General features: G+C 42.0%; 2 protein-coding genes across 3 annotated transcripts; one reads left to right on the top strand and one right to left on the bottom strand.

The window, feature by feature from the left end:
- Window positions 1–24,874: 24,874 nt before the first annotated feature.
- On the top strand, window positions 24,875–58,362 carry SDCBP (syndecan binding protein). 2 transcript variants are annotated; one of them, XM_047841708.1, is made up of 9 exons: window positions 24,875–25,027; window positions 39,550–39,615; window positions 45,271–45,349; window positions 46,560–46,669; window positions 52,405–52,566; window positions 54,923–55,098; window positions 55,825–55,996; window positions 56,712–56,803; window positions 57,674–58,362. In XM_047841708.1, the coding sequence occupies exons 2-9, from the start codon at window positions 39,565–39,567 to the stop codon at window positions 57,726–57,728; spliced, it is 897 nt and encodes a 298-aa protein (XP_047697664.1). In that variant the 5' UTR covers window positions 24,875–25,027; window positions 39,550–39,564; the 3' UTR covers window positions 57,729–58,362. The 2 variants fall into 2 exon arrangements, with proteins under 2 accessions (XP_047697664.1, XP_047697665.1); XM_047841709.1 differs by having other exon boundaries at window positions 24,876–25,027; window positions 52,408–52,566.
- Window positions 58,363–59,174: 812 nt separating this feature from the next.
- Window positions 59,175–121,266, bottom strand: NSMAF (neutral sphingomyelinase activation associated factor). Its single transcript, XM_047841707.1, has 31 exons — window positions 121,089–121,266; window positions 103,562–103,651; window positions 99,461–99,539; window positions 99,296–99,363; window positions 99,179–99,215; window positions 95,322–95,372; window positions 92,538–92,609; window positions 92,170–92,217; window positions 92,021–92,073; window positions 83,493–83,622; window positions 81,050–81,121; window positions 80,581–80,689; window positions 77,507–77,683; window positions 75,820–75,899; window positions 75,177–75,267; window positions 75,018–75,081; window positions 73,802–73,853; window positions 73,564–73,684; window positions 73,028–73,159; window positions 72,218–72,260; window positions 71,509–71,672; window positions 69,911–70,019; window positions 68,522–68,580; window positions 65,954–66,021; window positions 65,074–65,141; window positions 64,533–64,656; window positions 62,971–63,054; window positions 61,658–61,808; window positions 61,141–61,243; window positions 60,883–60,992; window positions 59,175–59,890 (listed from the first exon to the last, which is right to left on the bottom strand). The coding sequence occupies exons 1-31, from the start codon at window positions 121,145–121,147 to the stop codon at window positions 59,796–59,798; spliced, it is 2,763 nt and encodes a 920-aa protein (XP_047697663.1). The 5' UTR covers window positions 121,148–121,266; the 3' UTR covers window positions 59,175–59,795.
- Window positions 121,267–121,896: the final 630 nt, after the last annotated feature.

A 121,896-nucleotide genomic window follows, 5' to 3' on the forward strand; every position in this document is an offset into this window, starting at 1 on the left:
CTAATTGGAGGTTTCTGGGAAAGAGCTGAATCTGGAAGAATACGTGACGGAGGTAGAAAGGGCCTCTGAAACCAGGCCTCCGCATAGGCAGCCAGGCTTTGGCAAAAATAGCTAAGTGCGTGAATATAAACATTTTAAAAGCCACAGAATAAAATATCAAGTCTAAGACACACCCTGCAGTCTGCACAGGGATTCAGACAAGTAACAACATCACACACAGCAGGGATACCTCTGGCTGTACGGAACAAAGTTTGCTCGTTTGTTTTTTAACTAATGGGTTTCAATTTTTAAGACAAGTTTAGGGTTACCAAAGAAATGAGCAGAAAGTAAAGAGTTCACATATACCCCCTCCCAGTTTCCCCTATTATTATCTTGCATCGATGTATATTTGTTGTAACTGATGAACCAATGTTGATACATTATTATTAACTAAAGTCCTTGGTTTACATTGGGATTCACCCCATGTGTTTCATAGTTCTATGAGGTTTGATGAATGCCTAGTGTCGTATATCTGCCATTAGGACATCATATTCTTAGTTTCATGGCTCCACCTGTTCATGACTTCTTTCCTGACAAACCCCTGGCAACCACGGATCTTTTTAGTGCCTCTACGGTTTTGCCCTTTCCAGAATGTCATAGAGTTGGAAGTATATAGCGTGTAGCCTTTTAAAATTGGCTTCTTTCACTTACAACACATGTTTAAGATTCCTCTGTGTCTTTGCATGGCCTGATAGCTCATTTCTCCTTACTATTGGAAGATATTCCATTGTATGGATGTTGTGATGGTTAATGTTTACATGTCAGTTTGACGGGGCCATGGAGGGGGGCTGGAGGAGGCAGGCAGATATTAGGTTAAATATTATTCTGGGTATGTCTGTGAGGGTGTTCCTGGATGAGACTAACATTTGAATCAACAGACTGTATAAGGCAGATGGCCTTCCCCAATGTGGGCAGGCTCCATCCCACCCACTGAATGCCAGAATAGAACAAAAAGCTGAGCAAGAGAGAATTCGCTCTCTTTGCCTGAAGGTCTTCAGGCTGGGACATCAGTCTTCTCTTGCCTTAGGACCCAGACTGGAACTTACATCATCAACTCTCCTCATTCTTAGGCCTTTGGACTGCAGATCTGTGGACTTTTTGTCCCAAATATATATTTAAGAGAGGAACAAAACAGCCGAGAGAGAGAGCCAGACTAACTTACACTCCTCCATATGGAACACCTAGAAACTAAATGTTTACAAGGCCAGGCGAAAGCAGGGCAAATGACAAGAAGCGCCCCCCCATCATTTGGGACTTGTAAAACTCTACACCAGGGACATGTTCTACTTTTATTTCCAGATACATAATCAAGGTTTCTTCCAATGGTCTGCCTTAGTGCCTAGAATACAGAATTGGTAGACCCGGAGGAATTTGAGATGTATGTAGAGATGGGGTGGGTGGTATTGCAGAATGAAACAGGGTGGAACGTGAACCCTGTTTTACTCTTGTTATCATTTGCCTACTGAATTCCCAGGCAAGTGTAGCCTGCAGAAACACAGATTATACGTAGAAATGTCAAGAACCATGAAGAAACATTTCAGACCCGTTATCTCACCACCCAAACCTGACCATTCTTACCTCGAAATTTACCTGCCATCATTAATTTACTCAATTTGTCGGACATGTTATTTATCAGAAAGTACTGAACATTGCTAAGGTATTTTCTCCTCCCGTGTGTGTGTGTTTTTAATAAATGGTAAAGGGAGTTTTCAATCCCAGTTTAAAATTCTCGTGCAACTTTAAGCTAAAAAGCCAAAAGTCTAGGGTGAATCTATATTTATAAAGTCATAAGTGGCTAAGAATTGGAGTTATATAAAACATTTATACTTCTTTTCTTTCCCAGTGATAAGGAGTAGAAGTGGAGGGCCAGAAGGCAAAAGACACACAGGCAAAAGCAGTCAGCTGACTAAACCTTTAGGTTTTAGTTAGATTCTTTTTTTTAAAGTTTATTTATTTATTTACTTTGGGGGGGGGTGGGGGGGGCAGAAAGAGAGAATCCCAAAGAGAGAGAGAGAATTTGTCAGCACAGAGACCAATGCAGGGCTCGAACCCATGAACTGTCAGATCACAACCTGAGCCGAACCCAAGAGTCGGATGTTCAACCAAGTGAGCCACCCATGTGCCTCTTAGTTACATGCTTAAAGGAGAAGACTTTAAGTAGATTAGATAAAATATCCTTCCAAGTATTTGCCAGTGCTTTATAACATGTTACCTTCTACCCCAGCTTGACCCATTCATTGCTGGTGGGAATGCAAAACGGGGTGGACACTTTGGAAGCCCATTTGGCAATTTATTACAAAACATCATCCGCCATCCCATAATGGTGCTCTCAGGTGTTTTCTTTTTTTTTATTTTTTTATTTATTTTTCAACGTTTATTTATTTTTGGGACAGAGAGAGACAGAGCATGAACGGGGGAGGGGCAGAGAGAGAGGGAGACACAGAATCGGAAGCAGGCTCCAGGCTCTGAGCCATCAGCCCAGAGCCCGACGCCGGGCTCGAACCCACGGACCACGAGATCGTGACCTGGCTGAAGTCGGACGCTTAACCGACTGTGCCACCCAGGCGCCCCTCCAGGTGTTTTCCTAAATGAGCTGAAAACTTATGCCCACACAGAAACTTGTATGCAAATGTCTATAGCAGCTTTGTTCATAATTGCCCCAAATTGGAAACAACCAAGATGTCCTTCAATAAGTGAATGAATAAATAAACTGCGGTACAGAGAAACAGAACTAATAGAAAGTTACATATACGTAACTTTTATTTTAATGTAGTCAACTTGCCAGCCTTTCAAAAAATATTTTTGGGCTATTTGCCTGTTGGTCAAATGAATCTATCCTATCCCAACATCATAAAGGTGTATCTACAGATATAGATAATATATCCTTTATATTTTCTTTTAAAAGTTTGAATATTTGGGGCAATAATTTTTGTCTGCTTTAGTTACTGCTATATTCAAACGCCTGGAACAGTGTTGGCACAAAAAAAAAGGCGGGCACTATTTGTTAAAAGAGCGTAACGAGAGGGGTACCTGGGCGGCTCAGTCGGTCGAGCCACCGACTTTAGCTCAGGTCATGATCTCACGGTTTGGGAGTTCGAGCCCCGCATCGGGCTCTCTGCTGACAGTCTAGAATCCACTTCAGATCCTCTGTCCCCCTCTCTCTCTGCCCCTTCCTGGCTCATGCTGACTCTCCAAAAATGAATTAACATTTCTATGTGTATAACAAAAAGAGTGGAAGGAGAGGAAATGTTCAGGGGAAAACAAAGTAAAAATGGAAAATCAGAATCGTGAGGGGGAACGGTGACGTCTCTGATTTGTGAGACACAGAGCAGGGCCACGAGGCATACTTTTCAGCACTTCTGATTGATTGGGAATCAATGGGTGCCCATGTCGGGCACGATAAATCCTTGTGTTTGGCCATTATCCAACACAAAGCGAAAGAAGATAGCTACTGTCTGACTCAGCCACGACGTCGAATCAGGAAATAATGACACACAAAGGCGGCACTGTCACGCACGGTGGCTTCACCCAGCTGCTTAGAGATCACCATTGACGAGTTCCAAACTGGTTACTAAGTTGACAATGTGTCTACCCTGTTGGGAGGTTTGTTTAACGAACAATTTTATGGCATCTTTCTATTGTGTTTGCTTTTCATGTAGCATGAGACAAGTTTTACTTTGGTTTTAAAATGGTGAAGATAATCTAAGTTTTAAGCTGGTGGGCCCGGTGATGTTATTTCTGGCTCTCATAAATTTTCATCCAAACATAAATTCTCCTCTTCAGGTATTCTATTTTCCTTCAGCTCCTGAGGAGACACTTTCCATAGCCCTGACAGCTATGGCCTTCAAAGCAGCATTGGCAATGACATTAATTACTTTCGTTAGATCAACATTCATTGTTCTTTGAATCAATCAATGTAAGAACTGCCTAGTATTTTCTAAAAAAAATTTTTTTAACGTTTATTTATTTTTGAGACAGAGAGAGACAGAGCATGAACGGGGGAGGGGCAGAGGGAGGGAGACACAAAATCTGAAACAGGCTCCAGGCTCTGAGCCATCAGCCCAGAGCCCGACGCGGGGCTCGAATTCACGGACCGCGAGATCGTGACCTGAGCCGAAGTCGGACGCTTAACCGACTGAGCCACCCAGGCGCCCCAGAACTGCCTAGTATTTTCCTGCTACTAGTGGTACGTTGTGGTCCCATCATCCTTAGGCTAAGAACCAAGGCAGATATCTTTCAGAAGCCGCAGTGACAGAAACCTGGGTTCCCAAACTGAGCCAGTAAAGTCTCCTGTAGGATTAGCACCATAGAGAGGGAGGATGTGAATCACTGGATAAGTTAGACGTTGACATCTGGTCAGAAGAAACATAGAGAACTTCTGTGGATGTGAAACTTCTGGGCAAAACTTACATCTTGATATACCACGGGACTCTGATATCATGCCCAAGAAGTGAGGCATAGTTTTCATCTCTTATTATCTCACTTTTATCAATTCTGCTTCCTCTGTGACATACACATTTAGCATACCATGACTCATTATAAAACATGACTTCCCAATTTATCTGAACACGTTGCCTCATGTTACTGGTTGTCTGTATCTGGTCCACAATGTCTTTTGGTTGGGCACAAGTGTCACGGCAGATAAGCCGTATTAGCTAAATAGTGACGGTTCCAACACATGCAGCGTGAGTTGTCCAAGCTGCAAACCTGACCCCAGGTTCCCCCAGTCCCTACCCCACCCCACTGCCCCACCCCCATCCCTTCCCTCCTTTCTACCTGGATCCCAGGCCCCGTCCTGCCCCGCATCTAGTCCTACAGCCAGATCAGAGTTTATGGTTTCCTATGCTTTTTTTTTTTTAATTTTTTTTTCGACGTTTATTTATTTTTGGGACAGAGAGAGACAGAGCATGAACGGGGGAGGGGCAGAGAGAGAGGGAGACACAGAATCGGAAACAGGCTCCAGGCTCCGAGCCATCAGCCCAGAGCCCGACGCGGGGCTCGAACTCATGGACCGCGAGATCGTGACCTGGCTGAAGTCGGACGCTTAACCGACTGCGCCACCCAGGCGCCCCATGGTTTCCTATGCTTTCTAAGTCCAGGTTGCATGCTTCTCTTGGTCACGGAGCTTTTAATGACCGGAGGCGGTGAAATCTTTCCGCGTGGTATTCCTATCACACCACACAAATATGAAGTTAAAAAAGAATTTCTTTACAAATTCTATCACTGGGAGTAGTATCAGTGAGTGCTTAGTGAATATTTTGCCTTGTGGATGGAAATATTTAACCTATACTCAAACATTGTTGGCTGTATTCTCGTATACTTTCTCACTGTCCACAGGGCAGTCATCTAGATATTGTTTTATTTTTTTTTTTAATGAAAAAAAATTTTTTTTAAGAGAGAGACAGCATGAGCAGGGGATAAGGGAAGAGAAAGAGAATCTTTTTTTTTTTTTTGACGTTCATTTATTTTGACAGAGAGAGAGACAGAGAGACAGAGCATGAGTGGGAGAGGGGCAGAGAGAGAGGGAGACACAGAATCCGAAGCAGGCTCCAGGCTCTGAGCTGTCAGCACAGAGCCTGACACGGGGCTCAAACTCCAGACCACAAGATCATGACCTGAGCCAAAGTCAGACACTCAACCGACTGAGCCACCCAGGAGCCCCGCGCGCGCGAGAGAGAATCTTAAGCAGGCTCCACACTCAGTGCAGAGCCCAACACGGGGGCTCGATCCCACAGCCCTGGGATCATGACCTGAGCTGAAATCAAGAGTCAGAGGCTCAACTGACTGAGCCACCCAGGCGCCCCTAGACATCGTTTTAAAGTCAAACGTGTAGACACCGATTATCATTATTATTTATTTCAATACCTTGATTACGCTCATCGGTTCCTTCAAAAGAGAGCTTGATCACTTCTCCATAGTTTGGTTTGCTCCTATATAGCTCAGCCTCTTCCCACACATCCCTCCCAGACATATTATGGGGCATTTTTCATCATTGAGGTCCTTGGCTAGGTCTCTGAATGGGGCCCACTCTGCAAGGGGTCGCCGGTGCACATTCGGTCTTCCCTACGTGTAAGGGTTTGTCACATGTTGTGACTCGTGCCACTTATCGGTACAGGGAAACGGCTCTTTTTCCGGATACTATAGGTGCACAGAACTCCAGCTCTGAAGAGTAGCTGTGTCAAGAGCGGCAGGATTGGGGAAAATGTACTGGAAAAGGAGAATGAAATTAAAGGGTCAACTTAAGGGGCGCCTGGGTGGTTCAGTCGGTTCAGCATCCGACTTCAGCTCAGGTCATGATCTCCGGGTTCATGAGTTCAAGCCCTGCGTCGGGCTCTATGCTGACGGCTCAGAGCCTGGAGCCTGTTTCCGATTCTGTGTCTCCCTCTCTCTCTGCCCCTCCCCCGCTCATGCTCTGTCTCTCTGTCTCAAAAATAAATAAAATATTAAAAAAAATTTTTTTGAAATAAAGAAAATAAATAAAGGGTCAACTTAAAAACTTGGTGGATCTTAAGTTATGTTGTATTTACCACATATCCTTCTGTCAGTCCTACTCAACTCACTAAGCTTGGTGGCTTAGTTCTTAGTTCATTTGGACACAGTTAATTTTCCCTTTTTACCTAAATCTTTTGTAGCATTAATAAAGCTGTGGGGGCACCTGGGTGACCCAGTCGGTTAAGTGTCCGACTTTGGTTCAGGCCACGGTCTCACCGTTTGTGGGTTCAGGACCCACACCGGGCTCTGTGCTGTCAGCCTGGAGCCTGTTCACGAGTCTTTCTGTCTCTGTCTCTCTCTCTCTCTCTCTCTCTCAAAATAAATAAATAAACTTTAAAATATACTTAAAAATAAATAAATAAATAAATAAGGTTGCAAATTCTTCTTCTGGTTTGTTCAGTAAATCGCTATCACATTGTTTCCCCAGTTTATTTATAAAGACTAAGCAAACAAGTAAACTTTGATTCTATTTTAAAAAAATTTTTAATGTTTATTTTTTTTTTTTTGAGACAGAGAGAGCGAGCGAGCACGAGTGGGGGAGGGGCAGAGAGAGAGGGAGACCCAGAATCCGAGGCAGGCTCCGGGCTCTGGGCTGTCAGCACAGAGCCCCACGCGGGGCTTGAACTCACGAACCGCGAGGTCCATGACCTGACCCGAAGTCACATGCTTAACCGACTGAGTCATCCAGGCGCCCCCAGTAAAGTTTGATTCTAATCTGAATAATAAATGATTAAAATAAAGTCTATTAATTCTGTTAAAAATGGTTAGTAACCATCAATATTTGGTATGTGTTTTGTTTGTTAAATTTAATTGATATAGGAAAAAATAATACCCTCAGATAATTAATTTAGAACTCTTGTTTCTATTTTTTCTTTGCTCCTGAGTAATTTAAAAGACTGATTATAAATTTCCAAATGGAAAGAATGCATTTTGTTTTGATTTTTTTATTATTTTGTGAATTTCCACATTTTCTGCATTATGGTCCAAGAATGTGATCTTATGTGAATTCTGATCTGGGGACTCTAAATTCTTCAGTGTGGCCTAATGTATCATAGTTTTGGTAAGTATTCCATGTGGATTTCAGTATAGGGCTCTCTATAGTGAATTGGCAAACAAAACTAAGGGTCTGAACAAACAAAACAAAACCGACTGAGCCACTCATGTAAAATGGGTTAATTACATGAAAATTTTTAAATTTTTACTGTTCTCAGTTTGATATTTTTATTTCTCCGTTATAATTAACTTTCCTACTCTGGTTGGGGATTTCTCATTTTCTCCTTGTCATTCTGTCAAGTTTTGTTTGCTATACATTTGAAGGTATATTGATAGGTACATTAGTGGTTCATCAACAAGGGATGCCTTCTCACTAATAAAGATTTTTGCCATATAGTCCAGTTATTTTTATTTTTATAGTTATATTAGTGTTTGCCTTGTATATCTTTCCCATTCTTTTTGTTCGCTTTTTTTTTTTTTTTAATTTCAGAGGGAGAGAGAGCAGGACTGGGTAGAGGGACAGAGGGGCCGAGGGAGAGAGAGAATCTCAAGCAGGCTGCATGCTCAGTATGGAGCCCAATGTGCGGCTTGATCCCACGACCCTGGGATCATGACCTGAGCCAAATTCAAGGGTCGGACACTCAACCGACTGAGCCATCTAGGCACCCCTTTTTGGTCCCTTTTTATTTTTAATGTATGATTTTTGAATATCGAAGAGTTAGAATTTGTTTTTACCCCACTATGAGAGCTTCTGCCTTTTCTTTCTTTTTAAAGTCGGATCTACGCCCAACGTAGGGCTCAAGCTTACAACCTGAGGTCAAGGGTCACATGCTCTACCCACTGAGCCAGCCAGGCATCTCTGAGAGCTTCTGCCTTTTAATTGGATGAAATTATTGTATGTCTACTTTGTTTCTCATATCTTCCCATCCTAGTTTTTGTTTGCCAATTATCACTCTTTCCTATTCCTCATCCCCTTCCTACCTTTGTTGGACTGAGGATGTTTTTCTCTGCATATTTAATTTTCATTCTCTTTTATGGCATATATGTAGACAGATATCTGTATCTATACAGATGGATAGATATAGATATCTACCTAGCACCTAACATATACATGATGTATTAATAGAATAGTGCTTATACTCACATGTTTAATGCACTTAGTTAATTTGTAGCCTTCTAGTAACATCTAGAGATATTCAGTGTCTTTTTATGTTCTCAAACGTGATTTGAGCATGGTTTGACTTCCCTCCTTCCGTTCCAGAATCTTCTACGTGCAGATAACGTGCAAGGAAAGTTCCAGTTTGTTGTGTTAAAGTTTTGGGTCGTTTCACATTTTACACCAACAATTAGACTTTATATATTTTGCTAGTATTACCACTAGTTTTCACATCCCACGTACATATCCCTCACTTTTCAAGTCGCTGTTTAATTTCCTAGAATATATCCCCAAACAATTCTTCTAGGAAGAATGAGTGGCTATGCCCCTTAGCCTGCTTATCCATGAGGGCTCCTCAGTTTTTCCAGGAACCACTTAGCTGAAGCAATGTCTGGCTTCCCTGCTCCAGTTTCCACACTGAGGATTCTATCCGTGAGGAGGCCGCAATCGCCCTTTGTCCACCTGGGAAGAAGGAGAAGAAGAAGTGTGCCTGCTCTGTACCCAGATGCCCATGGATAATTCTAAATATTCCAAGAACTCTCTCTTGCTTCTCGTACTTACTTATTTGGCCTTGGAGTTGCTGTAAAATGCCCACACCCTCAAACTGAAGCTTTTCTGCATATCTTCCGGGCTACAGTTTTCTTGGGTAAAGGAACATGGCGCTTTAGCACTTCTGTCCATCACTTGGCTGCTTCTGAGTGTCCCAGGGGAGGAGTCTGTTTCTGTTTAACTAGGCCCTCCCTCGCTGTGCTCGCAACAGCAGAGCGGTCTGACGGTTGAGTCAGATGCGGCTCTGGTGAGCTGTGTCCAAAGCCCAGAAGCTAAACGGTGTCACGTTTTCATAGTGGCCATACGTACAGGGTGGTACAGTAGACTCAGTGATGACTTTCCAAGGATGTCCATGGAGTAAAGCCCAGAATTGGCCAAAGTGTTAACGTACATGGTAAAAGGGACTTTGCGGTTGTGACGAAGGATCACGTTAAGTTGGAAAGAACGTCCTGTACAGTATTAACAAGGTGGGCCCAATGTAATCATGAGACTGGGGAAGGGGTTGCAGTCAGAAAGGCAGATGTGGCCACAGAAGCTAAGTTCAGAGAGATGAACTTTGAAGATGGAGGAAGGGACTCGAGCCAAAGAATGCAGGCAGCTTCTAGAAAAGCAGGGAAATGAATTCTCCACTACAGCCTCCAGAAGGAACACAACTCTGCCAACACCTTGAGTTTAGCCCCGAAAACCCCATGTCCACCTTCTGACCTCCAGAACTGTAAGGTAATATATTGGTGCTGTCTTAAGGCACTAAGTTTGTTATGCTTTGTTATAGCAGCAATAGGAAACTAATGCAGTGGCATCTTTCTCCAGCAAGAATGACTCTTTGGGTGTGGCTTCTCTATTCCCCATGCTCCCTTCAAGGTAGGGTGGTCCAAGCCAAAGCTCTTCAGAGAAACCTGTTTCCTCTTCCTTGCCCCAGAGTCAGGAGAACGGACGGGTGCCAGTTACCTTACAAATGGGAATCCGTGGAGGTTTGCGCTTCAGTGGAACAATGCTATCGGGTTGTGTTGGCTACTATAAAGGCAAAACAACCCAGGAAAGTCATTGGGACCGGTGAAAGATGAAATCAGGGATGTGGGAGGAAGAAGCAAGTAAAAGAAAGGGCCTCTGCCCTGATGAACCACGCCGGAGAGCTGGGTAGAAGGCATAGTCTCACTGGCTAGATTCTCTACCCCGGCTGTGAGACCACAGGATAAAGAAATCTCCAGATTATTTCCTGAAAGTTCTTCACCCCCCAGCTATTACATCTAGAAGCAACCTGCTCTTGCAGATATGTGTCAATGCTTCATAAGCACAAGTTGACCTCTGGATACTGGCTCAAGGCCAGTCCCCGGACCCGACCTCCCAGACCCAGACATGCCATCCCTTCACTTCTCTCTCTAAGAGAGAGAGAGAGGGACAGCGAGACGGAGACTCATCGGCAGAGCTGGCTCACCCTCTACCTTTATAGTAACTCTATTTCAGGGGCTTCATTCCCCATATCTAGCCCGGTTGATCTGGGAGATCCCCATAACTTCAAATCTTACAGAACAAGAATTAGAACACAGCTTCCTTTCCTCGAAAAAGTCTCTGAACTCTTTAACTGCTTCTTGCCCCTCCCCACACAAGAGAAATGTGCTTCCAGGTGATTTTCCTGTCCCTGGGGTCGACTGTGAAGCAAGTAGCAATTATAAAGAGAGCAAGTTAACCAAACGTAATTTTTGACTGTGTACCCTTCCATGGTTGGGCATGAATCCTTACTCTGACTTTCCATGAATTCCTCTGACGGACTTTGCCCCTCATGCTGTCGTGTATCTTTAATGGTAGAAATCAAGTGACACAGTTCCTGGCATATTAAAAAATGCCCAGTACACATGAATTACTTTGAAGTTATACTGTAGCAGAGAATACTGATTGCTTCACAATATCCATTCTCCCTTCTTTAATAATGAAACCCTAGGAAGTGTGTTTGGCTATAAGAGGGTAGCTCTTAGACCCTTAGCAATTAGATATGGCCAGTGAGATGTAACTAAGTATTCTCTGAGGCTCAGCTCCATAAAAGGAGGGGACCTGTGCCTTTTGGCAGGTCTACTCTTCCTTTTTCCTGTGTTTGGAGTATGAACACGGTGACTGGAGCAGAGCACGACTCTTGCGTCATTTACTTCTAGATTATTTTTATGTGAGAAAAATTAACGGCTCTATTGTTTAAGCCAATTTAGTTTGGATTTCTGTGTGCAGCTAAATATAATCCTGACCAAATCAAGCATATTTTTGCTTGCCTGTAGAGAACAGAAGAAAAGAAACATGGAGAGAGGATGGAGGAAATGGCAGGGGGTGGGGGCGGAGGGCGGAAAGCAAAACAAAACAGTGTTAAGATTCTAGGGGTGGTGTATTCCCTGAAGTCTTTCAAAGAACAAAAGGTACATATGTGTGCTGCTGTCACACGTGTGTTGGCGACACGAACTAGCTCATACGCAACTGGTAAGCAGGGAAATGGTATCAGTGAAACAATGGTGAGGTCACTTTGGTTCATAAACCATTTTTCCTGCATGTGATTTCCAAGAAATCAGGAGCAAACTTTCTCCACAATGAAAGCAAGCCTTAGCAATACATGAACGCCCTAAGAAAGAAATCCCACAAGGTATCTTCCTTTCGTGAAAGCAAGGGCTGGGGTGGTGATTCCAAGAACTGCTACACATTTTCCAACATTAAACTTTTTGATGAAGTTGTGAAGACAGATAAGGAAGTTACAACAATATTTCCTTCTATATTAAAAAAAAAAAAAAAAGATGAAGCCTCCTGAATCAGATGTTTCATTTTGATAATCTGGTCTCTTGCAAGCAAATGACCTTATGTTTCCAGGAAGAAAGTGCAAGCCACCAAGTTCAAACGCTACCCAGGGCAAGCTGCTAGTGGAGACTAACTGAGCCTTAAAAAAAAAAAAAAAAAAAAAAAAAAAAAAAAGATGTTTGTTGTTTTGTTCGCGCTCCTGTTATAAAGTTGCATGGCATGGTCTGCCCCTAACCCTATTTATCCCATATGCCTGTTATTTTTAGCACATGTTTTTGCAGAATGCAAAGCTTTAAATGAATGCATACATGATTTTATACATATAAAAAAATAAGATGTTAAGAAAACAATAAGAATAGCTCTAGAGCAAACTATAACTGATAAAGTATTCCTCTTCCACATCTTAGCACCAATCCTTTAGCCCAGCTTGGCTTTCCAACCTGCTTCCTTCTATAATTTCATTTCTCTTATCATCTAGAATAAAATCTTGAAAAACGCTGAGCCTTCAACATTTTACCCTCCATGCTCCTTTTTCTCAGGAGGCTACTAGAGGAAATACTCTTGCAGATTGCGAGCATGAATGGAGGCATGCAAGAGTGAGGGGCTCAGGGCAGGAAAGCAGTGGGGTAAGGTCTAAGGCGATGGTGACGGAAGGTTCCGGAAAACCTCTGGGGCTAACACGAGGCAAATGGCTCAGACGGGCTTCCTGGGAAATGCAAAGGAGGGGATCCGCTTGTGCCTATGGAAAAGTAACATCTAAAGGTATTTTGCAGCTCTACTGGGGGCACCAGGAAGAATCAGCGGTAAGACCATGGACAGCCAGTCCTGACTTGACTCAAGAAACAAGAGACAGGACAGCACTTGCACCTCCCACTATACAGTGTGGGTCACGCATCCTACGCTGGCCATTAGGACGGAAGAATAACAACATGGTAATATCCTGTTACATTTCAAGAGTTCCAGGGGCGCCTGGGTGGCGCAGTCGGTTAAGCGTCCGACTTCAGCCAGGTCACGATCTCGCGGTCCGTGAGTTCGAGCCCCGCGTCGGGCTCTGGGCTGATGGCTCGGAGCCTGGAGCCTGTTTCCGATTCTGTGTCTCCCTCTCTCTCTGCCCCTCCCCCGTTCATGCTCTGTCTCTCTCTGTCCCAAAATAAATAAAAAACGTTGAAAAAAAAATTAAAAAAAAAAAAAAAAAAAGAGTTCCAGTAACAGCCCTGTGCTTTTAATAGGAGATTTACTTGCCCCGAGCCCATGGGATATTTTGTGCTTTTGTGCCTGTGGCCTAGCTCAGAGGGTTTCCCTCCGTCCTAAAACCGTGGTCAGGAAGCATCATCTCTGCACATTTTCCAGAAGTATAAAATTCTGATCGTCTGGTTGCTCTTTTTGAGTGTGCTTATCTAGACCTTTGGCTTCAAATGACAACAGTACACCTGTTTCTCTCAATTTCCTAAGCCCAGCTCCGATCTTGCTCCTGAAAGATTCCTTGCGAATCTTATACGCCTCTTTGACGGATACTAGGTTTATTGTGATATAGGCCTCCCTTGCAAAAGGTGGGCCTTCATAAGGTCAATCACTGAAGAAGAGGCTGATCCTTGGAGAGGAAACAACCTCTTAAAATATATACAGGTGAATGCCTATTCTTTTCAAACTATTCCAAAAAAAAATAGAAGAGGAAGGAAAACTTCCAAATGTATTCTCTGAGGCTAGTAGTACCCTGATACCCAAAACAGATAAAGACACCACAGAAAAGGAGAAATACAGGCCAGTATCTCTCGTGAATATAGATGCAAAAATTCTCAACAAAACAGCAACCTGAATCCGACAAGACATTAAAAAAAAAAAAAAAATCATACACCATGATCCGGTGGGATTTATACCCCGGATGCAAGGGTGGTTCCATATTTGCAAAGCAATCAACGTGATCTATCACATCAAGAAAAAGGAAAAACACCATGTGATCATTTCAATAGATGCAGAAAAAGCATCTGCCAAAGTACAACATCCATTCATGATAAAAGCCCTCTGCAAAGTAGGTCTAGAGGGAATATACGTCAATATAATAAAGGCCTTATATTAGAAACCCACAGCCAACATCGTGCTCAATGGTGAAAAACTGAGAGCTTTTCCCCTAAGGTCAGGAACAAGACAAGGATGCCCACTCTCACCACTTTTTGTCAACCTAGTACTGGAAGTCCTAGCCACAGCAATTAGACAACATTAAGAAACAACAGGCATCCAAACTGGTAAGGAAGAAGTAAAATTCTGTTTACAGATGACGTGATAGTATATATATAAAACCCTGAAGACTCCACCACAAAATGACTAGAACACATAAATGAATTCAGTAAAGTGGCAGGATACAAAATTATCGTACAGAAATATGTTGCATTCCTACATGCTAATAATAAAGCAGCAGAAGGTGAAAGCAAGAAAATAATCCCATTTACAATTACACCGAAAACAATAAAATATCTGGTAGTAAACTTAACCAAAGACGTGAAAGACACCTGTACTCTAAAAACTACAAAATACTGGGGCGCCTGGGGGGCGCGGTCGGTTAAGCGTCCGACTTCAGCCAGGTCACGATCTCGCGGTCCGGGAGTTCGAGCCCCGCGTCGGGCTCTGGGCTGATGGCTCGGAGCCTGGGGCCTGTTTCCGATTCTGTGTCTCCCTCTCTCTCTGCCCCTCCCCCGTTCATGCTCTGTCTCTCTCTGTCCCAAAAATAAATAAACGTTAAAAAAAATTTTTTTTAAAAACAAAAACTACAAAATACTGATGAAAGAAATTTAAGATGACACAAAGAATAGAAAGACATTCTATGCTCATGGATTAGAAAAACAAACACTGCTAAAATGGCCATACTACCCAAAGCAATCTACAGATTTAATGCAATCCCTATCAAAATACCAACAGCATTTTCCACAGAGCTGGAACAAACAATCCTAAAATTTGTCTGGAGCCACAAAAGACCTTGAATAGCCAAAGCAGTCTTGAAAATAAAAAACCAAACTGGAGATATCACAGTTCCAGACTTTAAGTTACATTACAAAAATTAGTAATAATTAAAATAGTATGATACCAAGCATAAAAATAGACACAGAGATCAACAGACTGGAAGAGAAAGCCCAGAAATAAGCCCACAATTATATGCTCACTTAATCTTTGACAAAGGAGGAATGAATATACAAAGGGGAAAAGTCTCTTCGACAAATGGTGTTGGGAAAACTGGACAGCTACACACAAAAGAATGAAAGGGGACCACTTTTTTTCACCTTACACAAAAATAAATTGAAAATGGATGAAAGATCTAAATGTGAGGCCTGAAACCATAAAAATCCTAGAAGAAAGCACAGGAAGTAATGGCTCTGACATTGGCCACAGAACATTTTTCTTTTCTTTTTTTTAAAAAAAATTTTTTAAATGTTTATTTATTTACTTTTTAAAAATTTTTAAATGTTTTTATTTATTTTTGAGACAGAGACACAGCATGAGCAGGGGAGGGGCAGAGAGAGAGGGAGACACAGAATTGGAAGCAGGCTCCGGGCTCTGAGCTGGCAGCACAGAGCCCGACACAGGACTGGGAACTCACAGACCATGAGATCATGACCTGAGCCAAAGTCGGATGCTTAACCAACTGAGCCACCAAGGTGGCCCTATGGGACATTTTTCGTAGGCAAGGGAAATGAAAGCAAAAATAAACTATTGGGACTACCTCAAAATAAAAAGTTTCTGATAGCAAAAAAAACAAAAACAAAAACAAAAACAAAAAAACAAAGAACAAAAAACCAAAAGGCAACCTATTGAATGGGAGACGATATTTGTACATGGCTTCTCCAATAAAGGGTTAATATCCAAAATACATGAAGAACTTATACAGCTCAAACCCAAAAAACAGATAATCCAATTAAAAAATGGGCAGAAGACATGAACAGACATTTCTCCAGGAGACATCCAGATGCCCCACAGACATGTGAAAAGATGCTCAACGTCACTCATCATCAGGGAAATGCGAATCAAAGCTAGAATGAGATACAACCTCACACCTGTCAGGCTAAAATCAAAATCATAAGAAATCACAAGTGTTGGTGAAGATATGGAGAAAAAGGAACCCTCTTGCGCTGTTGGTGGGAATGCAAACTAGTGCAGCCACTGCAGAAAACACTGTGGAGGTTCCTCAAAAAGTTAAAAATTGAACTCCCGTATGATCCAGTAGCTACACTACTGGGTATTTACCCCCCAAAAATACAAAAACACTAATTCGAAGGGATCCATGCACCTCTACGTTTATAGCAGCATTATTGACAATAGCCCAAATCGGGAAGCAGCTCAAGTACCCATTGACTGAGGAATTGATAAAGATGTGGTGTATATACCTATACTATAAATATTAAAAAATGAAATCTTGCCATTTGCAACACCATGGATAGAGCTAGAGAGTGTAATGCTAAGTTAAATAAGTCAGACTGAGAAAGACAAATAGCCTGTAATTTCACTCATATTTGGGATTTAAGAAACAAGACAGAAGAACTGAGGTAAATGAGAGAGAGAGAGAGAGAGGGAGAGACCAAGAAGCAGACTCTTTACTAGAGAGAACAAACCGATGGTCACCAGAGGGGAGACGGGTGAGGAGATGGATGAAGTAATTGATGAGGATTAAAGAATACTCTTATGATGATGAAAAAACAATTAAAAATACACATGCAAGTGAGATCATGAATTCCTCCTTCTGGCCTTTTGTTTTGTTTCCTTTCATTGCACAATCTGCCGCTTAACTTGCGGTATTGAGTTACTTCCCTGTGCAATCTTTTGGAATGCATTTTCCGTGACAACAAGGAATCCAAACTTATGTTAAAAATCTAACGGTTGGAGTGGTTAAGAATGCAAATAATACAGCCAGGTGACAAAGTGTTCAAGGGATGTCTTCTGAGCCTGGCGACATGAGCAGGCAAAACATGTTTTAAAAACCTGTCTCAACTTACATTTTGGTCCGGCAGCTGAAACATCCTATTGACAGTGATGATGACAGAACTCTTAAATTCTGACTTGTTAAAATGGGAACAGTGGGAACAACGTGGATCCGAGGAACCAAAAAATACGGTAACTCTAGACGTGCAGAAAAATTGCTGTTCCCCGGGCGCAGCGCCAGGCCTCAAAGACCATTTCCAGCATAGACCCAGCCCTCAGGAAGTTTCTATAAGATGAAGTAATGATGACATAGAAGAAACGATAGGGAAGGAAAGCAAAGACAAGGCCATTTCTGATGACGCGCAAAATTACATAGGAAGGGCTATCGAAAGAGCTGAAGGATGAGGGAGCCATCCAAAGGTCAAGTTACTACAACTGCCTCATTATCCACACCGCGAGAGACTGAATGATTGAAACTGTAGTAATTTTCCATATGAGTACAGTTCAGAAATGATGCATTTTCCTGGCTGTGTAAATGCAATTGCTACGGCTCATTCTGAACATCTGGAACGCTTTTGGCCATGCGAAACTTGGAACAGAGCATTTGGCATCCTTGTGAAGGGTGTGTGCTTTCACCGTTTAGGGAGGAATCCCAGAGAGAATGCCACAGTTAAAAGCAAATACAATTTGTAATATACCGAAAGAGTACTGGCCTGTGAGATAGAGGAATACCCAGCTGATAAATGATGGAGCCCAGGGTAACCTAAATGTCAATGTGGCACATCTCCTGCGAGATGCGGATGCATTCAGAGACTTTAATGAGTTTACTTGCTTAATAGAACCCAGATGCTCCTAACTATTCCAGGTATTATTAAGCATTAAATTGAACTTGAGTGGACACAGCATATTATGGTGTTCTTTCAATAATCGTTTCGGACACTGGTGTAGGAAGAGCTGTGTCCTTTTATCAACATGGCTATTTCGCATGCGCTACAGTAAATTCTTGTATATTGCTGACCATCTCTTCATATTTTCTGTTAGAAGAATTCTGTATCCAGTGCACTACAGTGTATTTATATTTCTTGCCTGAAGTGTTATTCATCAGGGTCAGTGAAAGAATATAGAAAATAGAACCTTGAAACAAAGCAAATGACCCAATTGACAGTCGAAACTCTTTTTTTTAAGACCCACTTCACGTTAGCTTTGCTTTAAAATTTTTCAGTAGCCCCCTAGAATATTTCTGTTTTGTGGAGAGGGCTTTCTTTTTTTTTAAATTTTTTTTTTCAACGTTTATTTATTTTTGGGACAGAGAGAGACAGAGCATGAACGGAGGGAGGGGCAGAGAGAGAGGGAGACAGAATCGGAAACAGGCTCCAGGCTCTGAGCCATCAGCCCTGAGCCTGACGCGGGGCTCGAACTCATGGACCGCAAGATCGTGACCTGGCTGAAGTCGGACACTTAACCGACTGCGCCACCCAGGCGCCCCGAGAGGGCTTTCTAAATGAGATGAAATGTATTTTAATTTCTTAGGGAAGCGGAATTCAACACACACCTTTGAAATGAGAGTCACGTGCCATGATGTAAGTTAATTCAACTATATTTACGAGTTATGTTTAAGTTATTGGTATGTCATCCAACCATACTTTTATTACCTGTGAAAGGTGTGGCTCATGACTGTGATGGAATATTTATTTGTTTATTTATTGGCGGGGGGGGGGGGGGCCGGGGAGAGACTCTTAAGCAGGTTCCACGCCCGGTGCAGAGCCCCAAGCAGGACTAGATCTCACAACTGTGAGATCCTGATCTGAGCTGAAATCAAGAGTTGGTGGCTTAATCAACTGAGCCACCTAGGCACCCCTGTGATGGAATTTTTAGTGCAGACGACCAGTTCAACATGACGAAATCACCTATGATGAAGGAATTTTAAACACAGCTTTGTAAAAGAAGGCAAGAACACCAATCCAAAGGAATACATGTGCCCCTATGTTTATAGCAGCATTATTTACCATTGCTAAGATATGGAAGCAAACCCAGTGTCCGTCAATTGATGGATGGATAAAGCAGATGTGGCATATATTCACAATGGAATATTATTCAGCCATAAAAAGAATGAAATCTTGCCATTTGCAATGACACGGATGGAGCTAGAGGGTGTGATGCTTAGTGACATAAGTCGGTCAGAGAAAGACAAATACTATATGATTTCACTCATACGTGGAGTTTAAGAAACAAAACAAGACGAATAAGCAAAGGGGGGGGAACATCACTGTATGTTAACTAACTGGAATTACAATGAAAACTTAAAAGTAGTTGGGGCGCCTGGGTGGCTCAGTCGGTTGGGCGGCCGACTTCGGCTCAGGTCATGATCTTGCAGTCCGTGAGTTCTAGCCCCGCGTCGGGCTCTGTGCTGACAGCTCAGAGCCTGGAGCCTGCTTCATATTCTGTGTCTCCCTCTCTCTGACCCTCCCCTGTTCATGCTCTGTCTCTCCCTGTCTCAAAAATAAATAAACGTTAAAAAAAAAAAATTAAAAAAAACCACTTAAAAGTAGCTTTGTAAAAATTGTAAATAGCTGGGAAAAATGGTAATTTAACAGAGACGATTATGATTTACACATCAGTGTTCTATTGTAAAATAACCAGTCACACTACATCCAAACTTAAGAAGTAATATTTACTAAGGAATAATTATTCACTCTTCACAAGTGTCTTTACACTTATTTCAATGTTCTTTTGAAATAGGGAGCACCCCTTGCATATTTAAGAAGTGACTGAATCGACAAAATATTATTCACATATTTGTTTTCCAGGAAGATATTCTCTTTTAAGTGAGATTCTCTAGAATGTACGTAAATTTGTTCCAGAAAAGTCAGCTGAGGAGTGTTTTAAGTGGTGGTTTCACTGTTCAATAAAACATTGTTCATAACCTTGTTGATGCAAAACCCTGAGGAAGGAAATGTGTTCCGGAATGAAGGTCAACATTATAAAGAGTTTAGGGCAGTCTGGTTAGTCACGTGGCTGAGATTTTAAAAAGGAAGAGAAAGTTACATAATTTAATAGAGCAAGTGACCTATAAGTGATTGACTGTTTTTTGTCTTTATGGTAAAATGAAATCTTTAGAAATAGCGATAACGCTAATTAGGATAGTACTATTCATTATTAGTATTTCAAGGACCTGAAAAAGACAAAGTTCTCAGTTCTGGAGATTGAATAAAAATGTATCATAGTCATTCCTATCTTTACTGCTACCCATAAGCAACATTATAAACCAGGAAGAGATCCAAGATGTAATTTTTAAATAATAGTACTATACTTTAGGCATTGCGTGGAATATAAAGAGATTTTAATATATAGTAATATCTTTAAAAAAATTTTTTTAATGTTTATTTTTGAGAGAGACAGAGACAGAATGCAAGTGGGTTAGGGGCAGAGAAGGAGACACAGAAACAGAGGCAGGCTCCAGGCTCTGAGCTGTCAGCACAGAGCTGGACGCGGGGCTCGAACTCACGTGCCGTGAGATCACGATCTGAGCCCGAGTCAGACACTCAACCGACTGAGCCACCCAGGCGCCCCAATATATAGTAATATCTTTGGTTAGGCATACCCTACCATGGTCATTGTTAGAGCATATTCGTATTTGTGGATCTGTTTTTGTATCAGACCAAAGAAAGTAACATGTTCTGGAAAATCACATTAGCGTCTGTGGCTACCCCATGATCATGGTTTGGGCCTAAACTAATAAATAATATGTTGATCTTACTATGCCTACATAAATATTATTCAAAGATGAGTCATGTAAAGCGATATGATTACATTTCTTTTCTTGGTCAGTTTGCCTCATTTTTTCCCACTGGTTTGTACTCGAATTTCTTATTAATTCATCGCCCCTCTCCCAGAAGCAGGAACCTCTTGCTATGTTCACATACATTACTTTTCTTGGAGACATGCCGCCTAGAGCCCTCTATCATCCAGTTTCAAATGGGATCGCTCCTTTCTGGGCCTCTTACATACCTGTCATCCCAGGGTCTCCTTTCAGCAACATCCTTCACCAATGTTTGCCTCTTACTGATGCTGAAGCCTCCGTGTTGTGGGAAACTTCTCACCTCCTTTGACTTGCGGTCTTATTTTTGTGCGGCAAGTGCACATTTAATTTGTCACTTACTTCCTGTCAAAGAGAGCATGAGAGAGAAACTTTATGATTGATTCTTTGTAGTATGTAGAAAAAGTCTTTCGTTCTGTCACACTTGAATGATCTTGTTCGGTTCAGTATACAGTTGTCGCTTAGAAATCACTTTCCCTTAGAATTTTGAAGGCATGGCTCCACTGTTCCGTAGCTTCAAGACTTTCTGGTGGGAAGTCCAATCCATTCAGATTCTCAGTCGGGAGCTTAGGACATGTTTCTTCTACCTGGGAACCTATGCACGAACTCAGTCTCCAATGTTGTCTCCTCCTTAAACTCTGGGAACCAAGGCTGAAAGTACCAACTCTCTAATCACAAGCTTGGTCTTTCTGGCAACCAGCCTCCATCACGAAGCTATCTAGGGCTCCTTTCACATCCGGCCATTAGCTACCTCATTAGCATAACAAAGACGCACGTTATCACTCGTGAAACTTGAAGGGTTTCTGAAGCTCTGGTCCAGGAACTGGAGACAAAGACTAAACATATAAACACCACATACGGTCCTATGGCCTTTGACCAATGCATAATGTCATTGTCTACCATTATGGTATCATGCAAAAGAGCTTCACCACCTATGTTTCACCCACCCATCCTTCCTGTTATTCCTCAGACTTCGGGCAGCTATTTTTTACTGCCTCTATGATTTTACTTTTCCCATAATGCCGTATGGTTAGAATCATACAGTATGTAGCCCTTTGAGACTGGCTGCTTTCACACAGCAATATGCAGTTAAGGTTCCCCCCATGTGTTTGCATGACTTAATAGCTCACTTCTTTTTATCGCTGAATAATCTCCCATTGTATGGGTGTATCACAGTTCATTTATCCATTTAACTTATTGACTGATACCACGTTTGCGTCTGGTTTGGGGCAATTATGAATAAAGCAGCTCCAACTATTCACGTGCAGGGTTTTGCATGGGCATAAATTTTCCACTCATTTGAGCAAACATCCATAAGTGTGGTAACTGGTTCGTGCGGCAAGACTCTGTTGATCTGTGTAAGAATATCCAAATGATCTTCCAAAGTAGATCAACCATTTGGCTATCCTCTCGCAATGAATAGGCATTCTTTTTGCTCCCCGTCCTCACTGGCATTTGGTGTTGTAATTTGGATTTTAGCCTTTCTAATAGGCGTATAGTGCTATCTCATTGTTGCTTTAATTTGCATTTCCCTAAGGTCATATGCTGTTGAGTCTCATCAAAGACTTCCTTGCCATTTACATATCTTATCTGATGAAGTGTCTGTTTCAGATCTTTTGCCCAGTTTAAAAAAAAAAATTTTTTTTAACGTTTATTATTGAGAGAGAGACACAGAGTGTGAGCAGGGGAGGGGCAGAGAGAGGGGGAGACACAGAATCTGAAGCAGGCTCCAGGCTCCGAGCTGTCAGCACAGAGCCCAACTTGGGGCTTGAACCCATGAACCCGTGAGATCATGACCTGAGCCAAAGCCAGTTGCCCAACCAACTGAGCCACCCAGGCACCCCAGATCTTTTGCCCAGTTTTAAATCGGGTTGTTTTCCTATTGTTGAGGTCCAGGTGTTCTTTGACTATTTTCGATACAATCCCTTCATCAGATATGTATTTTGCAAATATTTTCTTGTAGTTTGTAGCTTGTCTTTTCATTTTGTAAACAGTGTCTTTCACAGAAGTTTTAAATTTTAATGAAGCCTAACTTGTCAATTTTCTATTTCATGGATTGTGTTTTGGTGTTGTGTCTAAAAACTTATGACCAAACCTAAGGTCACCTAGTTTTTCTCCTATGTTATTTTTCAGAAGTTTAAAGTTGCATGTTTTAAATTTAGGTCTATGATCCATTTCAAATTAAGTTCTGCAAAAGGTGTAAGGTCTATGTCTAGAGTTTCTTTTTGGGGGGGGGCAGGTGGAAATTCAGTTGTTCCAGCACCATTAAAAACAATTTTTTTTTAATGTTTATTTACTTTTGAGAGAGAGAAGACAGAAACAGAGCACAGGTGTGGGAGGGGCAGAAAGAGAGGGAGACATAGAATTTGAAGCAGGCTCCAGGCTCTGAGCTGTTGTCCCAGAGCCCTACACAGGGCTTGAACCCACTAACTGCAAGATCATGACGTGAGCAGAAGTAGGTTGCTTAACTGACTGAGGCACCCAGGCGCCCCTTCCAGCCCCGTTGCTGAAAAGACTATCCAGTTAGCACCTTTGGCAAAGATCCATTGAATGTATTTGTGTGAGTCTATTTCCGGGCTCTGTATTCTGTTCCACTGTTCTATTTTTCTAGTCTTTTGATAATGCCACACTGTCTTGATTACTGTAGCTTTACAGTACGTTTTGATATCAGGCACTGTCAGGCCTGTGACTTTGTTCCTCTTCTTTGATATTACTGGTCCTCCTGGGATTTTTGCCTTTCCATAAAAACTTTAGGATTAGCTTGTTATTGTCCATAAAATAACTTGCTGGGATTTTGAGACCATACCAAATTTATCGAGTTAGGAAACACTGAAATCTTGACAATATTCAATCTTCCCATTCATAAACATGGAATATTTTTCCATCTATTTGGATCTTCTTTGATTTCTTTCATCAGAATTTCATAGTTCTCCTCATATAGATTTTGTACACATTATGTTAGATTATACCTAAGTATTTCATTTTTTGGTGCTAATATAAGTGATACTGTGTCTAATTTCAAATTTCAGTTGTTCCTTGCTGGAAAATATAACAACAATAGGCTTTTGTATATATTAACCTTTTATCCTGCAATTTTGTTATAATTGCTTAAATTTTAGGGGGTTTTCTTGGTTAATTTTTAAAAAACTTTCTACATAATCATGTCACGTTTATGATTAAAAAGCAGGTATATTTTTTTCCTTACCAATCTATTGTCTCATTATTTTTAAACGTCTGTTTCATTCACTAGACCATAAACTCTCCGAGGGCAAGTTTCATCCCATTTACTCGCGTCATCCCTTTTATGCTCAGATTTTTTAATAGTTTTACCACAGATTATTGTGGCACTAAATAACTTAGCTAGAGATAAAATGCTTCTAAGTTGATGCTATGTGGCCAAGTACTCGATGTTACTCTACGGTAATACGGTAAACTTAGGTGATTTAGTGCCTCAGTTTCTTTGTATGCTAACAGGGATGTTGTACTTTATAGACTGATGTAAGGACCAAACACTATATACATCAAGTTCTTAGGACAGTGCCTGGAACATAGCCTTCAAGAAATATGGTTTTTGTTGTTGTTGTTGTTTTAGTTTTTGCATCCAGATACTGGTTATTACTTTTACGCAATACCACACACAACCTTGAACGGCCAACGCACTTTCGCTCGGATGGCCGAAGAGTTTATTACAGCCGAAGAAAGCAGCTGTCACAAAGAGGGCAGGCGCTGGGAAGGGTTCGTGGAAGCAATGTTTCTAAGCCTGTGAGCGGCGAGGTAAAGCGAGAGGGAAGAGATTAGTAGGAGTAAAGCGGTAGAAGTCCAAGGCTGGCGAGGAAATCTCCAGACGATGGGCTCTTCAGGACTCCCTCTGTATTGGAGGCAATGGGAACCAAGTGACCCTAAGCACGGACGAACGCAGCGGAGGGCAGGTGGCACCCGGCCCTGCCGCACTACCCGTCGGGGCGGGGGAGGGGTGGGTGGGGAAGGTGGGAAGCGTAACCCGGGCAGCGGGTGGGCACTAAGAGCTCCCCAACCCTGGCTGGAGCGGGAGCCGGAGCAGCCCCCGTCGCGCCCCCGACACCCCGCCCCCGCCGCAGCCCCGTTACCATAGGGACTGGATCACCTGACCCGGAGCCGCGCGCTTGCGCGGGCGGAAGGCGGGGGCGGCACCGTGACGCGCCTCGCGGGCGGTCCTCGGGCGCGCGCCGCTCTTCTCTCTTCGGGTCTCGGAAGTCGGTGCCAGTTACCGAGGCGGCAGCGGCGGCGGCGGCGGCGGCGGCGGCGGCGAGCGAGTCCTTGTGGCCTAGGTGAGCAGCCTCGGTGGGGAGGGAGGGGAGCTCGAGCCGCGTCCCGGGCGCGGAGACCGGGGGCGGAGGCGAGGGAGCCCCGGGTCACCTAGCGGGGAGCGTCTGGGTCACAGCGGTTTTCGGGAGTCGGCGGCGACGCCCTCTCTCTCCTCAGTGGTCGCCGCGCCCCTCCTTCCGCCCCGCGGGGCCCGGGGCGAAAGTTTGCGCGGGCGGCGCGCTCTGCCTGCCCGCGAGCCTGTCGGTTTCGTGGTTCCGCCTGGGACCGGGGCGAGGGGATCGGGGTCGGTGGGGGGCTGGCGGCGGCGGGCGTAGGGACAAGCCCCGAGGCCCGGCCCGCGGCGACGCCGTCAGCCGCCGTCTCAGCTCGGACTCCTGGTTCTGGTCCCTGTCGATCGTTTTTGTTCGTCTTGGCCGAGATCCCTCGGGACCGGAGTGGGAAGAGCCTGTGCGCCGCTTTCCTTGGACTGCACTTAGCCACCTTCCTGGGTGGCTTCATCGGAACGCCCTGGATTTAGAAGGAGGAAGGAGGTGTTCGCTGAGTGGGCCAAGCCTTGACTTTCTGGAAGGGGGTGGGGAGAGGTTATTCGCTGCGCGTATTTCTGGAGAAGTTGGAGGAAAGGGAGAAACGTTCCAGCAGGGTGTGTTCAGAGGGAAATATCCCCCCGAGATGTAAGTGACTCATAGTTTTCATTTCAGGATTTCCTTGTAATGATGGGAAAGTGAAGGCATGCATGGAGGTGGAAACTTTTCCTTTGCGCTGCAGTGGAGTTAATCGTGGGGTCTTCCGGTGTGCCAGTTTTCGAAAGGAATTTCTAGGTTATCTAGGCTGTGTGTACCATCTGCACACGCATTTACTGTGATTTTTTGTTTTTTTTTCTTTCTTTAAGTACACTACGTTGGTTTGCCAAAGTCTCAGCATCTACTTGTTTGCGGGGCAGCTGGGTGGGTTAATCGGTTAATCCTGGGACTCTTGATTTGCGCTCAGGTCTTGAGCTTAGTTGGTGGGATCGAGCCCCTCATCCGGCTCTGTGCTGACCGCTCGGAACCTGCTTGGGATTCTTTCTCTCCCTCTCTCTGCCCCTCCCCCGCTTGTGCACTCCTTGCTCTGTCTCTTTCTAAATTAATTAATTAAGCGTAAAACATTTCTGTTTTAAAACTCTGCTTGTTTGAGAGAGAAAACAATTGATTAAAAAGGAAAATTACATTGAAAACAGCTGCAGGCTGTTCGCTGTATCTCCAGTGTATGTAAGGGATTAGTTTAAATTCAGATTTTCCAGTCTTTAGCTTTACTATTGAGGGCAAAAGGTAAAGAAATTTTTTTTTTTCATGTGTTCTGGTCCCAGTTTAGTTGTATACGTTTTTGTCCGTTAATTAGTGTGTAAATATTATGGATCAAGTGGGTTGTGCCACAGGATGAAACTAAGGATGTGGAACATGTTTTAAAATGTTCAGGAAATAGTCCATTAAAATCCAAATTTAACTTTGACAGCATTAGTTTTTAGTTATTCTGAGCATTAAAAGGATATAAAAGTCATGACCAGAAGAGGATGAATTTACGAATAGTTGGCAGTTGAACGCACTCTTTAAATAAGCCATTCCTTTAATTAAACGTGACTCAACAAGTTTTTTTTTCCTCTTTTTGCCAGATTTAGATACTTGTTTTAGGCAGTAAATACCAAGATTTTCTTTAAAAAAAAAAAAAAAAAAGATTCCCCTGAACCACTTTATTTATTTATTTTTCAAGTTTACTTATTTTGAGAGAGAGCCATGGCGAGTGGCAGGGGAGAATCCCACGCAGACCCCACACTGCCAGCGCAGAGCCCACCTCGGGGCTTGAAACCACAAAGCCATGAAGTCATTGGGACGCCTGGGTGGCTCAGTCCGCTAAGCGTCCGACTTCGGCTCAGGTCATGATCTCGCGGTCCGTGAGTTCGAGCCCCGCGTCGGGCTCTGTGCTGATGGCTCGGAGCCTGGAGCCTGTTTCAGATTCTGTGTCTCCCTCTCTCTCTGCCTGTCCTCCGTTCATGCTCTGTCTCAAAAATAAATAAACGTTAAAACAAAACAAAACAAAAAAAAAACCATGACCTGAGCTGAAACCAAGAGTCATGAACCTTAACCAGCTGGGCCAGGCAGGTGCCCCTTTTCTTGAGTTTTTGATTATAGCCATTCTGGTAGGTGCTAGGTGATATTGTAGTTTTGATTGCATTTCCCTGTTGAGAGTGATGTCGAGTATCCTTTCATGTGTCTGTTGGCCATCTGGAAGTCTTGGTTGGAGAAATGTCTATTCATGTCTTCTGTCCATTTTTTAAAATCTGATTATTCTTTGGGCTTTGAGTTGTATAAGTGCTTTATGTATTTTGGATACCAGTTTTTTATCAGATCGGTCATTTGCAAATATCTTTTTTCATTCAGTAGGTTGCCTTTTAGTTGTGTTGATTGTTTCTTATGCTTTGCAAAAAAACTCTTTATTTTGATGCCGTCCCAATAGTTTATTTTTGCTTTCAGTTCCTTTGCCTCAGGAGACATATCTAGAAAAATGTTGCTACAGCCCACGTGAGAAACCATTGCTGCTTGGGCTCTCTTCTAGGATTTTTATGGTTTCAGGTCTCACATTCAGGTCTTTAATCCATTTTGAGTTTATTTTTGTGAGTATGGTGTAAGAAAATGATCCAGTTTCATTCTTTTGTGTCTGATCAGTTTTTCTTCAGTACTTGTTTTTTGTGGTTTTTTTGTTTTTGTTTTTATAGTAGCCATCCTAATGGGTGTGAGGTGATATCTCATAGTTTAGATTTGCATTTTTGTAATGATTAATGATGTTGAGCATCTTTTTATGTGTCTGTGGCCATTCTTCTATCTTATTTAGAGAAATGTCTATTCAAGTCCTTTACCAGTTTTGTTGGTTTTGTTTTCTTGTGGAGTTTTAGTAGTTCTCTAAATATTCTCAGTATTAATCCCTTACTGGACATATGATTTACAAATATTTTCTCCCATTTTACGTGTTGCCTTTTTGCTCTGTTGATGGCATCTTGAAGTACAAAATTTTAAAAGTTAATGAAGTCTAATGTGTATATTTTCTTTTGTTACCTGTGCCTTGGTATGATGTCCAAAAACTCACTGCCAAATCCAAATTCATGAATCTTTAGTCCTGTGTTTTCTTCCAAGAGTTTTTTGTTGTTGTAGATCTTGAATTTAGGTCCTTTATCCATTTTGTTAATTTTTGAAATGGGTTTGTTAGGTAAGGATTCACATTTGTGCTGTAGCACATGGGTACCTAATTTTCTGAGCACCATTTGTTGAAAAGACTTTTATTCATTGAATGATCTTGGCACTCTTGTCAAAAATCATTTGACCATATATACGCGTGAGGGTTTATTTCTAGGCTTTCTGTTCTTTTTCAATGATTTCTGTGCTATTATGCTGATACCCTACTGTTTTGATTAGTGTAGCCTTATAATAAGTTTTGAAATCAGCAAGTGTGAGTCTTCCACTTTTGTTCTTTTTCAAGATAGTTTTGGATATTTGAGTCCTTTGAAATTCCATATGAATTTTAGGATGAGTTTTTCTATTGTTGAAAAATATTCATTGTGATTTTGATAGGGATTGCATTGAATCTTGAGGTCACTTTGGATGATATTGACATTTTAACCATATTAAGTCTACCAATCCATGAACATATGGTACCTAAGTATTTTATTCTTCTTGATGTTATTGTAAGACAGTAGCAATTTCAAGATTGTTCATTTTTCGTGTATAGAGATGTAGCTGATTTTTGTGCATTGACTGTATCTTGCTACATTGCTGAATTTATTAGTGCTAACAGCTTTTTTTGTGTGGAGTCTTTAGAGGTTTTTAAACCCTAAACATATACATCATATAATATGCACAGATCATTTTACTTCTTTTTCAATTTGGATGCCTTTTATTTCTTATTTTTGCCTAATTGCTCTCACTAGAACTTCCAGTACTATGTTGAATAGAAATGGAAAAAGCAGGTTTCCTTGCCTTGTTCCTGATCTTAGAGGAAAAATATTTAGTCTTTCACCACTTGAGTATGATGTTCAGTGTGGGATTTTCATGTATGGCTTTTAATACTGGATGTAGTTTTTTTCTATTTGGTGAGTGTTTTTATCATGAAAGCATGCCGGATTTTATCAAATGTTTTTTCTGCATCAGTTGAGATGATCATGTGGTTTTTGTCTCCTTTATTTTATTGGTGTGACCTATTACATTAATTAGTTTTTGTATGTTGAACCGTCCTTGTAGTCCAGGAATAAATCCTAATTGTTAAAAGGTGTATAATCCTTTAATGTTCTGTTGAATTCCATTTGCTTGTATTTTGAGGATTTTTGCATCAGTGTTCATAAAGGATGTTGGTCTGTAATTTTCTTTTTTGGAGTGACTGTCTGGCTTTGGTGTCAGGTTAATGGTGTCCTCAGAGAATGAGTTAGGAAATATTTCCTTCTCTTCAGCTTTTTCACCAATTTTGAGAAGGACTGGTATTCTTTTTCAAATGTTCAGAACTCACCAATGAAGTTTCACGGTTAGGGCTTTTATTTGTTGGGAGATTTTAGATTACTGATTTAGTCTTCTCACCTGGTATAGGTATATTCAAATTTTGAATTTATTTGTGATTTAATTTTGGTAGGCTTTATGTTTCTTGGAATTTGTCCATTTTATTTAGGTTATCTGATACTTTGATGTACAGTCATTCAGACTACTCTCTTATAATTTATTTCTGCAGAATAATTGTTAATATTCCCATTTTCTGATTTTAGTATTTTGAGTTTTCTCTATTTTTTAGTCCATCTAGCAAAAGGTTTGTCAGTTTTGTTGATTTTCTTCAAAGAACCAACTTTTGGTTTCATTGATTTTTTTTTTTTTTTTCTCTCTCATTTTTCCAGTTCTCTGGTTCACTTATTTCTAACCTTTATGATTTCTTTTTTTTGCTAGTTTTGGGTTTAGTTTATGCTTCTTTTTTTAGTTAAGTTCCCTCTCCTTGTAACACATATGTTAGCATATTTTGTACAGTGCTCTAAAGCGTGATTTGTTTTCCCAGTTAATGATATTTTAGACCTCTTTCAATGTTCGTATATATAGAACTTCCTCCTTTGAAGTCTTTTGCTGTTGCAGTTGGTGCTTCGATGAATAAGCTTTTACATATGTCACTCTTTACATGCGAATATTTTTGTAGGCTGAAGATCTAAAGTGGTATTGCACTATGTTTATAATTCTGGTAGATACTGCAAACCTCTGTATGGAAATTGTACTAGTTTACACTTCCACTAATAATGTGTGAGTATTTCTCACAACCTTACTATCAGAGTGTTGCCAAACTTTGGATTTTTGCCGATCCAGCAAGTCAGAAATGTAACCTTATGGGTAAGAAGACAGTATCCTACATAACAGTAGACTTTATATGGCCACGTTTCACAGTGGTTTATGAGAATCTCCTTGGATAATTATTAAAGAGTTCCTAAGTCCTTCCATGGTCTGTGTCAGCCTGGGAAGCTCTTTTTAACTAGTGCCCAGGTAATTCTGATCTGATGATTAACCAAGTTTGAGAACCATCACCCTAGACCTGTTTAGGACTTTATCAAATTGAGTGCATTGACGCCATTTATGAGCCATATAGAATGCTTATTAATCCTTAGTGTACTGTAATACGTGGTTATCACCATTTACCACTAAGCCCAATGGACACTTCTTTTATTTTTTATATTTTAATTCACTTTATGAAAAATTTGTAGAAGTAAAAAGTAAAGGGACAGCGAAGCACAGTTTTACTGAAAACACAATTTTAATAATGACTGGACACAAGAAACCCACATTTTATTCTAAATTTTCCTGGATTTGGGGTGCCTGGGTGGCTCAGTCAGTTAAGCGTCCGACTTCAACTCAGGTCATGATCTCGTGGTTCATGAGTTCAAGCCCCATGTCAGGCTCTGTGCAGACAGCACAGAGCCTGGAGCCTGCTTGGGATTGTGTGTCTTCCTCTCTCTCTGCCCCTCCCCCACTGACACTGTCTCTCCCTCTCCCAAAAATAAACAAACATTAAAAAAAAAAAACGAACCTGAGAATATGTGTAGCAGACAATAAATAACACAGAGAGCAGGAAAAAAAAATTAAAAAAAAGAAATAAGTAACATTTCCTGGATTGGAAAGCGTATATGGCTGAAATGGGCAACATCTTTTTGTGTACAACTAATTGCTCATCAATTGTAATAAAGGAAATTAGCATGTGTCTATCTTATAAATATTGTTTCCATTTGAATATGTCTCTAATATGTTCTAGCTTGTCATTACTTCATGATATTTGTTGTCAAAACAATACTGAGTCTAGATCTCAAATATATCTCTAATAGATCCTGTCTTTACCATCTGGTAATTTTTGTATTTGCATTGTCAAAATGCAGTACTTTTGCAAATATTAATGTCTTTTTGAGGGGAACACTATCTTTGCTCTACATTTGCAGAGAATTTTCACTTATACTTTATATTATAAACTCCAATTAGGGTAATTAATGTGCTGAGTTTTAAAAAATTTCTCTACATTAGTTTCCTTCCAATCATCTTTGTTTAAACACCAGCCTTCATTTGGCCATTTAAAAGCCATATCAAGTAAATTTTGATTCACAGATATAAGAGTAAAAAGATAATATTTTAGTAAAACTAACTGAATGAAAAGTTATATTTCTTTATTAGAGATATATATTTACCTACTGATTCTTAAGTTTGAAAAATTTCTGTTAGGGTATTGTCATCTGAAAACCCAGTCTGTGATTTGCTTATATAATCAATTTCCTCATTATCATAAGAGCCTAGAGTACAGCTACCTGTCACTTTGCATTATCTTCTGATTTGTCTAATAAATAACTTCCTCCTTCAGTTTCCTTCTTTCTTCCATCATGGGTGAAAAATGAAAAAATTCCAAGTGTTCAAGGAATGCTTGTTTAGAAAATAAGCTACAAATGTGGTGTCTAAAGAGTATATGTATTCTTGAAAGAGGATGCAATACTCTGGCCAGTACAAACTGAAGGATGAAAGAATGTGATTAATTTACTATTGCATCATTTTAGGTGATCTTATTTTTTGTTAATTTGGTTTTTTAGCATAGTTGGGGATAACTGATGAATTCTGATGAAATAATTCCTAGATTGATGAAATACGTGTTTCAAAGACAGAGGAAAATAAGTTCACTAAGATCTCATAATAGATCTTAGTTTTATAAAAAAAAAAAAATCCAGTTGAGCCCTTATTAAATTTATAAGATAGAGTGATTTTACTACATTTAAACATTTTTCTTCCTCTTTGTTCTTTGGATGATCTGTATGAAAGAATAAAAGTCGCTAAACAGAACTCCTAAAAAAAAAGGAACTCATTGGACCCTAATGGGTACACAGTGTTGAGGGCAGATTTCTGAACCTGACTCCAGACTTGACTGTTTCATTTTCTGGGCTAGGACTCTAGATTACGGTACTATAGTAGTCTCCCTTTATCTGCATGGTCAGATGTGGTCTGGAAGCAGATGATTCTTCTCTGATGTATTATCAGAAGGTCAGTAGTAGCCTAACGTTAGGTCACAATGCCTATGTCATTCACCTCACCTCATCCGTTTTATCACCTAACATCATAAGAAGGGTGACTATAGTACAAAAGGATATTTAGAGAGCGAGAACACATTCATATAACTTTTGCAGTATGTTTTTATAATTGTTTTATTGTTATTGTTAATTTCTTAGTATGCTTAAAACTTTGTCGTAGATACATATGTGTAGGAAAAAGCATAGTGTATTTAGGTTCAGTGTTATAACTAGTCCATATATCCAGTAGGGGTCTTGGAATGTATCCCTTGCAGATAAGGGGGTTATGAGTGTACTTTAGGTTCCTTTACTGATGTGCATTTGTTGTGTCTTATGCTAATTAAAAATGCTTTGTACCATATTTTATTTTACAGTAATTGTAAGCTAATTAGGCTACTTCTGTGTTTAAATAAGAGAATAGTTTGATATGCTGACTTCCTGTGAAAATAACTTATGGGACTAGAACATTCAAGCCCTTTGCTGTTGAAGAGTTCCAGGAATATAGCTTGTGGTGGCAGATATTTAAGAAACAAATGGGTTCTAAAAATGTTTGCCTTACAAGAAAGATACTTTGTTGATGTCATACGTTAAATTGAGACCCTGGAAAGCAAATTAAGTTGGTGGCAGAGCTGAGACTAAGACTTGGCTCCCCCGCCCCCCACTATGTTTTTTTAATTTTTAAAAACTTTTATTAAAGTTCAGAGGAGACCTATATCATTGTTAGTTTCAGGTGTGCAACAGAATGATTTTATATTTGTATATAACGTGAAATGTTCACAGTAAGTCTGGTTAACATCATCACCACACATAGTTTTTTTCCCTTGTGGTGAGAACTTTTAAGATGCATTCTCTTAGCACTTTCAGATATACAGTACAGCATTATTAACTGTAGTCATCATCCTGTACATTGTATCATCAGGATTTATTTTATAAGTGAAAGTTTGTGCCTTTTGACTCTCTTCATTCACTTTGCTCATCCCTTACCTTCCCCCACCACTGGCAACTACCAGTCTGTTCTCTGTATCAACAAGTTTGTTTTTGTTTTTGTTGTTGTTTAGATTCCACATATAATAAAGACCGGATGGTTATTGTCTTTGACTTTTTTCACGTAGCATAATGCCCGTAAGGTGTGTCCATGTTGTTGCAAATAGCAAGATATCCTGTTTTTTTATGGCTGCGACATATTCCATTGTGTGTGTTTGTGTGTCTTATATTTTCTTTGTCCATTCCTTTATTCATGAATAACAAGATTTCCTTCTTTGTTATGGCTGAAAATATTCCATTGTGTATATATACCACATTTTCTTTACCCATTCATCCATTTATGGACTCGTATATAGCTTCTGTGTCTTGATTATTTTAAATAGTGTTGCTTTGAACGTGGAGGTGCAGATATCTTTTTACGTTGGTGTTTGTGTTCAGATATATACTCAAAGGTGGAATTGCTTGGTAATTCAGTTTTTAATTTTTTGAGAAACCTCCGTGCTGTTTCCCACAGTGGTTGCACCAATTTATGTTTGCACCATTGATGCACAAGGGTTCCTTCTCCGGATCTTCACCAACACTTATTTCTTGTCATTTTGATTACAGTCGTTCTGACAGGTAGAGGTGATATCTCATTGTAGTTTCGATTTGCAGTTCCCTGATGGTTAATGATGTTGAGCACCTTTTCATATACTTGTTGGCCATTTGTATGTCATCTTTGGGAAAATGTTTGTTCAGATCCTCTGCCCATTTTTTAATTTTTATTTTTATTTATTTATTTATTTATTTATTTATTTTTTTCAACGTTTATTTATTTTTGGGACAGAGAGAGACAGAGCATGAACGGGGGAGGGGCAGAGAGAGAGGGAGACACAGAATCGGAAACAGGCTCCAGGCTCTGAGCCATCAGCCCAGAGCCTGACGCGGGGCTCGAACTCACAGACCGTGAGATCGTGACCAGGCTGAAGTCGGACGCTTAACCGACTGCGCCACCCAGGCGCCCCTGCCCGTTTTTTTAAATGAGATTTGTGTGTGTGTTTGTGCATTCGGACGCTTAAGTTGTATGAATTCTTTGTTTTGGACATTAACTCCTTTTCAAGTATATGACATGAAAGTGTTTTCTCCCATTTTGTGGGTTGCCTTTTCGATTGTTGATTGTTACCTTTGCAGAAGTTTTTAGTTTTAGTCCCACTTATTTAGTTTTCTATTGTTGCCTTTGCTTTTGGTGTTACATTCAAAAAATCATCATCAAGATGAATGTCAAGGAGCTTAACATCTATATTTTTTTTCTAGAGGTTTTCTAGATGTTCTGAAATATCACATATGGCATTTGAGTTATGGAGGCCTTAGGCCACCCAGATAGAAAGACTCCAGGGAAGTTACCCTGACACTGCCCTGAGGAAATGGAGAGTCAAATGGGAAACTGGATACTGAGGCAGAGTAGTTGGGTAATTTTTATTTTTAGATATTCTAAAGAAACCCTGGCACTATTTCAAGCTCTGAGAAACCTCTTAGTAGAAACGAATTTGGGGGTTATTTTCTAAGGCCTGGGATGCAGAGGCCTTTCATTATGCATGGAGAAAGTTGAGAGTCCATGAGGTTGCATAGAGTGGGCCAAACCTGGTGTAGGGGTAAATGGAGAACACCAGTTCTTTCCAGGCATTAGACCAGTGAAAGAAAGCTGTTACAGTCAGGAATGTTGTACTGAACTGGTGGAGTAGAGTGGATGGCAGGATGTTTTGCCTACTAATCTCAGGGTGAGTAGGATATACACCAGTTAATTCCCAGCTGTAGGGGAGGCCTGGAAACAAAATTGTATAGTCAGTCCGATGATAGTCTGTGAGGGGCGTTTTAAGAGAAAGTGAAAAGAGAATTCACATACTGATGTAATAGAATTATTTTCACAATCCCCTTAAATCTCATCATTAGTCATTCTGAAATTCCAGCCATACTTGAAAGGATTTTTCAAAGATAGCTTTGTAGTTCTTCAGAAAGAACTACTTATTGTTGACACTTAAGATTAGACCAAAGATTAACTCATACAAGTTGATAGAGCCTTTCAGAAAAATAATACAAGAATTTATTATTATCCTGGAAGAGCTTTAAACAGGGTTGTGTTCAAATATGTAGACTTGGAGGCGAAGAAAATTGAACTTTTCAATAAATGTTCGAAAGATATTTACTGCTATTGACAATATCAGTAAAAATGTAATAAACATTTGACTTGGTTTAGGACAAGACATCATGCTAGATAAATAAGAAATTAAAGGCCTTGACCTCAAGAACAGAGATAAACGTAAACTAGCTATATAACGTAAGGCAGAATGACGCTGGTGACTTGAGAGAAACGGTGTCAGACTGAGGTCATCAGTGGTGTCCTCACAAAAGTGGCTCTTGACTGGGATTTTGATGGAGAAGTCCTGGAAGGACATTCTGGGAAGAGGAAGCAGCGTTTGCAAAGATACGGAGACACAGAAGCCCTAGACCTGGCTGGGAAATAGCAAGTAGTTTGTGGCTAGAATGTTGTAATGCTTAAAGGAAATGATGTGAAATGAGGCCACAACAATAGTTTGTGAAGGAAAATCATTAAGGAATCCTTTGTATTTTAGAAGAGTGGTGAGAGTTAATTAAGGTCAATATACTTAGAGCAAACCTGAAACTAAATTTTTAAAAAAGCATAGGTTGGGGTGGTATTTGATACTTAAAAAATGTCTGAAAAGCCATTTATTTTTTCGGGGATTGAATTTGAGTCTTTGTATGAGTGTGAAGTCACTTCTGGGGAGTGAGCAGCCTTAGAGTTGTTCAGGCAACTTCAGTTAATATTTATTTGAGGGAAAGCTTCTGTGAGGAAAATCTCTTAGAAAATTCACTGAGTTTTGAAACTTACCACTCATCCAATTCATTTTTCCTGAGGAAGAGGGGATCTTGTGGTGGCCAGTGGCAAAACTAGAAGTAGAAACCAAAAATAGAAATAGTACTAGATTCAAAGTCAACATTTGTTCCGGTGAATTTCAGATGATTTTATGAGGTTGATAAAATGGTTGGAAAGGTAAATAAAATGTGTTTAAGGGGGAAGCTGTTAGAGAAATGATTTTTTGAGACACAGAAAAGGTACTCCCATTTCCCCTGCCCCCCGGATTAATAGAATTAAGTCATTTTTTTAAATTGTGCTTTCACATAAATTTGTATTTTATTCATAAACCTAAGCCCTATTTTCCCCTTAAAAACTATCAGGCCATTTTTATTTGGCATTTTATTGGAGGCCCTATCCCAGGAGAATTAGGCAAAAAAAAAAAAAAAAAAAAAAGAGAGAGAGGAAAGAAAGTAATAAAGTCGTCAAAGGATTTGAATTGGCATTTTCCCTAAGATATACAAATGGCCAATAACCAAATGAAAAGATGCGGAACATCATTAGTCATAGGGAAATACAAGTCAAAACTGCATGGGGTGCAGCTTCATGTATGCTAGGGTGTCTGTAGTCAAAAAGACAATAGTAAGTATTGGCGAAGATATGGAGAAATTGGGACCCTCTGTTATTTGTTGCTGGTGGGAATGTCAAGTGATGCACTTTGGTAAAAAGCAAAAGATTTATGCGATCTGAAAAGCCAGAGTATGATGATGCAGTCACTTTGGAAACCAGTTCGACAGTTCTTCAAAAAGTTAAACATCAAGTTACCACGTGACTCAGCAGTTCTACTCTTACCTGTGTGACAAGAGAATTAAACATACATGTTTACGCAAAAATTTGGATGTGAATGTTCATTAGCATCATTGGCAGCATTATTCACAATAGTCAAAAAGTGTAAAAACCCAAAATGTGATCGAGTGATGAATGGATACCCCAAATGCAGTGTCTCTCTACAGTGGAATATTATGTAGTCATAAAAAGGAGTGAAGTGTTGGTCCATGCTACAGCATGAGAAACTTGGAAAGCATCATACTAAGTGCAAAAGAAAGAAATACAAGAGTCAACATGTTTTGTGATTCTAAATTAAATATCCAGAATAGGCAAATCAAGAAGCAAAAAGTAGATTCTTAATTGTCTAGAGCTGGAGGGAGGGGAGAATAGATAGGCGTGTCATTTCTTTTTGAGGTGCTGGAAATATTCTAATATTAGATGGTAGGGAGGGTTGCACAACTGTAGACATATTAAAGCTGTAGAATTGCATCTTTTAAAAGTGAATTTTATGGTATGTGAGGGATATGAATTTTTTAAAAAGTACGGTGGTTCAGCATCCAGTCAAGAAATGGAAGCGATACAGCAATTTAAACGGTGAAAGTTGAATGGACGGAATTATTAACTATAACATGATTAAAGGGACAAGAATTGGTTAGCCAGAAGTAAAGACAACTTTAATGAATGCAGGAAGAGCAGATTTAGTAAGTACCTACTACCCCCAGGGCTGAGCTGGAGCGCCCCCAGAGGCTGCCCTCTTCCTGCGTCTGAGACCCGGGCCTTGGGGAGTGCGGGCCTTGCTCAGTGGAGGGTGAAGTCGGCGTCTCAAAAGCAACCCTCCCGGCCATTCTCCCTCTGGGGTGCTGGTGGAGGCCAGGATGGTGCTGTCTCTGGGGACTTGCTGCACACGAGGCGGTGTTAGGGACAGCTACTCGTGGGGAGGTGCCTCGCGGGTGGCAGCAAGCGGGAAGCTGCTCGGCGCGGTGCCGGGTCCGAGGCGCTTCTGTGCGCTGTGGGCCTCGGGTGCTAAAGAAGCCGCTCCCTGGCGGGAGCAAGGTGCTAGAGAAGCAGGCACGGCGAGGGCCTGGCCAGAGTGGTGTCCTGGACCCTGGAGGCGAAAACCCTCTCTCCTCCAGCGGGTCTCCAGCTCCCTGCACTGACGGAGCTTAACCTGGTGCTGCTGGTCACAGAGCAGTGTTCAGGGGGCCCGTCTCCATATCGCAGAGCCTAGAGGAATGCCTGGATTTGGAGAGGGGAGGTAGGTAATAAATTGATAGCTAGTTCCAGAATCTCTGTCATGCCTACCCTATGCCAGTTTGGGATATGTTCTGTTTGGTTGGCTTTAAAGAGGGTACCAGATATCTATTTCAAAATAGCCAAACAAAATTTTAAAGTACATATCCTTGTAATACTTCTAAAGAACTTTGTTTTAAATTACTAGAAAAAACAACTCATGGTCACTAAAAAACATTGAACAGTATAGAAATGTCTAAAATGTAAAAATTTCTTTGGGCTCCTTAGTGGCTCAGTCGGTTAAGCATCCGAGTTGGGCTCAGGTCATGATCTCATGATTCATGAGTTCGAGCCCCGTATCGGGCTCTGTGCTGACAGCTCAGAGCCTGGAGCCTGCTTCGGATTCTGTGTCTCTCTCTCTCTCTCTCTGACCCTCCCCTGGTCATGTTCTGTCTTGCAAATACATAAACATTAAAAAAAATTTTTTTAATGTAAAAATTTCTCTTATTCCTTAGTCCCTTAATATCTGCGTCATTCGTGTGTCCTGAAGATAAAACTATTGTTAATAATTGCTGTCTATTGTTTCTTCTAACTACGTGTGTGTGTGTGTGTGTGTGTGTGTGTGTGTTTCCTAGTGATAGAGATTCTGTAGATACTGCATAGGAACTCTTTTAGGGTTTTGTTAGGATATGATCATTGCACATCTGCCCAGTGCGTGTGCACACTAGGTAAGTCACATAACTGTACTCTTTGGTTTTCTAAACTTTTGAAGTGGACTTTTCCTTGAAGGGAAATTTAAAATCTGCAGTGGATACAGTTCGGTAGTAGTAGTAAGGGAAGGAGAAATAGTTTGCTAACCAGTAGTCAGTTTTTAGTGTAGGCTAGATGTTCATATTTTTCCACGTATCTTACAGTTCAGATGTTTCTTACCGTGTTAAAAATTTACACATGTTCACATGTATTGCTGGTTTATATGTTGCTGACTATGCATATTATTTAAATTTCAATGAAATCTGAATTACAGAAATTTATTTTTGTTTTTTCTTTAGAAAAATCCTGCGAAAATGTCTCTGTACCCATCTCTTGAAGACCTGAAGGTAGACAAAGTTATTCAGGTATGTTTAAGTTGTTTGTGTACTTAAAAAAAAATATATATGTAATGTCATAATGTTCTAGTTATAGGTGAAGTGAAGGGAGAAACTTAAATAGCAGATGCATTCATTTTTACAGTTCAACTTTTTTCAGTTTATTAATTGCAGACTAAAAAGTTACAGAAAAGCTACCAATTCTTTCTTGTTTCACTGTGAGTTAATGGGCATGGGGTATTATTTCTTTAAAACTGGACTTAAAGCTCTTTAAAGATAGGTTGATTTTAAGACCAAAATTTAAATACTATATATTTAAGTTGGTAAAATACACTTCACCTCCTTAGGCGGTTCAGAGTTTTGTTTAAAATTAGTACATTGTTCTGATTTTTAAAATGAGTCTTTGCCTTTTCTTCGAAGTTAAAAATTACAGAAATGGCGAATGCTTTTAGAAGTAGCGTAAAAACACAATGAAAGTGAAGGGTTTTATTTCCTTTTAGGTATAAGTGGCAGACATTTCACGTGTTTGTCCTCTAAATGTATTTCATTAAGTCAAATGTTTTTTGTAGTACTTCATGTTAGTATTAGTTTTGAAGACAGATGCTTCTGGGGCAGGCACCTGGGTGGCCCAGTCAGTTAAGCAAGCATCCAACTCTGGATTTTGGCTCAGGTCATGATCTCACATGGACATGTGGTCTCTGGACATGAGGTCCAGCCCTACTCCGGGCTGACAGTGCAGAGCCTGCTTGGGATTTTCTCTCCCTCTCTTTCTTTTTCCCCCTCCCTGTGTATGCTCTTCCTCTCTCTCTAGATACATAAATAAAATTAAAAGAAAATTTAGTTTTTGAATGAAGACTGAGTCTTCTGCTTAAGAAAGTTGGAAATAGGGGTCAATTCTTGCTGTTTTTGTGAGTTTTTATTCTTTTTAACTGGGATAATTTGTCGTATTTAATGAACGTATCCTTTTTTCCAGTTTACATTAAACTTGATCTTATAAATAAGCTCATTTTTTTTTAGCTCTTGTTTATTCTTTGAATTTGATAAGGTAAATGAAATTCCGTGATTTCCTTCATTAGTCCTAAAACCTTTTTAAAATGATAAATGTGATGAGATTCTTTGAGTTGTTAATTACTTCAAAGCTTCTTATCCTGAAGATCCTTGTTTACTCCAAGTAAGATTTACTTCTTAGTAATTATTTAACAGACATAAAAACTTTATTATAGGGGCACCTGGGTCTCAGTCCATTGAGTGTCCGACTTCCTCAGGTTGTGATCTTGCAGTTCGTGCGTTCAAGCCCCACATTGGGCTATGTGCTCTCAGCTCAGAGCCTGGAGCCTGCTTTGGATTCTGTGTCTCCCTTTCTCTCTCTCTCTCTCTCTCTCTCTCTGCCCCACCCCTGCTCATGCTCTGTCTCTCTCTCAAAAATTGGGGCGCCTGGGTGGCTCAGTCGGTTGAGCGTCCGACTTCAGCCAGGTCACGATCTCGCGGTCCGTGGGTTCGAGCCCTGCGTCGGGCTCTGGGCTGATGGCTCAGAGCCTGGAGCCTGCTTCCGTTTCTGTGTCTCCCTCTCTCTCTGCCCCTCCGCCATTCGTGCTCTGTCTCTCTCAGTCTCAAAAATAAATAAACATTAAAAAAAATTAAAAAGCTTATTCTAAGCCTGCAAGAAGTCTTAAGCAACCTCAAGTGTATACGTTTTTTTGGGCAAAGTGTTGGCCTTTCTAGGGTGAAAACCCCCCAGCAATAACAGTAGCAGTTGTATGGCTGAAATTATTACCTTATAGCAATGATTGGGTAAATACGGGTGGACATCATGAGTATTTATTTTCCATTATAAATCCACTGAGGATGTTAAAATACGGTTGGTAAAAGTGTCTGAAATCTGTTCAGCTGCTAAAGGCTTTTTGATGCTTCAATTTTAAGAGGTTTGTTCAGTCATGTAATGCTCTATCCCTTCTCTCTTCAGTATTTTGTCAGCATTTTTCTTATATAGTTTTATTTCTGCAAAATTCATCTGAACAAGCATATGTTGTTTTTGAAAAGCTTGTGTCTGAAATATTTAGCCTTCACGAATAACAAGCCATTAATAAGACATCAATAAGGATTTGCAGATGGATCTGAAGGAATGACTAATCTGTTTTCATCGTTTTCTGTTAGTTTTTATAGGATTGAGCTCTAACCAGAGTTGCCTTTGAACAGAAGTTTTTGATTTTTGAAAAACAGAAACAGGAAAGTTGATATTTATAAATGTTTGATTGGAAAATAAAGAGGGCTACGAACGCATCACACTCACCTCTTTAAGGAGAAGCAAATTATATGGGTATTTCCATTAGAAGACCTTTTAATGTTCTGAGCAGGAAGCTAGCTGCTTAGAAATACAACCATGAGTTAAGGAGGGGGAAACTTGGCTTTTTATTCTTTCTGTATTTAAAAATAGTCCTGCCTTAGTCACTGTAGTCCTGGGCTGGTCTTTCTTGTTTCATTTTCTAAGATAGAGATAGGTTTATTTTTGTGCTTGAGATGCCCCTGCAGAAGCAGCGTTTATTTTCTAATCTTCTGACCTTGTACACCACGGCAAAACTAAATTGCAGCAGCGAACTGGCAGTTCATATTGTGTAAACTATTTTACAAAAGCCATTCGGCTGTTGCTCTTAGCATCATACAATCCCTGAATCTCTGTCCATTATGAGGTTGACGCGAGTGTCTCCACGTGCATGCCCTGGAAGGGACTCCTTGGGGATCCCATTCCTTTCTTTTTTTTCTTTTTTTTTTAGTAGTTTGAGATTTCCAGTAAGTGTGAAATAGTTTGCTACATTTTAATGGTGTATAGTCTTTAAGCCCTTGATGTACCTTCTTCTTGTGTTTTATCTTTACTACAGATTATATGATAATTAAATATGTACCTATTAGCAGAGAGCTTTCTCTGTATAGTCTCACTTCAGTATTTCTTGGATGAGAACAGAAGCAATGAGTACAAGAATAGAAAAATATACCCAACGTAAAAAGGAACAATTTTTTAAACATTAAAAAAACAATTTTTAAAAGTTTATTTGAGAGTCGGGGAGGGGCAGAGAGAGGGAGGGAGGATTCCAGGCAAGCTCCACACTCAGCACGGAGCCTGAAACAGGCTCATGAGATCATGAGAAAGAATAATTTTTAAAAAATAGGGGTGCCTGGGTGGCTCGGTCAGTTATGTGTCTGACTTTGGGATCAGGTCATGATCTCCTGGCTAGTGAGTTCGAGCCCCATGTCAGGCTCTGTGCTGACAGCTCAAGAGCCCGGAGCCGGCTTCGGATTCTGTGTCTCCCTCTCTCTCTCTGCCCTTCCCCCATGCATGCTCTGTCTCTCTCTCTCTCCTTCAAAAATAAATAAACATTAATTTTTTTTTTAATTATTACGTTCTATTTTTAGAACAGTTTTAGGTTCACAGCAAAATAGAATGGAAGGTTACAGAGGGTTAACCTGTAATTAACCACCCCTCCCTTCAACACATACATAGAGCACATCCTCCCCCACTATCAGTATCCTCCTTTGATTGGTATGTTTGTCGTAAGTGATTAGCGTACACGGACACATTACCACTCAAAGTCCATAGTTTGTTTACATTAGGGTTCACTCTCGGTGTTACGTACTTGGTGTTGTTTTGACAAATGTGTAATGACAATAGCCACCATGGTAGTGTACAGAATCTAGTGTTATACAGAATTCTGTATTGCAAAATATGGCCCTAAAAATTCTTACCTATTCCTCTCTTCCTCCCCACTTACCCTGGCAGCTGCTGATCTTTTTACTGCCTCCACAGTTTGCCTTCTCCAAAATGTCATATAGTTGAAATCATACTGTTTTCAGACTTCTCAGGTTGGTTTCTTTCACTTAGTAGTATGCATTTAAGTTTCCTCTATGCCTTTTCATGGCTTGATAGTTCATTTCCTTCGAGTGCCGAACAGCATTTTTTTTCCTTAGAGGTTATCCAAGAAGTAATCCACTGGCTCCTAGCTCATTTTAGCTGATAGCTGCTGAAAGAACTTTGAAAATTCAACATACACTGAGTTTGTGGACTATTGTATAAAATTATAGAGATTTTCATTGCGTTTTATTTCAGTTTAGAATGTGACAAATTGTAAAACAATCAATACTAAAGTATGCAATGACAAGCATATCAGAATATTTACAGCCCAAATGAATGAAGTTCCCTCCAATGCTTTTGTAGGCTGTGCTTATTTAAATTAAGCTTCCATCACTCCAAGCCTCTTTGGGACTACTCTTGGCAGTAATTTCAGGAATAGGTGTAACACTTCATTATTTTTTTTAACGTTTATTTTAGACAGCATGAGCGGGAGAGGATCAGAGAGAGCGAGACACAGAATCGGAAGCAGGCTCCAGGCTCTGAGCTGTCAGCACAGACATTTACACTTTTCGTTACTCCTTTACTCACTACTCTACAAATACTTGTAGAAGAAAAAAAGCTCAACCAGATTCATATAAAAAGTCACGTATCAGAAAAACACCTAAAAATTTAAATACTTTTAAGTTGCTGATATTTTGCCGTTTTAGCATATCCCACTGAAATCATCTTCGTTTTATCAGCTGTAAGCAGAGGGATACACTGTACTAAATACAAAATTATTACAGAGTAAGCAAAGTGCAACTTTATCATGGGTATAAAAGAATAATGATTAAAATAACGTATAACTTTTAAACAAATTTGTCAGAGTCATTTCGCAATGCATGTATTTGTCAACGTGCCACTCTTACCGAAATACGCCAGGAACTCCTCTCAGGCTCCCTCATGGCGCATGTCACATTAAGTATTCCAAGATGAAATCCTTTTTCTGATACGGATCTGATTTTCTGAAATCACCATGTATCATTTAGAGACAGTATTGTAAGGTTGTATGGGCCACCTCTCTTTTTTTTTAATTTACGTATTTATTTTAACGTACATCCAAGTTAGTTAACATATAGTGCAACAATGCTTTCAGAAGTAGAATCCAGTGATTCGTCTCTACGTGTAACACCCAGGGCTCATCCCAACAAGTGCCCTCCTCGATGCCCCTTGCTCATTTAGCCCATCCCCCCACCCAAAACCCCTCCCAGCAACCTTGTTTGTTCTCTGTATTTTAAGAGTCTCTTATGTTTTGTCACCCTCCCTGTTTTTATATTATTTTTGCTTCCCTTCCCTCATGTTCATCTGTTTTGTATCCTAAATTCCAAGTATGAGTGAAGTCATATTTGTCTTTCTCTAATTTCACTTAGCATAATACACTTTAACTCTGGTTCCATCCACATTGTTGCAAATGGCAAGATTTCATTCTTTTTGGCTGGATTAAATAAATATGTGGATTAAATTGCAAATATGTGTATTAAATATGTGGATTAAATAATGCAGTTTAGGGGCACCTGGGTTAAGCGTCCAGCTTCAGCTCAAGTTATAATCTCATGGCTCGAGCGTTCGAGCCCCACATATGGTATATGGTAAATGCTAAAATATTCAGAATATAAAGTGTATTTTAGATTTGCAGATTTTCTTTGAAAAATACATTGCTGAAGGATTTGAAATTAAACTTTATTGAATAAGACTTAAAATGTTTTAGTTTTTTTGGAAGTACTAAATTTAACTTGTAAATTAGGGAAGAATTTTAAGTAAGTGTATATGTAGCATTGTAAGAATCTTCTTTTCTTTTTCAGGCTCAAGCTGCCTTTTCTGCCAACCCTGCCAACCCAGCAATTTTGTCTGAGGCTTCAGCTCCCATTTCTCAAGATGGAAGTAGGTTTATATTTTGGGTTCATTCTTCTTGAACAGAAATATGTTTAAGCTTTCTTTTACTGAAATAGGGAATCCAAAAAATTTTTTTTAACCTGTAGCATAATATGTGGTTCAAGTTCCAGTAATAGTAGGAAAAAAATGTTTACTTCAAAATAGAATCCTTTAATCAAAAGAATGAACTAGGACTATGAAGATAGGTCTTATAATTTAATCAAACTTAAGTGGATTAAGTTAAATCTCAGCCCCATAAACCCCTAATTTATGACTGCTTCATTATGAAAAAACAGTGTACGTGCACTGTGTGTCCCATGCCACTGCTCTTGAACTTTGTGAACTGTCTTCCACCTTTGTGAGGTGAGGATGGGGTTTGAAATTTCCAACCACCTCCGTTTGGGAGAGCGTCCCAAATTCTGGAACCTCTACTAGGTCTCCGTATATACTTCTCTTTGATTCCTTGTCCTTGTTTGTTTAGAGAGGCTTAGACCAGAGCCCCTAATTAGTATGACTTAAAATAAAAAAGGAGTGTTAAATAGATTTTTGTAGCCAGTCATCTTATAACTACTTATAACATTGTTTCTTCTAGAAAATTCATTTTAAGTCACAAGTCATGTAAAAAGGAACTTAAGGAAATAGCACCTAACTTTGCTACTAAGTTAAATACTGCTGATATTTAAATATGTTGTTTCTAAGATTTCGTTGGAATGTGGTTAATGTTTTTTAAATGCTCTGACACTAAATACGTTTTTAAGCTTTGATTTATTTTTTTTATTTTAGTTCAGAAGAATCATTTCAAAGCTGTGTTTATTAAATGAGTTGTAAAGTAGCTGGCTTGACAATAAACATTTTAGTCAGTTCTCAGGTGGAGAGCAGTGCTATGCTTACGAAATTGAGAAATAGGTTTATTTCAAGAAAAAAAGGTGAGATAATTTATTTGGAAAAATTATTTGTACTCTTCACTATTTAGAAATCTGAGGTTATTTCAGTTCAAATGTCTTTATACTTTATGACTTTCACCTTAAACTTTTTCTGTATCTCCCATTTCTAATTGTCATTACAGAGACAAGGAGACGATTTTCCAAATTGCTAATTTAAATTCATTCTAGATTTTCTAAATTAAATGTAGTTTTTAAACACAACTAGAAGCCCATAACAACAGTTTTCGTTTTAAACATTCCTGTGCTTTTTTTGTTTATGCATTCATTTATGTTAGATCTCTATCCTAAACTGTATCCGGAGCTCTCTCAGTACATGGGGCTGAGTTTAAATGAAGAAGAAGTCCGTGCAAATATGGCCTTGGTCCCTGGAGCATCAGTTCAGGGGGTACGTATAGTGTAATTAATTTTGAATTGTAGAAAATCATATTTTAGACGTAGATAAAATGTCTTACGGCCAACTCACAGATTTGTAACTTCTCTAATTTTAGATTGCCTTCTGGATCTCACTTCGTAAATGATCTACTTTCATCCCTTTACCACTTTTCTAGCTTCTTAGGAGTGAAAGATTCAGACGCCGCTGACTAGTCCGTTCTCCTTAGTCTTCTGCATTTAGTCAGTTACGAAGACCTGGTGATTTTGTCTTCACTGTGATTTTGGTATTCCCTTTAGTCATTCCAGTGCTGCTATAACCCTACTCAGGCTACTTCTAACCTCTTCAATTTCCTCGAGTGACTTCTTATATCAAACAGTACTCAGCTGCTGCTGGATTCGTCTTTCTGAAGTACAGGTCTGTCATATCTCTTTGGTCACGATCTTCTAGCACTCCGAACTCTAAAGCTCCCTGTAATAAGACCCCAGATTCTAGGCTTAAATCTGATGCATCTCACGGCCTCTTATTAAGGTCTTTGCTGTAAGGCCATAGCCCTTTATAGCACTTACTATAATTAAATCACAAAGACAGGGTCCACGTCTATCTTGTTGCCATAAGTCCAGTACTTAATACGGTACCTGGCATTTATCTGTTTACCAAATATTTATTGAAAACTTGCTTGGATCAGTCAGAGCCCATTTGGTAGACAGCAGAAGAAATTAGAAAAGTTGAAGACTTGAAAACGCGGACGTGGAACAGAGATGTAATTGCAGGAAGTAGCTGCTGCTCCTAGACTGGGGTGGCACAGGGAAGGGTTCGGAGTTTGCAGAGCCTGCAAGCTTGGGGGGAAGGGCCCCTTGGAGCTGGGCCTCAGACCTTGCAGGAGAGGACACTGCTGTTAGCGCCGGGACCTCGGAGAGGGTGTGGCGAGGACGGTTCTGGGAGTGGCAGTAAAAGCTGGAGAACGGAATCAACTCCTGCCGCCAAGATGAAGGCTGAGGCCCAGGCCGTGCTGACAGGAACAGGAAACAAAGAGGAGGGAACAAGGCACTTGTCCTCCTCTAGCCTTCCAGCCTCCTGTGGTGGATGCTGACGAGAAGCCCCTGACCCAGGAATACGCACGTAATCTGCACGTGTAAGCCCCAGTGTCGCCAAATAGAGTCTAGAAGGGTGGCTTAAGAGCTGGCACTGCCTCCTCCTCTGACTACTCAGTATGTGCACACACTTCTCCAAGGATTTTAACTTCCTAGGACAGCAGTTACTTCACAGGTGGCTTTTAAAAGATGTAATTCTTGGTAAAACTGAGGTTCAGTTCACTTTCTGTTAAGGGAGGCCCTCATGGTAAGCGTTTTAGGCTTTGCTGGGCACATAGGGTTCCTGTCGCCTGTTCTTGTGGTTTTCTTTGTTTGCTTACAACCTTTAGAAACAGAAAAGTCATTCTTAATCCAGGGGTGTATAAGCCAAGTCAGTTACCACTGATGTCACGGCGTTCCTCTTGCCCTTTCCCCAGAATGGGACAATGCCGGTTATCATAGCCATGTCTGGGCAGCGGCCTGTGGTACCAGTGACTGTGCAATATCAATTACTCCTTACTACTCATGTTCCCAGCTGAATATTTGTAACCTAAAGACAAAGGTATCAAGTTCACTGCTATAAAAAATTCAGGTATTTTGGGTAAAGGAAGTAGGGGGAAACAAAAAGATTAATTGCTGTATTTACAGAAGGTGTACGTACAGGTACAATCACAGAAGGTAGTCATGGCTACTGTGATTATTTTGGTGACTGATCATGATGCTGTAGTTGGTATTATGACTCCCTTTGACTGCTACACGTTCTTTACCCCCTCTGCCTTGAGCTGGTCTTTTCTTAATACCTACTGGGGTGACCTAAACCATTTTTGAAGTGTCTGATTCTCTGGGGTTCCTTTTTTTTTTTTTTTTAAGTGTTTATTTTGAGACAGTGCAAGCAGGAGAGGGGAAGAGAGAGAGAGAGAGAGAGAGGGAGAGCGAGAATCCCAAGCAGGGTCCGTGCTGTCAGCACAGACTGGACGCTGGACTCGATCCCACGAACTGTGAGATCATGACCTGAGCCGAAACCAAGGGTCAGATGCTTAACCAACTGAGCCACCCAAGTGCCCTGAATCCCTGGGATTCTTAAGCATCTTGCTTTCTCTTTTGTTTTATTTTGTTGCTGGAGATTTCTACTAACCTTTTCCATGTAGTGAATTTTTCATTTCACATACTGTATTTTTCTTCTCTAGATGGTCCAGCTGGCTTTGAGTCCTTGAGTGTACTGAGCATAGTCATAGTAGCTATTTTAAAATGCCAGTGTGCTAATTTTATGATTTATTATTTCTGAGTTTCTATTAACTGCCCTTTCCCCTAATCGTGGGTTACATTTTCCTCCTTGTTCACATGCCACCTGTTTTTTTAAAATCAGAACTGAATATTGCGAAATTTACGTTTTTAGAAAAGTGCTGAATCATGTTGTGCTTCGAAAAAGAGTGTCGGCACTTATTCTGGCAAGCAGTTAAGTTAGTTACATGTGCATCAGCTTGGTCATTCAGACGCTTGATTTTACACATTGTTAGGGTAGGTCTGAGGCAGCCTTTATTTATTTCTTTTTAATTTTTATTTTTTAATGTTTATTTTTGAGAGAGACAGAGAATGCGAGTGGGTTGGAGCAGAGAGAGAGGGAGGCACAGAGTACAAAGCAGGCTCCAGGCTCCGAGCTGTCAGCACAGAGCCCGACGTGGGGCTCATGAGCTGTGAGATCACGACCTGAGCCGAAGCCGGACGCTCAACCAACTGAGCCACCCGGGCTCCCCAGGGGCAGCCTTTATTTTATCGTAGGGTTGTTGTAGCCCCATTACTCAACATGTGTGTCCCCTCAGGTTCTCTGCTGAAGGTCCTGGGTATTTAATGAGCACACCACACTTGCTGGTAGGACCCTGGATGTCTCCCAGTCGTGTGGGATCTGCAGGAAGCCTCAGCTTACAGCTCCCTGCATGTTCTTTGCCTGGCCTTTGGAGGCTTATTTCATAGATACTGGGATTAGCATTCAGCAGAGGGTTCAAGGAGACCCCTGTACAGCTTTCTGGAGCTTTTTCTCTGTGTAGCTCCCTCCTTTTTGGAACTCAGCCCTATAAATTCTAGCAGTCTTTCTAGCTGCTTCTGCCTTCCTGATTTTTGTCTTTTCAGCTAACAAGAGCACAGTGCTCTGCTTGGGACTTGTACTTCTGTGTTCCAGTCCAGATAGTGGTCTGGGCAGAAAGCCAGGCGATGACAGGGCTCACGTCATATGTTTCCCGTCTTCCAGGGAATACTGTCCTACACTACCTAGTGTCCACTGTCCAAAAATTGTTGCCTCCTATCTTTCCAGTTTTCTGGTTATTTATCGCAGGAGGGTAATTCTGGCTCCATTGTGACTACAAGCTGAAGTGTATTTTTCTATTAATTTTACTGTTGGACATGGAAGACCTAAGAGGCATCTCAAAGAAGAACTTTCTGGATTCCAAACATAGTCTAGAACCCATTATCAAGCAGCAACCCAATTTCACTTGGTAACCAGAATTAATCACACTAGCCAATTTAGTAACCTCCTCTTGCCTTTGTTCAGTGGCATATGAAGTCCAAAACAATGGTTAGGTGATGTTCTTCTGATTCAGAGGAGACAGTGTTGTGTTCCCAGGTGGAGGCATGCCTCCTTCGTAAATAAGACCTTCACACTGTAGAGCTCGGTATGGGGGTACAGGGGGGCGGGATGCAAAACTTTTGTGTGTGTTTAGATATAACAGTGAGAGGAACTATTCCCACAGCCACACCTTGGTTTCCAGATCTTTTATTCTGGCCTTGGAAAAAACTGCATCATGTATTTGGTTGCACATTCCAAGCATATATTCTAGAAGCTAGAACCCTTTTCAGGGTGCTGTCTTCCACTGGCACCTTAAATGAGGGGAGATGAGAGCCAGTAGCTTAAGAACCCACATTTTCCATGCACTGTGCTAGGTGTGATAGATCTAATAGTGAACCACAGCAGTGTCCCGCCCGCCACGCACGCCAGTGAAACTCGCATTGTAGGCAAATAAGCCAGCGCTTATGACATGAACCAAATGAATAAAGTGCCAGGGCTGTATGTCAATATCGTGAGCATATGTGTTCTCTCTGAGGGGTTGACATACGATGAGTAAAGAACTGAAGGAAATGAGGGAGTAAGGCATGTGAATATCTGGTAAGAGAACACCGAGAACTTGAAGGCTTTCGGGCAGAAATGAACTTGGTGGACTTGACAAGACTTGTGTGATGGCCAGAGGAAGCAAGGGTAGGACATGGTGGTAGCAGATGGCATTGGAGGGGTAGTGAGGGCCGGGTGGTCTGTGGCCTTGTAGACCGTGGTAAGGGATGGGGATCTGAGTTGTGGGAGTGGTGTAATCTGATTTCCTTGTTTCCTTTTTTTTTTTTTAATTTATGTTTTTGCTCCGTGGACAGTCAGGAAGATGGTCTAGAAGGTTATTGTAGTAGCCCTCTCCGGAAATGGTTGCTTGCTTAGAATGGGGGTAGGGCGCAGAGATGATGTGGTGTTGGTCATAGTAAGTAAGAACACCTAGTAGGTCAAGTACTTAAAAATACTTGCTGGGAAAAATAAAGATATTTCAAAAGTAAAACCCCCTCCAAAGCCCCCTTGCCCCTTTGTTCTGTATTCCAGCCAAACTAAATAATTCATTGGCTTCAATTTTTCCGTTTCTATCCCATTACCTGATTTTCCTGTGTCTCTTATAGCTGTAATCATCTCTTGTTTTGAACCTGTATAATCTCATAAGTAATATTTTCTGGCATTGTGTTCTGATTTCTAGCATAATTTTATGTGTGCATTACTCCCGTTAAGACTTTCAGCTTTAGGAATATGCGGTCATAATTACCACACATTCTGAACCAAAAATTTGCAATCTGTGATTACATAGCTGAGGTTCCTTTTTCCCTGTTATTGTTGCTCTCAGCTCATAGTTCTTAGGTAGGTCAGAGGTTCTTTTGACAGATTCCAATTAAGAAGGCTTGGTAAGCTCTTCCCACATTATCTTTTTGGTTGAAGAAAGGGTCCGCTTAAACTAGAAAACCAGTTTTGGTCAAGAAAACTTGAGAAAACTGAGAAACTGGAAACATGGTACCTGCCATGAATGCCAAGTATAGCTCTTCTCGGTCAGTCTGCTTTGTGCGTACAGTTGGTTAGTCCATAAATGTTCACTGTGGAGGAGGAGAATGATCCTGTCTCGTGTGCCAGCACTTCTGGAACATGCAGTTTTAATCCTTACAATGGCACTGTGAGGTAAGAAGGTTCTCCCTTTTATAGAAACTCTGAAAGGGTCGGTAGATGGCTACACATCAGACCGTATACAGAAGAACCCTCTGGAAAATGTGTGTTTTCAAGAGTATGATGTGGCCTTTAAGCTCAAGGATAATATGTTTGAGTGAAGACAAGCCAGAGTATACATGAAGCAGATTATCAGTGAATTCAGAAGGCGACAGAGAAAGCCATTGAATCTTTTGGAGGTGATACATGTGGTAATAAATTTCCTTTAGGATTAGTAAATAAAAGCTGGGGACATTTTTGTGTGAATCCATTTATTTGAAGGAAACAGTATGCAAATTACTTTGAGGGAAACCACAACTGAGTATATTCAAGTTACTTGTCATTTTAGGTATTTTCATGAAGCATGTTTCTAAGTATTGACACGTCGTATATGTTTTTGTCAGCAGCTGGTAGCACGACCTTCCAGTATGAACTATATGGTGGCTCCTGTAACTGGTAATGACGTTGGAATTCGTAGAGCAGAAATTAAGCAAGGGATTCGTGAAGTCATTTTGTGTAAGGATCAAGATGGAAAGATTGGGCTCAGGCTTAAATCAATAGATAATGTAAGTATTTTTAATTATATTTCAGTTTGTCAAAATAGCTTATGGGATATTAAGTGATCACTATTAGCATAATTTACAGTGCAAATGTTTAAAAAAAATTTTTTTTAATGTTTATTTTTGTGAGAGAGCGAGCATGAGCAGGGGAGGAGCAGAGAGAGAGGGAGACACAGAATCTGAAACAGGCTCCAGGCTCCGAGCCGTCAGCACAGAGCCCGACGCGGGGCTCGAACTGATGAATTGCGAGATCATGACCTGAGCCAAAGTCGGACACTTAACTGGCTGAGCCACCCAGGCGCCCCTACAGTGCAGATGTTTTAATTAATTGTATTGCATCTATAATCAAGATTATTTTAAGTCCACTAACTTAAATTTTTCCACTTGGAGATGCTCTATTCTGCAGAGGCAGAGCTGATACTTCATTACCTTAAGTGAATTATTTTTTGAGTCTCCTTTCTGGAATAAAGTTCATCGGTCTATGTAGAACATAGTTTATACAGATAAAATTATGACCTTCAAATAGGGCATCATATGTACATGTTAAGAAAGACTGACCAGTGAGAGTTGGTGGTCTTGTGTGCATTTTCCAATAATGATCATTTAACTTGTGAAGTGAGTTTGCAGGCTTGTTATTTCCATCCTTCAGTGTGAATTGAATAGGTCATTTTTTGAGCAAAAGTGATTTTCTAATTAGGGCAGTCATTATTTTACTTTGTAATTAGTTCTTACCGCACCATACTGAAGAAATTAAGTGGGGTGGTTACTCTCTGAGGAGGCGTTTAGGATTGTTAAAGACATGCTGAGTCTCTACCCCGGTTTGTGGTTTCAGGCATTACCTCGGATTCCTTATCAGTCTGAAGTCTTATTAGCTTAGTGTGTCCCACCTTTTCACATAGAAAATGCTAAAGGTAATGAGTGTTGCACACTGTGGTAAATGGCTGAGGCTGATCCTGGCAGGAAGCCCCAACCCTGCCTGCCTAGCCGGAGGGCTCAGGGCATCAGCGGCTCGTACACCTGTAATTTACGCAGGACACGTTACCACGCTTCCTCGGAAGCCCTGACTTCGCTGCCTTTCCTTCCTTTTCAGTAGTGTATGCAGCCCCTTCTGCCGGGATTTGCTCTCTGCTCCTTCCTCTGCCCTAAAAGACAAGATACTCTTCATAGGCCCCTATCTCCATTGCACTTATCCCTGCAGTGGATTTTGCCGTTTGGCCAAAACTCCTTGCTCTGACCATTTCATAGGGGGCCACCCAGTTTTCGGTACTGTCCTAAAGTAAGCTGTAAGATACGGGACAGGAATTCTGTCCGACCCAGCCTAAGAGTATAGAGAGGGTCTAGCTTTGTAGATGCTTTCATATTTTGCCAAGTTTACTCTTCTTCATTTCTGAGACAGAGCGAGAGCGTGAGTGAGGGAGGGGCAGAGAGAGAGGGAGACACAGAATCTGAAGCAGGCTCCAGGCTCTGAACTTACCAGCACAGAGCCCGACGTGGCGCTTGAACTTGTAAACCACAAGATCATGACCTGAGCCAAAGTTGGATGCTTAACTGGCTGAGCCACCCAGACGCCCCAAACTTGTATTTTTTTTTTTTTATATTCAACATCTGAGATGGAGAGTTTATAAGAGTATAAGTATCCATGTGGGTTTAATTCTCTGTTGACTAAACTTGAGTTTTCTGTATTTCATAGTGGATTCTTTATAAAAATTGGAGTGGTATTGAATGTACCTTTTAGGCTATTACATAAACCTTAATCTTATTTAATTAACCTTATTTACTTCTCTGTAATTTAGCAAATGGGTTGAGGAGTCCTTCAACTCTAAAGAAGAGTTATGACCTTACACTGTCATTTAAAACAAATTTTTTTTTTAATGTTTATTTTTGAGAAGGGCAGAGAGAGAGGGAGACACAGAATCTGAAGCAGACTCCAGGCTCTGAGCTGTCAGCACAGAGCCCGGTGTGGGCTTGAACCCATGAACCGCGAGATCATGAGCTGAACTGAAGTCATGCTCAACTGACTGAGCCACCCACCCAGGCGCTTGTAGAAACCCTACTTTGTTTTCCTTAGACTTTTTATTCCAAGATGAAGGGGATGATTGAGGTTGGTCAGGTGGGTCATGATTTGAGGTAGAAATTACTAGTGTGATTTCACGTTTTTGCCCTAATTCCTGGGGTCATTGCCTCCATAAAATTTTCAGTTTCTTTTTTGGGAGTAATGACGCATACATATTGATGAAGTTTTTCTTTCTCTTTTTTAACTAGGGTAGATTCATAACCTGAACAGTTGGTTCTTAATTTTCCAGTGTTTTTAAACCATATCGTAACAGTGGCAAATGACTAAAGTTATTTCCTTATTCTCTAGGGTATATTTGTTCAGCTGGTCCAGGCAAATTCTCCAGCCTCTTTGGTTGGTCTGAGATTTGGGGACCAGGTACTCCAGATCAACGGGGAAAACTGTGCAGGTTGGAGCTCCGATAAGGCACATAAGGTGCTGAAACAGGCTTTTGGAGAGAAGATTACTATGACTGTTCGTGACCGGTAAGTTGACTAGACCGTTGAAATGGAAATTCAAGACTAGTTTTCCATGCTCTTGGGCTTTGAGATTCTGTGAACATGATTGACTGTGTTGCAGAAGAATATTAGATGTTATCGATTACCCTTACAGCCTTGCAGTTGTTTGGTGCCGATTTTTCTTAAAAATTTTTAGAGCATTCTGGTTTCGTATGCATCCTCTAGAAGTTACCTTCCTGTCTCTTTCTCTAGATCGTAGTAAATGAACATTGGCAGGGCAAGCAGTATGCATCTCTGGCCTCACTTTCCAGTTTACTGTTTAGACATCCAGCACAGGAGGGACACAGTGCCAGGGTCCCTGCAGAACTCCCAGGTTGGGGTGGGAGTTCTGAAAACCAAATCTGGCCTTCAGGGGCGTTATGAAGCTCTAGTTGCCAAGGTAGAAAGGTGGCATTTTTATATTTAGCAGTTTATAAACCAAACATTTGGCACGGAAATAAGGCCTCTATTTTCCTGCCCCTTAGCAAGTGTTAAGGGTCGACCTATGTCACATTGGTACAGTTAGCTTTTGGGTTTTTATTCTTCTCAGTTAAACTTCGGTTTTATCTAATTTTGTTCCTAATTTCTCACACGGTAGGTGTTTAGTAAACATTCTGCAGATGGAACATCTTCTCTACTTTAAGGAGAATTTTGAAGAGTAACTTGGGCCAATAGAAAGAATTAAATTTTTCACTTAACCCATTATGTCTGCAGGCCCTTTGAACGGACGATTACCATGCATAAGGATAGTACCGGACATGTTGGGTTTATCTTTAAAAATGGAAAGATAACATCCATAGTGAAAGACAGTTCTGCAGCCAGAAATGGCCTTCTCACAGAGCACAACATCTGTGAAGTCAACGGGCAGAATGTCATTGGGCTGAAGGTGAGAACAGAACTTGGGTCTCGTGCTACCTTTCCCATTTGTTTCAGTGGCGTTTGCATGTAGACTTGCAAAATAAATAGGAACTTGGGGAGATGTGGGACCTAGGACTCTGGCTGTGCTCTCAGGCCAAAGGAATTACCTGGACTATTCTCTGGAATTGTCGTTCCTATAGCACAGGGCTTGACTACTATGATCTCTGCAGTCCCTTGAACTAGAATGCTGTGGAGATGTGGGCATTGAGGATTTTGAGGACATTCTGAATGAGTGATTGCTCAGCTTTTGCCAACCCAGGAATGGTAGGAAGTAATGGTTTCTGTTTAGTACCACATTTTCCTCCTCCACAGATTCCTAAATAAGGCTATGTTAGGGTCGAAAGGTTTTCATTAAGACCTGCTCGTTTCATGAACTTGGTTAAGAACGCACTGTTAACTGAGAGGACACGGGACGTCTTGTACATGAAGAAAATTATTTCATCTTAATGAAAAAGATGATTCTTTGGCTACGATACTTAGTTTACTTAGCAGTTTTGTTACCACCTATAAAATTGCCATTCTATAGAATTAAACTTGGTGAAACTAGAAAAAATACCAAATATCAAGGGTCAGATTTTAGAATTATTAGCAAAACGTATGTGTACATACATATTTACCAAGAATAACATAATTTCATACTTCTTAAAGCCTTAGAATTAATTTTCATTGTGTGTTTTTAACAGGACTCTCAAATTGCAGACATACTGTCAACATCTGAGTCTGTAGTTACTATTACGATCATGCCTGCTTTTATCTTTGAACATATTATCAAACGGTAAGTAGACCGTACTTCCACTTGGTGCTTACGGTCCTGTGAGGTAAAAGAAAGTCCTTGTGCCTATGAAATTTTGACCTTTTCTGGTAGAAAAGAGGGACGTGAGCAGAAGTGGGCAGGCTTTCACTTCAGCTTCAGTAAAATGGACTAGAGTTGCACTCTGCCCGCAGTTCCTCTGCTCAGTAGAAATCTACTCGTGGGGGTTCACGATGGGAGAATTCCTGCCTGTGGGATGTTAGGAGTAAGAGTGCCTATTCTGAAAACATCTCAGGAGGCAGGTCAGGCGTGTGGTGCCACCATGGTCCTCAGGAAGGGAGGCTGGAAAACTGACTTGGGGGAAGAGAAGAGGGACAGCCAGTGTTACCTTCCCTAGAACCTTTGAAATCCTGGCTTCTGTCAGCTGTTTTTACCAAGCCAACTTGGATCCTTTTTTCAGATTCTGTCTTGCCTGTAGAGATAGTATTTAAAAGAGTAAAAACATAATACCTTAGTCAAGTTTGTGTTTATGGATAGAAGGAAAAGGAAGCTGGAGTCGAGACTAGTCAGAGTTCTCTTAAACCAGCGATAGGGTCTCCCTTCCCCTTTCCCTCCCAGTTCATAGCAGTGTTGTCATTTTCCTTGTTTTAGTCACCGGTATTAATATTCAAGCACTTACTTGTATCTGATCTAACTTTTCCCAGCCTTTCACAATGGGTATTTTGTGAACTAGATTACCTGAGACTCTTAGAACTCATGAAAAAGACCTTCCCTCTCCCCACAATTCCACTTGATTCCAAGTGCTAAGCTTGAGTGCGAGTTTTCTTGGATCGGCATAATAGCTTTTTTGAACCAAGAAACCCAAACCTCAGTATTTAACAAACTCTCTCGTAGGATGGCCCCAAGCATTATGAAAAGCCTGATGGATCACACCATTCCTGAAGTTTAAACGTCATGGCACAATGGAAACTTCACTGAACTTCTCCAGTTTACTTCTTGGGCAACTTAACTTTATATTATGCACATGAAGCTTTCTAGGAGCCAGAGAGCATATGCTGCATGAAGACCTTTCTATCTTACATTATGGCTGGGAATCTTAACTGTTTTGATCGGATATCTCCTCCCACTTCAAGATCGTTGTAGCCTTATCCTGGTTTTACAGATGTGAAACTTTGGACAGATTTACTGATTTTCATAGAGTAGTTTCTCTACTGGAAACTCGATGCTTTTACAAGCCATTATGATTAGAATGACTGATACAGGCTTAGCTCTGTGTTAGAACGAATCACCTTTATCCTGTATATCAAGTAGTGCTGCTCACGTTACTTTAGTTCTGTGGTATAATTGCCTTTTTAATGTGTTACCATAGTATGTGTAGAATGATCGCTTTTGATGGTTTTTTAGTTCTGCGTGCGTGAGTCAAACACCAATTAAGAACACTGGTTTCATTCCGTGTAAGCATTATACAGTGTAGGTTGCAAGAGACTGTGTTGATCATCATTAAATTGTAACTACCTTTACTCTATATGCTTGAACTGTCGCCTTAACTGTGTTAAGCATCTAGAATAAAAGCCAAAATAGAACTATTGCTGCCTTTCTAAAACCCAGAATGCAGTTCTGTATTAAACTGAAATGTACACTAGCCCAGAACGGTTAATGGTACATACTGAGCTACCGCATAGCTGCTTAGTTGCATTGGAGATTTTCTAGTCGTCGTGTAATGGAAATTTCTTTCTTCAAAAGTTACTGACCTTCTTTCCTAGAAATGAATCAGTATGTATTAACTGTAAAAATTCTTATACCAAATAGGATAAACTTTGACTCTCTTTTTTCATTTGTAGATTAAGTGGGATAGTATCTAATTTTGTCATTTACTCTAACATTATGTAACCTAGCTACTTCGGGATGGCCTTAGGATGTCTTCCAGGTAATTTGTTCCATTTCCTGACCCCTCCCTACAAACCAAGTGGCATATGACACATTACCCTCATTTTTTTGTTTTTTGTTTTGGTTTATGCCTATTCCATTTTAATTAAATATGTATAAATAAAGTTTAACTTTTAGCCTATTTATTGCATCATTTGGAAACTGTCCGTGGATTTCACCAAACTTGCGCATGACTTAGAAAACAGGCCCGTGGGGTTGTCTCCCGGAGCAGCAGGCAAATCAGTACTGTTTAACATCTTACCTCGAGATTTAGAAAAGCAAACCAAACAACATTTCCCCGTTTACTTTACCTTGTTTTGTTCTCTGGATTTGGACTATCTGAAGACAGTTCCAAAAATATAAGAAAGACATTCTCATCACTAAGTATGGTTTTCTACAAGGACCAATACTTGAAGTTCGTAAAGGGCACTAGCCTTGGTAATAAATCACTTAAGAAAATGAAAACAGCTTTCATTACAGAAAAATATTTTTAATGTAGAAAAGATGAGCATTTAATAGCTATAATGAAATAAACCGTCCTGTACACAGTAAACTTACTGTTATAAGAATTGCTGATCCTTCCCCAGGTTCTTAGAATCTGAGAACAGTAGGTTATACAAAGTAAACCACTCCATGAAAACACATACCCAAGGACCCAATGGGCAGCAATTTCGTAGGTAAGGAAGACAAAACAGCGTGACTCAGAAGTAGCAGAGAATACTGCACGTTTTCTTGGAAAATTCTGAGCTGCTCAGCGTTTTTTGGAAGTTTTCCCAACTCCGTTTTGTATCTCTTAGCTACTTTTCTTTGCCACTCAAACCTGCTGTCTGACCATCAGCACCCTGGGACGAACACCTGCCTTACAGATGTAATGTTTTCTCCCTACCACCACCACGTTTTGTCTGCCTTAGAGGATGGCGACCAATGGCTTTCAACGAAGTCACCATGATTTTGGAAGTCTAAAACCACAAATACCTCGTGTGGTAAAACTTTGAATACCATCATTGCACATTCACCAGTTGATTTCAAAGTTTGGTTTAAAAATACATTAAATAGAGTTCGACTTAACATTCAAGAGAGGAAAAGGCACTTAATACTGCAATTTCCAGAACATAATTTGTCTGTCTTCCCCTCCTGTGATGATACTGCTACACTGTTCATTCATCCATATACATGTCACAGCACCTAAGGGAAAGAGACCGTGTGGTTAGGTGGCAAGTTGACCAGGGGGCCCCGAGATCCGCTGTTAAGTACTCTCATCCTATAATCGGCATGTCAATGAAAAATAAGTGCTTGGCGCAAGGAACGTGTGAGGAATGAGAAGCCGCTCACGTGTAAAGCTGAAATAACGGAGGATTAGGGGTAACACCAGAATGCAAGTATATACACCTGCGATAACAGGAGGCAGACGAGAGGAAGAGGAAGGAATTGGTGTAAGGCTGCGAAGTCCATTTACTGGACAGAGTCAAAGGTTATTTAAAGCCAGTAAACTGAGAATGACCTACACAGGTCACTTTAGAACGTGAAGAAATAACAATGTCACCAAAGGAAAGAGGGAAGAGGATGTCGGGGGGAAGTTCCTGGTCACAGTGGAAAAGTAGATACTTATAACCTTAGAAACTAGAAGAATTGAAGACCACAAATCTTCGAGATGAGGAGGCAACTGTGCAAATAGAAGCATATACAGTGAGTCTCCAGGGGATACTGGGTGGGACTAAAAGGGCAGAATACTTCATACACGTACAACACATCCATCGTCTCAACAGTGAGTGCACCCACACCCAGGACGCAAACTGGAAGAAAGTCCTCAAAGGAGAACAGGGAGGAAGGGGGTCAGTGGTGGGAGGAAGATCGTTTTTACTGAAATTAATTACTTTTGTGCTGTTTTGGGGTTTTTAGAAAGCTTTGTGTGTGTACTTAAAAAAGTTGCAGCTTTTACGATGGTTTTTAATTCTCCAAGTGGGAGTTAATGCAAAAACTTCCTTTTTGGAGTCAGTCAACATAAATCTCAGTCCCGAAGGGTCACTTGGCCAACGAAGATGCTCGTGGGGAACGTTTACGACGTGGAGGGCAGTGGGGTGTTTTCTGCCTGGGAAAGGTAGGTTTCCTGATGGGAAAATCAGGTTGGAGTTCAGCCTTTTAGGAAGAAAGGTCAAGTCAACTGCATAACCCCTTACCTGCGTGGCCCTGTATTCTCTCACTGAGCTTTCCTCCGAGGAGGTCCCAAACAAGCAGTTCACCAGACTGACTTCCAGACAAAACAGAATTTCCATCCCAGATGAAGCACCTGCAACAATGATTTAGAAATAGTCATTTGGTCATTTATCATGAAGGAAGGGCCCTATCCATGCCGGCCAAAGCAAGCCCAAATGTCACGATCACGAGCTTGTCCGTAAACGTCTTCGCCCACTAGTAACATGAGCAAGAGAACGTACCTCTGGGGCTCGTCTGAAGTCATAGAGGAGATGAGCATTCCCGTCTGCACATCTATGACGTTTAGACAGCCATCTGCACCTGTGCTGAGGACGTGGCGACTGTCTGTAACGCAAGAGACAATTACAGCTTCAGAAGTGTGTTCTAGATCGTTCTGACATTTCATCTCTGGCATAGTGTTCGCTTGCATTTTCCCTAAGCTACTTGTACTTAACCAAGGACTCTCCTCTCCTGGAAATGTTTGTTTCTAAGACAGTGGGCCGATGACCCGTTGGGGTGAGTCCACCTGCGCACTATAAATCAGTTCCTCTGGTGAGCTGGCTAATTAAGAGCAGCGTCCGCCGTAGCTCTCCTGGAGGTACAAATGGCCCAAGTAGCCCGTATTCTGCCACGAAGCAGCCTTGGATACAGGCGAAACTACTTCTATCGGCAGCCTGTTTTTCTTTTTACATTCTTATGATTTCAAGATAATAATTCTGATTCCCCCAGTATCCTCTGTATTAGAAAGGATAAAACTACCTGGGCTAAAAGCAGCATCACGTATGGTCCCCGAATGGCACGGGATCTGGTGCAGTATGGTGGCCGTGGTGAGGTCCCAGATACTCACTGTGCCTTCTCTGGTGCCTGAGACCAACATCGTACCTGCGGCATTTAGGCTAATTGTATCTACCTGAGGAAGGAAACACATAACGTAATCCATTTAGAATTACGGTCACCGTGGTTTCCCTAGGCTGACTCGACTATGTGCACATGATGAAGGTTAAGCTCTAACGGACAGTGTACTGATGTGGCTAATGCAGACGTGTTTCAACATCGCCTACGCAGTTACTGAAAAATGAAATTCTTCATATGCTAGTGAACAAAATGAAATATTGCCAACGTAAATGGAATGCAGTTTTAAAAGAGCCTAAAATTGGGGTGCCCGGGTGGCTCAGTCGGTCCAGTGGCCGACTTTGGCTCAGGTCATGATCTCGTGGTTCGAGAGTTCGAGCCCCTTGTCGGGCTCTGTGCTGACAGCTCAGGGCCTGGAGCCTGCTTCGGAATCTGTGACTCCCTCTCTCTGTCCCTTTCCCACTCACACTCTCTGTCTCAAAAAGTGTTAAAAGAAATTCTTTTTAATAGCCTAAAATCGACAGTTTCTGAATAACTCTGTGAATTACAAATTGTAACGAGGTACCAAACTGAGGCACAGGTGATCCATGTTATTTGAGGGATTTCGGAGAAATGGGGATCTCTTGGGTTATATTTGCGTGCGTGCCTGGAATCACATACTCTAAATATTTCCGAACCTTAGCTCGTCTGTCGACCACGCAAATCAGGTTTCAGGTCACCACCTCAGAGAAGAGACGGTACCGTGAGCTCCAGTGGGAGGAGCAGCTGTGTGGCCCACTGGGTGTGGAACGAGCGAGGGGAATCAAGTGCGAGCTCTGGTTCTGCCCCAGGTCATGTGCGCCCGGGCCACCCAACACCAGGTTTACGTTCTTGGCTGTTGGAGGATGTCCCGCTAGACAGTCCCTTCTACTAATGTGCTGGAAAACATGAGAGACGATGGGGAATACTTTCTTGCCCCAAATAGTTCGAGGGGATCTAAACAGTCCTTATCATGCTCAGAAATTGGATTGGACAGTAGCTGATTCTCAGAGAAACAGCAAATTGGAGAAAAAAAGGCAAAGCAGACTTGGAAACCCAGAGTCGAGTCAAAGAAAAGAACGGAGAGCCCGTGCTCTCCTCCCACAAGCGAGATAAAATGAAGCAAAAAAATGAAAACACAGGTTAAGACCAAGAACAGCCCACCCTCCCTCGGGCTCAGGCGTGTCGTTGCTGGTACTCACACTGACGTCGTGTTCCAGCTCGGCCAGCATGTCAAACTGGTGTCTTTTGGGGCATGTCGTTTCTGCAGGAACCCCGGACCACACCTAGGGTAGAACGTATCACGGGAGGGATTTGCAAACATTCAGAGCGAAAGCATTTCTAACACATCCAAGAAGAGTGCCCTTGACCAACCAACTCCCATTTAACCTATTTGCCAACAAAACACAGCTGTGACTAAGTGCTTCTGGCTCCCTCCCTGCACTGCCCACGCTTCTGTTCCTGCCACAGGCGCTTGCCCGGTGTCGACTGCACCTGTGTCTGTTCCTGTCCTTTGCACCTGCTGTCATCGTCGTGGTCTTCATGTGAACTACGGAAACCTGACTGCAGAAGCGCTGTGGCATCCGGTGATGTTTCGAGAAGACCCCAAAAGGCAAGTCACCGGAAAAAATTGCCAAAAATGCGGCGCGGGCAAGAAAATTTGTAAGAATGGGGGGAAATCCTGAAAAACTCCAGAAGGAATTCTAATAGTTTTAGGTTCCTGCTTGCTTTTTACATAAATGCAAATTGGAAACTGAGGATGGTGAACGCTGGTGTGGTCTCTGCAAGACAGTTGGGCAGGATTCCAAAGCGAAGGCCAAGGATGCCCCACGTTGACAGAATGGTGAAGGCGTGTGCATTTGTATGTTCTAACTTTAAGTCGAATGCATTCTCTTTTCATGATTCCCCACTTCAGCTTGATGTTTTTTGATTAACTGCTAGTTCAAACTGTGAGATGAGAGGACTCCTACTGCATACAGTTGGCCCTTGAACAATGCAGGGGTTAGGGCTCTGACCACCCCTCCCCAACCCCCCCCCAACGCCATGCACTTGAAAATCTACTTATAACTTTGACTCTCCCCAAACTTAACTACTGTACTGATTGCCTACTGTTGACCGGAAGTCTTACTGACAACATAAACAGCTGACTAACCTAGTCTGCATCTTATATGTATTATAGACTGTAATCTTACAATAAGCTACAGAACATAAAATGGTAAGAAAATCATAAAATAGATTTACAGTAGTGTATGGATTTACCAACAAAAATCCACGTATAAGTGGACCTGAGCAGTTCAAACCTGTGTGATTCAGGGGTCCAACTGTTCCACCTCATTTAACCCCCTGGTTGAGCGCATAGTACAAAAGTCATGAAGACTTCCTATTAAGAGGTGCACACATTAAACAAACACAGGCAGGGGCGCCTGGGTGGCTCAGTCCATCCAGCTTCCGACTTTGGCGCAGGTCATGATCTCACAGTTTGTGAGTTCGAGCCCCGCGTTGGGCTCTCTGCTAGCAGTGCAGAGCCCTCTTTGGATCCTCAGTCTCCCCTCTCTCTGCCCGTCCCCTGCTCATGCTTGCTCTCTCTCTCCCTCAAACATAAATATTAAAAAAAAAAAAAACAGGCATTAACATTCAGGATCTTTATGTATCACTTATACACTTTGTGAAAAATAGTGAAGTGACTGAACACATGAACAGACAGCAGAATGGTTTATAATACTTGTATTATCCTAACATTTTAAGCTAGAAATTCTATGCAGACCTTCACTGTGGAGTCCCACGATGCGGAATACAGCCGGTTGTCATGCCAACAGATCTTACTAACGGCATCGTCGTGTCCCATTAACGTGTCCTGGCGTCTTCCAAATGCTATAGAATAAAAATAGCTAACAGACAAGATAATGAGAACTATTAAAAAGCATTCCAGCTTAATTTTAAGACCCTTAAACACATTTCAAGGAATATATCGTTTTAGTTCTCTACTTAGACCCACTAGAATTACAAATTTACTTGTTCTCCTGTTATCAGGCCAAAATACTCAAAATCTGAATTTAAAGCTAGAAATCTCCAGGTCTGGCTCATCTGTGTTTTCACCTCCATTTAACACACAGAGGAAAACAGAGTCCAGTTGGAGAACTTATTAGATTCAAATGCGGAGTCAAAGCCATCAGCACTACCCTTCTGTAGTATGTGACAATAGCGCAGTGTCTCCCCAGCGGGAGACCTGGCCCTTCCTGCCTCTCGTCCGCAAAGACAGCGGGGCCACTCGAGGGATTACACGAGCAGCCCACGCAGATACATACACATTGTTGTCCCACGAAGAACTGATGACCGTGGCGTCTCCTGGCAAAAGCAAACAAGATGATAAAGCCTGAAATACAAATGGTTTGACATTAATGGTTTACGATAATCAGCAGATCCCGAACATGGTGAAACTATCTTGGGAGCCCTCCCCTGCCAAATCAATGCTCACGTTCTGCTTATTTTGGCCTTCCTCATATTCAGGGAGTCTTTTTTTTTTTCCAACCGGCCAATTCCAGAGGCTTAGTTTCCTCCCAAACGTAAGAAAGGAGGTCAAAGTGTGTGCAGTGCGCACGGGTCTAGCCTGAGGATTTTCAGGGGCTCTGGATGGCTCTCGTGGCCCTGGGCTAGAGAAACTCCTAACACAGGTGAATCGTGGGGTGGGCAGAGGTGGGGGCTTTATTTATCCTCAAGAATCCTCTCTGGATCATACACTTCCCATGCGTAGGGAGGACTTCAAAAATTCTTTAGGGAATTTCAAAACCTTTCGGATGGTTTACATGAATAATAAAGTGTGTCTTTTTCGGAAGAACTGGTTTTCTAGTATTAGGTGTCCTATCAACTCAGAAACACAAGTTATTTATTAACTACAGTAACAGACAGTTCCAGAAAAGCACAGATTTATTAAGTAGAGAATTCTACTGAGTAGTACTTCAAGTTTTCTAGGCCACAAATGAAAACACGGTATTATGAGAAAGAGGTACCCTGAAAAAAGTTGAAATTGAACTTAGAACTAATCTAACTCAGGCATTCTGTGCACACCTACACAGGAATAAACCCAGTTGTCTGGGGGAGAAATGAAATGCCATTATATGTGTGTTGAAAACAAATTGCTACGTGAATTTCCATGGTGACGCTGACTTAAAAGTAAAATGAACTCACCATATTTGAAAATGATATACTTCTTTGTAGCATTTTGGATTCCTTAGAAAACATCTTCAGGGTGGAATCTAATAACGAGAAGGCAGACACGTGAGAAAGATTTCCTGACCCTTACAGAGGACAAAGAACAGCCAGAGGCCAGCAGGCAGTGGCACACTCTTACGGAGAGCTGGGTGGCAGGTGGGGGGCTGATCTGCGGCCCATCTGGGCAACAGCACTGGCGACCTGTAACCCCTGGACGAGGAAATTAACATACCAGTAGGGGCCTCGCACGCTGCTGACATTTCAGCATGACTGAACACAGAGCTGGCCCAGTCACTGACAGGAGTTAAAAGTTAAAGAGAAGTAAAACAGCAATTTTGAATTAATGAAAACAAAAATCTTGCCAATATCTGTTTTTTTTTTCTTTTTAAACAGCCCAGTTAGAGTGTGATACCCTTGAATTAGCGTTTATGGAAGAACCACTCGACTTTCTAAAGGATAATAAAGTAGGGATTATAATGTCCTTGCCTAACAAAGGTGTAGCGAAACAATTTCTTTAAAAGCCAAGATTCACAAAACTTACAATGAGCTCAAACGCCCCATATTTGAAACATGTAACAGCTCATTTCCTAATCTGTAAACATATAACGCGATAAATAAAAGGCCCGAATGAGTTTTAGGCAATTTCTTCTGTACAGTAAAAGGTAACCTCTCAACCTAATTTTTGCAACATCAACACACACGAGCCCTGAGACTTCGTAAAACTGAAGATTCTCCAGGATTAGCTTGGAAACAAAGCCAGAAGAGTGAGCACATTACCTGAACTTCACCCTGTGGGGCGTAATTACTTCTGAGACTTTCCAACAGTGCTTCTGATTCTAAAGAATGCCCCTCCTATTGGGCATTTTTGAGTATTCACCCCAGGGTCTACAAACGCTCACTAATTTGGGGCATCCTATAGAAAGCCATAAGCCAGCCTGGGGGATAAGGATGCTGTTCTCAAAACCAAAGGTTCCCTGCGTGTGCTGGGGGTGATCCTGTCAAAGGCGGCTGTAAGAGCCAGGCTCACAGGTGATGGGTCCCCGCCGAATGCTCACGTCACTAAACGCATCTACCACGTATGGGAGGAAGAAAGGTCACTTTGGGGTGGTGATCTCGATATGTATAAATCAGTAATACAAGTTTTATCAACAGAAGAAACCAGAAAAAAACCAATGCTTCTGACTTAAACCTCTTTCTCCTTTATTTGTCAAATTCGCAAAGAAGCGACACAATGCTTAATAAAAGCCTCAGAGTGGCAAAGCCTTGACACTCCTAAGACTCAGGGTTTTACAAGGTCATACAAGTACAATGGACTAAAGGATTTAACAAACCATGTCAGGCAAATCCAGCTAAGAACACAGGCTCTGATTGAAGCATTTTGTCTTGTGTTATAATGCTGGCACATTCAGCGGGCAGGATCCTGGCAAAACACGGATGGCTTCCTTCTACCGGAGCAACACCTCCGTGACCCCAACAGGGCCTGGGTGCGTGTCCTGCATGTTCACTCCCTTTGGTCTACAGTACGATCACTTTATGTTTTTAAATTTATTTTTATTCTATTTTAGAGTGAGCGTGTGAGTGGGGGAGAGGGACAGAGGGGGAGAGAGAGAGAGAGAGAGAGAGAGAGAGAGAGAGAGAGAGAGAGAGAGACTATTAAGTAGGCTCCATGCTCAGTGTGGAGGCCAACTTGGGGCTCCAGCCCACGACCCCGGGGTCATGACCTGAGCCAAAATCAAGAGGCGGACACTCAATCGACTGGGCCACCCGGGCGCCCCTACAGTAGAATCGTTTTCTATACTTTGTGGAAAATTGTTTCATGAAACCTGAGGCTGTACTGGGAAGGGAAAGGAACGACGTGCTACAGACAGTAAACCACAACTGCAGAACCAGAGCGTAGCAACTCTCGTTTATCTGAAGGTGTCTGGTTAGCACCATTGCTGACCTCCAGCGACAAAAAATAGGATTTCCTCTGAAAAACGCTAAAGAAGAAGTACCCTCAAAAAACAGCCAGCTACTAACTCTGCCAGAGCAATTTGTAAAACACAAGCAGGACAGTGAAGACATAATTTGATAACGCATAAGAATATTAACAGTGTATGAACTGGGTTTCCAGCTGAAATCGACATCAAACACCCTGAAATATATACCAGGGGACAAGGACGAAAACCTTAGCGGCAAATGCGCCCCTTCACGCTCCGCGCCCTGGGACGCCCTCTGCTGGACACTGCGGCACCCCATCCAGCCCCCGGGCTCAGGACCTCAGCCACCCCCGAGGCAGAAAGGGCCCCACCGAGCAAGCAGATGGGAAACTAACGCTTTCTGTCCCTTAAGTTTCGGGAAACCTTGTCAGCAACACAAAGGCACTTGCGTGATTGTTTCTGGCAAACTACGAGGAAGCTGCGTGCTAAACGCCACAGCTGCTCAAAATTCACGTTTTGGGGAGGCAGCACACTCAAGTACAAGCCCCTGACCGAGAGTTAACAGACTTCGCAGCTTGGACGTTTCGTGCTTCCGGGCGAACCACCTTTCGGGCAGGAGACCTACCTTGCGACGTGGTGAAGACGGACGAGCCGTTGCCAGACACTGCGATTCCAGTAACCGCCCTGTGTAAAAACAGACTTTGATAAATCACCATCGACCGTGTGCCAGACGCGAGTCTCTTCCGAGTCTCCGATTTCATCTCGCCAAGCTCCTGGGATTCCCCTCATCACATCTGTCTGCTGGATCCGTCCCACCCTTGACACCCGCCACAGCCAGATCATTGCCCGGGAGCCTCTCATTTCCTCTGGGCGATGCCCGTGGCTAGAAATCATCCCCACTCCCGGCTTCCCTGGCTGCCACATTCCAAGTCACACACCGTCCTGACAGCTGGAAAAGTGGGATGCTTCTCCTTCCGTTCCACTCTCCTGGACCATCTCCCAACATTACCGAACCCCTGTCTTCTTCACGCTCGCTCGCTCGCTTCATGGCGGAGTCGAATTTACCTAGCATCTGTTCACCGATGACACCCTTGTCTGGTTCTGCCATTTCCTCCTAAAGGACCCTTTGCGTATTCACTGCCTTGGATGATAAGGCCCCTTTCTGTGCATCACGTGGAGAAGTTGAGACAAGGGAAAGCCTCTGTTGTAATGAGGAAGGCAGGACGCTTTCTTTTCAGGAGGCTGTGCTCTGATAGGAAGCCACTGGTCTCAAGTAGGTGGCACATTCAGTTCCACCCATGACCAGTGGTGTATGTGGCATCAGCACGTGGGAGGGGACGTCTGTGTCCATGGGACAGGACAACGGGCCTCACCCCCGAGCTGGCGTTTTCTTATCTGTGACAGGATGGTTGAGGGGACGTCAGTGCTTCTGAAGCCTTTCCAGCACAGTGCGTGAATGACCTGACGGCAGAAGTCTGAACGCCCGAAACCCCTCTGGGTCTGACAGCAGGCCCATATTTTTTGAAAGGATAGGTGTTATTTTGAAAACTCCTGTCGAACTTAGCCCTTTAATCTCTTTCTCTCTCTCAATACACACATTTGTTGTAATTTTTTTACAAAGACACATTCTCCCCTACGATATCAGTAAAATTCAACACCTGGGGAGGATACACTGTGCTTCTGCCATGGCTCCGCACCATCAAAGCCGAGTGGGCCGTGCGCCCCAGCGTGCGAGGCACAAATCTACCTGCTGACTGCAGACCCCATCCTGTGCTCTAGAAAGACCAGGGGTAGAAAGGACAGCATGGGATGCTGACATAAATTCATTTTGTGCCAAACTCTGTTTCCCTTACCACACTGACCTCAGATGGCTGATCACTACAGACATTTCGGGGGATAAAAACCGATCAAGACAGCACTGAAAGAGAATTTCCACCCCCTTGACTCCACGTAAAACCTGGGGCCCCAAGCCAAGACCCCGACCTCTGCCATGATGGCACAGAGACACTCTTACTCTTTGTGGATTTTATATCGCTCGTGTAACTGCAGTTTGGTGATGTTATTCCAGGCCAGTGTTTTGCTTTCTTCGGTCAGGTCCTCAAAAGACTCTTCACCTGGAGAGACTACATTGAATTGTTGCTAAGTGAGTCAACTCAATTACTAACGTGCAACCCAGGCAACAAATACCAGAATCACCATATTTTCTATTAAAATCAAACGACCAAGGAAACAAAATGCCCCACTGAAATAGAACTGCTTTGAAATGTACCTGCTAGGCAGCTCCATGTTGGTCAAGGGAAAATGATAAAATGTATAATCTAAGTAAGATAAAAATCCTGTGGGGAAAGACTAAAAAGTACCTATGTGGTAACTGAAGTCATTTTAGACTCTTATCAGCGTCTGCAAAGTTTTCACTCGCCCCTAGCTTAGGAACCTCAGGAAATACAGACTGAGTAACTACTTCCTTGTCAGTAATCTTGCAAAAACCAGTTTCCGAAAAATGCTGCGGTGTCCTTTTGGTTTTGAGGGGGAGAAAGAGCAGTGATACGATCAGAGCTACAAGTGCCCCCGGACGGGACCAGCGAGGCCATCCCTCCTGTTTTATGAGCGGCTGGCACAATTACCCTTTCAAATCATCACAAGACAGTGGTATGAGCCTGCTGACTAAACAGGGCACAGGTTTAAGAGGCATCACAAGACAGTCCTATGGTCTCTATGACTTAACCCCGTGGGACGTGACCTCTCAGAGAACTCCCAGCCAGCCCTGGCTCAAGGGCCCCTGTGAGCCACGCCTCCACGCCGGAGGGAGCACTCAGCTGTGTGTGCACAAGCCCGAAGCTGTGTGTGTGCCCGGAACAGACGCACAAGCGCAGAGGAGGAGAAATCATGTGACTGTGCTCCCCATGTTCCACGTCCTGTCAGACTCCTTCTGGGAGCCGGTGGGTTTGAGGCTGTCCTATGTGCCATGTACAACATGGATAACGGGATAAAGGGGAGTATTCTTTCCTCCTTTTCCAAACACTAGATGTGAGAACAGGCAGGGTCGAGTTCAGTTTGAGCACGTAGCACATGCCTGGCACACAAGAGAGACTCCGGAAATGTCTGTCAAATGACTGAATAAGGAAAAAGAATTCAGTAAAGAAAATAAAGCACCTGGAACTCAAGACCTGTGTGTGGGGAAGGAGGAGGAGAACTCGGGATGGAGGAAGTCATTTCTGGGACAGAGCCGGGAGGAGCCGGGTGAAGCGGCAGGGCCAGGACGCGTCCACGCGGACGTGGGAGCGGCTAAGGACCGAACGGCAGCGTGGAAAACCACAGAGAAGAAAGAGAAGCAGAATGCTAACAGAGTACTGCCAGGTCTCATGTGATGTAACACTACCAGAAAATAAAAGTAACCTGGTTTTCTCTGAAGTCAGTAGTCAAACACAACACAGCGACAAAACCAGGCTTGTCGGAGTCGTTTCTCAGCTGAACTGCAGTAAGATGGCCAAACACCCACCTCCAGGGAACGCAACGGCTCCCGCTTCAGCTACGCTTCAGAATCTTCTGGAACATCTTCTTCAGAAAAGAGCAACACAAGGTGCTCACGTTTATTCCCTTTACAAAACGTACCTGGAGAATCCACTAGGGGAGCATTATGACCGCAGGTCTGGGAGAAACTTTTACACTTTGGGGTGATCCGTCGAGGATGGGGCGTCACAAAGAGCTGTTTTGGCGTCTGCCCAAATTCCAAGATTTGGGTTAGCATGGCCACTTTCTCATCAGGGTCCTCGATGCTTTAGGACAGAACACAAATAACGCAGTGAACCTCGAGGTTCCAGTTAGTTTCTTGAAAGCACAAACGTCAAAAGATGCGGGTCAACGCGAGAGGTTAACCCTCACATAGCTGCTGTTGAGCAACAGCTATGTGCCGGGACGGCTGAAGCCTCATTACAGGTTGTTCGATCATTTTCTGAGGCTCCGGAATGTACCTAGTGGTGAATGCAAGATACTATTCATTGTGAAATTTCCGTACCTTAGTATTATTCACAGAGCTGCAGCCATCATTTAAAGAAGTACTTGTTTTTTTATTTTAGAGACAGACAGAGTGCAAGTGGGGGAGAAGGGGAAGGGGGGGTAAGAGAGAAAGAGAGAGAGATTGAGAACCTTAAGCAGGCTCCATGCTGAGCACAGAGCCCAACACGGGGCTTCCTTCCACGATCCTGGGATCATGACCTGAGCCGAAATCAAGTCAGGCGCTCAATCGACTGAGCCACCCGGGTGCCCCGATAAAGAGGTATTTTGTAACTTAAGTAGAAACTCCTTACAGACATACAAATACCTGTTCAAGTCTACACCTCCTTCGTAGGTCAGCGGATGAAATACTGAAAAAGGAGATGAAAAACACTATTGAAAGAGGTCCTGTTTAGATAATATACACGCTGTACAGAGTTCTGTTTTTTTTTTTTTTTAAACTCAACAGCTTTAAATTTTTATTCAAAGAAATTGACGGTCACTTTGCAAAAATGACTAATAATATCCAACAGCAATAAACATCAACTTGGGCTATTATCTCTCACAGAGCGGAAATCTCATCGGCAGCTCAGACAGTCTGTTATCTCCGGGTGTTTCCCCACCAGCACTTCAGGCCCCCACCCCCACCGCCCGCCCCGGGCAGCACAAATCACCCCGCACTGCCCCAAACTTTCAGCTCAGCCACCCTCATGAGTGACACCGGAAACCTGGAGGCGGTAAGAACCAGGCTGAGGAGGAGGTGGAATTCTGCCCGCGTCTGTCTTTCTGCTCAATTAATAAGACACTCTGGGGCCCTTCATGGGAACGGAGGGTGCTCTCCTAGTCTATCCTGACTGAGTTTTACTTGAGATTATTGGGTGGGATGGAGAGTACATGCTAAAACTGGAAGGCTGTAGAAAACACTTCTTGGGATCATGGTAAAGTTGATGTTCTTAAGGCAAAAGTCCTTCCCCCTCTGTGGCTCAGTCTCTGATCCCAGAGGCGGGTGTCAGATGCTTCTGCCGCATCAATGCCTCAGTTTTTCTTTCTTCCTCTTCTTTTTTTATTTTATTTTTTATTTTGGGTTTGCTTTCGCTTTTATCAAAGGCTATAGGAACTTTCCGAGACTATCACGTACCATTATGGGCCCCGACAGCATCGGTGCCTTTTTGCTTGTAGCCAAATATTAGATCGATCCACTCATGAAGGTGTTCTGACACGTAACCGCTTTCCAACGCCTCTTTGCTCTTCTGGAGAAAGTCCTCGGGACCTATTAGATTAGACTTGATCAAAACATCAGTCTTCATTTGTTTTCTCCCATTTCTTGTCTGCCCGTATGCAGATAAAGCTTCTAGGAGAGGCAAGAGGTACATATTTCTTAATGAGGTTCCCCCCCCCCCCCCGCCCCCATCACATAAAATATAAATTCTGGTGGGAAGCGGGGGGTGGCAAAAGTCACTTTCACAACATTTAGGTCTTTCAAATACATATCAATGTTTTTGCATCTTAGACTCACAGACCATTTCTGATTTGGAATAGGACTGCTATTGCCTCATTTACATAGAAAATTACACCGTCATTTAAAACCACCCAGGCAACTATACATAATAATACTAAAATGGCACTGCCGGGTGAGGAACTGTTGTAATTCAGTACTTGCATGGCGGTACTCACTCCGTGCCCAGGGCGGAAGTTCAACGTCATCCACCATCTGCCCTCCTTGTCTCTTGCCCAGATCCAACTTCAGACTATTAACTAAAAAGCTGACATCATCGCCATAGAATTCTGGAATCAACTGAAAGTGTCAGGGGAAGAAAAAGAAAGAAAAAAAGGAAAGGAAGAGCAACGAATATTTTTTCAAGCAGTTGGAAACCACAAGCCCAGTGAATCATTAGCTTCAATAACCGCTTACCTCTTTGAAGTCTGTGGCACCATCCAAACAGTTTTTCCAAGTTTCTGCAATACTAAATACAAAAAAAAAAAAAAAAAAGAAATCAACTGATCTGAACGCTCAGGTGAGTGAAACAGCAACCGCATCGGGGTCTATGCAGCTAGGTGTTGGTCTACACTTGACCTGCAGGGACTCACTTCTCTAACTCACAATTCTCAACATTTGTATGAGGATCCCCTTTTACAGAAGAGACACCTCCCTGAGCTCATGCAGAGAGGGACACGGGGGAAGGACACAGACCCAGACGGGGTGTCTCCAAGTCCTTGCCGGGAGCCTCCGCCCACACAGCGGCCGGTGCTTAGACACGGAAAACCTAGCACAGCCGTTGTAACAGCTCGTTTCAAAAAGGAATTATAAATAAACAAGCGTACAGTTTAAAAAATGACCGGAGAGGCACAGATGAAAAGATTAACAATGAATATTATCTCAGCATGGTGGGAGGCCAAGTGAACTTAATTTTCTTCTTCATATTTTCTGATTTTTTTGCAAGGAAATATTACCTTTACAATAAAAAAGTTAAATGCTCAAAGGGAATTATATTCAATAGTATTATTTAGAATAACAAAATGTCAGAAATTGTCTAGATGTCCAACAATAGAAAAACTGCTAAAATACTTAAATTGTGGCACACATCAGGATATGATATGGGAATTTTAAAAAATCACTGTTTTGAAGAACATGTAATAATATGGAAATATGGAAAACTTCAACATCTAATACGAGGCTGCAACAGGCAGGACAAAAGCTGTATTTAAAAGAAGTTCTTGGGGCGCCTGGGTGGCTCAGTCGGTTAAGCGGCCGACTTCGGCTTAGGTCACGATCTCGCGGTCCGTGAGTTCGAGCCCCGCGTCGGGCTCAGTGCTGACAGCTCAGAGCCTGGAGACTGTCTCAGATTCTGTGTCTCCCTCTCTCTGACCCTCCCCCATTCATGCTCTCTGTCTCAAAAATAAATAAACGTTGAAAAAAAAAATTAAAAAAAAAATAAGTAAATAAAAGAAGTTCTTACAGTTACACACACACACACACCCACCCACGACTAGAAAAAGCCTGAATGGAAAAGATATACCAATCAGTGATTCTTTACATCTCTTGACATTTTGGTATCCAGTTTTTGGAAGCAAACACATTGCATGTTTGTAACTAGAGGGTTTAAAACACGGGAAGCATTAGGCCAAACCTGTTGAACATTCTGTCTGCATTATCAAACCTTCCGTTCTGCAGGCACAGCATGTACTCCGGTGCTAGAGGGGAGATCAGAGTAAAGTGAGACCACCGAGTCACCGAAGACGCCACGTGAAATAGCACCGCATTTGGGAGCGAGGGTAAAGAACCTTACCGATCCTAACAAGGTAAAACAGCACGTAGCCCGGAGAAGAGTAGTGACTGCCGTACATGAACTTTGGCTCTGGCATTTCCTGGTAGCGGCTCTACAACACACGGAAGAAGATCCTGCTAAGTGCTGGCCATGAAAGTAACAACTGACCCAAGTAGTAAAAGCCTCAGCTCGTGGCATGGATACATTATATCCCCTAATTTCTCTCTTAAATAGGAATAGAAGGAAGGAAAAAAAAAAGGAATGGGAAATAAAACTGCACACACACACAGTATTCCTGTGATAAGTACTTTGCTTTTCTTGGCTCAGTGGGAACAATGCTGGGCTGGATTGAATAGAATGGATTTTATGCATCTCTTGAGCAATTTACCAGAGCACCTTCATGAAAATAAATCAGTCAACTAGTGATCAGTAAACTCCTACTTCCTGAATTGTAGGCCAAAGATGCAAATGGCGGGTGAGCAGCGAAACCCATGGGGGAAGGCAGCGGGCAGAGAGGATAGTAAGAAGAAATATGATGTAGATCCTCTGGTCACTCGGCAGAGTCCTCATCTAAGTCTTGGAGAAATGAGTTTCCGTTACTATAGACACAGAGGCCATGGCTCGTGGAGTTGTTTAGAAGCCGGGTATCCCCAAACCCACATACCAGAAGTCTTTCCAGCCGTTCCTTGTTTAGAGCCCCTACTGGCCTGCTGAGATCCCGGAACGTTCCCGGATTGGACAAATCTGTAAAAATAAATACATTTTTAAAAATGAATTATTTTGGGGCGCCTGGGTGGCTCAGTCGGTTAAGCGTCCGACTTGGGTTCAGGTCATGATCTCACAGTCTGTGAGTTCGAGCCCCACATCAAGCTCTGTGCTGACAGCTCAGAGCCTGGAGCGTGTTTCGGCTTCTGTGTCTCCCTCTCTCTGTGACCCTCCCCCATTCATGCTCTGTCTCTCTCTGTCTCAAAAATAAATAAATATTAAAAAAATTAAAAAAAATGAATTATTTAAAATAAAGCAAACAAGCTTATACTTAAGAACCTCACTTCCCACACAACAGATACACATGCACACATTTATTTCCACAAATAGTTTTTGAAAAACTTGAGACAGACCCATTAGAATTCTAGTGTTTCTGATAGTTACTTATGCAACTGTAACGGTTGCAGCCTGAGCTTTAAGTTAGCAACAGTCACTCAAGAGTAGCATCTCTAGAGGCGCCTGGGTGGCTCAGTCGGTTAAGTGTCCGACTTCAGCTCAGGTCATTCTCTCCCGGTTCATGAGTTTGAGTCCCATATTGGACTCTGTGCTGACAGCTGGAGCCTGGAGCCTGCTTAGGATTCCCCTGCCTCTCCCCCTCCCCCTCCCCCATGTGCGCCAATGAATGTGACTCTCTTTCTCAATAAACATTAAAAAAAAAAAAAGTAGCATCTCTAATTGAAAATGCCCTGAATATTGATTTTTTTAAAAAAAAAGAACTACAAACAAAAAAAAACCCAAAAACCTATATTCCAAGGAAAACAACAAAAATAAACACATTTTAAAAGCTAGTATTCTACAAGATTTATGGTTTAAGTTTGAATTATAGTCAACCTTATTTTTCTTATTTTTCTATTATAGCACAATTTGAGAATTGGGGACTGAATATTAGCAGAGAAATAAATTCTCATTCTTAGAAAATCTGTTATTCCCTTCAAGTGTGAGGGTTCAATCAGTCAACTGTCAGAAAGAATTTACTGCCCACAGTACGTTATTTAGAAATACTAGAAAATAAAATTATAATAGAATCACATTTTTGTTAGAAGTAATTTGAGAGATAAATACACAAAGTTAAAATGGTTGCCACTCATTTATGTAATTATCGATGGTTTTTATTTCCTTCTTTAAATATCTCAGTATTTTTTACATGTTCTGGAATGAATAATTATTACTTTTGGCAATCTCATTTTTGAGCGTGAATTTTAAAAGTCTATGACAACCTGGAACAAACTTTCAAAGTGAAAAACGTAAGTATTTCTAACGTGGTAATTAGAGGTAATGCTGGTAACTGGCTTCAAATCGTCCGCCTACTTTCTGGGCAGGTCTTCCCGGAAGTATGGCGGGGGAGGGCGGGGCTTTTGTGAGGACTAAAAAAAATTGAGATAGTGGAGAAAACACCTATGAAACCCATATATAATTTATGGAACACTTATCCAGTGTCTCAGAATGGACATTAGCAACCTTCACTAAAAAAAACAAAAAACAAAAAACAAAAAATCAAGATGAGTTCTAACGTGCTTACATATCACAACACGATTCTCAGTGAGAATTCATTCTTCCCTCTACAAACTCGGCGCGGCGGCAATTACCCAGTTCTGCGCTGCAGTAATCGTTTATTATCCACGGAAACACCGGGTACTGAGAGAGGTCGTTGCAGCTGCGGTCGGCCAGGTTGTTGAGGTGCAGGAGGTACTGGTAGTTGGAGAGGTGCCCGCGCTGCCACTGCAGGGTGTAGCTTTCGGCCGTGCGCTCCGCGACGTGGTGCTCTGAGGAGGACGGGGCCCGCGGTCACCACCGAGCTGGGCGAGCGCTGGCTACGTGCTACTGGGCGCGTAAAAGCCAGGTGCTTTCAACGGAGGCCCTTCAACGCGTTTTTGAAAAACACATTTTAAGAAAACGAGGGGCGCCCGGGGGGCTCCGTCGGTTGGGCGTCCGACCTCGGCTCAGGTCATGATCTCACGGTTTGCGGGTTCGAGCCCCGCGTCGGGCTCTGTGCTGACGGCTCGGAGCCTGGGGCCTGCTTCGGATTCTGTGCCTCCCTCTCTCTAAGCCCCTCCCCCGCTCACGCGCCCTGTCTCTCAAAAATAAATGAACATAGGGGCGCCTGGGTGGCTCAGTCGGTTAAGCGGCCGACTTCGGCTCAGGTCATGATCTTGCAGTCTGTGAGTTCCAGCCCCGCGTCGGGCTCTGTGCGGACAGCTCAGAGCCTGGAGCCTGTTTCGGATTCTGTGTCTCCCTCTCTCTGACCCTCCCCGTTCATGCTCTGTCTCTCTCTGTCTCAAAAATAAATAAACGTTAAAAAAAAAAAAATAAAAAAAAAATAAATGAACATTTAAAAAAAAAATTTAAAAAAAAAGAAAGAAAACGAAAAGGAGGCTATGGCTGGTTTTCACCAAACAGCCGTTGTGTTGTGTGACTATCTCCAAGATCCAGGAGGGAATATTATCACATATATGGTATAAAACATACTTATGTATTAGATATATGAAAGAAAACAAATATGAAGGTATGGAGCAAATATGTAAATTACATGGTAATGCATAATACTTACTATATTATACATAGTCTGCCACATATACAAAGTGCTTGAGTTTTAACGCCCTAAAGAAGCCATGGCCATTCGTAAAAGCTTATTTCCTCCATTTTTTTATGCAATCAAAACAAAAATAATCTTTCAGTCTTCTTTTAGATTAGGAAGAGGTGTACGGCAGCTGGTTTGCTAATGCCTGTGCATTATGTATGCGGGTGAGGAGCAAGGCTGAAGGAGAAAAAGGTCTCTGGCAGGAAAACCTAATTTCTCAAATGACAAGAGCCAGAAGGGCCACCCCCTCTGCCGCCCAGAACACCTCAGGAAACGTGGAATCACTATGTGGCACCAAGGATAGCTTTCCTCTCAGAGAGCATAAAGTGACTGACTGCTCTCTTTTGTTGAGAAAATTCTGCCGTTGACCTGTTGCTGGCCGCACCAAGCCACTTATCTAACTCATCTGCTGGTTCAATATTTATGATTTACTTTTACCACGTTGCTTCTCCGACCAGCTACGAGGAAAGGGGTTAAAAAAATCAAAATGCTTCTTCTTCTCATTTCCCACACTCAGAACACCTCAGGGAAAGTCTGACCAACCTGAGGAATAATACCAGAGAGAATAAGGAAGATTTGCAGAAGACAGGTTTTTAGGTCATGGCAAGTTCCTTGACTTGAGATTTGAGGACTCAGCATGAAAGTTGAGTTTTTTGTTGTAATCTTGTTATATGGTTAGAGAAATAAAATGAAAAAAAAAAAATTAATCAGGAGGCAAGAAATAACAGTCAACTCACATCAGAGCTATACTTAGGCATTCAATTAAACGTTAAGAGCTTAATGTGAGAAGAAAAAAATGAACTCTAAACCTACTAGAAAATAAAATATATTTCTTATTGAAAATAAACGATTCTGGGGCGCCTGGGTGGCATAGTCGGTTGAGCGTCCGACTTCAGCCAGGTCACGATCTTGCGGTCCGTGAGTTCGAGCCCCGCGTCAGGCTCTGGGTTGATGGCTCGGAGCCTGGAGCCTGTTTCCGATTCTGTGTCTCCCTCTCTCTCTGCCCCTCCCCCGTTCATACTCTGTCTCTCTGTCCCAAAAATAAATAAAAAATGTTGAAAAAAAATTAAAAAAAAAAAAAAAAAAAGAAAATAAATGATTCTTCTTTGAGGGAAAATTCCATTTCCAAGGGAGTAAAAGCAGCACACAAAATGAAGATGGCATTCATAAAAGCCCAACATCTATTTTTGAAAATCAACCCATTGTAGTTTTTACGGTTTACAGACAACTCTGTAAACAAGAATAACTCAATTGAACCATATACAACTTCATATCGTTTATGCCTAAAAAGAAAAATATAGGTGTTCTTTCTAACAAAGGTGGGAAAATTCACATTTTTATGGAAGACTGAGGAAATATTAATTAAAAGCAAATCAAGTTGGCTAAGCATCTGACTTCGGCTCAGGTCATGATTTCATGGTTTGTGGGTTTGAGTCCTACATCAGGCTCTGTGGGGACAGCTCGGAGCCTGGAGCCTGCTTCAGATTGTGTGTCTCCTTCTCTCTCTACCCCTTCCCGCTCACGCTCTGTGTCTGTCTCTCAATAATAAATAAACGTTAAAAAAAATTTTTTTTTTAAATAAAATTAAAAAAGCAAATCAAGTCCCATAGTACTGTACTGAGTACAAAAGGCTCATGTGCACCTTTGGTGCTGTTCTTCAGCTCTGCGATTAAGACCACAGCTAATGCTCACAGACACATGACTGGGTAACTCACGGCCTCATATTAAGAAACCGAGTCTTGGTTTTCATAAACGAATATAAGACATGAATGAACATAGAAACAATTAGATGGATTCTTTATAATTCATTCAACGTGGGAGTTGTTAAAATGTAAAAAACATTTAAGTGTATTTATCAAGAGTTTTTAAAATACGCAATTGGCATGAGCTATTACCAAGTTTCACTTGGTTTTCAGAGGGCCATTTTGCCAGCCACAGTCCCTGATGAGGAGAACCAAGTAGACCCGGAAAGGGGATTCTACATATAGCAAGCTTCTTACTTCCTACCCCAGGCACTTCGGAGTTCAACTAGAAGATGAACAGAATAGAAGGAATAGATACAATGAAGGGTGAGCACCAAACCTAGATACGTGGCAATATAAAAATAGAGGTCATCTCTGTCTTGAGGTTCATAGAACTTCAGGTAGATGTCAGAACAGAGGTCATCCTCGGTGCAAAACACTTCCAAGCCCTATAAATTCAGAAAGAAAACAGTAAAGTAAATAGCGTTGTATTTATCCTGAAATCTCAAAACAAGCTATGTAAGTACAAAAGCCTTTCAATTAAACATTTCTATTTTTTATCTGTAGGTCTTATTTATTTATAATCTCCACATATAAATTTGATTTAGTGATGTGTGTGTGTGTGTGTGTGTGTGTGTGTGTGTGCACGCACACAGCTCATCTGAAAGAAAGACTCAGAGTCAATGTGCTTATGACAACATACCTGCACTTTTCAATCATGCCCTGCGTGTGTACAAGTGGAGAAACCACTGGCTAAACTGAAGACATGACAGTCCTCCACCCAGAAGGGACACTCCACACGAACTCACCAAAGGCATGAGGCCATGTCTCCTCTTGTAAATGCGGCGGACATCCTGGAGTGTTATCTGCACCACGGGTTTCTTTAAAAGTAGAAAGGCAGCTTCAGACATCAACACTCTGGCACAATTAGAAGCTGTCCTTTAGTATCAGAAAGGTGAAAAAAAGGGCCAAATCTTGCTTTTCCAAAGCGTTACATGTGAACAACTGGAAAGGGAGATTTCATGGGGCGCCTGGGGGGCTCAGTCAGTTGAGCATCTTGGTTTCAGCTCAGGTCACTGTCTCACAGTTCGTGGGATCGAGCCCTACTTCGGGCTCTATTGCTGACAGTGTGGAGCCGGCTTGGGGTTCTCTCTCACCTTCTCTTTCTGCCCATCTCCCACACAGGCACACAGACGCACTCTCTCCACTTCTGGTTTTACATGCTGCTCTGCCCTTTTTCTTTTCCTTTTTTTTTTGTTTTTATTTGTTTTTAAAATGTTGATTTAACTTTGAAGGAGAGACAGAGCACAAGCAGGGCAGAGACAGAGAGAGTGGGAGGCACAGAATCCGAAGCAGGCTCCAGGCTCCGAGCTGTCAGCACAGAGCTGGATGTGGGGCTCGAACTCATGAGCTGTGAGATTGTGACCTGAGCCGAAGTCGGATGTCCAACCAACTGAGCCACCCAGGTGCCCCTGGTCTGCCCTTTTTCACGAACTTTGTGACCTTGGACAAGTTCTGTTACCTTCACTCAGTACCCAAAATATGATAAATGTGCTAATCAATCTATCGATCAGGATACTGCCAGGCTGCTGCTGAGTGACAAGGAATATTAACATGCTGGTACAGGTAACTTCTCAGGAATTTTGCTTTTTATAGATCAATGGTTTGCTTACAACTGACACAGTACATCTTTTTTTATTTCTGTAATCATCTTTATTTCTGTAAAAACTACACTGTGTTAAGGCTCATAAACAACTACACTATTAAGCAGGTCCTCTAAAAGTTTTGTTCTTTATGAGGAAGAATATTTTCTTGCTTCTCTAAAGGCTTAAAACACTAGTAAGGGGAGAGCAAGGTTAGAAAAGCCACTGAGGGGGTCCCTGGGTGGCTCAGTCAGTTAAGCCTCCAACCCTGGGTTCCGTTCTGGGTTTCAGCTCAGGTCATGGTCTCACAGGTCATGGGACTGAGCCCCACATCCGGCTCCATGCTGACAGGGCAGAGCCTGCTTGGGATTCTCTCTCTCCTTGTCTCTGTGCCCCTCCCCCACTCTCTCTCCCTCTCCCTCCCCCTCCCTCTTAAAATCAATAAACTTAAAAAAAAAAAAAAAAGCCACGGAGATTGGCTAAAAGGTGACACATCCGTGCTTTTCCCAAATGAGAGGGAAGAGGAGCCCGCAGAGGCCAGGATGCGCAACTGTGGAAACTGCCTGAAGACTGGTCAAGGATCCTAGCCCAGAGATTTGGGAGGGGATGTATGCTCATACTGTGGATTCTCAAGCTATGGCACATACTCAGGTATTTTCCTACAAGTTTTGGACCCAAGCCACAGTAACAGTAGCGGCCAAGCCAAGTATTACACCAGGAGAGAAGGCCCATCAGCAATGCGTAGGGTCTACTGCAGGGCTCGGTGAGGGTGCCCCGCCACCTGGTGGACAAAATTGTCATAGCACCACTTTTCACACAAAAGTATTAGATGTTTTAGTGACATAGTGACCGAGTGACCAGCCAGGATGCAGCATCCTACGACAGAAAACACGTTCTTTAAGCTGAAAGTCGCACCAAATGGTCCGACTGCCTTATCATGGTGTATTAGGATTTCTGTTCTTCTAATGAACCAGGCCAAAAAGGGGTGAGATCCAGAGAAAGCTATAAATCTTTACAAACTTTTAGTGTGAAAATCTGAGTTCAAGTTCACTTTCTGGCCCAGTAAGCCTAAAGCCATTGTGAAAGAGGAGCCTGTTTCCAGAGCAGAAGCACTATAGCTGCCCCATTCCAGCATCCGCACACACACCCCGCGCTAGCTGGCAGAGAGGGCCACTTCATTCGCTCCTTTGCATATGGAGACCTACTGAGTTTGTTCCTAATTAAAGAAAAACAAAATATACCACATATACAAACGCATAAACAGATGTACAGAAAACATCCATTTCTCGAAGTGCTTCCGAGTAGAAAGCTGTAACAAACCTCCACTGGCTCTTCACTAAAAGTGGGAGGGGCAGGGTTTCTTTTCACTGCACTGAGAACAAGTGATCCCCAAATTACGGAAAAGACATCAGAAGAGCTCAGATCTGGATGAGCAGGCCTCGAGATGACACAGGGAGGCCTGTTAAACACGCAGCTGCTGGAGGGGAGGGGGCGGATTCTGATCCTCGCCAGGACAGGGGAACACTGTAACTGCGAGGTCAGGCTCACAGGGAGGATGAGTAGTCTGGTGCTAACCCAGCTGTCCCGCTGACCCTGTGTCCTTCCTCACCGGGTGGCCGTTGAGAGGCTGGAAATACAGGTTTGTGTCTGTGATGCACACGTGTCCAGGGTTCGTCACCAGCGGGGTCACCATTTCTGCCTGGCATTCCATGTGCAGCTTTTCAGAAACGCTCTGGAATCTGACAATACAGTTTGCAGCAAAAGCAAGAAAAATCAGAAATCAATCGAATTTCTAGGTTTAACTTTCTCTAAGGGAGCTATATAGCCTGACTATGCACGAGGTGTCTAAACACGACATTTAATACAAGAACAACGGTAATCTAAATTGGTTGCTTAAATAAAACTGGCATTCTTTACACAAAACCCTGACATTCTTTTAAATGGCATAATGAAAACTTAAAAAAAACAACAACAGATGAACTTATGTATCACAGAAAACAGACAAGTAAATTACACTAAATAATCCCTTATACCTCAACTCTTCTTCCTCCCGACATAAACTGGCCTTGAAACCATTATTTTTAAGTTTATTTATTTTGTGAGAGAGAGCACGCACGGCAGAGGGACAGTGAGAGAGGGACAGAGAATCCCAAGCAGACTCAGTGCTCTCAGCAAAGAGCCTGACACAGGGCTCGATCCCACAACCATGAGATCATAACTAGAACCAAAACAGTCAGGTGCTCAACTGACTGAACCACCCAGGTGCCCTGAAACTATTCTTAGATTAACGTATTTTGCTGTTTGGGGGCCACTAAGCCCTATTTTTATAGTCCCATAAGTCTTCTGGGACTTCACATTCTACTTAGGAGAAATGGCATTTACTTCACATTCTACTTTGGGAGGCTATGAGTATATAATTACAATCACTTGCATGTCAATTCCAAGGTAGTTCTTTTGTGGATTTACTGCAGAAAAACCAGTCGCGCATGATTTTTCCACTACCTCCTCCTAAATCGTTTAGTCAAAAAAGCCCATTTTCCGTTTTTTTTTTTTTTTTTTTTACTAATTAAAACAAAATAGAGGGGAAACAACCATGTCATCGATATTTTAAAGCAATTCCTTTGTAAAAGTAACTGGGATAAAAATAAATCTTCCCTGGGGCATCTTGGTGGCTCAGACGGTTAAGCATCTGACTTCAGCTTCAGGTCATCATCACCTGATTCGTGGGTTTGAGCCCCGTGCAGGGCTCCGTGCTGACGGCGGGGAGCCTGCTTCGGATCCCCCGTCTCCCTCTCTCTCTGCCCCTCCCCTGCACATGTGCACACATGGACTCTCTGTCTCTCTCTCAAAAATACATAAATATTAAAAAAAAAATCTCCCCTGCAAGTAACAATGGGACAAAAGCCCGCGGGACAGACTTGAGGTTCCTTGAGAAGTCAAGGGGACCTCAGAGCTCTCACCCTCACCACAAAAACCAGCTGGAGGGCTACACAAGCCTTTTACAAAGCCATCAGAAAGCTTAGATGCAAAGAAACCTAAAAGAAGAGAGAAACAGCTGGGTGGTGGGAAGAGGAATGACCTGTGTTAGAAGGGGAAGGGCTGCGGGATGGAGAGAGGTCTGCAGGGAAGCAGAAGGCAGAGTCAGGACTGAGAGTGGAGGAGCAAAGATGCTGCCAACCGGGGGGAAAGCAGAGGGAGGTCGCCTCCGGCTCCGAAAGCAGGTGGTTCAGCTCCACGGCATAAAGATGGCTCTAGGGATCCTCTGAGGGCTCGGATCCCAAGCCCTGCTGGAAGGAAGTCTCAATCGCCCGCAGCAGAGACGGGGAATGGAACGAGGGCTGCAATGAAGCCCTGACCCCCCTCGATCAGGGGTCACATGGTCAGCACCCTGTCAGAGCCTCAGCACAGGTGGCCGGACAGAAGAAGGGGGTGCACAACTACTTTTGGAGGTAAATAGTATTTAGTTCAGTCTCCACGGTTCTTTTTAAAACCCAACACTCAGCACACGATAACAAGTTACAAGAAACACAAAGAATCCAGAAAATATGACCCATGCTCCTGAGAGAAAAGATTCAATGGAAGATGACTCAAGGTTGGATCCACCACAGGGAGACTTCAAGATCATAAACACACTAAATATCTAGAAGATGAAGAACATATGTGAAGAGAAAGGGAATTTCACCGGAGGAATCAAAACAAGGAGAAAGAACCAAGAGGAAACGCTAGGAATGAAAAATCTGGATAGGAGAAATGAAGAATTAATTAAACAAGCTGAACAGACCGGACGTAGCAGGGAAGAAGTCGGGTCAGGCTGAAAATGGGTGAATAAAAAGTGGCCTGAAACAAAATGATACAAAAAAAAAGAACACAACAGAGTATCCGACAGCTGAGGGAATATACAAAACACACAGACATAGGCATAACTCCAGTTCCAGGGGAAGAGACTGAATATGGGGCAGAAGAAATACTGAGGGAGAGAATGTGGAAGAACCGATAAGAGACACGGGTTCTAGACTCATGTTACCCCCAAACCTTGAGGTCCCCAGGCAGGATGAGCACAGAGAAAACTACACCTTACATGCAGGCAACAGGACGACACATGACGTGACTTCACAGCAAACAGGGGACACCAACATACAAAAGAACACAAATCTTTAAAATAGTGAAAAGAAAACCAACCCAGAATTCCATATCCAACAAAAATGCCCTTCAGAAATGAAGGGGAAATAAAGATATATTCAGAGAGACCTACTCCGAAAGAAATCACTGAACAGGCCTGCACTACAAGAAATGTGACAGAAAGCTCTTCAACCTGAGGAGAAAGGAGACTAGATTATTATTATTATTTTTTTAGTATATGAAATTTATTGTCAAATTGGTTTCCATACAACACCCATTGCTCATCCCAAAAGGTGTCCTCCTCAATACCCATCACCCACCCTCCCCTCCCTCCCACCCCCCATCAACCCTCAGTTTGTTCTCAGTTTTTAACAGTCTCTTATGCTTTGGCTCTCAAAGGAGACTAGATTAAACACATTGGAGTTGCAGAATGAGTACATGTTTAAATATCTGAGTATATGGAACAAGATGTATTTTTCTGTATATTTAGTTTACATATACACATGTACGTAGCTAGATTCTTTTAAAAATCAAATGACTTTTTTTTTTTGAAGCAAAAATAAGAACGCTGTGGTTATGGGCTTCATGCTAGATGTAGAAATTTAATATAAGACCATAAGATCAGGTCTTATGGGCAGGAGAGGCCATATGGAAATACACTGCTGTAAAGCTCTTACATTGTTGTAGAGTGGTGTAATATTATTGAAGATACACTATGGTCCCAGGTGCCTACTGTAATCTCTAGAGCAACCACTAAAAATGATACGAAGTGGCACAGCTTAAAAAGTCAAGACAGTAGACAAAATGGACTACTTAGAAATATCAGATTTACCCCAAAGAAGGCAAGAATGGAGAGTCAGAAAAGCCAAGAACAAATGGAATGCTAACGAATACTGAGATAGTGGATTTAAAAGCAACTATATTAATAACACATAGTTACAAATGAATTAAGCATCCCAATTAAAAAGGGAGGGTGTCAGACTGCATGAAAAGCAAGACTCAACTACATAAAGTGTGTGTTGTTTGGTAACAGAATGAAGACACAGACAGGTTACAAGTAGACGGACAGAAAAGGAAATACCATGCCATCACACCATATGAGGAACTGGTATGGCCAGATTAGGAGAGGACAAAGCAGACTTCAAGACAAATGGATAAAGAGGGATACTTCATAATGATGAAGGGTTCAGGGCATCAAGAAGACATTACACATCTAGGGCGCCTGGCTGGCTCAGTCGGTTGAGCATCTGACTCTCGAGTTCGGCTCAGGTCAGGATCTCGTGGTTCGTGAGACTGAGCCCTGTGTCGGGCTCTGGGCTGATAGTGCAGAGCCTGCTTGGGATCCTCCCTCCCTCTCTCCCTCCCTCTCTCCCTCTTTCACCCTCTTCCACTCATCACGTTCTCTGTCTCTCTGTCAAAATAAACATTTGAAAAAAAGAAGATATTACACATCAAAATGTACGTGAACCCAACAATATAGCTTCCTAATATACAAGCCATGAACTGACAGAAATGGGAGGGGAATAATCCCACAATCATTACTGGGAATTTTAACACCCTTCTCGCGGTAACTGATAAAACAAATCAACAAAAACTTGACAGAGTATAGATGATCAAAACAACCATCAGCCAGGTGGAACCAAATGGCATTTACTCAACACTATATTCAACAACTGCCCAGCACACCTTCCTTTCAGGGACATACGTAGCTTTCACCAAGACAGCCCATATGCTGGGCTGAAAGCAAATCTCAACAGTACCAAAAGACTGGAGTCATATGGAACGTATTCTCTGAACCAAGATGGTATTTAACTAAACGTCAGTAACAATAATAACAAAATCCCCAAATAGGCTGAAGTTAAATAACACACTTCTAAATAATCCATAGGTCGCAGAAGAGATGGCACAGGAAATTACAAAATATTTTTGCAGTAATGACAGTGAAAACATAAAATGTGTGGGCTGCAGGTGAAAGCAGTGCTTAGAGGTCAATTTACATGTAAGTACAAAAAGAAGGTCTAAAATTGCTGATCTGATTTTTGTAAGAAGCTAGAAAAAGAACAGTTAAACCCAAAGGAAGCTGAAGGAAGGAAATCAGAAGAGGGGAAATCCATTTTATATAAAATAGAAAAGTAGAGAAAAATCAATAAAGTCAAAAGTTGGTTCTTCGAAAGGTTAATAAAATTGACAAAGTCCTGGAAAAGCTGGCAAAGAAAGAAAAGAGAAAACACACAGCTTCAATGTAAGGAATGAAAGAGGGACGACCATCATGACAGATCTTACTGACATTAAAAGGACAATAACAATTTCACACCAATAAATGTGCCATGAAGTGGACAAATTTTTTGAAAAACACAGCGTAACCAAAACAGACACAGGAAGAAACAGACAACATACACAGTCTCATGTCTAGTAAATAAATGAGTAAGAGCCCTCAGGCCTATATGGCTTCACCAATGAATTCTGTTAAAAACTTAAGAAAGAAATACAATCTGACAAGCAGTCTTTCAGAAAACAGGATGACGGAACATTGCTAAACTCATCCGATGAGGCCAACAGAACCCTGATAGCAAATCCTGACAGATACATTAAAGATTTATGGAGCAACATCCCTCATGAACATAGAGGCAAAAATCCTTTACAAAATACTAGCAAAGCAAACCTAGTAATATCAAGTAATAAAAAAGGAGAATATATTATGATCAAGTTGGATTTATCCCATGAATAAGGTTGGTTGAACATTGAAAAAAAGAATCAATCAATGTAATTCACAACATTAACAGAATAAAGTGGGAAAAAAATGATCATTTCAAGAAGTGCAGAAGAAAAAATTAACAAAACTCTAAACCTATTATTGAAAATGCTCTCCGCAAACCAGGAATAAAATGGAGCTTCCTCATTCTGAGGAAGGGCATCTATAAAAAACCTAGAGCTAGCCTCATTCTTCAGTGGTGAAACAAACCCTTTTCCAGTAAGATCAAGGACAGGGCAAGTATGTGCTCCCATCACATCCATTAATTAAACAGCACAATGAGGCAAAACGCAGAAATAAAAGCCATGAGGATTTCTGTGAAACTGTCATTATTCACAGATGAAACGATTATGTATACAGAAAACTACGCAATTTACAGAAACCCACCAGGACTAATGAGTAAACCTGGAAATGTCACAGGATACAAGGTGGATGTAAAAATCAAAGCAGGCAACAACAACAACAACAACAAAACACTGTATTTCTACATACCAGTAACAAATAATTGGAAGAAAACATTTAAGTAGCAACAAAAGATATCACAAATCTAGGAATCTGTCCAACCAAATATGGCCACATCGACAGACTAACCATATAACAACAGGAGAAAGCAGGTGAGTTGTAGAACTCTGTGTGCTATCTTTACACCTTTCCTTTATACCCCAAATTAGTCCAAAATAAAAGACTTTCAAGGGGATTTTTGGGGTACATGTGGGGCAACTTGAATATGACACTATAAATTACATGATGCTATAGAATGATTGCCACTTGAGTACTGTAACAAAATGGAGGGGTGCCAGAGAAGATCCTTGTAAAAGACACAAGTTGAGATAGTTATGGGTAAAGTGTCATGTCTTGAAATGTAATTTCTAGTGATTCTGAAAAAGAATATTTTATACGTAACACACTTACATACAAGTACACACAACTTATAATGTATATACACATATATGTAAGTATAAAGGAAATATAAATATCAGACATACACCCACCCACACACACACACATATATATACACACACATACACTTGTACACACACAAACACAGAACGTGCAAGAACTAAAGCAAATCTGACAAAATGTTAACAAATTAACCCTTGGTGACTCATAGGGTATCTCTGTTCATTATGTTATTCTTCGGACTTGTGAGGATTTGAAAATTTTCAGAATGAACGGTAGAGAAAAATAAATGTAGTTATCTTTTATTTCTTCAATAAGAAAGTATTTCCTTGGAACTATGATGGTCAAAGTTTACCTTTCTTTGAGAGGAAGTATACCACACGGGAATATCGCATTTTATACAGTAAAAGTTTCTTCTCTAAATTCTTCAGCCTAACATTTTGGAGGCTGGATTAAATTAAAACCTCCACAGTGAGCCATTTTTAAAATTAATGCGATGCTGAAGCCCAGGACTGAAAAAATTGCTACTCAGAATTATGCATTCTAAGTAGGTCAAGAGAAGCTAATTCTTCTTATTCCTTTTCCTTCCTAAAAAGGAAGCTATTCTTCCCCTGGCAATCCATTTACCTAAAATATCCTGCAAGTATTAAAACAGAAAGAAAAATTAATGCTTTGCAGGTGAAACAGAAAGAGAAGCAAACAAACATACACAGAGAAACATTATTGGCCAGATGGCTTTCCTGGCAAGTGCTTCAACACTCTAAAATGTAGTGTAAGGTCACAAATCTCACAAAGATAGCAATAAAACAGAATATTACAAACTAATCTCATTTATAAACATAAGCCTGGAGCAAAAGCCTGGCATATGATAATCCATAAATGAGTCTATTCAACCAATACTTTCTACGTTGTCTTAAGCTGGAGTCATTACAAATGCAGGAATCTAAAATAAGAATCTAAAATAAAAATGGTATTTAGTGAACAGGGACTGTAATAATTTATGACAGGATTTTGTACATATTAAAGAATTTACATATAAAGTTAATGGCACTGATCACGAAGTTTAGCCACAAACTGAATACACAAAAATCCACTGCATTCCACGTATCAACAATGAACAGGAAAGGACTTTTTAGGACATCATTTACAACACTGTCAGAAATACGAAGTCCCTGGAATAAATCTAACACAGTGGGGAAAGACCTTTACAGAGAAAATCATAAGGAAGACGTTAAAGAAGGCCTAAATAAATGAGTGATTCATTGCAATCCCAATCAGAATCCCAGCGGGCTTTCTTTTATGGAACTTGACAAGCTGTTTTTAAATGTATATAGAAGTGCAGGATAAGGCCAAGAATAGCGAAGACATAAACTGAAAAGGAAAATAAAGTGTGAGGCCCTGAACCTGTAAATATCAAGAGTTATTATACAGTTACAATGACTGATACAGTGGTATTAGAGAGGAAATGCAGATCTACTTAATAGAAGGCAAGAAACCAATAAGAACACAGGTCTGTACAAAAAGCATAATTATTTGCAGGAAATATGTTGTATACTTAGAAAAGCTGAGAAAATCAATGAAAAAAAATCACTGGACTAGTAGGAATACAGTTTCCCAGTCCCCACAGGACACCTTAGTAAGGTACCTATCACAGCTTGAAGGGTCGGATAAGACTTTCCAGAACAACTGGAAACAAGTGACTTCAGCCAAGCTGAAATCAGAAGAATAAGTAAGAGTCCGCCAGATGCAAAAGAGGAAGGAGGCTGAATGCTCTCAGGGAACATGCAGGAAGGCTCAGAGGGAAGAGACCATTTGATTCAGGATCTGCATAGATGCAAAGAGCTGGAGCACAGAATTCCACCGGACACCAGCGACCACACGTACTGCACACACAAGGGCTAGAACCTAAGCCACGTAAGATTCAGACTTTACCCTGAAGGCAGCTGGAAATCCTGAAGAGTTTTAAACAGACGTGCGATATAATCAAGTTCCTTAGAAAAAGCACATTTTCAAGGCATGCTCGGTAGGGAAGAGAGAATAGGAAAAGGGAAGACTGGAGTCAGGTGGACAAGCTCACAGCCGCTACAGTGTTCTGAGTGAAGGCAGTGGAGGCCTGAACTCCGGCAACAGCAGGGTGAAAAGACGGAAGTTGACGGCCTAGAAAGATCTTAGTGAGCATCAGTCCACAGGCCCGTCTGGCTGACCCAAGTCAGGATGGAGAAGCGGAGGCAGGGACATTCCCGACAACACGCAGGTCTGGGGGCCCGGACGGTGACATCAGCGGTCTGGGACAGGCCAAAGGAGGCACACGGATCAAAGACATCTGCTGCTTTTAGAATCTGGGAACGAAAGCATTAAAAACTTACCTGTTCTTGTCAAATGATGTCCTAGCCAAACGCGACTGCAAAATAGCGGTTATCTATTAAAACAGAACCATTAAAAAATAAGGATTTAGGAGTGAAACCTCAATACGATTTAATTCATGAAAAAGACACCAATCTCTAGAAACTCTTACCATAGCAGTTTGGTCCCCAAGTTTGTCAAGGCAGGATGCTCTGTGAAGCTACAATATACAAATGTACAAGAATTTATTTTTTTTTTTCTCCAAAACGATACAAAGATATTTCCTTAGAAGCAGTGAAAACCAGCAATCATTCTGTTCCTCGGTAACAGGTAAGATCACTTCTGATACATCTGTGACTTCTTCCTAACATACAGTTTTCAAATGCAACATATTCAAGTAAATCTGCTTCATATTTAGAAAAGAAATTATGGTTTTAGAGAGATGTATAAATAAGATTTTTTTTTTCTTTTTTTAAGTTTCTGCCTAAGTGTGCTTTGAATTCTCTGCCCAGGGAATGCCCGAGGAAGGCGCTGGCTTACCTGAAGCAACGTTTCCACGACATCTTCCACTTTCCCTGAAACATCCAATTCAAAAACATACTCCATTGTGCCCTAAAAAGAAGGGAAACAAATCAAATCAAGGGAAGAGAAGAAGCCCAACCATGCTACTTTAGGAACATTTGCAATGCCTCTGCTGGGCTGTGCCCCCGTCTGCTGGCTCCTCCCCCTGGAATGAGAGCTAGGGGTGGGGGAGGGGGCAGGAGCAGACCCTGCCAGACATTACTGCTACATTTATTATTTCTTCCCTTCTGCCAACTTTGGACTCAGTTGGCTGTTTTCTCTCATTTCTCGAGGTGTGTAGTTAGGTTTTTAAATCCGAGATGTTTCCTTCCCTTACTGTAGGTACGTATCACTAGAAACCTCCCCCTCAGTACAGCTTTTGCCACATCCTGTAAGTTTAGGCATGTTCCGTTTTCGATTTTGTCTCGAGGTGTTTTTTAATTGCCCCATTTCTTCTTTGACCCACTGGTCGTTGCTGGTAACGCCTGTGAACTTGCCTTCTGCTATGTATTTCTAGTTTTAGTCCACCACGGTCAGAAAAGATGCCTGGTATGACTTCAATCTTCTTAAATTCATTTTGTGACCTGACATGTGCTATGTCCTAGGGAATGTTCCTTGTGCTCCTGAGAAGAATGTGTATTCTGCTGCTGTTGGGTGGAGTGTTCTCTGTATGTCTCTTAGGTTCATCTGGTCTATACTGTTGTTCAGATCCTCTGTTTCCTAACTGACCTTCTGTCTGGATGTTCTACCCATTATTGAAAGTGGGGCATCGAGGGGCACCCGGTTAAGCATCAGTTAGTTAAGCATCCAACTCTTGATTTTGGCTCAGGTCATGATCTCACAGTTCATGAGATCGAGCCTTGCATCAGGTTCTACACTGACAGCACAGAGCCTGCTTGGGATATTCTCTCTCTCTCTCTCTCTCTCTCTGCCCCTCCCTGACTGCGTGCTCTTTCTCAAAATAGAGAGACATTAAAAAAATAAAAAGGAAGTGGGGCATTGAGATCTTTTATTTTTATTGTGTTGCTATCAATTTCTCCCTTCAATTCTGTCAATGTTTGCTTCAAACATTTAGGTGCTCAGAGGGCAGGTGAATATCTCCTGTGATGGTTGATGTGATTTGTCACATTCTCTCCTCTTAGCCCTGAGGGAGCGTCTGCTGGGCTGCACTGTCCTCCGTCTGCTGCACCACAGGTCCCTGGAGCGGCAGCCTGATGCCCAGCTTTTCCTTGTGGTCGGTGGCCCCAGGCATCTAGAGCATGCTGGGTCCTATCACTGCTCCAACACAGGCAACACTGAAGCCAGTCCCTCGGGCAGCCACCCCAACAGTCAGAACACGGTCCCGTACACATGGTTGGACACACGGTTGGACATGGTCCTGTCTTCTCCCGGGAGGAGCTGCGAGTTCCCTCCCGTCACGCGGTAGGGTATTGGGGGCGGGACTATATTGAAAGGATGTCACAAACATCCCTGTTAGCTTCAGTGGGGCTGTTTCCATGCTAACCTGGGGTGCAGGGCCTCTTAACTGGTTTCCAGGTTTGTCACAAAAGGTGCTGGTGGTCCATGTATTGTTGACTGAATCAGGGTCTCCATGAGAGGAACGAGGGCTTCCTACTCCGCCATCTCTCATGGTCACCACCAATGTCACTATCCCTCTTTTTCAATCTGAAAATCACACCCAGTGTACGCTGAAGCAACAGAGCTTCTCTGCTTCGGAAACCTCCCTCATCTCCTTTTACATAACTTCTCAATGGACCAAGAACAGCTTTGTGGATATCAGGAGAGCGATGGGAGGGACAGTCCCCCAGACAGTGGGTCTCAACTTGGCAGGGGGGTGGTGGGGGTGGGCGGGGGGGTTCCTACTACCCCAGTGCATTGAGGTCCTACTCAACACCAGGGGGAACAGTGAGTAGGGTGTCTATACCTGCAGTGTGAGGGATGCCCCCACACCATTAAGAACCATCCTTCCCCAAATGCCAACAGCACCAGTGGAGAGCAATTAAATCTCATATCTACAGTTTCTGACTGGTAAATGCCCGTGTTTCTGGTGCATAAACCTCAAAGCCACAGCATGTAGTCTGCAAGTTCCCCAAGTGCTGAGACCCTGCAGGCTGGCCTATGACAGACAGAGGTTTAGCCTGTGGGGCTGTTTGCTCCGAGAGGGTGGCTTTTCCTCATTCACGGTGGTGTCCGTGTGCAGAGCACCAGCCTGAATGCAGGTCCCGTAAAAACCCTCTTTTGGTAGGAGTTATCCCTTTACTATATATTAAGCTGAAGCCAAAGAATGAAGCGATGTACAGAACGGTTAAATGTGATGTCTATGCTTCCTTGACAGGGCCTGGAAAACCAGAAATGTATGCAAGTATACTCATAGCTCTCTCAATTAAGACAATTTATAAATTATTATTCAGCTCTCAAGGGCATTTTATATCCTATAAATATTTCTTAAACATTTTAAAAAATACAGTTAGCAAATGACCTTATAAATGACACACATTCTGATTTCAATTGCTAATCTAATAGTTTAAGCTTTATTTCTCCCCCCTATTAGACACATTTATTTTTTAAGTCAAAAAGTTTATTGAAATCTCTTGGACTAAAGTCTATGGCTCCCTTGGGTAATTCTGTTATAACTGCTGGTAACAAGCTTTAAATACTCTTTATTATTCTTCTATTCGATTAAAGATGTTAATAAAATCACAAAATCTTACTGCTTAAAATCACTATATAAAGTGTCGGGAATAAATGAAAAGCTTTACTTACCCTTTCTATTTTATACGGCGCAACGATATTGTGTTCTTTAATGAAATATACCTGAGAAGGACAAATCAATTACATGTGAGATAATTAAAAATTCTCAGTAATAAGTTACTATAAATTAAGATATTATGCATCAAATTTAAATCAGTGTGAACATAATCTCTATTTCCAAAAGCACTTGCATTGCTCTTAGTATGGCTTTAAAGTTGTAGTGTTAGGATAACAAGTCTTAAAAAGGGATTCAAGGCAGCAAGGTAGCAACCATTGCCGGGTAAGATCCCTAAGATGTTTTATGAATGTCATGACCTGTACCCAGTAACCAAGCAGACAGAGGAAGGAAGCTAATCGAAATGCCAATTTTCTAAGAAACGGGTAAAACAAAGTCACTGTGGTATGAGATGTGCTTATTAACATAAAGAAACTTCTCTTCTCTGTAGGCGATCTGGGCATAGGGTGTCTTACACGCACTGGTCACCTGCCTACACTGTATGTTAGTAACCATGTCCAAGAAGCAATGCCACCTGCCAGGGCCGTCAACACGGAGCCCTACCCGTCTCCCTGCCTTCCCTCCTGCCATGATGATGGGTCTGCCCGGGGCCTCAGAAGCGGTCACTCTACTAGGCCACAAAATGTAGACCTCCCTCCACCTGCCAGCTGTTCAGAAACTCTGCTCCTATGGTGATAACGCTTGCTGTACTTTCTCACATTTGAAACAAACGAGATAAGAACCCTCCCTTGGGTCTTATATCCTCATTTTACTGTTTCTGTTCCTTTTTGTGGCAAAACTCTTTGCAAGAGCTGACGGTACTTTCTCTTGGGCCCTGGGTGGGTTTTTAGCCACACCACACATTACAGGGGTGAATCCACTCCTGAGGTCATAAAAGGTGCACCAGATCTCCAGGTCACCAAACTCAAGGGTCTGTTCTGAGCATTTCCTGGGTTCTGTTTCTCGGACCTCAGGATGGCTCTTCCTGAAGCAGCTGTCCAGCTGGCTTCCAGCCACCGGCTCCCAGCCCTCCCTGGCCTCGCCCGCTGCCCCTCCTGTCTTCCTTCAGACCCTCTCTCTTCCCAACCTCCCGTGGCAGACTTGCTGGGTCTAGTCCTCAGGCCCCTCTGTGTACACCCGGCCCCTAGAAACCTCATCCAGGCCCCGGGCTTCACCCAGCTTATGTCTGTCGCCTCAGCCTTCTCCCTGAAACCCAGACCAATGCTCCCGAGGCCCGCCAGACTTTCCCTCTCGGAGGTCACCTTGTCAACAGAGTCTGCTCTTCCCCGGGCTCCTTGACAGCAATGGAGGGCCTTGCTATCCACCTTGTTGGGGGTCATTCCTGACTGTTCTCCTTTGTACCTTGCAACGAACCCATCAGTACACCTGTTAGGTTTTTCTTCAGCATGTATCCAGACACTGACCACCTCTCACCCTTCCACTGCTACCATCCTGGAAGAAAACCTCCAGGTTCTCAATACCCCTCAAGGCTCTCCTTGCTTCCGCTCATGCCCCCTACAGCACATTCCCTACCCAGCCTCCAAGAAATTTACCAGCACACACAACTCAGCTGTCAGGGGTTATTTATTCTCTTTTGTGCTTTATGCGGACTGCTTATTACCCCACAGGGCCTCCGTGACACAGAGCCCACCACCGCTCCACCTCCCTTCCCCGCTGCCCTTCATCCCTCGCCCCAGGCACGTTCACCCCCACTGAGCCTGCCACCTGCCAGGACCTTCGCCTCTCAGGCCTCCACCCCTCGGCAGCTGCCTGGCTCATTCCCTCAGCCCTTCTGAGTGGTGTGCCTTCCCATGTGCCTTTGCGGCCAGGCACCGCCGACCATTCTCTCTAAAGCAGCTCCTGCTTTCCTCATCATTCTCGATCCTTTCGTCCTGTTTGCATTTTCTTCAGTACAGAAGATGTCTGCTTATTGTCTGTTGCCCCCATCAAACAGTAAAGTCCATGGGGAGAGGGGCTTTGAATACTTCATTCTTCCCTATGCCTTCAAAGCCGTGAATATATATACTGAATATATAAATGCATGAATAAAAACGATTATTTACACAAACACCTACTCTCTAAAGCCTAAAGAACCATAACGTATTTCTGAAACAAGTGTGACCTCTTAAAGTAATCAAAAGCCACAAAAGTTGAGCTGCTTTTAATTGCATACTTAAGTTGATTTTGAGTAAGTCTGACACGAAACCTCTGCTACTAAGTTTGTAAATAACTAAAATGGATCATTTGTATAATGGAAACCACGCTTCCAATTGAGAAAGTACCTCTTCCTTTCAAGAAGTGGACTTTCTAGAACAAAGCTATGATGTAGGATGATACTACAGAAATAATGAGAGCACAGGTGTAGGCCAGAATTATGGTGTTCCCCCCACCCCACCTCCAAAGTAATAGATGGCTTTAACTGTTTTCATTTATACCAGGTAAAACAACAGGAAGTCAAAGATAGGCTGGTTTCAAATGTTTTCTTTCTGGAAACTAACTGAATCATGGAAGGTAGACCTAGAAAATCACCTCATCTGTTTATCTCCCTGCTTTCATAAAACACTTTTCAGCACACATTAAAAAGTGTTCTATGGGGCCTCCTGGATGGCTCAGTCGGCTAAGCGTCTAAGTCTTGATCTTGGCTCAGGTTATGATCTCACAGTTCGTGAGTTTGAGCCCCATGTCGGGCTCTGTGCTGGGCACACAGCCTGCTTGGGATTCTCTCTCTCCCTCTCTCTCTGCCCCTCCCTTGCTCGCTCTCTCTCTCAAAATAAATGAATAAACTTAAAAAAAAAAAAAAAAAAAAAGCGTTCCATGAACAGAAGGGGTAGGTGATCCGAAAAAAACCCACCGGAGCAGCCTCTGCTCCAATCATCTCCCTCCCATGCTTACTTGACCGTGGAATGATTTCCCTTTGAGAAAGTCCACTTCATGGAACTAGGCCTCTGCAGATAGTTGGGGCAACATGATCTCTAACCCTCTCATTTTAAAGATAAAAAAGGTAAAATGCAGAGCAAAAAGCAAGTGGGAGAGGCCCTTGACTCCTTTCTTATTTATAAGTTAAAAAAAAAAAAAATCTATGAACGAACTAAGTATATGATGGGAGAAAAACCGTATTTTAATTTTCTTTGTGTTGCCAGCAGTAAGCACGGCACTGGGTACATCATTGTACACGGAATACATCTGGAATGAGTAAGAGGTCATGACCCCAAGCCTCATCACTGTACAAGCCGGCACATCCTGAGCTGGTGGCCTGCTGTCACCATGAGCCAAGCCGAGATCCTACTCAGTGCTGTGCTGCTGGCCCCCACCGACTAAGTGGCCAGGAGGCCTGGGGGGAGGGGGGGATGAGGGGGGGCTGCGGTGGTTTCATCTCAACCCACGGACACCATCATGATCCTCAGGACGAAACCACAAGCCTGCAGGCATCACACAACTTTATAAACATTAAGGATCTCATTAGTGATCACAGCTTTAAAAATATATATTTCTCGGGGCCCCTGGGTGCCTCAGCCAGTTACGTGCCTGACTTCGGCTCAGGTCACGATCTCATGGTTCGTAGGTTCGAGCCCCGCATCAGGCTCTGGGCTGACAGCACAGAGCCTGGAGCCTGCTTCAGATTCTGTGTCTCCCTCTCTCTCTGCCCCTCCCCTGCTTGTTCGTTCTCTCTCTATCTCTCTCTCTCTCTCAAAAATAAATAAAAATTTTTAAAAATATTTCCCAATGGTTCAATATTAAAAGCATTTAAAGATCTATTCCAGCAGTCTTCGTTTGAGATTTCTACCAATAATTTCACTGTGCTAAAAAAACCCAAAATGGTGTGTGTGTGTTTTTACTCAGGTTAAGAAAAAAATATTCACTATGTGCTCCTTACCTGACTGAAAAGGAGTGAAATCGCCCCAGATTTTGCCCTACAATGCAGATAAAAGTCATTAAATATACAGAATTTTTTGGCAGAAGTAAAATTAAATAGTTACTGACAAAGACATACTTTGTAAAGTGTCTACTGGATCCATTTTCTTCATGTTTTCCTATTTTTATACAATCTCTCAAAGGAATCTGGATAAAATTGAGGGAGAAATATTATAAAAATAAGCAAAGGTAAGATATACACAAAGAGTAGGAACGTCTCTGTTCACATTTAAAATGCATTTACCTTAATGATGGGCTGGGATATTGCATCTGGTTCAAAAATAACTGATTTTGAACATATTTTTAAGGAGCCTCTGATTTTCCTAGGGATCAAAATACAAAGGATTATTGCTCATGAACATAACAGAAGTCACCAAAGAACTATAATACATTTTAACTAGAAAGTACATAGCCAAACCATTAACTAAAAGAACAACAATGCAATTTAAGAGAAGTGGCAGGCCAGATTTTGAACCCAGGGCCATAGTTTGCCATCCTGACCCCATTACTCATTAGGAACTGAAATTTTTATCATTCTTTCTGTGTTTATTATCTAGAATTCATTAATAGAGAACAACCTGATAGTATTTATCTGTGATCTGGTTACTCTAAAAGCACAAGGTGTACAGAGAGAGCAGAAAAACTGCTTGATTCTTTACCTTTATTTATCAATTTCCAGAAAAATGAGCTGGGGTCCCAGCATCACTGGGACGGATGGATATGTATCTCATGAACTCACGGATTTTAACGGTTCTGATATGTTTCAATCACTGAGTCATTATTCTTTTCCACTGTCCAGTTTGCCCCATTTGTTGCCCAATTCTTCAAGTCGGCCCTTGTGTCTTTTCAATTCAATGCACAGTACTTTCTGATGCTTGCCTTCCCGTCCCAACAGGACAGACACTCCAGGCTCATCTCGCACCCCTCCTGCCCCACACTTAGACTCAGCCATTTCTCCAAAGGGCCCTCATTCCTTTCAGTGGGAAGTGGTATTCAGAGAGCACAATCTCGGTGCTCAGCGCGACAGGGTTGTTTCTAGGCCTTTCCTGAGGGGAGAGCTGGAAAATGCTTTCTTTTAAAAGAAAAGTGTATGAATCCACATAAGTGTTTCCAATTCAAAAGTAAGATCATGGGGCGCCTGGGTGGCGCAGTCGGTTAAGCGTCCGACTTCAGCCAGGTCACGATCTCGCGGTCCGTGAGTTCGAGCCCCGCGTCAGGCTCTGGGCTGACGGCTCGGAGCCTGGAGCCTGTTTCCGATTCTGTGTCTCCCTCTCTCTCTGCCCCTCCCCCGTTCGTGCTCTGTCTCTCTCTGTCCCAAAAATAAATAAACGTTGAAAAAAAAAAAAAAAAAAGAAAAAAAAAAGTAAGATCAGGCTTTTAACTTAACTCCTTTACTACTGGATTTGTATCTCTTTCATACTCAAAGTTTCTGTCACAGCATCAACATACTACCCATTTGCTTCATATAAACCTATGTGCGTGTGTGAATAACAAACAGTTTCAAAATAATAATACCAAAAGTACTAACAACAATATTACTACTAAAACACTTGCCACCTTTTTTGCAATTCTTTTTCTACTCAGGCTGCATCTCACCAGAGACACAAATTACTGTAGTTACCCCTCAACTTATATATAGTTAAGTTCATTTGCTTCATTTTCTTTTTCATTTTTAGGATTTGCTGTTTCTTCTGAAATTCAATTCTACATTAAAATATGTGTAGGGGGCGCCTGGGTGGCTCAGTCGGTTGACTGTCCGACTTCAGCTCAGGTCATGATCTCACAGTCCGTGAGTTCGAGCCCCACATCGGGCTCTGTGAGGACAGCTCAGAGCCTGGAGCCTGCTTCGGATTCTGTGTCTCCCTCGCTCTCTGCCCCCTCCCCCCCCCCCATGCTCTGTCTCTCTTTGTCTCTCAAAAAATGAGTAAGTGTTAAAAAAAAATTTTTAATATATGCAAAATATTTCTATAGTTCCAAAAGCAAAGGATATAAAATAAGGGACACTCAGAGAAATCTAGTCATTTTATATTATTCCCCCATCGCTCCTTCTTCTGTGTAGATCATCATTTTCATTACCTTTTAGTTTATGCTTTTTAAAATGTGTAATTTAAAAAATTTTTAATTTTTAAAAAATATATCCAAAAAATTATTTCCTTCCATTCTTATGTGAAAGATAGCATACAGTACCCAGTAGTCTGCCCTCACTTTTTGCACTGAATGCATGCAGGAGACAACTCCACAGCACTACGCACAACTTCTTCACTCACTGGACTCTTTCCAGTATTTTGCTATTACAAGTAACGTTATGGTAAATAACCCTGTTCATGGGCCCATTTATATATTTCCCACGGTACCCCTGAGACAGTTTCCTAGAAGCAGCCTTGCTAGATCAACAGGTTAATGCACATGCCATGTTGCTAGATATCACCGAATTCACTTCCGTGGATTATACTAATGTACTCTAATGGTAACTTAAAGCGTAGAAAAATAGGTTTCAGTTTGCTAGCTTACATGTGTGTTTTAATAAGAAACAAATGTACAGTAAAACCTTGGGTTGTAACTTGTTCTGCAAGCGTTCTTCTAGACGAGCAAACACTTCTAATGAATTTTAACTTGATAAACGAGCAACGTCTTGCGGTATGAATAGTACATGACGCCGAACATCACATGATCACCACTGACCCAATGGTTCTTGTCTCTCTCTGCCTCTCTTTCTCTCTCTCTACGGGATCGTGGGTGATTGTCTCCCCACGGATGCTCGGTCTCAGGCCACGGTGTTCGGCAGAAACCAGTGATTTTTCAGAATGTTGGAAGATGCCCACAACGGGCACTAGGGTATTTTTTTGTCACTTCACAGCATAGTCCTTTGCTCTTCCAGGAGAGTCAGCTTGGGAACGCTTTGCTTCATTCTAGGTCAGGCTGCCCGCAGATAGAGACCCTCTTCTCTGCAGCCTTATTGCCGGTTACATTAAATACAGTACATGGCAAGAATTTATTAATACTGTACTGTAGTCAACATCCGTTAGTGATAGTGAAAGCTGTCCTACACAATAACCCTCCTCTCTCTTGTCTCCCTCACACCAGTCACAAAGGTTTTCAAGGGTAAGTGCAGGTTAATATATTTTTCTTTAGATTTTGTATTTTCTTTATTATTTTATATAATATTACAGTATTGTAATCATTTTTATAGGAATATTTTTGGGTTGTGGAATGAATCATCTGAGTTTCTGTTATTTCTTATGGGGAAATTTGCTTTAATGTACAAATGCTTTGGATTACAAGTATGTTTCCAGAACGAATTATGCTCACAAATCAAGGTTTTACCGTACTTAATTTTAAGCAAGACATTGTTATGATATAGGGCAGAGGAGTATTGGGAGGGAAAACAAAGGTATGAAATTAAGGAAAAGAATATGAGCAAAATTCCAGAAGTAAGAAAACAAGGTCCTACTTTCAAGGAATAGTAATTATCTAATTTGAATGCTAAAGAAACAGACATTCAATGCACAGTAGTTTCTGATGCCTGCCTTCCTCCCCAATAGGACAGACTCTCCAGGGTCAACTTGTACCCTTCCTGCCCCAGACTTAGACTTAGCCACTTCTCCCAAACAAAAAGCTAAGTAATTTTCACTTTAGGTTGTATTCAAACAAATACCACACGGCTTTGATGGTCCTTTCAAAATAAAACCTGAAGAACAATAAAAATTAAAGAGTTTAACTAGTATCAGAGCATGTTCAAGTTGTGGCCTGTATTTGTTAAGGGACATCTCTCAAAGGAAACCATAAGCAAAAACAACTTTGCTGCAACAACTCTGGTTTTATGCATTCCAAGTTGGTATTTTAAACAAAAAATTTCATTATAAATTTTTGTACACAGCTTTCAAAAGGTATGGCCAAAGAAACTGAATCTGTTTTTATAGCAATAAGCTGTAACTATTACAATATACAGAAAACTGATTTCACTTCTACTTCAGATCAAATTATTCATTTTGAAAGTACTGATTTTTATGCCACTCTGGTGTTTTATGATCATTACCTTATGACACCATAACCCAAATAATTGAGAGTATAAGTACAAAAGTGATACATGAAAAAAAAAAAAAAGATGGAATAATGAAGCCAAGTCCTATCCAGCTGATTTAAGCACCCATATTAGAGGAATTCATACACACTACTTCTTAGCTTTAGAAAAATCTGAAGTATGACAGCAACTTATAAGGCCTCCTTTCTCATTATGTTCCCAGTACAAAAGGGGGGAGAATCTGCAAGACCATACATTTAATTTTTAAAATATCAGGCAAGGAAAAGGTCTGTGACTCTGTAAAGATCCAAAAATCTTCCTTACCTTTCGTTGTGACCACCCTTGTTCTGAATATGATTAGCTGTATGTTGTTCAAAGTAGTATTCCTCCAAGTTAAGTAGGAGCAAGGAAAATCTAAATTTGGAAAAACCAGAGCAAACAAAACAAAACCTCATGTTTATTATTTTTTTTAAGTATAAGAAAGCAGAATATTTAAAGCATTTGTTCTCAAGTGTTTTTCCATTCATTAAATCAACAAATACTTATTAAGTGTAGATCCTATACCAGAAACCCTTCTCTAGTCACTGGGAGAAAGCGACAGACAGACCTACCTGGCCAAGCCAAAATAACACAAATAAAATTATTTACAAGTGGATTTTTTAACTCCTTTAGGAGAACCCCCAAACTTTATTTTATATTAATTTTTTTAAAATGTTTATTTACTTTTGACAGAGAGAGAGAGAGAGAGAGAGAGAGAGAGAGAGAGAGAGAACAAGAGCAGGGGAGGGGCAGAGAGAGAGGGAGACACAGAATCCGAAGCAGGCTCCAGGCTCTGAGCTGTCAGCACAGAGCCCGATGCGGGGCTCGAACCCGCAGACCGCGAGACCATGACCTGAGCCAAAGTTGGACGCTCAACCGACTGAGCCACCCAGGTGCCTGAGAACCCCCCAATTTTTTGAAATAAAACTTATTCTTGCCTGAACAAAACCTGGGGCTTTCCTATCTATGGAGTTTTCATCCTTTGTTTCCTCTGACCGACCACCAGACGTCCCCACCTCCCCTTCAGACTGCACCCCGCCTCCCGTTCTAGTGTTCCACCTTCTGGTTAGTTGGGTTTATCTTACGACTTCCACAAGATCATATGATTCTGAGTCAGATCTTTAGATACAGTCCAATGCTTTGGTGTTGAGTAAGTAAGTAAACTGAACAGAAGAGGACTGAAATGTAGTTCTTTTAAAAGTTTTAACTGCTTTAAAAGTATGAATTCAGTTGTATGGCCACAGAAATAAACACGTGGCAAATAACTGAAAACAAGTGTTTCGTCTGTTCTGTGGTGACATCGGGCAACACTGGCGGCATTCTACAGGGTCAGGAAAAGCTCTCACGGGCAGTGTGGGACTGGAGGTCTGGTGGTTGGAGGAAGGTATCTCTGATATACATAGCAGATCAAGCATGTGTGCTATCTCTGCTCCACTAAAATGTGAATGAAAATATCTTTTAAATTGTAAGACCTCAGACCAAAAAAACCTGAAGCGTCACAAAGACAAGAGCAACAAATATGTAAGAAATGGAAAGCAGATGGGAGGAATCGGCAGTGATCGGAAACCGGAACGGCAGATGCCTCCGGTAGAAGGTACCAATCGGTAGAAAACCAACTCAAGTCACAGGACTTCCAAAAAGTCCTGAAATTGCAGCAATCAGGTACCAAGAAGGCAAGGAGGAAGCATGGGGGGCATGGCCCGAAGTCTGAATGGTCAGTAGCCCAGATTCCTCCCCTGATGCCTATCCTACTTCGCTCTGGCACAGGTTTTTCTAAACAAAAACTGAGTAAGAGGCTCCAAAGCAGACACCAAGCACAGTGGAGAGCAAGGCTACGTACGGCGTGAAAAGAGAGCGATTAAGGAAAACGTAGGAACACATAACCACTCCAAGCAACAGTTTGGCAGATTATTTTTAGAAAAAAACCAACTAGCTTTAGAGAAAAGACCTATGGATAGGAGTACTTGAAGGAGCTGGGTCTCTACAATATCATCCCTTACTGGAGCCCACCAGAAAGGGCCTGCCCACAGTGACACAGAGTTACATGCTTCATGCCTAAGTACGAACGGATAACTCAAGATCACCAGGCTCTAACATGAAGGAACTAGAGCAAAACAAGCGGAAGAACACGATGTGAAGTTCTAGACATAATACAGAGAACAGGAGCTCAAAAACCTATAATATACTTACAAAAAAGCCATTACATCCAGACAACAAGACATTGCTCATTACAAAGAAAACCTGAACCAAAAGACAAATAACTCATAAATTAAAAATAATGACAGCAGAAACCAGCTTTACCATCCTCATAGGTAACTCTTTATTAGCCTATTCTCTGTCTTTAAGTCCATGAACAAGAATTAATCATTGGCTCAAATGCCAGAGCTCAAAGGCAAATGCTCACTATTAATTATTCTGAAGTTGAATACAATCACAAGAGTTAGGATTGCTAGAACAGTCCTTTGATGCTTCAGATAATTTCCACGAAGGTTTAAATCAGAGACATACTTCCTAGTTACCTTGGCCCTTGTTTTTAGCTTGTGTCTTAATGACCTAAAAACCTTTGCTTGGGCTAGAGCTATATAATCCTTCCTTCCCCTTCTTGGTCCCCACTCCTCCTCTTAAGAGAAAAGGTAAAATAAGATAAGTATCTTTAGTAAGACAATGGCACAATTTTATTGCTATGAAGCACAAAGAACCTTCATAGACAATCGGCTCTTCCACATAATTATTAAAATATAACCCTATCCTTTGCCACAACATGGATGGATCTAGAGGGTATTAAATTACATGAAATAAATCAGAGAAAGACAAATACCATATGATTTCACTCATATGTGGTATTTAAGAAACACAACAAATGAATACAGGATAAAGAAAGAAAGAAAAAAATAGACTCAAATACAGAGAACTGGTGACTGCCAGAGGGGAGGGGGTGGGGGGTGGCTGAAATAGGAAAAGGGATTTAAGAATACACCTGTGATGAGCACCGAGTAACGTACAGGCTTGTGGAATAATTATATTATACACTAAGTTTTTTAAAAAAGAAAAATAAACATATATACATGTATAATCCTATCCTTAATATTGTTAAAACATCCATACTACCCAAAGTGATCTGCAGAAATCATTGCCAAATCCAGTGTCATGAAGCTTCCCCCCAAGTCTTCTAGGAGTTTTGTACTTTCAGGTCTTGCATTTTAGGCCTTCAATCCATTTCGAGTTAATTTTTGTATGCGATTTTAAAGTAAGGGCCCAACTTCATTCTTTTGCATGTGGAAATCCAGTTTTCCCAGCACTTGTTGAAAAGATTGTCCTTTTCTTTCTTTAAAAACTTTTTAAATATTTATTTATTATTTTGAGAGAGAGACAGAGTGTGAGCGAGGGAGGGGCAGAGTGAGAGGGAGACACAGAACCCAAAGCAGGCTCCAGGCTCTGAGCTGTCAGCACAGAGCCCGACGCAGGGCTCGAACTCCCAGACTCCAAGATCGTGACCTGAGCTAAAGTTGGATGCTCAACTGACTGAGCCACCCAGGTGCCCCATGAAAAGACTGTCTTTTTTTTTATTGTGTGGCCTTGGAACACTTTTAAAGATCATTTGACATTGATTTGGCAATGATTTCTTGGACAGGACACCAAAAGCACCGGCAACAAAAGCAAAAATAAATGAATGTGACCATGTGAAACTTAAAAACTCCTGTGCAGCAAAGAAAATAATCAACAGAATGAGAAGACAACCTAAAGAACTGGAAAGAATATTTTCAAACCATGTATCTGGTAAGGAGTTACTACTCAGAATATATAAAGAACTCCTACAGCTCAACAACAAAACTTAACCCAATTTAAGAATGAGCAAAGGACTTTAATAGACACTTCTCCAAAGAAGATATACAAATGGCTGAAAAGTATATGAAAAGATATCCAATATCAGTAATCATCAGGAAAATGCAAACCAAAACCATAAATGAGAGATCGCCTTGCACACTATTCAGAAGAAGAAGAAGAAGAAGAAAAAGAAGAAGAAGAAAACAAATGTTGGCAAGGATGTGGAGAAATGGGGACCCTTGCCCACTGCTGGCAGGAATGTAAAATGGGGCAGCTGCATGGAAAACAGGGTAGAGGTTCTCTCAAAAATTAAAAATAGAACTACCACACAATCCACAGTCCCACTTCTGCGTATTTATCCAAAAGAATGGAAAAGGGGACCTCAAGGTATCAAGTGAGCATAACCAGGCTCACTGCAGCGCTGTTTACAACCTAAATGTCCATCAATGATGAATGGATAAAGAAAATGGGATATATGCATACACTGGAATATTATTCAGCTTTCAAAAAGAAGGAAGTCCTGCCTTATGCTACAACATGGATGAACCATTATGCTAGTGAAATAAGCCAGTCACAAAAAAGCAAATACTACAAAATTCCACTCATGTGAAGTATCTGAGGTAGTCAAACTCTCACCAAGCAAAAACAGAATGGCCGTTGCTAGGAGCTGGAGGTAAAGGGAAAAGTAGAACAGCTTTTCAGGGACTTGCTTTTCAGTGGGTATAGAGCTCCCGGTTTGCAAGACGGAAAAGTTCTAGAGATCTGCTGCACGACAATGTGAACATACTTAACACTACTGTACTATACACTTGAAAATGGTTATGACAGTAAAACTATGCTATGTGTTTTTTACCACAATTAAAAAAAATAGTATCAACCATTATAGAACTGGAGTCATCATTTGCTAAGTAACCTGTATCCTGCTTAATTTACCAATATTCATACTTTGTAAGAAACATAAAACACATGGTAAAGGGACAGAACCAAATTATTTAAAGTTAAAGGATGAAGGGATTTTTCTGAGTTTATTTTTCTCTCTACTGAAGGGTTTAGTTATGCCTGCTTTAAAATTTTTGTAGGTAAAAATGGTTCCAATAAGGTTTCGTGGTATTTTGAACAATGACTTTTAAACCACATCCCCTGGAGGAAAAGGTTCTGTGAAATCGCTTATATAACTTTAAATGATTTCTTTATGAGGCTCTTGGCCCTGCCCCTGGGATTCCTCAGTTTAAACTGTCTTACAGAGGTGTGGTGGGCTCTTCAGATTCTCCTGATAAATTCACTCACTCAGCAACTTAACTTTCTTGAAAAAGATGCTGTCCCATCCTCACGTCACCTAAATTTTAAAGGATACCATTCAACACTTAACCAATAGCATAAAATAAGCTCACCCTAGGCAGCCCTGACGGCAACCTTGTGTTCATGCCCACTCAGCCCCTACCCAACACTCCACTGATGAACAGTATGCACGATGGATCCAGAAGATTGTTCTAGTCGATTAGTACTCTCGGTTGGAGCTGTACAACAGGCTTCGCTGTGTTGAGGAGAATTATGTTATGTGCTCAATGGGAGAAAAGGCCCCGAGGCCTCAGTGATGCGTGCATGGGCACAGGAAGGGGCACGAGAGTCCTGTATCTGCCATGTCTACTCTGGATACCCTGACACCATCTTGGATTAAGCTAGATTCCAGTGCCCCTACCAGTTACAGAGCTGGTTTAACTGAACTGGGCATTTTGGGTCAGCTTCCTAAAATGGCTCCGAAAACGAGGATGTTAAGAAAAACGCTCAACAAACGAGGCGAGAACACAGTCCTTGACTCACCGTTAGAAACGTTTCCCCAATAAGACATTTGACGGTCCGAATACAGTCACTCACACACATATCATCCCACCTGTCACACTAACATTAATTTCTCCCTTCTTGATTCTGTTAAAAGACATCACAAGAACAAACCTTATTCTCTGACGAAGTTCAGATGAACTAATCTACTGTGTGTTCCTGACCGACCTGTCAGAATGCTGTCAAAAGAGATGCGCAAGATGTGACTTTACGGTGGATTCATGCTAGAGACCGGTGGCAACGACTTCCTCTTCTAGTGGTTTATAAACAATCCATCTGATCTAGAAGTCGCACTAAGCCTGCTTATGCACGTATGCTCTTTCTGCACCTTTCAAAGTTCCTAGATCACGGAAACGATCCTGTGGTCCCAAACGCCAACCCTCCCAGCAGCTTACAGCAGGGGAGGGCACACGTTCTCACCCGTCTTACGTAGGCTTATTCTGTCACTCTCAGTCTGAAGGTTCGTGTCATGACAGAGTACAAAATAAGAACCACTTTCTCTGTTATAAATCAATTTTACAGTAGCGGCCTGGGCCCTACGCAGCAGCCTGGTTATTTAAATTCAACATCAGGAAACTTAAAAAAATTTTTTTTTAATCTATAGCAGTTTTTAAAGCCACCACTCATTCCCATTTGGGGCTTTAACTTTCTTTTTGCTAATTGTGCAGGTCTGTGACATCCTCTTAACTGTCCCTGGTTGTTGCCCTTCCTGCTTCACACCATATATATATATATATATATATATATATATATATACACACACACACACACACACACTATTTTATATATATATAATATATATAATATATAGATTATATATAGATAGATAGATATGGATATTATAGATATTATATATAATATATATATATAATATATATTATATATATATAAAAGCTCAGAGGAGCCTGGGTGGCTCAGTCGATTAAGCATCTGACTTCACCTCAGGTCATGAGCTCGCAGTTCGAGCCCCACATCAGGCCCTGTGCTGACAGCTCAGAGCCTGGAGCCTGCTTGGGATTCTGTTTCTCCCTCTCTCTCTCCCCTGCCCCGGCTTGTGCAGTGTCTCTCTCTCAAAAATAAACATTTTTTTAAAAAAAATTAAAGCTCAGAGGAACACTACCTGTACAACCATCCTATGTTTAGTTGTTTGTCTGATTTTCTGTAACTCTTTACCAAAGACCATTTGGCCTGAATGTTCTGAATTTTATTTTTGACAGTTTCACAACTTTCTGGATCAATATCCATTCCAGAACAGTCCAGTAAAAATGTCTATCTTTTTTTTCTTCATTGAAACTTTCAGTATCTGTCTTCTAAAAGTCTAGATTCTATGTATGACAGAATCCTTCTTGATCCCGACCCTGGGCTTCAACAACAAATAACTTGCTATGGACTGCTTTTCCTGAAGGTTTCCAGCACTGCTACTTAATTAAGTAATTTCTCTTTAATATTCAGAATTTCATAGTTTTCAAGCTCTCTGTCTTAAGATAAATCAACATTTCAACAAGGAAACTCAAGAAGCAATAACTGTATCTCACTAAGCATCGACTAAGTAAGGTCTCTTGTCATTTTCTGGGTGCTATTTCCTGTTTTCAATCTACATGAGGTACACATCCGCCATTTTTTTCCACTCACTCAGGTGCCTTATAACAAGTGAATGCAATGATCTCCGCTCCTCTTTCCACTAAGTTCCCTGGGTGTTTCCCCCCTCTGGTCATGCATTCCCCTGCAGTTGTACTTCTTGACATTCGGGTGCACTGCCTCACTTCCTGACAGGTCTTTCCTTTTGTATAGCTCTGCAGCTTTTCAGCACTAGTTTCCAATGTGGAGTCCTGTCCTGCCAAGCTTCAGCACCATCGAAGACACACCATTAATCATCTTCTGTAATAAAATTTGACTCATTTTATCATTCATGGTCCACACGATTGCACAGAGACATCTGTGTGACTAAATGTTATTTCTAGGTCTTGAACCCATTGTTTTCTCATGTAAATTACTGCCCCTTCTTCCTTGGAGTAGCATTTCATCTCCCACCTGCTGTCCTCTAGTGTAACCAGTATCATCATTTCATCTGCCCTTGTGATCCTTCCCTTGGGAGTCAGTTTAAAACTCTAGCCCTTGGCCAGACTCTAGGAAATTACATTCTCCTCTGACTTTGTGAGATGCAGTTACTTCCTGGACAAGATGGTTCAGATATCGAAATCCCTTTCATTGACCATCCGTAAAGCCAGTCACTTCTGCTCTCAAGTCTCAACTACCTTCGAGAACAAATGGCAAAACTATCACCTACGCTCTCGAAGACTTTCAATTTCCTCATCAAGGGAGGATGCTCCATGAGCACTCCCTAAACTGTAGAGAAGCATAGTTCAAAGAAACCAAAAAAAAAAAAAAAAAAAAAAAAAAGAAAAGAAAAGAAAAAGAGGAATACTTAATTACTGTTCTCTAGAACAGTGCTTCTCCAACGTGAATGTGTGTGCGATCATCTGGGGATCACGTTAAAGTGCAGGTTCAGATGCGAGAGATCTGGGGCACAGCCTGAGACCGCGCGTTTCCCAAGGAGCTCTGAGGCAGTGCTGATGCCACCAGCCCGTGGATTACCCCGAGGACAACAGATGCTAACCAACAGCCACGTACATCAGGCTTCGATCATTCCTCAGTCATTCTACATTTCTGAGATACCATAAAAATAAGTAGACCTCACTTTAAAACAGAACAGGACGCTGTGGTGGCACAGGAGATGGGCTTGGATAGGACAGTATCTTTTCTAGCCCTAGTTCAGCCGTGACTTGGCCATTAGACTTTTAGTCAAATCACTTTACTATAAAATTGAGGGGAGGGAGACAAATTAGATTACCTCAAGCCTCTTCTTAACCAACGGGTTTATAGATTTACTAAATAAACCCGGGCTTACACAAATCAGCTGGAATCCCATTTCAGACATTATGGCAGATTACACGTCCAGAGAAACAATCTCAGTACAGAGCCTCTAAAATTGCTGGATCAATTACTGAAATCTCTTTTCAAATGCTTGGCTGAGGTGATGGGAAAGTGAGGAAAAGCTTCAGAAGAGAGAAGTTAGCAGGCATTGGAGCAGTCTTTTCCCCTGGGTGTTTGCCCAACTCTGAGTATTAGAGAGCCTGCACTTATATGTCCTGTGTCCTGAGGGGACAGTGGGAAGGGGGACAGGGGTAGAGAAAGCTAGAATCCCTAAAGTTAATACCCTTGAAGGATGGAAATAAAAACCACCTCCCACCCTTCCCCAGAGGGAGATGGTAGGACCCAGGCTCTGGCTGGGCTGGGGACAAAGTCAGTCTTCCTTGAGAATGTGAAACCACCAACCTGTCTTGATACACATCTGGGGCTAGAATTCACACTACTTATTTAGCCCAATAAAACTCCAGACAAACCAGTGTGGTCTCTCCCAGCACCCCAGGCAGAAATGAACGCAAATACTTTCTAGAAAACTCCACCTTAAATCCAGGTCTGCAAGAACTCCCAAGAAGAAGCTTCCAAGGAACAAGAAGACACAATCAAAAAAATCATAAAATAAGGAACAAAATTACTGAATGAGGCTCAATACAAGCAACAGACTATTCAATCAAACCTGTATAAGCTACAGATAGCTTATTTCCTGTATCTAAGCACTCCAATAGAGAAGTTTAAAGAAACAGAAGGACATCAAAAGTATAACAAAGAAACAGACTTTTATCAAAACTGATCAGGCAGTTATAAATGACCCCCCAAAAAACTAGAAATTTAAAAATAATTGAAATTAGAACAAGCTAATGATATAGACAGCAAATTAGGCAACTAGAGAAAAAAATGTAAATTGTAAGATAGATTTAAAGAGTCCACAAGGCAGCACAGAAAAATACATATTAAAGAGACTTTACGAGAAATAAAAGTAATATTCTAAGAGCTGAAGGCCTGGCTCCAAATTTTCTAAAACTGTTTCAGCTTTTGAAATACCAATCAGGACAGGTGAATAAAAAGAAATTTTTATACAGACAAACAGCAAAGCACTACAAAGAGGAGATCTTAAAAGCAGCCAAAGAAAAGACAGAGAACAATCAATGTTACAAAGAACAATCAGACTTAAATGATAGGGGGTTGTGGGGTGCCTGGGTGGCCCAGTCAGTTAAGCGACCAACTTCGGCTCAGGTCATGATCTCACAGTTCCTGAGTTCGAGCCCCGCGTTGGACTCTGTGCTGACAGCCTGGAGCCTGGAGCCTGCTTCAGATTCTGTGTCTCCCCCCTCTATACCCCTCCCTCACTCACAGTCCGTCTCTCTCTCTCTCTCTCTCAAAAATAAACAAACATTAAAAATTGTTTTTAAAAAAATGATAGGGGTTTGTGGCAGGCTGGTCTCCTCTAGAATAAAAAGTAGCCTCCTGCAAAGCTCCACACAAACCCACTATGCTTCTATGTCAAAGGCAAACAGTCCAGACAAACGCAAGGCTTCTTAATTATGCCAGGGAAAGTGCTGGTGGTTCCTTAACCATGGGCACAAATACAACAAATCCTGTCCCTATCCTGCCATATCATATGGGCTCAAGTGCAAGGCTTAACAGCCCCAGTCAGGTCAGACAAGGGGCGAGTCCAATGCATAGCCACAAACGCTGAGCTGGATGGTGAGTCAAGTCTCCATCACAACACAGCTCTACTGTTTCCTGGCTCCTGGTCATTCCATGGGGTCCAGGTTTCTCCTGGAGTCTGAAGCCTGATCTTACCAGGTAGCTAAGAGCTGTACCTTGGGGCAAGGCACACTTTTCTCTTAGTTTGGGAGCTGAGATCCCCTCCACCAAAAAATGCTTCAGCAAGTCAGGTGCATATTCCCTGGATATCTCCCTTCGTTTGCGCAATCTTCAAAATGCTGAGAAAATTACAGTTGACCCCCAAACAACATGGGTTTGAACTGTGCTGACCCACTTACATGTGGATTTTTTTCAATACATATACCACAGTATTGTAGATGTATTTTGTCTTCCTTATAATTTTCTTAATGACATTTCTTCTCTAGTTTATGTTATTGTAAGGATACAGTATATAATACATATGATACACAAAATACGTGTTAATCAATTGTTTATTATTGGTGAGGCTTCCAGTCAAAAGTAGGCTATCTAATAGTTAAGTTTTGGGAGAGTCAAAGATTTTGTCATAGATTTTTGATTGCGCAGGGGGTTGGTGTCCCAAACCCCCTTTTGTTCAAGGGCCAAAAGTATACATTTAGCAAAACTGATTTCCAAAACAAGAACATAAGCACATGTTCAGACAGACAAGAAGAGTTTAGTACCATTAGGGGAACTTCTAAAGGATATTCTTCAGGAAAAAGAAAATAATTCTACATGGAAGATATGATAGGCAAGAAGGAATGCTGAACTAAGACAATGGTAAACATGCATGTAAAACTATATAAACATAAACTAGACAATTGTAAAATCTAATTTATAGGTTTAAAATACAGACTGAAAATACTAGACAATAAGAGACTATAATTTGGATGGGACAGAAGTATTCCAAGGTCCATATATTGTTAGGAAGGTGGTGGGGAGGGGGGTGGGATGGTAAGAGAATGATTAGCTTCAGATCTTAAGCTAAATATAAATGTTAAAATTTCAAGGTAAGCTCTAGAAAAACAGAAACAGAATATATAAGTTACCATATTCTTCAGGAAAGATGAAAGAGAACAGAGTCTTAATCCAAATGAAGGAAAAATAAGAAAAAATTAAAGAACAAAATAAATAAAAATAAATCCAAATATATCTGTACAATAATAAATATAAATGGACTAAATTAATCTTTCAAGACAAAAATTATTAAAAAGTGAATTATTAAAGAATCCAACTATAAAGCTATTTGTAAAAAATACGTCTAAAACCTAAGGACACAGAAAAGTTCAAAGTAAAAAAAAGAAAAATTCCATATAATGCAAATAACCCAAACAAAACTGATAGAGTTATATTAATATCAAACAAACAGAAAAAAAAAACATTCCTAGAAGAAGTCATCATATATTGACTAAAGATTCAATTTTGTAAGATAGCAATTTTAAACTTACATACTTAATAACAACCCCTGAAAATATAAGCAAAAATTGATGGAAATATTAGTCAAAGTTTGCATCATGAAGCATCTCTCTAGTCAATCAAAAAAAATTCATTAAGGAAAAAGAAGATCTAAACACAATTAACAAGATTAACATAACAGATATATAGATATTATACCAATATTAATGTACATCTATTTTCAACCTCACATCAGTTTGTGAAGAACGACTATAATCTAAGTCATAATAATTTCAAAGCATTAGTATTATACAGACCTTACTCACTAAACACAAATTAAAAATAAAAAACAAAATAATTTTCAAAATCTTTTGAGTTATAAATGTTAAATCACAATTTTACATGTCTGATGGGTAAAAGATGAAATCACAATGGTATATAGGAAAATAAAACAAGCAATGAATTCATTAAATGGCCATACCCATTTTATATCACATTAAAAAAAATTTCCTGGGGGGGCACCTGGGTGGCTCAGTCGGTTGGGCGTCCGACATCGGCTCAGGTCATGATCTCACGATCTGTGAGTTCGAGCCCCGCGTCAGGCTCTGTGCTGACAGCTCAGAGCCTGGAGCCTGCTTCAGATTCTGTGTCTCCCTCTCTCTCTGCCCCTCCTCTGCTCACACTCTGTTTTCTCAAAATTAAATAAACATTAAAACAAAATTAAAAAAGATTTTCTTGGGGTGCCTACGAAGCTAGGTGAGTTTGAGCGTCCAACTTTGGCTAAGGTAATGATCTCATGGTTCATGAGTTCAAGCCCTGCATCGGGTTCACTGCTGTTAGTGCAGAGCCAGCTTTGGATCCTCTGTCCCCCCCTCTCTCTGCCTCTCTCTCTCTCTCTCTCTCAAAAATAAATAAACATCTAAAAAAACTTTTTTTCCTTAATGAAAATCATAGAGCAAATCCACTCAAAATGTATGAGCATTCTCTTGTGTCTTCTTAAATGGTAGCCATTTTGGAGGAAATTAATGTCAGACAGCAATAAGGGCATAAGGTGAAGGGCTAGTAATGTAGTTTGGGTAAAGCCAAGGTAAATTCTAAATTACTCAAAATATTTACAGCATTTATTTTTTCTCCCACTGTTTTTTTGTTTGCTTTTATGTGAGAAAAACACACCCTATTTCTGAGTCACAGGCAGATTTCCTTCAACCCTTCAGCCTTCTAACTGCTGATTCCGCAGTTAAGTCTCCAAATTCAACACCGGGCACATCCCAATTGAGATACTGAAAGAATGGGATGCTCAGTCTCGGAAATGAAAGAATAAACAGGAGTACAGCAAGACACCTGGCCCTCTCAACCAGCATCATTAGCATAATAAATACAGAATCAACTGATAACACTTGAAGTAGAAGATATTTAATATCAGCCAAGAAATCTGGTTATCAGCATAACCAAGAGAATTAAACACACATGGAATGTTTGAGGCAAAGATGAATTCAAAGAAGTGTCTGTAAAAGTATTAATGAAACATGTGTGCCCAATATAGAATTCACGATCACTAACGTTTTATCCTAGAATGACAGCTTGTAAGCTACAGCTAAGTAATTTGCTGTACAACCTTAGAGAAAAATTTGACTCCCCAATAGAGTATGCCTCAGGTTATCTAAATTTCCTTATCACCCCAGAAAAATAGCTATTCTTCCATCATACCACTCTAGATGTGAAGATAAAAATATTTAACAGTTAGCCTACTCCTAAATCTTAAAATATAAAACTCTTAAATGCAGCAGTTTGTAAAATATCCTCATCTGCTAACCCACTGTACGCGTTATTTCCAACAACTCCAAAGAAAGACACGAGTTGTCTTTTAAAAATGTTTTCCACTGATCTTCATTAAGACCTAAACAGCACATTTTTTAATTAACATTTTTAATGTTTATTTCATTTATTTTAAGTTTATTTATTTTTGAGAGAGAGACAGAGAGAGTGAGCAGGGACGGGCAGAGAAAGAAGAGGAGAGAGAGAATCCCAAGCAGGCTCCGCACTGTCACTAACGGAGTCCGATGTGGGGCTCAAACTCACAAACCTGCGAGATCATGACCTGAACTAAAACGAACAGTCAAACACAACCGACTGAGCCACCCAGGCCTCCCATTAATGTTTATTTATTTTTGAGAGAGAGACAGAGCGCAAGCAGGGGAGGGGCACAGACAGAAGGAGACACAGAATCTGAAACAGGCTCCAGGCTCCGAGCTGTCAGCACAGAGCCTGATGCTGGGCTCAAACCCACCAATCGTGAGATCATGACCTGAGCTGAAGTCGGACGCTTAATCGACTAAGCCAGCCAGGCACCCCGACAACACATTTTTAAAAACCAGTAAAATCAATATAGTTCCTGGCATCTAAATCTTAACCAGGATACTCTTCATTTTCTGATACACTACCGAAAATTCCCAAAGCATTCTTTACAAACATGACTAATAAATGGTACTACTGTACAGCTGGTCAAGCCAGAAACCTGAGAGGAGGACTGCCGGGCTGAGCAAACAAAAATACAGGATACCTAGTTAAATCTGAATTTCAGACAAATTACAAAAAAATTAATATAAGTATGTAGCAAATATTGCATGGGACATACTTGCACTAAAAGATTTTTCATTATTCATCTGAAATTCATTTAACTGGGCATCCTGTATGTTATTTGACAACTCTAGCTGGGATTCTTTCTCCGTTGCCTCCTACATGAAATCTACCACACCAAGACCTGTCAATTCCACCTCCTAAGAACATCTCCTAAGTGTAAAATCCATACACTTTTCTCCATTTCTTCTGCCTCCGCTTTGGTCTCAGCCACCAAGAATCTCCCAACCGCTCTCTGCTTCTATCTTTGTAGAAATATCACTTACTCTAAATGCAGCAGCATCAATTTAATACTAAAAGAAATAAATGCTAACTTCAGGTTTCTCCTTTTCTGAGGTTATTACTGGGTAGTGGTAGAAATCTAAAATTTCTAAAGCAGCATGAGAGGTGAGGCCTTTTATTAAGGGTCACCTCCGAAGGAGTCCCAAGGAAAGAAACAGTTCTCTTGGGTATGCTTGAGCAAATGGCCTACATCAATCACTGTGCTAATTGGTGTTTATTGCCACAAAGGGATGAGCTAGGAAAAATCTGTGCAGAAATAAAGTTTGCTTTTTAAAGTTTATTTATTTTGAGAGAGAGCGAGCAGGGGTAGGGCAGATAGAGAGGGAGAGAAAGAATCCCAAGCAGGCTCTGCATCGTTGGCACACAGCCCAACACAGGGCTGGATCTCAGGAACCCTGAGATCATGACCTGAGCCGAAACTAAGAGTCGGGATGCTCAACCGACCGAGCCACCCAGGCACCCCGGAAATGAAGTTGCTTTAAAATAAATCGCCTTGTCTTTCAGAGTGAATTCTAAGATTTATAGAGACTGTGTGGTTCTAGCCTACATCTGCTTGTGAGACAGATTCCTTTCATTCAACTGGTACTCTACGGACACCTTTGGGGTTAAAGTCCACTCATCAGCCCAAGGTTGCAAAGTCGGAAAGCAGAGTATTAAAAAACGTGGGCAGTCAGCAAGTAAAATCCAAATAACTCTAAGATATATGGCGACAACGTCTTCAGATTCCTGATACGGCAAGTGCAGACTTTAAGATTTGTGCGACATTGTAGAGCTGTATAAACTAAGCAAATTAAGCAAAAATTACAGCTATTGAATGAACTGACAAATCTAAAGAAAACAGGTTTTCCTCTTATGAAAGAGGCCACAGAATTGTTACAAATAACTCTTTGATCAGAGAACATGATGGCAATTCAAGTGTTTCTAAGTTCTTACAATGCAAATTCGAACATCCATCTATTTAATACAGAATACCCCCAATTCTTAACGGTGTTGGTACAGAACAAAGAAACTCCACTCAAGCTCCTTCCGAATGAAACAAGCATTATAAATGAAGTCAGAAGAGCCTCTACAAGTATGAGTTACTTTATTTAGGGTCCAGTCATTATTTAAAAAACAAGCGTTTCCGGGGATGCCTGCGTGGCTCAATCGGTTAAGCATCCGAATTTGGCTCAGATCATGATCTCATGGTTTGTGAGTTCGAGCCCCACATTGGGTTCTGTGCTGACAGCTCAGAGCCCACAGCCTGCTTTGGATTCTGTGTCTCCCTCTCTCTCTGCCCCTCACCGGCTCACACTCTGTCTCTCTCTCTCCCTCTCTCAAAAATAAACAAACATTTAAAAAAAAAAAAAAAAGGTGTTTCTGTGGATAAAAGGCTAATCACAAAACCAGAAACATTCTTGAAAGCCATATCCGAGATATGTTTTTTTGATACATCTTATCTTCTTCTCTACAGTGGGGAATGAAATTTCAACCTACAGATATCCTGGCCAGGCCAACATTATAGATTAGAAAAGGATATGAATGTTTGGACAAAACGGATCAAATCAACACCTATAAAACAGGTGTGGATGTTGCAAGATCACGCAAACCTTAAAGTCTCCACCTGTATTTCCATGTATAATCTGCTTTGTTGGTGTCCACTGTAGAGGCCAAGGGCAGGCTGTCCCAAAACGTGCCCCTGCGGCATATTTTACATAAAAGTTACTTAAGAAATAGCCAATGCAGGGACACTCAGACCCTCCTCCCGCCTGAAATCAGGAACAGTATCTTCCAAATGAGAAATACCCTCCCTACTAAGAAACAAAAAGACATCTTTATCACCACAGATAGGGTCTTTAAAGCCAAGAAAGCTGTAGAAACAAACCTTATTTTTCCCCCCCTTATCTATTACCTCAGCCTAAATTCTGCCTTGAATTCCCTACTAATTAAAGCTCCCAAACACCTGTTTTCTTTATCCTGTCAATTCCTCACAAATGTATTGTCTCTTTGAACGGAAAAGAACTGCCTGCCTTGGTCATTTCTTTAGGTCTCTAATATTGGGCCTCTGCGGACAAGTCATAAAACTTTGCTTTTCTCCTGTTCATTTGTCGTATGCAAACTGCATTTAGCCCAGCTGGAAGACCTTCAAAGGTAAAGGAAAATTCTTGTTTCCTTCCACTGCCGATCACACAACAACGTGACAGGCTAGCAGAACTTCTAGATAACTTATTCTCACGATCAAAATAACAACCGTAAAATAATTCGTTCCCAGTTCCTTTTGACACCTGAGACCACAGACCCGAAATTCAGCAAGCTATTTCGCTCACCAGTAATTTACTTAGGGCAGAAGTGACCTTTTTAGAAATGACTTCCCTTGGAGGCGGAGAATCAGAAACTAAACGGGTGCTGCTGCTCAGAGATCATTTGATTGAGCTCGCGGGACCCCAAATCCCTACTGGGATCTGGGGATAATGACTGCTGTGCCTCACCTCGCGTCTGAATGCAAAGCCTTCCAATGCACTTGTCTTGTATGTAATGAGACCCATTGCTCGGTACAACACGTTTGTGGGGTGGCCCTTGGCTTTTCGCAGAATAAGGCCTTTCTTGCGGCCCACCTCGCGGCCCGGCAGGGCAGGGAGCCGGGCAGGCCCTTGCCTTGGCCTTCCGTCTGAAGAAGTCGACAAAAAAAGGCGCAATAAAGCGTGGCATCCAGGTCCGTCCCGGCGCAGGCGGGGTGGTCGCCGACCGCGGAGGGCAGCCCTGGCGGAACGCCCCTGCGGCGCCCACGCAGTGCCCGGACCCGGCGCCGGTGACCCGGGGGGGACAGGGGAGGCCGCCGGCCCGCGCACCTACAGCCGCACCCCTCCGGAGAACGCCAGGGCTCGCGTCCCGGGCCGGGGCCCGCGAGGGAGTCCGCACCGGGACCCTCGCGGCCTCTTCCGGGTGAGCCGCGTGGCCCCACCTGCGCCCGGCTCGCTACCGGACCGGGACGCGACCCCGGCCCCGACCCGGCTCCCGGGCTCCGGCCGCGGCCCCCGCCCGAGCGCCCGGCATGCTCCGGGCCCCGGCCTTTGTGCCGGGTCCCCACACCGGGTCCGACCTCTCGGGGCCCGGCCGGAAACCCGGCTCCCGCCCCCCGAGCGGGCCCCCCCCCGCCCCCCTCTCCCGGCCTCCGACCCCGGCTCCGGCCCTCCCTGGCTCCGGCCCTCCCCACCTCCGCCCGCAGGCCGGGGCCGGCGCTCACCTCTCCTTGGAGTAGAGCTGCAGCTGCTGCTCCCGCCGCTTCTTCCGGATAAACGCCATGGAGGGAGGGCAGGGCGCCGGCGCGCGAGGACGCACGGCTCGGGCGCCGCTGCAGTCCGCGAGGAGTCCGGGACGCGCCTGGGAGGCGGGCCCCGCGAGCCGGCCCGCGAGGTCCCGGCCGGGAGGGGAGTGCGGCTGGGGGGCCTGGCTTCGCGCGCGGCGGCGCCGCTGGGCGCCCCACCGCCCGACGCTGCGCCCCAGGGCCCGCGGCGTCCGGGCCGCGCTCAGCGGAGCATGTTCGCGTGGGGACTCCCGCGGCGCCGTGACTCAGGCCGGAGGAGGGGCGCGCGCTGACCCGAGGCGCCCGACACCCTGGCCGCCGGGTACGGGGGAAGGACCGGGGCCAGCCTGCGGTCTGTGCTTACGCGCCGAACGTTCCCCGCTCTGTCACCCGCTGCACAGCCCCGTTTTGAATGTTGCACGCGTGAAAACGGAAGCTTGCCCGTGGACTGCCCCCACGTTGCTGGCCACCGAGACTCCAAAAAACACCGTTTGGGGCTCTCGATCTCTTGGTAGTTGAAATGCTTGGTCGCATGACTTCTCTTTCTCTCTTTTTCTAACGGCTTTGTTGAGCTAGAACTCACACAGCAAGCAGTTCACCCATTTAAAGTGTACCATTCGGTGATTTTTACCACGGTCGCAGATATGCAGAACTCCCCCCCCCTCGCCCCAGTACCCTTCGGTTATCACCCCCACGTCCTCGAAGCCCAGCATAAGCAAGCACTGATCAACTTTTCTGTGTCTATGAA

Source organism: Prionailurus viverrinus, chromosome F2, assembly GCF_022837055.1.
Source record: "Prionailurus viverrinus isolate Anna chromosome F2, UM_Priviv_1.0, whole genome shotgun sequence".
Classification (NCBI taxonomy): domain Eukaryota; kingdom Metazoa; phylum Chordata; class Mammalia; order Carnivora; family Felidae; genus Prionailurus; species Prionailurus viverrinus.

Excerpts from the sequence above, each read along its gene's own strand:
- SDCBP (XM_047841708.1), top strand. The coding sequence starts at position 39,565 with ATGTCTCTGTACCCATCTCTTGAAGACCTGAAGGTAGACAAAGTTATT. Across the intron at positions 39,616-45,270 it reads AGGTAGACAAAGTTATTCAG|GCTCAAGCTGCCTTTTCTGC; the intron begins GTATGTTTAAGT and ends TTTCTTTTTCAG. Across the intron at positions 46,670-52,404 it reads CTGGAGCATCAGTTCAGGGG|CAGCTGGTAGCACGACCTTC; the intron begins GTACGTATAGTG and ends TGTTTTTGTCAG.
- NSMAF (XM_047841707.1), bottom strand. The coding sequence starts at position 121,147 with ATGGCGTTTATCCGGAAGAAGCGGCGGGAGCAGCAGCTGCAGCTCTAC. Across the intron at positions 103,652-121,088 it reads CAGCTCTACTCCAAGGAGAG|ATTTTCCTTGCTCCTACTTA; the intron begins GTGAGCGCCGGC and ends TTCCAAATTTAG. Across the intron at positions 68,581-69,910 it reads CGATATAAAATCCACAAAGA|GGCGGTTACTGGAATCGCAG; the intron begins GTAAGAGTGTCT and ends GTTTTTACACAG.